This window comes from Palaemon carinicauda, chromosome 7, assembly GCF_036898095.1.
Source record: "Palaemon carinicauda isolate YSFRI2023 chromosome 7, ASM3689809v2, whole genome shotgun sequence".
Classification (NCBI taxonomy): Eukaryota; Metazoa; Arthropoda; class Malacostraca; order Decapoda; family Palaemonidae; genus Palaemon; species Palaemon carinicauda.
The window spans coordinates 27,961,655-28,086,063 of record NC_090731.1 but is presented as its reverse complement, the minus strand read 5'-3'; the positions used below and the strand labels follow the sequence as shown (position 1 = coordinate 28,086,063).

General features: G+C 42.4%; 1 long non-coding RNA gene, 1 other non-coding gene and 1 pseudogene across 3 annotated transcripts; all 3 read left to right on the top strand.

The window, feature by feature from the left end:
• The first annotated feature begins 26,201 nt into the window (after positions 1–26,201).
• Positions 26,202–93,671, top strand: LOC137643906 (uncharacterized). 2 transcript variants are annotated; one of them, XR_011045091.1, is made up of 4 exons: positions 26,202–26,382; positions 28,600–29,071; positions 63,457–64,382; positions 88,371–93,671. It is a non-coding gene; the product is annotated as an uncharacterized lncRNA (long non-coding RNA). The 2 variants fall into 2 exon arrangements; XR_011045090.1 differs by lacking the exon at positions 88,371–93,671 and adding an exon at positions 87,632–88,005.
• LOC137644730 (5S ribosomal RNA) lies at positions 34,494–34,612 on the top strand (annotated as a pseudogene).
• Positions 69,070–69,188, top strand: LOC137644684 (5S ribosomal RNA). Its single transcript, XR_011045174.1, has one exon. It is a non-coding gene; the product is annotated as a 5S ribosomal RNA (ribosomal RNA).
• Positions 93,672–124,409: the final 30,738 nt, after the last annotated feature.

The window sequence follows — 124,409 nt, the reverse complement described above, 5'->3', positions numbered from 1 at the left end:
GATCTACAGTGACAAGTTTTTCATGCTTTGGTGGTGTGTGGAGTTCTCCCAGTAACAATCTCACTCCAACACATGCTGAGAGCTCTCCCGTTGCCGTGCAGACATCTGCTGATGAGTTTGACCTAAGGAAGACATGGCTTTTTTTAGGTCTTATAGGTAGGCCCTTTATAACTTTAAATGAGCTGATACTTAAGGCTACTTCACCACTAGTGTTCCCAGTGCCATTAAGTTTGACTTTTAAGAGTGTGTCTTGAGTGCCCATCCCTATGCTAGTAACCTCAGTGCTTGTTAAGCCTGCCTCCGTAAGGCCTAAAAAAAAAACAAAGCCTTCATTGTCCGCACCTGTGTAAGTGACCTCTGTACCAGTGAGACTGGTGTCTGCTAAACCTAAAAAGATGCCCCTAGTGCTTGCCCCAGTGCCAGTGACTGTGAGTTTCAAGAAAGAGACCAAAGTACCCATCACACTTGTGATCCTGAGACCCATGGCTCCCACGTTGATCTCTTTGCCAGGGACCCACCTGTGATGCCTTCTCTAAGACCAGTGCTTGTTTGCCAAGTGATAGTTCCCTCCTCTTCCTCAGTGACAGTGACCCCAATTTTTGTAGTCCTTGTCAGTGGAACTGCTATGGTTCTTCTCACCATGGGAACATTGTTGATGGTCACTCAGACCTCAACTCCTCTGCTGCATGCAAATACTGTGAGGAAGTTCAATAAGGTGGAGAATAAAGTCCAAGAAGGCTGATCACAAGAAGTCTCGTAAGACTCAGTGATTTCGCTCCTCCTTTGGGAAAGATGGATGGCTATGGCTGCCCTGGTAACCAGGTCAGCTGAAAGTACATGGCCTTGTTGGGCCCTGTTTGTGTTTTCTACCAGCCAGGTGTTGGAGGAGCTTGACTGCCCTTCCTCATCCTTCCTGCTCAGATGTGGGAGCACTGTTCTCTCCTTTTCCACTAAGATAGAGACATTGTATCTTTTGAGGATGTGTGCATCCAGCGACCTCGTGTGTGACAGGCCACAGCCAGTCTCCGACCACGATCAACATAGGGAAAGGTACGTATACTATCGCTTCTGCCTGATTTGATCAGTGCCTGATATCAGTCTCTGATGTCCACCACACCTAGTCTCAGCCTTGTATCATCAGCCCATGATTACATTGCCAGCTGGTCCCTTGTCTCTTGCTTTGGATGAGAGTGCTTAGGATTCCCCAGACTGAAAGGCTCTGGACCTTGGCCCAGTATCAGTGTACAGTAGTCGGTACTGTTTTGTTTTTGTCATTTATTTAATGCTTTTTTATTTCTGTGGATTTTTCTGAAATGGTTCCAATATTGCAGCCCTTGAACTTAAGAATTTTGCTTTTATGACTAGGCTTACTTAAATAAATTGAAGGTTACAAGATATTTATTAAAAGGTTCAGTGAATACTGTATGCATTTTTAAAAATTAGCAAATTTAAAGTTTACTTTGGTGTGCTATACAGAACGAGATCTACCTCAAAGAATACCTTGCATTAGTTGCTCAGATAAATAGATCCACCATAAGTGTTAATGTGTTCACTGAGAATTTACAGTTTTAAATATTTAACTTAGCCGGTGAATATATAATAGCTGCAACTCTGCGGCTCGACAGAAAACACACTCAAAAAACTCGCGAGCGATCGCTATAAAGGTTGCGGGTGTGCCCACCAGCGCCAACTGTCGGCCAGATACCACTCTTGCATGTAAACAAAACCTTCAATTCTTCTCTGTCGACGTTGACGACAAAACGTATTCATACTCGCTGTAGAACCTGGAGTTTTCTTAACATATTTGGTGAAGTACTTCATTTTGGTTTGAGCTTTCGCAGTACAGGTGTTTTATCTTCAACTTAAATCTTGAACTCGTTTTTGGATAGATTTAATTTTTGATGACTTTGGATTGTTTTTTGGACTTTCCTTGACTTTTAAATGACCGACCCTTCCCTCAGTACGGAAGTGTGTTTAGGCTTTTAGCAATTATCTTATCACGTTATAAATTAATTATAGATTTTCCTCTATATATTTTATATCTCAACCGCCTTTATTAGGCCTCTTTGATTAGCTTTCCATTTATAATAAACATCAAAATAAATTTTAATGATTTGTTTATATGCGACCTTTCCTGAGAGTAGGCGGTCCTAACTTGGAAACCGAAGTTAAACAACGTTGAGCCCTTTCAATCGTAAATAGCTTTTACAGAGCTAATGATTTAAAACTTATTAAATGAATATTTTTTAATAGATATTTTATGAAAGATTTTCTTTGAATAGTCTTCGTACTGTTTCAAAGATGAACTAACGTTTAGTTTATTTATACTACGCAGTTTGCGCTCTATCGTTACGATAGAGAGAGAGTATCACGGTTTCACTTTGCAGAAAGAGTAAATCGATTCTGACGTTTTGTTCATTCTTCTTTCAAAGCTTAAATGTTTTAAATTCTATTTTAAAGGAACTTTTTAATTGAAAAACTTTTCAGTTTTTTCCTTTGGTCAAATAACCTGTTTTTTTGACGAAACGTAAGTGGGCTCTTCTCTTAGGTGCAAAATCAAGAGAGAGAGAGAGAGAGAGATAGAGACGGAGGGAGAGAGAGGAGAGAAAACGTTCCGATCTTTATCTCGTCCCAAGCGGGTAACGTTGTTCTCGAGTTACTCTCGTCCCTAGTCTCTGTACGGGGAGAAAGGATAAAACGTTTTTAGTTTTTTATTCTCGTCCCAAGGCAATGTACGGTGAGAGATTGAAAACGTAGTTTTGAATGAACTAGTGTTTAGTCTCTTCCCCAGCCACTGATTTTTTTATCTTAAAATATGTTTACTGTTTTTTGCTGGTATTAAAGTGCTTACATTATACGACTGATTTCGCAATTACAACCTTTTGATGAGGGTAGAATTGCGTGCTTCAGGTAGAAATCAGTTTTATTCATACCTAATGTGAATTGTTAAAAAATTTGATTTCAGTGAAATAAGTGCAAAACAGAAAATCGTAGTGATAAAGTGATATTGCGCAAAGTGTTATCAGTGTTGCGACCGAGGGTTCGTCTGTTCGTGCCTGTCGTTCGCCTAGTCCGGGACCTCTTGCAAGCTCCCAAGCCCAGGGGAGAAGTAATGTCGTACGACTTATGGGTTCGAGAGGCCTTGATCAGCGAACAGACGTTCCCTCTATGGTATCGGGTGTATCTTACCAAGATCACCCCTACCATAAGGCGAGAGAGACGATGTTCTCCTCGTCATCCGAAGGCTTTTCGCATAAGAAACCGTGGAACAAGGTTTCGAGGCCCTTCAAGCGAAAGTCAGTCCTTTCAGGACAGGTCCAGCGTCCTGGTTTTAACCATTAGGACAGCTCTGACCCTATGCAGTCATCGGAAGACTGCTCGCCGCCTAACAAAATCGTAACACAGACTCCGAGTCTTTTTGTAGGCAAGGTTTTGCGGTCACAGACGTTACCCTCGTCTCTTACCGCAACCATTCCCGTTGATCCTAAATGGGTTGTACGGCAAGACATGCAGAATAAGCTTGCCTCCCTTATGGAAGACTATTCTGCCGATAAGTCCGTTGAGCCTAGCCGTTTATCTCATCGAGATCCTGGCCTTCAGCCACCCTAACGTTCCTTTGTGCGTCCTGTTGACGTTGGCGTAGCCAAGTCACGTCAGTCAGGTTGTTTAGAACCACACTCGATGCGGTCTCGTGTGGATTTTCAGCCACATTTGGACGTTAGGCCACTTGCTGATGCTCCTGTTGACGTTCAGGACGTTCGCTAACAATCGGAGTTGACTTGTTTTGACGCTGAGCGTCAACCTCCGCATTCTAGAGTTGTTTTGACTGCTCAGTCTAGGCGGTCAAAGCAGTCTCGAGTGGACGCTGTGCGTCCTCACGCACCTGTTGTTGTTGACAGTTCACACACTGTCAAGCAGTTACATGACGTTGCGTCCTGGTCTCACGCACCTGTTGTTGTTGACAGTTCACATACTGTCAAGCAGTTACATGACGTTGCGTCCTGGTCCGCTACTAATGCACCAGTGCGTGTGGACTCTGCTTATAAAGCATTGCCACCACGGTAGGTCTCTCCCTTGCTTGAGACTCGGCTATTGTCGGACAAGGTTCCTTCAGATGAGGAAGTTGCTGTTCCCCCTCCTACTGATATTCCCTTGAGGACTCTGTCAGACGGAGAGGAGCCTAAAGCTGCTTAGCTCCCTTGAGGACTCTGTCAGACGGAGAGGAGCCTAAAGCTGCTTAGCCCTCTATGGACTTTAAATAAATCATGCTGATTTTTAAGGATCTTTGTCCGGATCTTTTTGTAACTGCTGCTCCTCGTTCGCCTAAACGTCAGAGCTTACACTAGGCCTAGCTACTTCGAAGCCGTTGTTTTATAAGCTAGTGCTCTCTCGCTCTTCTAAGAGACCTTTACGTTTGCTAGGCGACTGGTTTATCACCAGGAGGAGTTTGGGGGAGACAGCCTTTGCTTTCCCTTCTTTTAAACTGGCTTATAGAGCGAGAGTCTGATATGACACGAGAGAAGTTCTCGGCTTGGGAGTTCCTGCCTCTGCCCAGATAGACTTCTCAAACCTCATAGCATCTCCCTGGCGCCTGGCCATGAGACGCTCCAAGATTTTACAGGTCGACTTCACAGCTATTTTCGAGCCTTTGAAGTTTTGCTGTACAATTATGTCATGCATAAACAAGGCTTTCAGGGATGGCTCCAATGATCTGACAGCCACGTTCTCTGCAGGAACAAGTCCCTCAGGGATGGCTCCATGATTTGGCAGCCATGTTCACTGCAGGAGTACGTAAGAGGCAAGTGCGCTCAATGTGTTCATTGTCAAGACAAACTTCACGATGAAGTCTTCCAGGCTGTCTTGACAGCATTTATGGAAGGAGACTGGATGGTCTCTCTCGACCTTCAGGAGGCATACTTCCACATTCCTATACACCCGGATTCCCAACCGTTTCTGAGGTTTGTTTACAGGAATTTGGGGTACCAGTTTCGAGCCCTGTGCTTTGGCCTCAGTCCTGCGCCTCTCGTGTTTACGAGGCTCATGAGGAAGGTGGCAAAATCCCTCCATCTATCGAGAATCCGAGCCTCCCTGTACTTGGACGACTGGCTTCTCAGAGCATCGTCCAGTCTTCGCTGTCTGCAGGATCTACATTGGACGTTGAGTCTGGCCAGGGAGTTGGGACTTTTGGTCAACCTAAAAGTCCCAACTGATCCCATCCCAGATTATTCTATATTTGGGGATGGAGATTCGCAGTCAAGCCTTGCTCGAAGTCCAACTAATGCTGAAACGAAACGTTTATTCAGTCAGGAGTTGGAACAGTCTCGTAGGGACTCTCTCATCCCTGGAGCAGTTTGTCTCACTAGGCCTCTCACTGGAACTAGGACAAGACATTAGAGACGGTATCATTCCCAGTCTCCGAACCAGTAAAGGCATGCCTGAAATGGTGGGACAGCAATATCAGTCTGAGAGAGGGACTATCCCTAGCAGTCAAGAACCCAAACCACGTGTTGTCCTCAGACGCGTCGGATTTGGGTTGGGGTGCGACCCTGGACGGTCGGGAATGCTCGGGTCTGTGGACCTCAAGTCAGAAGAGCATGCACATCAACGGCAAGGAGCTATTAGCAGTCCTCTTGGCCTTGATGATATTAGAAAGCTTCTTCGAAACTTAGTGGTAGAGGCAACTCAAACAACACCACAACTTTGGCGTACATCTCCAAGCAAGGAGGCACACACTCCTTCACGCTGTTCGAGATCGCAAGGGACCTTCTCTTATGGTCGAGAATTCGAGGCATCTCCCTGTTGACGAGATTCATCCAGGGGGACTTGAACGTCTTGGCAGACTGTCTCAGTCGGAGGGGTCAGGTGATACCCACGGAATGGACCCTCCACAATGACGTGGGCAAGAATCTTTGGGCTACTTGGGGTCAACCCACCATAGACCTCTTTGCCTCCTCGTTGACCAAAAGGTTACCAATCTATTGCTCTCCAGTCCTAGATACAGAAGCAATCTACATAGACGCGTTTCTACTGGATTGGTCTTTTCTGGACTTATATGCATTCCCACCATTCAAGATAGTCAACAAGGTACTGCAGAAGTTCGCCTCTCACGAAGGGACAAGGTTGACGTTGGTTGCTACCCTCTGGCCCGCGAGAGAGAGGTGCACCGAGGTACTTCAATGGCTGGTAGACTTTCCAAGAAGTCTTCCTCTAACGGTAGATCTGTTACGTCAGCCCCACGTAAAGAATGTCCATCAAAGCCTACCCCGCTCTTCGTCTGACTTCCTTCAGACTATCGAAAGACTCTCAAGAGCTAGAGGCTTTTCGAAGGAGGCAGCCAGTGCGATTGCAAGAGCTAGGAGAGCTTCTACCCTTGGAGTATACCAATCGAAGTGGGAAGTCTTTCGAGACTGGTGCAAGTCAGCATCTGTGTCCTCGTCCAGTACCTCTGTAGCCCAAACGATTAAGGGCTACAGGAGCATGTTGGCTTCGGTCTTTCGACATAGAGGCTTAGATCTTTCCAACAATAAAGATCTCCAAGATCTCCTTAAGTCTTTCGAGACCTCTAAGGAACGTCGTTTGGCAACTCCTGGATGGAACTTAGACGTGGTCCTAAGGTTCCTCATGTCAGACAGGTTTGAGCCTTTACATTCAGCCTCCCTGAAGGATCTCACCCTCAAGACACTTTTCCTAGTGTGCTTGGCTTCGGCTAAAAGGGTCAATGAACTTCATGCCTTCAGTAAGAACATCGGCTTTTCTACAGAAAAAAGCCACTTGTTCACTTCAACTTGGTTTCCTGGCCAAAAATGAACTGCCTTCTCGTCCTTGGCCTAAATCTTTTGATATTCCTTGCTTATCAGAGATCGTAGGCAACGAACTGGAAAGAGTATTATGTCCTGTTAGAGCTCTTAAGTTCGATTTAGCTCGTACTAAGTCATTACGAGGGAAATCTGAGGCATTATGGTGCTCAGTTAAGAAACCTTCATTGCCTATGTCAAAGAATGCTTTGTCATATTTTATCAGATTTTTTTAATACGAGAAGCTCATTCTCACTTGAATGAGAAAGACCGATGTTTGCTTAAGGTTAAGACGCACGAAGTTAGAGATATAGCAACCTCCGTGGCCTTCAAGCAAAATAAATCTCTGCAAAGTATTATGGACGCGACTTTTTGGAGAAGCAAGTCAGTGTTCGCGTCATTTTACTTAAAAGATGTCCAGACTCTTTACGAGGACTGCTACACACTGGGTCCATTCGTTGCAGCGAGTGTAGTAGTGGGTGAGGGTTCTACCACTACACTTCCCTAATTCCAATATCCTTTTAATCTGTCTCTTGAAAAGTTTTTAATATTGTTTTATGGGTTGTTCGGAAGGCTAAGAAGCCTTTCGCATCCTGGTTGATGTGGCGGGTGGTCAAAGTCTTTTCTTGAGAGCGCCCAGATTAGGGGTTTGATGAGGTCCTGTTGTATGGGTTGCAACCCTTGATACTTCAGCTCCTGGGAGTCTTTCAGCATCCTAAGAGGATCGCTGGGCTCCGTGAGGAAGACAGACTTACAAGGCAGAGTAATCGTCTAAGTCAACTTCCTTACCAGGTACCTATATATTTTGGTTTTGTTATATTGATAACTGTCAAAATGAAAAAACTCTTAGCTTATACGCTGTAAACTTAATTAACTCTGGTCTCTACCCACCGCCTTGGGTGTGAATCAGCTATTATATATTCACCGGCTAGGTTAAATATTTAAAAATGATATTTTAATTATAAAATAAATTTTTGAATATACTTACCCGGTGAATATATAAATTAAATGACCCTCCCTTCCTCCCCAATAGAGACGCAGCGGGATGAGAAGAATTGAAGGTTTTGTTTACATGCAAGAGTGGTATCTGGCCGACAGTTGGCGCTGGTGGGCACACCCGCAACCTTTATAGCGATCGCTCGCGAGTTTTTTGAGTGTGTTTTCTGTCGAGCCGCAGAGTTGCAGCTATTATATATTCACCGGGTAAGTATATTCAAAAATTTATTTTATAATTAAAATATCATATTCCTCTTCACTGCCAAATGAATTTTGAAGAACAGCAAATCAAGGGGATTGACATTACAGCCTGTCCGTCAATCCAGAAGAAGGTGATGATAGCAAGGTTTTATAGTCTACTCATCACTTGTGTTACTAGAAGTAAAATTCACATAAAGCGTTAGAATTCTGTAATGTTGGCTGTGGAGGGTGAAGGTAATCTGCTGCCCCACTGGGCTAACTTTTAATTGAAACATTGTATTCACTTGCAAAGGGAATAAACGTAAATTAGTGGGCAGAGTATTTGAACTTGCAAATGCAGAAACCACTAGGCTTGAACTACAATGTACAGTATAAGCATATTTATGTGATTATTTAATGAATTACAACAAGACCCTTTAATTTTACTGAAGAGTTATAAATAAGAAATAAAGAAAATCTTTTATGTTAAATATAATGGAAATTTATTTATTAACTACATAATCGTATACTCTCCTAGCAAAAACTTTAAAAGAAATTGTCAAAAGGGAAATTTACATGGATCTATGTAAAATACTGAAATAACCCCTATTCTTGTTACAGTTATTGATTGAGACAGATTTAAATAAGATTGGTCTTTAAGGCAGTTCTCTTACATTTGACAAACTTAATTCTATAAATACAATAAAGGATTGGACCTGGCCCTTCTTCAGAATACTTCTTTTTATACTTTAGCCGATTAGTAGGAGATTACCAAATTATACATAGTGCTTGTCTTTCATGTAGTCTTCCAAATACTCCAATGGTTTAGCAACTTCAATACTGTAGATCATATTTCAACTGCAGACATTATTGCATGAAAAGCAATATAGATTGAAACCAGAATACCATATGTTCCCTCCTTTATTGGAAACTTATGGTATTATGCATAAAATCTATTTGCCTCTAAAAAGACCGGCTATTTAGAAAAGCCAATTCTTTCTGTGAAAATAGTAAAGAAATTAGATACAATTAAGCTGAAAAAGCAGCTCCAGTCCTACAATTGTATGTTAAGGGCTTAGGAAGCATACTGCCAAAAGCAAAATCCCAAACAACTTAAGCAGAGGCTGCTGAATTCACATTTTTTTGGGAAACTATGAATTCTTAATACTGATCATATCATCCTTTCCTAATTTACAGGCATCAAACTGGCAGCATGTTTCTGAGTCTAGCTGAAGGTTAAAAGATTTCAAATGCAGTACTGAAGTTTTTTTTTTCATCAAAATTATGGAATATAGCAATGATTTACCATTTAGTACTGTACATAACAATTTGAGTTATAAAACATGGGCTTAGCATACTAAATATTCATCTTAACAGCCCCACCATCATACCAGACATGCCATCCCACCTGCCTCACAATCTCCATTACCAAGAATGGAGAAAAATAATTGCCAGCTTATGTATCAATTTCCATCGAATGTTTTGCTATCAATTTTTGTGTTAAAAATGAACAAAAAATTATAATGGATTTCATACTTTTATCCCTAAATCCCAAAATAATACATGACTTCACCAATGTTGGGTTGATAGAATAATTTCTTGTACTGTATGTATAAAATAAAGTGGTCAAAATTAACTTTGGCACTATTTGATTAAATATGTAGGATAAGCTTATAGTAAGGTGCTTTTACTGGAGAGTACTGTATGTCCTGTCTTTGGGCATTTAATGAGTCAATTCTATGTGAAAGCTGTCTTACTTTCCCCTCAGCTTCTAAAGAGGACCTTAGTACAAAACATCTGTGGCCTACTATTTTAATCAGCCTCTACATTTTCAGTATACCATATTCAGTAAGTATTAAAGAAATTTTTGAGAATATGGAATAAGCCATATGTCTCACTAGGCTACTACCCACCCTCTTATCAGTAGGCATTTTTTTTTATTAGATCCCTTGCATTTTATTCTACCTTTGGTGGACCACAAGACACAGGTGAAGGGTAACCAATTTGCCTTAGGTCCACCATTAATGTAAAGGTTAATTTTGTGATTTAGAATGATATATTTATCTATTACAAGCCGTAGAAATCCAATATCATTGAAGAAGGTGAGGTGAGATGTGTCTGTACATTCACAATATAATGGAGAAAACAAATATATTTTAACTAGTTTTATTTATTTTTCCTTTTACTTTTTAATCTCCATGGAATGCACCTTCAATCTATCCTTTTTTCTTCTGCGCTACTATTAAGGAAAATAATTGAAATTTATTCTTTGGCAACAGAGAAATGGAGAAAAAGAGTGGGGAAGTACAAATATATTTGGGGAATAGTGCAGATATCAATGACTTTGTTATATTTTTTGTTTTAATGGTTTGTTTACATCTGGTATATATCTCTTGAAAAGGCACATGACAGCATACTAAGACAAGAAATATGGAGATGTTTGGAGGGGGGAGATGGTAGCCTACCAGAAAAGTATGTCAGAATTATTCAAGAGTTGTACAGGAATGTACATACTAGAGTGAGAAGCAGTGTCGGAGAGACATACGGATTGGAGACAGGAGTTGGATTATACCAGGGGTCGGCACTTAGCCCATTCATCTTTAACCCTAAAACGGGCTACGCATCGATTTTATCAATGCATTGTGAGCTGTCAAAGGATGACATTGATATTATCAATGCTTTATTTTAAAATTTTGCGGGACACTCTCGTACCTTCTGCGATTATCTCGGTGACGTACTGTATATACATTCTTTAACTAATCAGCTTGCGGTTGGAGGAAACTATTGCCAGATACTACATTGTTATACATACAGTAAAAGGGAAAAGGTAACATCAACTTCAGGGGGTGGTTCGAGCTATCGATGTATTTTTATGTGTTAGAGGTAAGGATGTTTTTCATTTCTGATACATTTAATCATTATTTAGTTTTTATTCATTAGTATGACCTTTCATGATAATAATAATGATTCTTTATCATATGCCAGTGACTTTGACAGTGATTGTAACATATTGAATGATGACAGTGACGATTGTCCAAGTACAATCGGTAAAATTTATGGGTACTAGCGAATCTGCTTGAAAAGGAATCTGAAATAATGATGTATAAAATAAAAATGGTCTTTGAATATGTAATCTACAAAAATGAAAATATTTTGAATATTTTTTTACATATGGTTAGGTCTTCTTTCTCGATTCATAAGGTAGGTAATAATACAAGTGGTTTGGAGTGTGAGTATGCAAATACACATACTCACACATCCATTCAACACAGAATTATTTCTTGTAGCCTATACTGTATCCATCAAAAATAAAAAAGTTCTAAATGTGTTTATCAATTTTAATTTTTAAAAATTTTTAAGAAATATATTCTTTACACTTCTGTGAGATTTCATTATTGGTTATTAATCTCCATTTCAAGGACATTCCTATGATATATAAATATTGGGTAATTTAGTTTGTAATAAATCAAAAGATTAGTTTTATGTTAAAATCGTGAAACTAATGATGCGGCTGTTGTCCTTTGGCAGCATTCCCTTAGCACTCCGTGGATTAATGTCATGATCGATGTAATGACCAAAGAAGCAGTGCTATGATGCATGTTATATGCAGATGTAGGCCTAATAGTGCTGTGTGTAGAGAGGAGTTAGAGAAGCTGGAGAGGTGAGGTGGAGAACAGCACTTGAGAGAAGAATGAAAATAAGCAAGCCAAAGACCGAATATATGTGTGCCAGTATCACTGAGGATTGTGGACAGAGCATAGTAATGGATGAAGGAAGAAATAAAGAGTACAGAAGTTCGAGTACTTGAGATCCCAAATAGATGCTAATGGAAGCAAGGATCACGAGGTGAGACTTAAAATCCAAACAGGATGGAACAAATGGGGTCTGCATTTGGGAATCTCTGTGACAAGAAGGTTCCTCTCAGATTGAAGGGAAAGTTTCATAGGACGGTTGTAAGATAAGATACATTTATATGGAACAGAAACAACAAGTAGAGAAAGACGGATGTAGCAGAAATGAGAATGTTGAGATGGATGTCTGGCGTATCAATGAAAGATAGGATTCGAAATGAGTAGGCTATATGAGGATCAACAAAAGTATTTGAAGTATCAAAGATAATACATGAAGATGAAGGAAAGCTTTGATGATATTGACTCTGGTTACGAAGATGAACATCAATGTTGGGAGACATACAATGGATATGGAAGTTCGAGGTAAGTTGACTGATTCATAGGGAGAGAGGAAGACCAAGAAAGAAATGAAGACTAGGATAGCAGGTGGAAGGCTAAGATTTGTGAAAGAGATAGAAGAGGGGAATAATGATTTGCTGAAGACAATTCTGGAAGAAATGAAAGAAAATGAAAATAACAGGTGGGTGAAAGATACTAGGAAATGGATGAAAGATATGGAAATGAACGATAGAACCTTTAGGAGAATGGAAAGAGAAGAGCCCAAGGCCAAGATTAGAGAAGTAGATGGTAAAAAGTGGAGGGATGAGATAAAAGATGAAAATAGTTTAGAAATATATAAACAAGAAAAAGGTCAAATAGGAGAAGAAATGTTTTATGATAACAAACCTGATTCTATTATTATGTATAGAGCTAGGGCCAACTGTTTGAAATTAAATGATAGGAAAAGACATGAAGTAGGAGGTAGGGTAGAATGCATGCTATGTGGGAGAGGTAATGAAGACCTTGTATGAAGAAGAAAAAAAGAAGATAATAGGAAACGTGCTGTTCAAGAAAGAAGGAATAGAGAAAAGAAAAGAATATATTTATCAAATGTGGAAAAAAAGAGAGAAGAAAATAAAAGAATTAGAATAAAGAAAACCAAGGAGGTGCCGATGGAAAGGAGAATCCCTCCGCCCAACAACTGAACTGAATAGCATGATTGCGTAGGGGAAGATTTGCTATGGAAAGGTAATGACCAAAGACTATATACTGAAGGAAGATAGGAAGGCTCAAAATAGAATATTAATACGCTAGTTGGTAACTCCAAAGTGAACACAATAGTTGATTGCTCTGATTTCAGATGGCGTTGTAGGTATACATCGTTTGTCGTCTGTTTGTTTATATTCAGAATTTGACAGTTGACTCAAACGAAATCATGGCACCGACAGTAAAGAAGTCACACAAGTGTGTTGTGTGCCATAAACAAAAAGAAACCGATCCTCATTTGGTATTTCACAGGTTCCCTAAGGACAAAGAACGGTGAGTACAAACAGCATAATACATGCAGTATGTGCTGCTAATGAGTAAGCCCCACTGATATTGGATGTAAGATTAAGGCAAGGCATCCACAGTAAATCTCTTTTGTTTTTAATTTATAGTTGGCTTGTATGCTACCTTATTTCTATTTCCAACCCCCTTTTGATTATTTTTGTGTGTGATACAATTTTGTGTTGTTTTGATCCTTTTGATTGTACATTTATACTGTAAGGACACCGCTCCCTTCGTCGTCCAGAAAATCAACAAACTGCTCATTTATTTGAATTCTCCTTACGCCGACCGCCGGCGCGCCCCTCCGTTCAAAAACAAGAGGAAACCCTCCGACGCCCGAAAAGATACGAAGATTGATCATCAGCCCTCTACGCCGCCCGATGTCTTGGGGGGGGAGTACTTGTAAGGACACCGCTCCCTTCGTCGTCCAGAAAATCAACAAACTGCTCATTTATTTGAATTCTCCTTTCGCCACACCGTGGTTTCCCATGTATACGTATTCCGCTCTATCAGAGCTACATTTTGACATATGTATCATTTCATTACATGTTTCTGTTAACTCATAATTCGTATATTTGTAAGTGTAAGAAAACACATATATTTTGGCGGGCACTTCATTCTGATTTGGCGCCAGCGCCATCCTACCTTTCCGTCCGCACCTTGTAATATACTCCCATGCACATTTGAATAAGGTATCAGTTGATCTTGGTGACGCTTGTCTCACTGTCCTTACAACTGATGACCCCGGAGTTGAAAGTAGCATCAGCGGTTTTGGCTTTGCCATTAACGGACTTATTACGGCCGTGCTACCTTCTCTATACTCTGTTACCTTAGGCATGAGCCTGCTTTTGGTTCTCCCACACTTCGGTGCATGTAAGGCAGTAGGATGAGCTTAACCGACATATCAACTTCTCACCTCTTCGCCGACTCGTCGTCTGGCCACGATGCAGGAAGCAACATGCCCATCGCACCCAACGGCCTCGCCTCCACGCCCAAAGTCAAACTGCCGCCCTTTTCTCAACACAACACCGCTTCCTGGTTCCTGAGAGCAGACGTACTCTTCCGTGTCGCTAGACTCAGCAACTCCTGCGCCAAGGCTGACATCGTTCTCACCTCCATACCTGAAGAGGTATTCGACAAGATTTCCCCATGGCTCGACGCCCAGGCCGGCCAAGTTTCATACGACGACCTGAGAACGAAACTCATCGGTATCTACTCCCTCTCCGTCTCAGCAAGGGCACAGAAAGTCCTGGACCTCGCCGGCAAGCCCATGGGTGACACCTCTCCTGTCGAGGCGTGGGACGAGTTAACCGGCCTGCTTTTCCTCCCCGAAACAGACAGTAACGGCCGACGACGTGAGATTAGCTTATCTCGCGAGATCTTTCTTCGACGCCTACCACAGGACATAAGGGCCCGATTGACAGACGCCGACACGCTCCCGATGAACGAACTCCTGTCGAAGGCTCAGAAGCTTCACGAGGCCTCCAAAGCATCTCACCTCGGAGCATCATCGTCAACACTGCCTTCGTTCTCCTCCTTCAGCAGCTGCTCTTCCATAGACTCCTCGGCAACTGCCCCTGAGGACGACGAGATCAACGTTCTATCTAGAAAGAAACCGCCGCAACCAACACGACCGAACCCTAGGACTAACCCAGCATGGTGCTTCTACCATCAACAGTTCGGCAGCGACGCCAAGAAATGTAGAGCACCATGCAGTTTCCCTAGAAGACGACGCCAGAAGCATCCACCTGCCACCATCGCAGCCGCAGGTAACCAAAACAAGAATGGTTTCTATATCCTCGATAATATTTCCAACCGTAGACTCATGGTAGACACCGGCGCAACGCAGTCAACGTTCCCACCTTCCAAGTCCGACCTAGACCGTGGTCCCGACAAAAACGCTCCCTCACTCATCGCCGCCAACGGATCTCCCGTACGGTGCTATGGGATTAGGACCCTCAAGATATATATCATGGGCCGTTCGTATTCTTGGCCCTTCGCCATCGCCGACATCAATCGCCCCCTCCTCGGTGCGGATTTCCTCGCCCACCACGGACTCCTCGTCGATGTCGCTAACTAACGTCTCATCGACACGGGAACCTGCCAGTCCCGCGCCCTAGAACACGGCCCTGCAACAATGTCCGTATCCGCCGTAACGACGCACCCCTACGCCGACCTCCTACAAGAATTTCCCGAGGTTTTCAAGCCCGAGGTCCGACACTCGCCAGGTTCCCCGTCCAAGCACGGGATCTACCACCACATCACAATGACAGGACCTCCTACTCACGCCAAATTCCGCCGCCTACCGCCCCAGAAACTGAAGGATGCCAAACGCGCCTTTGAGGACATGGAACGCATGGGTATCTGTAAGAAAGCATCGAGCCCCTGGGCATCGCCCCTACACATGGTAAAAAAGCCGGATGGGTCCTGGAGACCTTGCGGCGACTACAGGCGCCTCAACCTCATCACAACGCCCGATCACTACCCGCTGCCCAACATGCAGGACCTAACGAACACGTTGCACGGCGCGAAGTATTTTACCAAGATGGACCTCCTCAAGTCTTACTTCCAGGTCCCCGTATTTCCGGAAGACATCCCGAAAACTGCCATTGTAACGCCGTTTGGATCCTACACCTTCGCGTACTCAACCTTCGGTCTACGCAACGCCGGGGCGACCTTCCAACGACTAATGGATAGCATTCTGGGTGACCTACCTTTCTGCGTCTGCTACGTCGACGACATCCTGATATTCTCGAAAACCAAGGAGGAACACCGGAGGCACGCCCGCACCGTCCTCAAACGCCTACAGGAGAACGGCCTGGTCGTACGTTTCGACAAATGCACGTTCGGTGCGGAAGGAGTGGATTTCCTTGGTCACCGTGTAACCTCGTGCGGGGTAAAACCCATGACAACGAAGGTCGACGCCATCAGAAAGTTCCCAATACCTACGACCATCCGCCAACTTCAGGAGTTCCTGGGGATGGTCAATTACTACAGGCGCTTCATCCCCAACATTGCACAAACCCTGTCACCCCTCGACAACGTCCTGAAAGGAAAAGCAAAAAAACTCGAGTGGGGTTTGCCCCAACAACAGGCATTCGCCCAGACGAAGGATGCCCTCGCGAATGCCACCACCCTGGCTCATTTTGACGACAACGCGGCCCTGCGACTAACGACCGACGCCAGCAACGTCGCCTGTGGGGCTGTGCTGGAGCAACTCGTCGATGGGTCTCCTCGACCGCTGGCATTCTTCAGCAAGAAATTGAAACCCGCCGAAACAAGGTACAGCACCTTCGATAGGGAACTCCTCGCCGTCTACCTCGCCGTCCGCCACTTCAGGCACATCTTGGAGGGCACTCCCTTCACAATCGCGACGGACCATCAACCCCTCGTACACGCTTTTACGAAATTGACTGACGCATGGTCCTCCCGACAACAACGTCATCTCGCAACAATCACCGAATTCGGGTGCACCATACGTTACGTCCCAGGAAAGAAAAATCCAGTCGCGGACGCCCTTTCAAGGATTAAAATTGACGCAATCTACCTGGGAATCGACTACGCCAATCTCGCAACCGAACAACGCACCGACCGAGAAGCACAGGATCATTTGACGGGGCCATCCGCGCTCAAGATAAGTGCGATTCCCCTCGGACCAGCAGGAGTAACTATTCTTTGCAACACCAGCACCGGCCGCCCACGTCCCTGGATACTAGCCTCCTGCAGAAGGAAAATATTCGATATCATCCATGGACTTCCACATCCCTCAGGACGCACCACCGCTCGCTTTCTGTCTGAGAAGTTCGTCTGGCCAGGGATAAAAAAGGACGCCCGGGAATGGGCGAAGTCATGCATCAACTGCCAGTCAAGCAAAGTCAGCCGTCACACCGAATCGGGGGTAGGCAATTTCCCCCAGCCAAAAAGACGTTTCGGTCACATACACATCGACGTCGTGGGACCATTGCCCCCTTCTGGATCTGCTCGCTATCTGCTTACGATCATCGATCGCTCCACAAGGTGGTTGGAGGCATCGCCGATGACCGAAGCTACGACTCAAGCATGCGCCGAAGCCCTCCTGTCAAGCTGGGTGAGCAGGTTTGGCGTTCCTGACGACATCACGACAGACAGAGGCCCCGCTTTCCTCTCAGAAATATGGCTCGCTTTGGCGAACCTGATGGGGACGACTCTCCACAGCACCACGGCATACAACCCCGCGGCAAACGGCATGGTCGAAAGAACTCACCGCGCCCTCAAGGCGTCCCTGATGGCGAGCTGCACCGACGGGGACTGGAAATCACGACTTCCTTGGGTACTCCTCGGCCTTCGCACCACCCCTTGCGTAGACGTCGAACCTTCGCCCGCCGAAAAGGTTTACGGGGAGGCGTTCGCAGTTCCTGGCGAATTCTTTCCCTCATCAACCGACGACACGCAGCTGGATCACCTAAGGGACATCGCCAGGAAGTTCAGGCCATGTCTCAAAACTTACCAGGACAGAACCAAGCACTTCAAGCCAAAAAACCTGGATGACTGCGGGTACGTTTTCGTCCGTGTCGACGCTCATCGACAACCACTAACTAGACCTTATCGAGGCCCCTAGCGGGTAATTAAGAGGACAACGAAAGCCTTCCTTCTCGACGTCCATGGCCAAGAGGACTGGGTCTCAATAGACCGCGTGAATCCAGCATTTCTCGAAGGAAGCGACACCGCCTCCGCTGGACCTGGCAGATCCAGAGTTCCACCTCAAAACAAGGCGCCCAACGAAAGAAAAATCATCAAACGACGACAAGAGGAAGAGATCCTTACGCCGACCGCCGGCGCGCCCCTCCGTTCAAAAACAAGAGGAACCCTCCGACGCCCGAAAAGATACGAAGATTGATCATCAGCCCTCTACGCCGCCCGATGTCTTGGGGGGGGGAGTACTTGTAAGGACACCGCTCCCTTCGTCGTCCAGAAAATCAACAAACTGCTCATTTATTTGAATTCTCCTTTCGCCACACCGTGGTTTCCCATGTATACGTATTCCGCTCTATCAGAGCTACATTTTGACATATGTATCATTTCATTACATGTTTCTGTTAACTCATAATTCGTATATTTGTAAGTGTAAGAAAACACATATATTTTGGCGGGCACTTCATTCTGATTTGGCGCCAGCGCCATCCTACCTTTCCGTCCGCACCTTGTAATATACTCCCATGCACATTTGAATAAAGTATCAGTTGATCTTGGTGACGCTTGTCTCACTGTCCTTACAATACATTTATTAGTTTATAATACTAAACTATACATGAGTGCATCATGCTTTTCCATTTCAATAAAAAATAAAATACAATTGTGTTTTTATACACCTAATATCTCTCCATCTTACAGTGGCCTACAAACTGTAATTAAATGTATGCCTACACATAAGCATTTGTGGCTAAGTTTAACAAATCAGATATACATTATGTTTCAATTTATTCGAATGTGGTATTTTATAGAACATTTAAAAATGGTTGTAATATACGGTACAATACTTAAATTTGCAAGAAAATTAACTAAATCATAAGAGATATAGCTATTGAATTTCTGAAAAATAGACTGAGAAATATAATTTGCAATTTAGTTACCTAAAATTTAAGAATATCATGAATATATGAGTAAGATATACTGACATAGTAATGCAAATTATGAACAAATATGTCGCAAAATTTACAATCGAATTCCATCCTATATACTCGTAAGCATTATCGCTCTGAATGTTTGGCTGCTCGCTCAACAGATGGAGCCATTCGTTTCGCATGGGAGTATCTGGCATCTTTTCATAGCACACTCATTTGTGTGTTAAAAGCCTGAGCCTTCCTATCTTCCTTCAGTATATAGTCTTTGGTAATGACGAAAACGAAACAAAGAACCTAAATCGATGGAAACGTCAGACTACTCATTCATAATGACGACCCCATAAGAGTTAAAGCAGAGATTTGGTAAGTGGTGTGTTTACATTAAAAGTAACTTACAGTCATCTTTTAATTTCAAGAGGGCTCTCATTTCCTCAGGTAATAAATGCTTTGGTAAGAGATTAAGTCATGGAACTAAAGTCACCGATGTCAGTGTTGCAAGTGCGTTCCCAGAAGGCAAGTCGATGTCTTTTATAACAGATATACATTAATGTAATAGCGAGTTTAAGACCATGAAAAATCGCGTGATATGTTTTATCAATTTTGTGATTTGGTTTTAGTTACTCTAAATTAGCGGCAGAGCACATAAAAAAAACACTTATACTAATGTGATATAGTTAAAATACTATCATGAAGGAATAACACACGGTTGATTAATTAGACAAAAATATATCGATAGGTAACTAATTTGACGATTTTATGATGCATAGAGCAATGGTGGTACCTCGATTTATCTATCTACCAGGGCACTTTTCTTCTCTTTGCTCCTCCCTGCCTGACGAGGGATTCATCCGAGTTTAGTTGTTACTGCTAAGGTCCCACAGTCCACCCTTCCCCATTATTCACCAAAAATGAAGCTTCATATGCTGAATCCCCTACTGCTGGAGGAAGAAGCAGGGCCTATCGGAACTGGTGGTACGTATTTGGTTTAAGTACTTTCTTCTAAGGACATGGAGATGGAAGGTAAGCAGTTGTATATATATATATATATATATATATATATATATATATATATATATATATATATATATATATATATATATATATATATATATATATATATGTATATATATCTTCAGCCATAACTAGTCCCTTGCAGGACAAAAGGCCTTAGACATGTCTTTCTACTCGCGTCTGTTCATGGACGTTCTATAGCAGTCTATACCTGCAAATTATTTTAGTTCATCAATCCACCGTCTTCTCTTCCCTCCCCTGATTCTTTTGCAATCTCTGGGGACCCATTATGTTTTATATATATATATATATATATATATATATATATATATATATATATATATATATATATATATACATATATATATATATATATATATATATATATATATATATATATATATATATATATATAGGTGTGTGTGCATGTGTGTACTGTGTATGTGTTTGTGCAAACAAAATATGGTTGTTTCAATTTTCCATCGCTGATGCATGGAGAAATCTCATGTGGAGTAAATCATCCACATCAGCCACTCCATACACATACACAGAAACCTCTTTAGCAGCACGTCAAACTCCATATAAACACTACCCCATTCACATCTATCTTGCATTTCCTATTAAACTTCCTAGACATATAGGTCCTTTCTCTCCATCGTGTCTTTCAGAACCATCTATCCGTTCCTTTGAAGGACCTTCTCTCTTTCTATACCTCCAAAAATGTCTGAATAATAATCCTGTTGCCACCCTTTCTTTTCCATATGATCAAACTACTTCAAAATGCCCTGCTACTTCCTCTGTCATTTCTGAAACTTCTTGTATCACTCCATCCATAGATGTTGAACATCCATAAAGATATAATATACCCTTTTCCCATATCCCCTTCCACACTAAACCAGCCACTTGCATATTTACAATCTTCCTTACACACTTTGTTTCTATCATAAATCCTTTAATTGTTTTGAACAACCTATTTTCATTTTCATGTATTCCTCACACTCACATTAATATTCTGTAGAATATATTGTGAACCCCCTTTTCATTGTCTGTGCGTTCCTATTATAATTTCTATTTACTTTTAAACTTCTCACTCCATTGTTAAATAATAAACACTTAATCCAGACAGTCTCTTCTGTATGTAAATTTAGGCTACACCGATTTTTTATTATCAGTCTCTTTGTCACCCGTTATACTTTATTAATTAAATGCCTACCATAGACTATCCCTGGTAAGTATTGTTATTTATCTGGAATCGTAACTCGCCTTCATACTCTTTATCATGTACTCATTTCTCTCTACCATTCCTGTATCATGTGTGTCTAGTAAGACATATGAAGCTTCAAATTTCTTGTTAGACATAATTAGATTTCAAAGATCAGATGCTGCAAAGAAATTTCAAAATTATGAAAAATACGGTATCATATCTTAACCTCATTATTTAAGTATAAATTTGTTTCTAACGTCCTTCTTATCAGTAATTATAGCTATTGATATAATTAACATAATGAGGAAATATCGTGGTAAGTTCTATTGTTACTACTGTATTATATAGCAGTAATAGTGAACTTATTACTAGCTCGAAGTCTTCCCTAAGCATGACTTCAAAAATTCACTAATCATTTCATGATTTATTTATATTATATATATATATATATATATATATATATATATATATATATATGTTTATATATATGCATGTATGTATATATATATATATATATATATATATATATATATATATATATATATATATATATATATATATCATCATCATCATCATTTCAGCCTTCAAAAGTCCTTTGTTGGATGTAGGCCTTCCCCAGGTTCCTCCACAGATTTCTATTGCAAGCTATTCTGTACCACTGTTGCTTATGTTGGTCTAAGTCATCTCGCCAGCGGGTTTTTTGTCTTCCTCGGTTTCTTGTGTATCCTCAGGGTGTCGAGAAGGTTGTTCGTGATGTCCATCGGTTGCCTGTCATCCTGGCAATGTGCCCCGCCCAGTTCCATTTGAGCTTGCTAATGGTTTCAAGGATATCCATTACTTTAGTTTTTTGACGTATCCATTTAGCTGTTTTTTATCCTTCCATGTTAGATTTAGCATAATTCTCTCATGTGCCCTCTGCATTGTTCGTAATTTAAGGGAAAGCTTTTTTGTTAGATTCCAAGTTTCGGCCCCATAGGTGACAGTGGGGAGGATACACTGATCATAGACTTTCCTTTTTAAGATGATAGGAATCTTCTTATTTTTTAACACTGTACTGGCTCTTCCAAACGCTTGCCAACCGAGGTTTATTCTTCTTTTCATTTCGCTCTCTTTACAGGCGTCATGTAGAGAGATTCGTTGTCCTAGGTAGATGTAGTGGTCCACTTCTTCAATTTGTTGGTTTTCAATTTCAAGTATGTCATCTGCATTTTCAGTATATTTATTGCTCATGACTTTGGTCTTTTGGAAGTTCATGTGGAGGCCAATTGATTTGCTTGCTTCATTTAGCTCGGTGAGCATATGTTGAAGCTCTTCTTTAGTGTGAGCAATGATAATGATGTCATCAGCAAATCTTAGGTGACTTAGATATTCTCCATCTATTTTTATTCCTTTTTCTTGCCAGTTGAGTTGTTGAAAAGCTCTCTCCAGGCAGGCAGTAAACAGTTTGGGTGAGCTAGTGTCCCCTTGTCTGACACCTCTCTTGAGTTGGAATGGTTCAGAGTCCTTGTGGAGGCGAATAAATGATGTTGCATGGTCATAGATGTGACAGAGTACATTAATGTAAACTGAGTCAATTCCCTGTTCTTCCAGCGCTGACATGACCTCCTCAGTTTCAATCGAGTCAAAAGCTTTGGTGTAATCTACAAGTGCTACTACTAGTGGTATCTTATATTCATTTATTTTCTCAATAATTTGGTTTACTGTTTGTAGATGGTCAATTGTGGAGTAGCCTCTTCTAAAGCCCGCTTGTTCCCTTGGCTGATTTTCATCAAGCTTTCCTACAATTCGGTTGATAATAACTTTAGTGAAAATTTTATAAATAACATTAAGGAGGCTGATTGGCCGTTGGTTGTTCATGTCCCAGGGGTCGCCTTTTTTGTAGAGTAGAATGAGGATAGCTTTATTGCACTCTTCTGGCGTTTTGCTCTTCTTCAGACATTCATTGAATAGTCGCGCCAGTCTGACCTGGATTGGCTCATCAGCATCTGCTATTAGGTCTAACTTGATGTTATCTGGTCCCGGTGCTTTCCCCTTCTTCATTTGCTTGACAGCTAGTCGCACCTCGCCTGCTGTGATCTCTGGAAAGTGATGAGATGGGTGTTGATTTGCTCTTTCACGAAGATGGTAACGAGGTCTTTCTGAGGAGTAAAGCTTTTGGTAGTACTCTCTTGCTCGCTTAGCTATTCCATCACGGTTGGTTGTAAGGGATCCGTCTTCTTCTAGCACACCAGTGAATTGCAGCTTCCCTTGGCCGAGTTTTCTTTTTGCTGTTTTAAACCCTCTGCCTTGTTTGATGACATCTTCAATTATTTTTGTCGTTCTATTGCGAAGGTCTTCTCGTTGTTTTTTTCTGTATAGTTTTGTTTAGTTCTGCTGCTTCAATTTTCTCCTGCACTGTTGATGGGGGCTTGAGATTTCTCCGTTTTTTTCATGAGGTTCTTTGTGTCTTCCGAGAATTTGCTGTTGTCAGAGGGTTTTGTGTCCTGGAACTTCCTTGCTACTTCTTTCAGGGGGATAATGATGTTATTATTCAAGTTTTCAAGATCAGTTTCATTACTGTTTTGATCTTCTAAATTTTCAAGAATCTCGTAGCGGTTTTTTTAACTCTATCTGAAATGTAGATTTGAGAGCTTCAGGTACTTTGATATGTTCTGGTCTTACGAAGAATAGTTTTTGCCTTTCTTGTTTGGTGTTGATTTGGACTTTGCATCTTATCATCCTGTGATCACTGCCTACATTGACTTGGTTCAGGACATCAACATTTTTAACTATATTATGTTTGTATACCAGTATGTAGTCTATTTCATTACGTGTTTCATGGTTTGGGCTTCGCCAGGTCCATCTCTTGTTTTCACTCTTTTGAAAGAATGTGTTCATGATCTTGAAGTTATGTGCTACAGCAAAATTTATCAAGTCATCTCCCCTTTCATTTCTATCCCCATATCCGAATTTGCCAACGCAATCCTCATTCCCTTTTTCAATTTTAGCATTGAAATCCCCCATTATGATGTTGTAATGGGCTTTGTTGTTATTCAGAGTGGTATATAGGTCACCATAAAAGTTATCCAGTTCCTCTTGGGATGACAATGATGTGGGAGCATATACCTGTATGATAGTTAGTCTGTACCGCTTTGAAATTCTAAGAGTGACACTAGCAACTCTGTCTGATGTGGCTGTGAACTTCTCAATGTTGCTGTGTAAGTTTTTGCTTATGAGAAATCCAACACCATTTTGTTTGCTTTCCTTGCCACTGTTGTAAAGTAACTGTCCGCTTTTAAGCATTTGGATTTTCTCACCTGGTCTTCTCATCTCGGAGATTCCGATAATATCCCAATTGATGTTCATAATCTCTGTTTCCAGGCTACTCAGGTGTATCTCTTCAGAGAGGGTTCTTACATTGTACGTAGCAACGTTAAGCACTGTTTTATATATATATATATATATATATATATATATATATATATATATATATATATAAATATATATATATATATATATATATATATATATATATATATATATATATATATATATAGATATAAATATATATATATATATATATATATATATATATATATATATATATATATATATATATATATATATATATGTGTGTGTGTGTATATATATATATATATATATATATATATATATATATATATATATATATATATATATATATATATATATATATATTAATTTATACAAGCGATAATTTTGTTTATACAGCACATGCTCATCTTCAGAAAGGAGTAATGTCGCTATATTCAATGTTTTATTTATTACAGTGTTGCAAACTCTGGATATTAAAACTCATTATTACTTCAGAAATAGTTGTTATTGAAAGTTTTTGCTAAATCTAGCCAAGATATAGCTAATATTTTGTTATATATATTAGTCTTAGTATAAAAAGGTCTTTTGCACCAGTTTGGCTTTTATTTAGAAAATTGTCTATATTTTATAATATATGGAATATTTTTAGATGGTATACAGCAAAATAGAGTATTTAGTCGTACATTAAAGATCTAAAAACAACGGTGTTCTTTCATGGACCTGAGGGTTTAGATATTTAATAAACGATAGAATTATAATCTGGTTATATTATATATAGCTTATGTTATATACTTGTGCAGTTTAGATAAGTCAAAACACAGAATTTAAGCATTGAAAATCAATGGCTGAATTATCGATGTCTATCCTAGCCATTTTCTTTAAAATAATACGAAAATTACTCTCCCTGCAATTTCCCGTTCTCTATGAATTAGTGCTCTACTCTCTACTCTACTGCTCTTGGTAAGCAAGTGGCCACCTATTTTCGGTATATAACCAATAGTAAGTTATATTGTGTTCTTAATCTTACTTTTTCATGATGATAATATATTTAAGGCATTGGATGTTACCACATATTGTGTTTTTGTGATTTTAATTGACTTTTAGTTACGGTATAATAGGCATTTCCAGTATTCTGAATTATATGGTCATCTTATTACTATATTATTTACATATTCGTTAGACACAGGGCTGCCGAAACGTGGAATTTACGTCATCGATACGGCTAATCTGCTCCACATCTTGATCAAGTGTGGAATGTGGAATCCGAGTATTAATAAATTCCACACTTTGTAAAGAGATGATGTATGTCGATTAAAATGTAATAAAAAGTAATAAATAATTATTACGAGTGTTTTATTATTTATTTTCCCCGTGATTTCTATATAAAAATTACAATAATTTTAAAGTCTATGAAAGTGTGGATGCTATGGGACTAGGAGGCTCAGTAGAGTTCAGCGTTTGATGTTGCCGACTCACTGAAAGACTGATTCTTGAATCAGTGTTGAGGGAAGTTATTGCAATTGCCGCACAACAGTTGCCTTTTGACGAATTGATTCGTCAGCTCAAGAAAAATCTATTCTTTTTCATGTGAGTATCTTTTTGCAATTTCTGTAGATAAAATACTGTGAGACTTAGAGAGGTGAAACTAGGACTAATCAGCGACACCGCTGACGCTGAGCGTGGAGTTGCCTAGTGTGGAGAATCCGGCAGCCTTGGACTAGGAGGCTCAGTGGCGTTCAGCGCTTGATGTTGCCGACTCACTGAAACACTGATTCTTGAATCAGTGTTGTGGAGTTGCCTGGTGTGGTGAATCCGGCAGGCCTGGTTAGACATCGTTGGCTTTATTTGACACTTGTACCATAGCCTAAGAGGCTATCAGCCTAAGGTTAAGGACATATTGTCCAAGGTTAAGGACATATTGTCCAAGGTTAAGGTACCAATTTGAAGGTTGACTGCACTGGTAAAGATATAGATTCATGGAAGGGCTTTAGGCCTAGTTTGCCCTGACCAGACCACCCCTCGTCGTTATTCCCTCAATTCTGTCCGTCAGTATTCTGAACTTTATCCTATTGTTTGGCTATATCCTAGCGGATGTTTTTTTGTAGTTGATAATTAACTTTCCTGCTAAGGCTTTTTGTTCACCAGAACCGAAAATAGATTTAATTTGTATTTTGATTAAGTGGTGTCATTTATTTATGTGTGTTTATAATTGTGCCATTTCAGTTATCATGAATTTTGCGTGGTATTATTTTACTGTATTACAGGGCAATGTAACCTAGGGAAAAAACAATTTTTTTCTAAAGAAAAAATTCCGCTCCGTAAATTGACACTCCATCCCGTGGAAAATGAATAGTTTCAGAAATATATATATTTATATCCAACGATAATGTGGGACCCCAGTGGGAACTCGGGGTTTTGGGTGGGAAAAACATACTAGGGAAATGGTATATAATGGTAAAACAAGCCCTTTCTTCCCTATATATTACCTTCTTGGATAAACCGATGAAAAAATATGGAAATTTTGAGCTCCGCAATCTAAGAGTAGCAATGTCAGCGTAACATGCTATCATTAGCAGTGTTTTTCTTTTACTTTTTGTTATTCTGCGATTCGCTTGTAGTCGCTCTCGTTCGTTCGGAAAAATGCTTCAAAATACACATGCTAATATTATCGTAGCATTGGTAACGTTAGCAATGCCATCGCAACGTTGGTAACGTTGCGTAACATTGCTAATATTAGCGTTCACAGTACGTACGTGAGTGAAGTGACATGGAATTTGAACACGTCATTATATTTAGACATTTTAACAGAATATATATATAACAAAAGACATTGTATTGAAACATTTTAACAGAAAATATGTCTTCCTGTAGAAAATAACGTGATTTAACCGGTTTTCACCTTCATTTCATCTGTAATAACAGCAACCAGTTCGGCTACTTAAAGTTAGTTGAATTAGTTATTCTGTTTGTTTGCGGTTGAAGTGAAGGTCAAATTCATTCAAATCACGTTATTTACTACAGGAAAACATATATTTTCTGTTCAAAATGAGATTCCGCAATACAGTAAAACTTTACCTTCTGCGTTCTCATGTTGTTAGCGTAGGTGAGAGCTTTTCATAATGAAACCTTCCTGATGTATGTGGCACTTGCTGTCATTGTCTTGGTATATTTACATTTACAAATAGATTTCTAGATGGCAAAACTATATTTTAGGATAGATCACCATTGTATAGTATTAGGTCCAATAAGAAGAATTATACTGAAATATTTTGTAGCCCAAACTGTCCATGTATATCAGGATAACTTGATGTCTCATCACTTAACAGGAGAAAGCTTGAGCAAAGAATATATTTCTCAGGCTTTGCCGTATTTTCATTGAAAGAACTAATTAAAATAGGGTCAATTGATTTGAGGCCAGTGGTCACAGGAAAGTTTTCCTTGACTCATAAAGTCGCGGTAAGATGCCCTCTGTGATAACATGAATTTATCCTATCTTTGCATAGGCCTACACATAGGATATACTTGAAATTACCTCAAATTGGAAACAAAATATTATTGAATATCTCCTTGTTAGTGTAAGGACAGATTTACTAACGTAGGTTAGATTGAGGATGGTAAATTTCAAGAACAGTTCCATCTTGGAGCAGCATATCGTGCTTAATGCAAGTAGGCAGCGCAATACTAATGGTCTATTTATTCATTGGTCTAGTTTACTTCCCTTAGGGTACTTTGAATTGTTTCCGTTTGCTATTATCCCATTTTAATCTTCAGCTTTTACAATTTTTTATAGGCCTACTTCAAGTTTTATTCTTTATGTACAGTACAGTACATTACAGTATTCAAGAATAGATCTGACTGGTTTAGCAGTGTCTAGAAATTGTTTATTGTTGTATAATACTGTACGTGTTTATTATCATTTATTGAACTGAGATTCTGGTTGAGAGCATGTTACTTGTAGCAATTTAAACAAATTATATGATTGTTTTTATCTTATATTTCAGATTTATTGTACGTTAAACCCAATACTGTATTTCTTATGAGAATTGGGTTTGAGGTTACTTGTTGGCAAATGATATATAATACAGTGCTGTAATTATTTTTATGAAAGTCAAACATTTCCCTTATTCCTTGATTTTATAATTTTCCTTCCTTGATAAGATTTTTTTTCTATGTATGATTATGAATTACATGTACAGTCCAATGTAGTGTGGCTCGTGTTTATTATTCACAAAGTAAAGTTTTTTTTTTTTTCTGTTCCTCAGGCAGACGTTGAAAACGCCATCGAGTAGGCTATGTTGACCATCCTAATCTTAGCAGTGGTGGGAAAGGTCAGCTGTCATATTGCCATTGTGAGTTCTTTTACTTCCTTAGGAGTACCATCCTACAGGGTCTGAGGCCATTGCCATCCAGCCTCTTAGCAGCCAATGAATTCTTAGTTGGAACCTCAGTCCTTCTCATCAGGGACCTTCATAGCTCATATTCCAGCTCCCTTCATCATTTTCAGCGTTTGTAAAGTCAGATAAGACACTTCACAGGAGAAAACCTTATATCGGAAGCCTGTATCGCACAGTCTTTGGCTCCTTCTTCCACTATTAGAAAGAAGAAATGAAGAGAGGGATACTGTACATCTAGAAATAAGGAAATAGGCGGTTTTTCTACTTCGAACTGCCTTATCTAAATGATAAAGCTTACAGTTATTGGGTGAAGGAACATCTACTTAAGGCTCTTGCATTGGTGAGTTTGAAATCAGTTTGTTGGGTACCTTGCCATACTCACATATAAAGGAGAAACACTCTTATTGTAAATGTGCTTTTATTGTTCACTTTCATAGTATTGATATGGTCTATTTTTGCCCAATTTTTGGTATTATTAGTTAGGCAGTTGGTAACGAGCGAGCAACAGGGAGAGAGAATTATATTGTTGTTTACCCTATAGTTTACTGTATTGCATTTGTTCATACTTCCATCTTGAATATCTTAGTACTTTAAGTATTCCAAATTAGATACCTTACAAAAGCAATAGGATCCCATATAGGATTGCGATGTTTCATAAAATTGTGAAGTCAGATTGATAGGTATTGTTTTAGGCTTCATTGCCTCATAATGTATTTGTCCTTCAGTCGTGATGAAAAGATTTTAGGAAAAATTACCTTTTAGTTGGAAAAAAAGCTCACTTGGAACATATGTTAAATGTCGTAAGGTATACCAGACTTATCTGAATGTACCAAACCTACTGGATAGCTGTCTTAACATGTGTCTAGAGGCTACAATTCAATCTAGAAGTCTGATCCTCAAGTCCCACTACATTTCTAACATCTTTATGTCCAGCCTCTTAACTGCTACTTGTTCCGTAACCGAAATACAAACCACGCTATTTACATTGGGTTTACCTTTTAGCGTAGCTGAAATGGCGAGCCATTAGAATTTAACGAGGGTGTATTAGCCCCGCGCTAGTTAGCGGGTGGGTAGGGGAGTGGTAGCTAGCTACCCCTCCCCCCCCCTTACACACCGGTGAATGCTCACTTTCACTTTTGGCTCGGACATGGACAGACGTCTCTGTCTTTGTCCTCGCTTGGCAGCCATTGTTTGTTTTGTCTTTACTTAATCACTTACTTTTCTTTTACTCAATATATATGTAAACATTTTCTCATGTTTATGTATATATTTGAGTATAGAAATCAGTAAGTTTCATTTTCAGAGTTTGTGCTTGTGTGTGTAGTGTACGATATCTCTGTGGAGCCCTCGGCAGTTAGGCCACCATGGTGTAATTTTATGGGTCGCGATCGAGTTTGACTTCGGTCTTTCTCTCTCTCTCTCTCTCTTTGAGGTCGTTCACCCTTTTACTACGTTACCACGCCTTTTGTAGCTTCCTTCCCGAGTGGGGGGGGTTGCTACGCCGTACGTTTTGTCTCAATTAGTTTATGAATCTAATTGTATTTGTTGATTTTTCAGTTTTGTAGAACGATTCTTTTCGGGGTTTTCGTTCTTTCTTTAGTGTTCATTCATTTTTTAAATTACATAATTACATAGTTACATAATTATAATTGTTATAATTCTGTGTTGGTTACAGCTCTCCTTCCGTGAGTGTAAGTGGTTGTGAGGGCACGTGCCTGATGTGTAATTCTTGTGTTCTATTCCCTCGGGATTCCTCTTCGGAGCCTTCCCGGGGGAATGAATGTTAACTAATGATTTTGTTTTATTTTTTTACAGTTACCGATCTAGTTCGTTTCTGTAATGTGACTACGGAGTGAGCTGTCTTGTTGAGGCTTGGGGTTTCGGCTGTTGCTGCCTCCCCTATAGATCTTCGTCAGGGGCGTGTTCTCCTTCTTCTGGAAGTACTCCCGTGACGACTGACAGCTCTCCAGTTCATTTTGGAACTCTCAGGAGGCTTGCCTCCTTGGGTGGGTAACTTTCCTTCCGAGGGAATTTTTTTTTCCTGTCCAGGCTTGAGTTTTTCCCCTTTGGGGGGTTCTTCTCTTGCCCTTTTTTTCGTGCGACTATGCTCTTGGTGCTGAGCGGTCGCACCTGCAGTTATGCTCAAGAGGCTGGGCGACTGCAGGAGCCCCTCTTCGGAGGATTGCTCTTTTTAGGTCACTGGTTGACCCGTCTCTTCTGCGAAGTGTTTCTCTTTCGTTCGCGAGAGAGTACACTCATAGAGATTCCTCTTCGGAGGACTCTTCTGCTGTTGTTGCTGTTGGCCTCCTTCGCCGTAAGGCTCACCGTCCGCTACGTCGTAAGGGCCTCCCTTCTCCCTATAAGGGTGCTAAGAGGCGCCTTTTTGAATCTCCGTATACAGCCTACAACTCCTTGATCTTCACCCCTGGTGCAGATGGACAGCAGTCTGACCTCGTCTTCCGACGGGCAACGGTCTTCCCGACGGACAACGGTCTTCCCGACGGACAACGGTCTTCCCGACAGACAACGGTCTTCCTACGGACAACGGTCTTCTGACGAACATCGGTCTCCCGATGGACAGACAACGATCTTCCGACGGACTTCAGTCTCCCGACGAACAACGATCCCTTCGGGGCAAAGGGTTGCCTCCCACGGGGGTTCTTCCCTTGCGCGTCAGGGATCCCCTGCGTGCCCTTCTGCTGTGTTCTCTCCTGCTCAGTGTTATCTGTGCGCTCTCCTGCAGTGTTAGCGCACAGGCGCGCTCCTGCTCATCAGCGCTTTCCTGATCGCTAGCGCTCTCCTGTTCGCCAGCGCTCTCCTGTTCGCCAGCGCTCTCATGATGATCATCTCTGCTGTTCCTGTTGGTTCCTGTTACGCGCCCTGTGCGCCCACGTTCGCCCTCGCGATCTAGAACTTCGGTTCAGGTCTTGGACAAGGACTCTTCTTCTATGCACAGGCTTCCACGCGTTGCCTTCTGCTCGCCAGCGATCTCCAGCTCGCCAGCGACCATAGACGCGTCAACGTTCGCCTGCTCGTCAGCGATCTCCTACGCGTCAACGATCGTCATCGATCTGCCACGCGTGTCAGTTTCCCTGGACACCATCAGTAGCGATCTAGCGCTCGCCTGCTGTGGATCACGATCTCCGGTAGCTGAGTCTTGCCGTAGATCTTCCTCCTGCTCGCCAGCGCTCACCTTTACTTCTGTCCTTCTGTGCTCCAGCTTTCTTCTCGCCAGCGCACATCTGCGCGCCCTTTTCTGCCACGCATCAATGGGCGCCAACGGTTTTTCTGACCGTCTAGGATCGCTTGATTAACAGCTTGCCTTGGCGCTCACCTTCCTGATTCACCTGCGCGCTAACCATCACTAGTCTCTCTCGCGTTGGCAATCGCCTACGCGCCCGCGCGATTCTTCACCTGCGCGCTAGCGTTTTGTTAACGCACCACCACTCGCCGTCGCGCCATAGCTTGCCGACGCGCCATCGCTTGCCAACGCGCCCTCACTTGCCTACGGGCTATCGCTCGCCAGAATGCGCCATCGCTCGTCAACGCGCCATCGCCCGCCTATGCGTCATCGGTCTCCCGACCGCCTGCGCGTCCACGTGCCCGCGCGCCTACGCTCATGCGCGACCGCGCACATGCTCTCCAATGTTCGCCCGCGCGAACCATCGGATTTCCATCGCGCGGACGGACGGTGTTCCGTCGCGCGGACGGACGGTGTTCCGTTGCGCGGACGGACGGTGTTCCGTCGCGCGGACGGACGGTGTTCCGTCGCGCGGACGGACGGTGTTCCGTCGCGCGGACGGACGGTGTTCCGTCGCGCGGACCTACGGTGTTCCGTCGCGCGGACCTACGGTGTTCCGTCGCGCGGACCTACGGTGTTCCGTCGCGCGGTTCGACGGTGTTCCGTCGCGCGGTCCGACGGTGTTCCGTCGCGCGGTCCGACGGTGTTCCGTCGCGCGAACCGACGGTGTTTCATCGCGTGAACCTACGGTGTTTCATCGCGCGAACGTCGGCTTGATTCCTGCAGTATCCATTGCTCGCCTACGGGTCATCGCTCGCCGATCACCAGCTCTCGCTCTTCCTACCACGCTCGCCCTCCTTCTGCGCTCCTTCACGCACTTTCGTTTGCGTTCCTGCGTGCCCGCGCATGGGCGCTTCCACGTTCGGCCACGCGCGAACCATTGATTTACCTTCGCGCGAGCGCCAGGGCGATTGCGACCGCGATTCCCGTTGGGGTTTCGCAGCATGGCCAGCCTGGCGAGTCTTCTGGAGCGTATTTCCAGAACACGGCCTCACCTAGTAAACGCAGAGCATGGCACATGCAAGAGCATGAAGAATCTTCAGGGAAGTCTGAGCAACATTCTTCTTTCCAGAACCTGGGTTAGCCCTTCCCCGTCATTCCCGGGAAGGGTTTTGCCAGGGATCTTTCCGTTCGAGATTTCTCCTTCGGCCAAGGGGTGACTGGTTTTCCCATTCCTCTTCTCCATCTCGTGAAAGGAGCTTTCCAGGTCTTTTCCCTCCTCGGTTGCGACCTGAGGTTTTGTTCAAGGAAGCTACAGGATGATCATGGGTACTTTCCTACTCTCGGGCTCAAGCACCTTGGCGTTTCGTCGCCAAGTTTCGAACTTGCGGGCAAGTTCGATGTTGGACATCTGGACGCAATGACCGAGGGCTTCCTTTCGGGTGTCTCATCCGTGGATGTCGACAACCTCAGACACCCTTCCATCCTTGGGAAGAGCTTGTTTGTGCCCAAGGACAGAGACATAGACAGCGATTGTGCGGAGGAAGTCGACTCCCGTTTTCACTCCTCCAAGGCGCTTTCTTCCAGACCCTGCAGGCCTCCAGCGCCTCTTTCTTTCTGCCTCGTTGGCCTAAGTTTTTGGACCGGCTGCGACAACTGAGACAAGGTGTGTTATAGCAGTCCCCTCCTGTCAGGAACAGGTAGCACGTGAGGCTCTCCGGGGGGGGGGGGGGGGGTGGGTGGGGGGGCATGATCCTAGAGGGAGCGGCTGAGTTCATGAACTCTAGGATTGGCTACCCCCCCCCTTGCAGGTTTCACGGGAGGATGCCGAAGGTTACTCATCCGGATAACAGCTTCCCGATGCCGATTCCTGCACGATCTCCGTGATTAGCCAAGGATATCGCGCCTGCCGTCTCTGTCAGCGAATTCAGTGTTCTCTGAACCTCTATGCCATAGGGTCGGCAAGAGTTTGCCCGTTTGGGCAGAATGGTCCATGCCTTTGGAGAAGGTTCTCCATAGGATCATCGACGGCTTCACCCCCGGCTTCTTCAGTCGATCCTTTCTCGTAGGAAAGTTTCTGAGACGAGAGTCCGTAGCCGACCTCTCAACTCTGATCAAGTTTGTCGAACAAACTTCGTCCAGCATGGAACAGCGGAATCGATCAGACTGGTAACGAGGCGACAGGACTCCTTAGGCCCTGGATCGGAAGGACGGGTATTTTCAGTTTCCATTCCATCCATCTTCCAGGAAGCTCTTGGAATTCAGCCTAGACTACAGGCCGCCGTGGCATCGCAGGTTTTTCCCCAGAGAACTCTCCCTGCTTTTCTCATGGCCGCTCAGGAGCAGGCTTCCGCTCCTTCACCTTTTGGAGGTCTGGTCAACTCCGGTAAGCTCGGGTTCGACCTTCTTCAACGCCGGGACAAGCTTCCGGATCCTTACCATGAGTGGGGTTTCATGGTAATTTGCTGGGAGCCTTCTCTTCTTCGGCCTCAACATCTGGAGTATCTAGCCAGGATTTTGAGTCAACAGCCATACCACGTTGGATACCCCGCTTCTCGTCCGTCCAGCGAGGTTAAGCAACGTCGGTTCTGGTCGGTACTTGGATGGGTTACCGCCTCGGGACGCCAGATTCTGTTGTCGCCTCCTCCGAGCCTTCCCTTCAGTTGACTGTGGCAAAGCTGAGGAGACTCGCAGTCCCTGTTTTCAGTCAGGCAGAGCTTTCAGCCCTACCTTGGAACGTTTCTTAGGTCTCTTTTCCTCATTGACCCGTCTAAAAGTTCCGAATGGTCGCCTCAGGATAAGTTCCCTGTGGGGCGGCCCAAGTTCCGGTGGTTTCAAAGCAACGATTAACCGGACTTTCTGGCCCCTTTGGGACCAGCGGAACGATTAGACCTGCAATGGGTGTTAACCTATGGAACCTCTTGATGGGAGTGGATATCCTCGTCCTTTCCCCACATTTTTTATGCGGTTCTCTGACTCATCAAAGAAAAGGGGGGGGGGCATGTTCCGGTCCAGGCCTATGGTCAGGACCTGAAGGATACCGCTCCATCATTCAGGCAGGCTTAGGGGCCGTAGTCTGGCCCCTCTACAGATCCTACAGATCCTGCCGAGTCGCTCCATGCGCGACGACTTCATGGTACTGGCGTGTTCTAACCAGCAGGGGACGCATTTTCATATCTTCGCATCTTGCAGTAGTGATACTGAGATGATTTGAGATCCTCTCAATACCACCATCGGCTCGCGCATTCCGAGCAGAGGAATGTTCTCTCCGACTATCCGAGCAGAGCCTCGTAGAGAGAGTGTACCTAGGGGTCTTTGGCCTTGAGTAACCAGCAAGTCCTGGCCTGGGGGACCTGATCGCGACAGCTTGGAACCTCAAGCTTCCGCTGTTCTTCCCCCCAGTCTCAGACCCCGAGACTCTGGCAAGATGCATTCCGGTGATGGTGGGACAACATCGACGCCTGCGTCTTCCCTCCTTGGCTGTCTGTTGAGAATGGGTCTCAACAAGACCAGGTTGTCTGTCAACCTTTCTATGGCCCTGAGAGCTCCACTGGGACTTTACGCAGAACGGTTTCCGTACCCTCTGCTTCCCCTGACGGAACTCCCGGGAGAGCTTCTCCCACGGCACAGGCTACTCTAACAACCACACTGCAACATCTTTCGCGAACCGGGGCGTCGCTTCGGCTTCATGCCTGGAGACACTACGCCGCCTCCTCAAGAAGAGATAACCCGCTACAGTCGCAGGGCGGAGGTCGCGTCTTCTGCTATAGTCATCCGCAGGGGTCTTCCATGCGAAGTGAAGAGTCTTCTGTGGTTGGTGTCGTGGGAGATATACATCTTCCCTTGAGGTCTCTTCTCCAGCAATAACGAACTTATTGCTTTGCGGCAGGAGGAAACTCCTTTCCGCTCTCGGCATTGTAGCCTGGCGCTCAGCCTTTTCCTGACCTTCAGGCTTAAAGGAATAACTTTTTCCTTCCCGCTGGACCTTTCCTCGCTCATGCGAAGCTGCGAACGTCCCTGCCCTAGTCGGAGTGAGACCTCCACCATGGAACATGGCTCGGTCTTTTTAGTCCTTTAAGAGATCTTCTCAAGACCCTTTACGTCAGGCCTCTGATCGTATTCCGTCTTGGGTCTCCTGCTCACTCTGGCCGCGGCCAGTGTGTAAGCAATCTTTTTAGTCTCGTACGGCTCCGCCCTTTCTGAGGAATGGGGGAAGGCAACATTCAGGTTTGCTCCTGAGTTGTTGGCTAGACTCAGAATCTTGGGGACCCGGCCCTTCAGTCCAATTCCTTCTAGATTTCGAGTCACCATTCTGTATCTGATGTCCCAAAACCTTCTCCTTCTTGCCAGTAAAGGAATCGAGAGGTTAGCTTTGGGAACAGCTGCAGTTTGTCCTCACGTGGAGCCGGTTTGGGAGCACAAAAAGGACACGGGGAAGAGTCACCAGTATACCTCTTCAGCTCGGACTCAAGGACATTCATCTCGACCTGAATCCAGACCCTCCCCCGTCACGTCGCCCTACAGCACGATGTTGGATACATCGCAACGTCCCTCGCCTTCGAGTAATACTACTCTATTACGCAGGTGCTACAAGCTGGAGTTTGGAAGCGTCTAATGACCTTCGCAGCCCGCTTCCTGCAGGGCGTGACCCACAGGAGTTTCGATACGGTTCTATCGCTCTGTGGTGGCTACACAACAGCTGGTCTAACCTCAGGCTCCTTTTTGGACAGGTAGCAGAAGGTTGAGGGCATTGTTATCAGGTTTTAGTCTGCATGAACGAAAGAAGTATGTCTGGCCCTTACTTCTTTCTTCATCATCCCCTCTACTGGGAAGCAGCATTCTGGTCTCTGCATAGCTGACCTCGAACCTCTGCAGGTAAACCATGCTTCCTTGTGTTCCGAGTATTGAGTCAATACTGTCGCGTCCCCCATACCCTGACAAGGTGGTATTGGGAACGTCCTAACCCAGAGTTCCTTCTGGAACTCCAGGTCAACTGCCCAGGACGGGTCACACTTCTTCCTTCACACACAAGCTTATGTAGGCCACACGGTTCCTTGCGGAGCAAGGAACGTGTGAGGTGCAGGGACTCCTTTTCTCGAGTGCGACTCACTCGGATTCTGAGTCCCCGGGTAAAGCCAAAGCCAGTATGGCTGGGGACTTTCCACCCTTCCTAAGGGGTAATTCACCCAATGTAAATAGTATGGTTTGTATTTCGGTTAAGGAACAAATGACAAATTTGGAGATAATTTGTATTTTTCCTAACCATACAAACCTTAGCTATTTACACATATTTGCCCGCCAGCCCTGTCCCCCAAGACAAGTCCTACCTCTAAGTGAAGTAGTTCACCGGTGTGTGAGGGGGGGAGGGGTGGCTAGCTACCACTCCCCTACCCCCCCCCCCCCCGCTAAGTAGCGCGGGGGTAATACACCCTCGTTAAATTCTAATGGCCCGCCATTTCAGCTACGCTAAAAGGTAAACCCAATGTAAATAGCTAAGGTTTGTATGGTTAGGAAAAATACAAATTATCTTCGAATTTGTCATTTCACAGTGCAACTGCAAGATTTACTCCCAGTTGCACCTGTTTACAAAAGTCTCCCTGCTTCCATGACAGGTTCATGTGGTCCAATTTCCATACATCCATCCACCTAAAATAGATGATACTAAAGAGGTTTGGCTACAAATATGAATGGCTTTGATCTCTTGAGAGTGATTTAATGATTTATACAAAGCAATAACTGTACATAGCATACAGTACAGTGAGCCCTCGCTACTTTGCGGTTCGACCATCGCGGATTCACCACTTCGCGGGTTTTTTTCATAACCCATATATATATACATATCGCTGATTTTCCGGAAATTTCGAAAATATCGCGATATCTGAAGACCCCAAATACGATATTTCGTTACCTGTAATTCCATTAATACTGTAATTATTAATATCTGCTCTTACTGATTGTTCATTGCATTACATATGACATATAATTCAGCACAGAAAGAAATAAAACACGAAAAGAGAATGTGATCATACGATAATTCAGTACTGTATACAGTACGTAGTAAAATTAAATCGAACATGAAATGCAAATCAGATGCAGTCATACCATATTAGAATGGTGTAAGGCTGCTGATGGCTACTACTGTACTACAAATGTAATGGATGTGCTTCTCTTCCATGAATCTTTTGTATGTATACGTACGTAGTACTGCATCCAATAATATTCTTTGTTGCAAGAATCACATCTCGAATAAGCGTACGAGAGAGAGAGAGAGAGAGAGAGAGAGAGACATCCTACAACAAAACAAGCGTAAAATAGCGTACGTAAAGCTGTATTATTATTATTGTTATTATTATTTTTTAAATATTAAACTTAGCCGGTGAATATATAATAGCTGACGTCTCCGACGGCTCGACAGAATCCAAAAACTCGCGAGCGATCGCCATGAAGGTAGCGGGTGTGCCCACCAGCGCCGACTATCGGCCAGATACCGCATATACATGTAAACAGCTCCAGTTCTTCTCTGTCGGTTTCATCGACAAGTCGATTCCACTCGCTATTATGACCTCGAGTTTTCTACCGAATTGGTGAAGTACAGTACTTGGTTTTGGTTTTATTGCTTTCGCCGTGTTGGATTATTCAATACTATCCTCAAAAGAAATGCGTTTGAAAGGAGAGTAAAAGTGTTTTGCCCTTGCTCTTTTATCTCTGGTTTTTTCCTTAGAGTAAAGATGGTCGACCCTTCCCTTAGTGTACGGAAGTGTGTTTTAGGCTTTTAGCAATTATCTTATCACGTTATAAATTGTTGTTGTTAATTATAGATTTTCCTCTATATATTTTATATCTCACCCGCCTTTATTAGGCCTCTTTGATTAGCTTTCCATTTATACTAAACATCAAGATAAATTTTGTTTTGTTTATATGCGGCCTTACCTATTCCTCCCCTAGTCCGAGAGTAGGCGGTCCTAACTTGGAAACCGAAGTTAAACAACGTTGAGCCCATTCAACTTTTATTTTCGTTAAGTTTAAATCATTTGCTCTGTAAGAGTTATGAAATGAATATTTTTTAGTAGATATTTTATGAAAGATTTTCTTTGAATAGTCTTCGTGCTGTTTCAAAGATGAACTAACGTTTGGTTTATTTATGCTACGCAGTTTGCGCTCTATCGTTACGATAGAGAAAGAGAATCACGGTTTCACTTTGCAGAAAGAGTAAATCGATTTTGACGTTTTGTTCATTCTTCTTTAAAACTGAAGTGTTTTAAATACTAATTTAAAGGAACTTGTTAATTTTCAATTTCTTAGTCCTTTCAGTTTTTTCCTTTGGTCAAATAACCTGTTTATTGACGAAGGGTGAGTGGGCATTTCTCTTCTGTGTGAAATCAAGAGAGAGAGACGGAGAGAGAGAGAGGAAGAGAGAACGATCCGATCTTTATTCTCGTCCCAAGTAAGGAGTTTGGGAGCGAGTAACGTTGTTCTCGATTCAGTTTTTTACTCTCGTCCCAAGTCTCTGTACGGGGAGAAAGGATAAAACGTTTTCAGTTTTTATTCTCGTCCCAAGGCACTGTACGGTGAGAGATTGAAAACGTAGTCTTTAATGAACTAGTGTTTAGTCTCCTCCCCAGTCACTGATCCTTTTTAACTTTATATATTTCCGTTTTATTCGATATATATGTTTACTGATTTTTGCTTGTACTAATGTGCTTACATTATACGACTCATTTCGCAATTATAACCTTTTGATGTAAGGGAGAATTGCGTGCTTCAGGTAGAAATCAGTTTTATTCATGCCTAATGTGGAATTATTGAAAAATATGATATCAGTGAAGTAAGTGCAAAAACAGAAAATCGTAGTGATAAAGTGATAATTGCGCAAAGTGTTTTTTAGTGTTGCAACCGAGGGTTCGTCTGTTCGTGCTTGTCGTTCACCTAGTCCGAGACCTCTTTCAGGCTCCCATGCTCCAGGGAGAAGTAATGTCGTAGGACTTATGGGGACGAGAGGCTTTAACCAACGAACAGACGTTCCCTCTATGGTATCGGGCGTGTCTCACAAGATCGCCCCTACCATAAGACGAGCGAGGCTGTTTTCTCCTCGTCATCCGAAGGCTTCTCGCAAAAGAAACCTTGGAGCAAAGTTTCTAGACCCTTAAAGCGGAAGTCAGTCCCTTCAGGACAGGTCCAGCGTCCTGGCTGTAGCCATGGGGACAGCTCTGACCCTTTGCAGTCGTCGGAAGACGGTTCGCCTATTAAACGCAAGCGTAACACGGGGTCCGAGGGTCGCGGTAAAGGCAATGTTTTGCCAACACAGACGTTACCGTCGTCTCGGCCCGTTCCGACTCCCGTTGATCCTAAATGGGTTGTCCTGCAGGACATGCAGACTAAGCTTGCCTCCCTTATGGAGAAGTATGACGTTGAGCAGGTTCACGATGAACCTTCGCTTTCGAGTCGCCGTTACGCTAAACGAGACTCTGGCCGTCAGCCGCCCAAACGAGCATTTACTCGTCCTTTTGACGTTATGAAACGTGATGTCGGTGGTTTGTCACGTCAGTCACGTGACTTGGATCCTCACTCGCTGCAGTCCCGTGTTAACTTTCAGCCGCTGCCGCAGCCTCGTGTTGACGTTCAGCCACTGCCGCAGTCTCGTGTTGACGTTCAGGACGTTCGCCAACCAGCTCAGTTGCCTTGTTTTGACGTTGAGCGTCAAGCACCGCAGTCAAGGGTTGTTTTGACTGCTCAGTCTAGGCAGTCAAGGCAGTCTCGACTTGACGTCGAGCGTCCATCAACTCCTGTTGTTGTTACTGGTCAGTCCTTTCAGCAGCGACATGACGTCGCTTCCTTGACTGCTACTGCTGCTCCTTTACGTGTGGACTTTGCCTGTCAAGCATTGCCACCGCGGCAGGTCTCTCCTTTTCATGAGACTCGGCAATTGTCGGACGAGGTTCCTTCAGATGAGGAACTTGCTGATCCCCCTCCTACTGATATTCCCTTGGGGACTTTGTCAGACGGAGAGGAGCCTAAAGCTGCTCAGCCCTCTATGGACTTTAAATAAATCATGCTGATTTTTAAGGATCTTTGTCCGGACCATTTTGTAACTGCTGCTCCTCGTTCGCCTAAACGTCAGAGTTTACACTAGGCCTAGCTACTTCGAAGCCGTTTTTTTCTAAGCTAGTGCTCTCTCGCTCTTCTAAGAGAGCTTTACGTTTGCTAGGCGACTGGTTGATCACCAGGAGGAGTTTGGGGGAGACAGCCTTTGCTTTCCCTCCTTTTAAACTGGCTTATAGAGCGAGCGTCTGGTATGACACGGGAGAAGTTCTCGGCTTGGGAGTTCCTGCCTCTGCCCAGAGAGACTTCTCAAGCCTCATAGACTCTCCCCGGAGCCTGGCCATGAGACGCTCCAAGATTTTATGGTCGGCTTCAGAGCTAGACCATCTCCTGTTAGGAGTTTTTCGAGCGTTTGAAGTTTTGCTGTACAATTATGTCATGCATGAACAAGGCTATCAGGGATGGCTCCAATGATCTGACAGCCACGTTCTCTGCAGGAACAAGACTATCAGGGATGGCTCCAATGATCTGGCAGCTACGTTCACTGCAGGAGTACTTAAGATGTAAGTGCACTCAATGTGTTCATTGTCAAGACAAACTTCACGATGAAGACTACCAAGCTGTCTTGACAGCATTAAGGGAAGGCGACTGGATGGTCTCTCTCGACCTTCAGGATGCATACTTCCACATCCCGATTCATCCAAACTTTCAACTACATCTGAGGTTTGTGGACGGGAAAGTAATGTACCACTGTCGAGCACTGTACTCCGACCTCATTCCTGCTCCTCTTGTTTTTACAAGGCCCTTGCAAAATGTAGCAAGCTTTCTACATTTTTTGAGGATTCAGAGCCTCCCTTTATTGTGACGACTGGCTAATCAGGGCGTCGTCATTATATCGCTGTCTGGAGAGCCTCTAATGGACATTAGACCTAACCAAGGAGCTAGGTCTCATAGTGAACGTAGAGAAGTCGTAACTTACAGTACCCCATCCCAGACTATTCTTTTTTTTGGGAACGGAGATACAGTGTCTGATTTTTCGGCCCTTTTCGTCTCCCGCAAGAATGGAACAAGCTCTGTTAAAAGTCCTTCAATTGCAAGAGAAAAACAGTTGCTCTGTAAGAGTTTGAACTAGCCTCGTGGGAACTCTTTCATCGCTGGAGTAGTTTATCTCTCTGGGGAGACTCAACCTATGCCCTTTCCAATTTCACCTAAAACATTGGAACAAGGAGAAGGGCTTAGTGAATATCTCTTTCCCAATCTCCAACTCAGTCTAGACATGTCTGACTTGGTGGGACAGCAACATCAGACTTCGAGAAGGTCTTTCTCTTGCGATCAAGAACCCAAACCATGTGTTGTTTTCAGATGCATCGGATTTGGGTTAGGGAGCTCCACTGGACAGTCTGGAAGGCTCGGGTCTTTGATCCACGGATCAGAAGGAACTCCATTTAAGGCAGTAACATCTCTCCTTAGGCGAGATTTGTGCAAGGAAATGAATGTCTATGGATGACATGGGGTCAACCCACCATAGATCTTTTTGCGACTCTCTCTGACAAAGAGGCTCTCGACTTACTGCTTTCCAGTTCCAGATCCAGAGGCAGCCCACATAGACGCTTTCCTGCTGGACTGGTCTCACCTGGACGTTTATGCCTTTCCACCTTTCAAGATCCTAGACAAGGTGCTGCAGAAGTTCACCTCTCACGAAGGGACCAGGTTAACATTGGTTGCTCCACTCTGGCCCGCGAGAGAGTGGTTCACAGAGGTACTTCAATGGCTGGTAGACGTTCCAAGGAGTCTACCTTTAAGGATGGATCTCTTACGGCAGCCCCACGTAAGGAGTCTTCATCAAAGCCTCCCCGCGCTTCGTCTGACTGCCTTCAGACTATCGAAAGACTCTCAAGAGCTCGAGGATTTTCGAAGGAGGCAGCCAGAGCGATTGCGAGAGCTAGGAGAGCATCTACCATCAAGGTCTACCAGTCGAAGTGGGAAGTCTTTAGAGACTGGTACAAGTCATCATCCATTTCCTCTTCCAGTACCTCTGTAGCCCAAATTGCAGACTTTCTCCTACATCTGAGAAATGTTCGCTCCCTCTCAGCGCCCACTATTAAGGGCTACAGGAGCATGTTGGCGTCTGTGTTCAGACATAGAGGCTTAGATCTGTCCAATAATAAAGATCTCCAAGATCTCCTTAAGTCCTTCGAGACCTCTAAGGAGCGTCGTATGGCAACTCCTGGATGGAACTTAGACGTGGTCCTAAGGTTCCTAATGTCCGACAGGTTTGAGCCATTACATTCAGCCTCCCTGAAGGATCTCACCCTCAAGACGCTTTTCTTAGTGTGCTTGGCTTCGGCTAAAAGGGTCAGTGAGATCCATGCCTTCAGTAGGAACATCGGCTTTTCTACAGATAAAGCCACATGTTCACTTCAGCTTGGTTTTCTTGGCCAAAAATGAACTGCCTTCTCGTCCTTGGCCTAAGTCATTTGATATACCTTTCCTGTCAGAGATCGTAGGCAACGAGCTTGAAAGAGTGCTGTGTCCAGTTAGAGCTCTGAAGTTTTATTTAGCTCGGACTAAATCCTTACGAGGTGGATCTGAGGCCTTGTGGTGCTCAGTTAAGAAGCCTTCATTGCCTATGTCAAAGAATGCTTTGTCATATTTTATTAGATTTTTAATCCGAGAGGCTCATTCTCACTTGAGTGAAAAAGATCGTTGCTTGCTTAAGGTTAAGACGCACGAAGTAAGAGCTATAGCAACTTCCGTGGCCTTTAAGTAAAACAGATCTCTGCGAAGTATTATGGACGCGGCCTTTTGGAGAAGCAAGTCGGTATTCGCGTCATTTTACTTAAAAGATGTCCAGACTCTTTATGAGGACTGCTACACACTGGGTCCATTCGTTGCAGCGAGTGCAGTAGTGGGTAAGGGTTCTACCACTACATTCCCTTAATTCCAATATCCTTTTAATCTTCTCTTGAAATGTTTTTAATTGGGTTGTACGGAAGGCTAAGAAGCCTTTCGCATCCTTTTTGATTTGGCGGGTGGTCAAATGTCATTTCTTGAGAGCGCCCAGATTAAGGGTTTTGATGAGGTCCTGTTGTATGGGTTGTCGCCCTGGATACTTCAGCTCCTGGGAGTCTTTCAGCATCCTAAGAGGATGGCTGGGCTTCGTGAGGAAAGCGGACTAACAAGGCAGAGTAATCGTTAGAGTCAGCTTCCTTACCAGGTACCTATATTTATTTGGGTTTTGTTATGATATAACTGTCAAAAACTCTAAGCATATACGCCGTAAACTGTATTAATACTGGTCTCTACCCACCACCATGGGTGTGAATCAGCTATTATATATTCACCGGCTAAGTTTAATATTTAGAAATATTTTGATTATAAAATAAATTTTTGAATATACTTACCCGGTGAATATATAAATTAAAGGCCCCCCCCTTCCTCCCCGATAGAGACCCAGCGGGATGAGAAGAACTGGAGCTGTTTACATGTATATGCGGTATCTGGCCGATAGTCGGCGCTGGTGGGCACACCCGCTACCTTCATGGCGATCGCTCGCGAGTTTTTGGATTCTGTCGAGCCGTCGGAGACGTCAGCTATTATATATTCACCGGGTAAGTATATTCAAAAATTTATTTTATAATCAAAATATCATATTGTTGTTGTTGTTATTAAAATTATTATTGTTATTATTATTATTATCATTATTATTATTATTATTTTTATTATTACTGTACAGTATACGTTGGGTATCTTGTACTTTGAATTGGTAACCTACGTAGCATATAAGACGGGTTGTGATTGGTTCAAGCGCTGATAGATGACGAATCAGAACCCAAGTTTTGTTATCTAGCTTGTGATTGGTGTTTTGCCCGCATCTCCAACTTCCAGCATCTACGTATTCGCGGTCACTTTCTCTCCCGCCGTATCGCTGTGTAGACGTTGTTAAGTTATTGTGAACTTTAATCTGTGCTGTGCGTGACTGTTTTAAGTTGAACTTTTTGTTGAACTTTCTGTTAAACCCTACTGTACAATGCCTCCCAAGCGTTCTGCTTCTACTAAGGCTGGTAGTGAGCCTAAACGCCACCGAAGGATGATGACGATTGCTGAGAAGGTGACGCTTCTCGATATGTTAAAAGACGGTAGAAGTTACGCGGCTGCAGACCTCGAAGACCTGACGAAATCGGCCAGTGAAGAAGACAGTGAAACACAGGAAGAGATCCAAGAAATTGTCGAAGAAACGGGCTTAACATTAGAACGGCTTGCCAAGCTCTGCAACCTTGCGAAGGAGGTGAAAGAAATGTCGCAAGAGTGGGACGAGGATATGGTTCGGTCTATGCAATTCTGCAACAAGATCGATGAACACATGACTCCCTACAGGATGCTTTTCGAGCGAAAAAAGAAGCAGCGGTAGCAACTTCCGATCGCAATGTTCTTCCAGCCTCGCAAAAAAGAGCCAGTTCCTCCTGCTAGTACGCCTTCGGAAGAAATTGAAGAAGTTTCCCAGGAAGAAGTTGAAGAGGTGTCCCAGGAAAAGACACCTCCGTCTGAAGAGACGTAAAATACTATCATTGGCTGCACAGTAGAAGACATCATCAGCTTCATCATCATCATTTCTACTGTGCCGCAAATTCATCGCCATCATCATTCAAGTTTTTCTTGAACTTCTTTCATGGTGAGTACAGTAACAATCTTTATTTTTTACTTTAATAATCTAACATTTTAATATTTGTGCCTGTTTTAGTTTAGTACTGTATGCATTAAGTTAAAGGGAAGGTTTTAAATGTCTGAAGAGTATACATGTTGTAACCTATCATATTTTTTTTGTTTAAGATTTACATTTACGTACGTAAATCAATCTCTCTCTCTCTCTCTCTCTCTCTCTCTCTCTCTCTCTCTCTCTCTCTCTCTCTCTCTCTCTCTCTCTCTCCCTCTCTCGTAAATTGTTTTCCTGCTTTGCTACGTACAGTATGTACTGTATGATTTTATATAGATACGGTAAATAATATTTGTAATAACATATTTTCTAAAAGCTTTTACTGTAAATATCATTATTTATCACTTTCATCATGCGCATTAAATGCCTTCTTTGTTTACTGAGCGTACTTTATGACGCCGTCGTTTCAGGCGGCGTCATAAAGAAAAACATTTCATTTGGAAGTCCTAAGAAAAATTAAGTAAAACATTGTTAATAACAAAATCAACATACTGTATAATCAATATAATCGATGCAAAAACTAACCTATACAGTACACAGATGTGTACACTAAATGCGTTTGTTTTTTCATTATGATCAGAGAAACGTAAACAAAACATTGGTTGCCATTTTTAATCGTGCTTTTTGGCGTGTTTAAGAAACGCATGATATAAAATCGCCTTTAATATTTGTGCCTGTTTTAGTTTAGGGTACTGTAGTACATGCATTAAGTGTTCTGTACATTAAAGGGTAGTTTGTTAACAGTACTACGTACAAGGGAAGGTTTTAAAAGTCTGAATATACATGTTAAATAAATAGGTAAATATGGTTTCACTACTTCGCGGATTTTCACCTATCGCGGTCGGGTCTGGAACCTATCTACCGCGATAAACGAGGGTTCACTGTATTACCAATTGCTTAACAGGTCCCCTGTCAGTTATTCAGGTTTTGAGCATTAGCCAATCTCCAACCATTAACAAATGGATTAGCCTATACAGTACATTATTTTTTATTTATATAGGAATTGTTGTATAATTAGAGTAAGAGCTCACATTTCTAAGGGCACTATTTAGTCTAACTTGAATTGTGTTGTCCATTCAGTCCTAAACTGAACTGTCATTTGGAAAGGCCATGGTAATAATTTCTAAGGGTCTTTGGGATAATGTCTTTAGTAGTAATAGTCAAGTTTGTTCCGTAACCGAAATACAAACCACGCCATTTACATAGGGTATTACTTTCGGCGTAGCTGAATGACGAGCCATTAGATTTTTAACGAGGGTTGACTACCCTCTCGCTAGTTAGCGAGGGGGTAGGGGAGGGGTAGGTAGCTACCCCTCCCCCCTCACACACCGGTGAACTGATTCACTTCACTAATGGCTCGGATGATGGTCAGACGTGTCTGTCTCACCCTCGCATTTTTGACAGCCTTAATCTTTTCTTTGCTTTTTTTTGCAGTTGTGTGTACGGAAGTTGGCCTCTACCTCTATCATGCGGAAGTGCCCTGGCTTACCTGACCGCCCTTGTGGGATGTTTATGTCGGCGGTCGAGACGGACCCTCACACCTTGTGTCCGTACTGCAGAGGTCAACGGTGTGATAGAGATAAAACTTGTAGTGAGTGGTCTACCTCCCAGTGGGAGAGGTTTTCCCGGCGACGTAAGAAATCTAGGTGTGACCTTTCTCCTTCAAGGGCTTCTTTGAAGAAGGAAGGTTCCAAAGACTCTTCTTCCGTTGCCCAAACCTTCTCCGAAGCTCCCACTCGATCAGTCTCTCGTGAGAAGCCGTCGAGTGGTAGCGTAGGCCATTCTTTTGTTGACCAACCTCAGGTTCGGGAGAGGGAGTTGCCTCCCATAGCGAGGCAGCTCCTCCTCCTCCTCCGGGGGAGGATATTGATAACTCCGTTGTTAATGATGATCTTTTGCAGCTTTGGGCTTAAGGGCTCGCCCTCCAGGGAAGCACTGATTGACCTGATCCAGTTGGGTGCAGCTGTCAAACAGTCGCCGGTGATAGCAGAGGTAGATCCTCTGTCTATTGTCGACGTTGTTGTGGCAGAGGCTTCCGACGGGTCGGGTCAAACCCCTGCTGTTGTTGCTGATGTTGCTGAAGGCTCAGTTCCCCCGTCCGAACATCCTTCGAGGGAGGAGCTGAGTCCAACGGTCTCTCCTGCGGTTGATTCTCCCCCTCGGGGGAGTTCACTGACAGAGACTCCTCTTCGGAGGATCGACGATGGTGTTGCTGCCCCTCGGTCGTCTTCGCTGTAAGGCTCGCCCTCCTCTTCGCCATAGAGGCCTTCCTTCTCCCTACAAGGGAGTTAGGAGGCGCCTCTTCGGTTCATCACCCTCGACGTCCCCCGCAGAGGATCCTCCTCGACGTGAGCAGACCGTTGCAGCCGCTTCTCTAGACCTCTCAGCAGATAGTTTTCGATCTCCTACGCCTGCCAGGCCTGGGAGTCGTCCTTCTCCGTACCTGGACGCAGATGCGCAGTGAGCGCCAACGCACCCCGTTATCCAACGGGCATCGGTCTTTTCGGGGCAAAAGGGCTTATCTCACAATGTGAGTAAGTTCCTTAAGTGCCAGGTTTTACTTGCGCGCCCGTGCGCAGTAGCGCGCGAGCGCTCTCCTGCTGTTGCTGAGGACCAGCCCTCTTCAGACTCAACGCGCCAGCGATCTCCTGCAGCAGAGTCATCTCGCCATCGATCTGCTCGCCAGTGCTCACCTGCGCGCCAGCGCTCACCTGCGCGCCAGCGCTCACCTGCGCGCCAGCGCTCACCTGCGCGCCAGCGCGCTCCTGTGCGTCAGCGATCTCCTGCTCACCAGCGCACATCTGCGCGCCGTATGCGCCCACGATCGCCTACTCACCAGCGCACATCTGTGCGCCGTGTGCGCCCACGATCGCCTACTCACCAGCGCACATCTGCGCGCCCTGTTCCTGATGCGCGCCCACGTTCGCCCGTGCGCCCACGATCTCCGGATCTGGGCGCAGGCAAGGAGATTCTTCGTTCGCCTGCGATCACCTGCGCGCCCTCAGAACTCGCCCACGCGCCAGCGCCTGCGCGCAATCACGCGCAATCTCCTGTGCGCTCTTCTAGAATGGGACGAGACACTGCGCGCCCACGAGAAGTCTCCTGTTCGCGCCCACGAGTGTTCTCCTTTGCGCGCTGCTACACCTTCTGGTCCTGCGCCCCAGCTGTTATCTCCTGACCGCGCACCAGTGATCTCCTACGCGCCAGCGATCTCCTACACGCCAGCGATTTCCTGTGCGCCCGTGCGATCCTTCGCCTGCGCGCAAGCGTTTTCCAACGCGCCCGCGCGCCCACGCTTCTGATCGCCGAAGGTCTCCTACACGCCCAAGCGCTATCTCACCTGTGCGCAGTTGGTCACCTTCTCGCCCTACGCGCCATCCTTGCCAACGCGCCATCGCTCACCTGCGCGCCGTCATTCTCCCGGCCGCCAACACTAGCCCTTAAAACCGCTCGCACTTTCGCCTGTGCGCCCACTCGCTCGCGCGCCCACACGCACCCTTGCCCACGCGCCCACACGCCCACACGCACCCGTGCTTTCATCTCCGCGCGCATGTGCGCCAACGTTCACCCTCATGCAAAGCTGCGATTTTTCCATCGCGCGAGCGCCAGCACGATCTCGACCGCGATTCCCGCCGGGTTTCGCAGCTCGAGCAACCTTGCGAGTCTTCAGGAGCGTGTACTTCCAGGTCATCGTCTTCACGATCCCCCCCCCCCGGTAAGCATAGAACAGCGCACTTGCAGGAGGAGGGAAAATCTTCAGAGAGGTCTAGGCAACACTCTTCATCTATTTCTTTTCAGGCAGGCCCTGTGGTGTCTACTCCAAAGGATCACCCGATCCCCTTCCCTCCAGCGGGAGTCTCTGACACTGCGTCTGTCAGCCGTCAGCCTTGGTTTGGGTCCCTGATCAGAGTTGTCGTCCAGGCTGTTAAGCCGGCCCTCACTGATCTGGGCCTCAAACCAACGGCAGCCTCGTCTCCGCTGAAGAGGAAGAGAGGAGTAGACTTCGTGGTGACTTCTCCTAGGGTTAACCTGGCTCCTAAGAAGTCCGTCAGGAAGGCCAATTTCCCCTCTCAGATGTTCTCTCCTTCGCCTGTGAACGAAGCTTTTCTGTCTTCAGGAGAATCCAGCGAGGTGAGACCTTCTCCCACGGCACCAATTGGAGGAACCCCACCTCGAGTAGGAGAATCGTCCCGTGTGGGGGCGGAGAGGAGCCCTCAGACTTCTTTACTGGAGTCCTGTATCCCTCCTAGAAGGGAGCCCAAGGACTCGAAGACCGTCCCGAAGTCTTCTTCCCGGATTCGACCAGAGCCAGCAAGACCCCAGGAGAACGTCCACGTGTCCCCCCAAGTAGAGCAGTTGGGAACAGGAGACTTTGCTGCCAGTCCACCAGAAGGAGAGCAGCATGAGTTGAAGCATGCCTTCTGGCAGGTCCTGAATCTGATGAGGCAGCTCAATAGGTTTAAGGACCTGGAGACCGCCCCTCGCGAAGGCAAGGATACGGTCCTGGACCAAGTCTACGGCACTCAAAAACCCTCGAAGGCCAGTGCGGCTCTGCCCTGGTCCCAGGGGGTAAAGAGCACCAAAGACAAGGTTGAGGGCCAGCTTTCCGAACTCGCCTCCTCCAGCCATTCCTCTTCCGGTAACAAGCTCCTCCCACCTCCTCGTGTACAACAGAGGAGGTACTTTGAGATCATGGGGGAGCCTTGTTTAGCTCTTCCTCTCCACCACTCTGTGGAAGAGCTTACCAGGGGAGTTTCTCTTGAGAGACTGTCCACCCGGCAGGTGACATTCTCGGCTACAGAGATCCTGAGTCAGGAGAAGGTCGCAAAGTGTGCCATGCAGGCCACTTCATGGCTGGATGTCTGGCTGGAGTTCTCTGGGCATCCTGTTGTGATCAGAGGACCTGTCCAAGGAGAGCACCAGGAAGGCCAGAGACTTTCCTCCTTTCGGGCACACGCACCATTGAGTTTCTGGCCCACCAAGTTTTGAACTTGTGGGCAAACTCGATCTTGAAGCGTCGTGATGCGGTGGCCGAGAGGTTCCTCTTGAAGGTCCCAGCCGTGGATGTCTGCAAGCTGACACTCTTCCATCCTTGGAAAGAGCCTGTTTGAGCCCAAGGATGTGGAACAAACAGCTGAGAGGTGGAGGAAATCAAACCACGATTCTCTCCTCCAAAGGGCTCTTACATCCAGACCCTACAAGCCTCCAGCACCTCAACAACAACAGCCTCGTCAGTCTAAGACATCGAAACCGGCACCGGCAGCAAAGGCAATGGTGTCGAAACAGCAGCCCTTTCCTGTCAAAGACAAGAAGGGCGGAAAGTCCTCCAGGGGAGGCAGGAATCTTAGAGGGAGCGGCCGAGGCCGCAAACGCTAAGATTGGCAATCCCCCTGCATGTCCACCAGTGGGGGGATGCCTGCAAAGTTGCGCGTTCAGGTGGCAGCAACTTGGGGCCGATTCCTGGATGATCTCTGTGATCAGCCAAGGATATCGCATCCCATTCATAACATCTCTCCCTCCCCTGACAGCGAATCCAGTGTCGTTGAGCTCCTATGCCATGGGATCGGCAAAGGGGCTAGCCCTTCGGGCAGAAGTCGAGACCATGCTCAAGAAGGATGCTCTCCAGGAAGTCGTCGACAGCTCCCCAGGCTTCTTCAGTTGACTTTCTCGTAAAGAAGGCGTCTGGAGGCTGGAGACCCATCATCGACCTCTCAGCCCTGAACAAGTTTGTCAAACAAACTTCGTTTAGTATGGAGAGCAGACACAGACAGACTTGCAGTGAGACCGCAAGACTTCATGTGCACACTGGATCTGAAGGACGCGTACTTCCAGATCCCAATCCATCCGTCTTCCAGGAAGTACTTGAGATTCAGCCTAGACAACAAGATCTAGCAGTTCAAGGTGCTGTGTTTCGGTCTCTCCACAGCACCACAGGTGTTCACCAGAGTGTTCACCCTAATATCTTCGTGGGCACACAGGATCGGCATCCGTCTCCTTCGCTATCTGGACGACTGGCTGATCCTGGCAGACTCGGAGTCGCCCCTTCTTCGACACCGAGACAAGCTTCTGGGACTTTGCCAAGATCTAGGGATCATTGTAAATCTTGAGAAGTCGTCTCTGCTTCCATCTCAACGACTGGTATATCTAGGCATCATATTGGACACCAATCTCCACAAAGCCTTTCCATCAGACGACAGGATAGCAAGGCTGAGGAGGGTCGCAGATCCTTTCCTCAGACTAGAAGAGCTTCCAGCCCAATCTTGGTTACGTCTCCTAGGTCACCTGTCTTCCTTGGCCCGTCTAGTTCCAAACGGCCGCCTCAGGATGAGATCCCTGCAATGGCGTCTCAAGTCCCGGTGGAATCAAGGCAACGATTCCCCGGACATTCGAAAGGGAGTGGATCTTCTCGTCCTCCCCCCGGATTTGATGCTGTTCTTGGACGCGTCAAAAGAAGGGTGGGGGGCCCATGTTCTGAACCAAAGGATCTCAGGCCTATGGTCAGAATCAGAAAAGTACCTCCACATCAATCTGCTAGAAATGAAGGCCGTATATCTGGCACTTCAACAGATACTGGCGGGTCACTCCGTGGTGGTGGTGAGCGACAACACCACAGTAGTGGCTTATATCAACAAGCAGGGAGGTACCTTTTCACAACAGCTATCCCATCTTGCAGTAGAGATACTGAGATGGACCGAAGTCCACTCGATTCCACTATCAGCTTGCTTCATTCCGGGCAAAAGGAATGTGCTCGCCGACATTCTGAGCAGAGCATCGCAGATAGTGAGTTCCGAGTGGTCTTTGGATCCTCTAGTAGCCAACAAAGTCCTGACTTTGTGGGGTTCCCTGACAGTGGACCTCTTCGCGACAGCCTTGAACTTCAAGCTGCCACTGTACTGTTCCCCAGTCCCGAACCCCAAGGCACTCTGGCAAGATGCCTTTCAACAACGGTGGGACAACATCGACGTCTACGCCTTCCCACCGTTCTGTCTGTTGAGAAGGGTGCTCAACAAGACCAGACTATCGGTCAACCTGTCAATGACCTTAATAGCTCCACTATAGCATCATGCAGAGTGGTTCCTGGACCTTCTGCAGTTCCTGACGGAACTTCCGAGAGAACTTCCTCCACGACACGAGCTACTCAAGCAACCACACTGCAACATCTTCCACAAAGCCATAGCATCGCTTCGACTTCACGCCTAGAGACTATCCAGCATCTCCTCACAAAGAGAGGCTTTTCGCAACAAGTTGGGGAGAGGATGTCTCAACACCTCCGAAAGTCATCTGCAGGGGTCTACCAGGCAAAGTGGAGAGTCTTCTGTGGTTGGTGTCGTGGAAGAGGTATCTCTCCCCTCGATGCCACTATTCCAGCGATAGCGAAGTTTCTTGTATACTTGCGGGAGGAAATGCGCCTTTCGGTTTTGGCGGTGAAAGGCTATCGCTTAGCCTTAAGCCTGACCTTCAGGCTGAAAGGAATAGACATTTCTTCCTTGCTGGAACTTTCTTTGCTCATACGAAGCTACGAACTTACCTGCCCTCAGTTGGAAGTGAGACCTCCTCCATGGAACGTGGTTCGGGTCCTCAGGTCTCTTAAGAGACCCCCGTTCAAACCATTACGCCAGGCTTCTGATCGTCACCTGACTTGGAAGATGGTGTTCCTGCTCGCTCTGGCCTCAGCCAAGCGTGTCAGTGAACTTCATGGTCTCTCGTACAATGTCGCCCATTCAAGGGGAGGGGGGGAGGTAACTTTCAGGTTTGTCCCTGAGTTTGTAGCCAAGACTCAAAATCCTGGAGTTCCGGACCCACGGTTTGACTCCTTCAGGATTTCGAATATTCGTTCTGTAACAGGTGACCCAGACCATCTCCTACTATGCCCAGTAAGGAGTATGAGGCGTTATCTTAAAAGAACAGCTGCAGTTCGTCGTCGTGTGCAAGCCCTGTTTTTTTAGCACAGGAAGGACGAAGAGGAGGGTCACCAAGAATACCATCTCGCTTGGATTCGGAGGGTCATCCATCATGCCCTGAATCCAGACCCTCCTCCGTCACGTCGCCCTAGAGCACACGATGTCAGAGGCATTGCTACATCCCTGGCATTCAAGAGAAACATCTCTGTGACGCAGGTGCTACAAGCTGGGGTCTGGAAGCGTCAAACAACCTTTACAGCCCACCACCTGCAGGACATGACCCACAGGAGTCTCGATACATTCTCTGCCGGCCCTGTGGTGGCTGCACAACAGCTGGTCTAACCTCAGGCTCCTTAATGGACAGGTAGCAGAAGGTTGAGGGCATTGTTACCCGGTTTTAGTCTGCATGAATGAAAAAGTATGTTTGGCCCTTACTCTTTTCTTCATCCTCCCCTCTCTTGGGGAAAGCAGCATTCTGGGTTCTCTGCATAGCTGACCTCAAATCACTGCAGGTAAACCATGCTTCCTTGTGTTCCTAGTATTAATATAATACAGTTGCGTCCCCCATACCCTGACGAGGTGGTATTGGGAACGTCCTAGCCTAGAATTCCATCTAAAGGACTTCAGGTCAACTTCCTAGGACGAGTCACACTTCATTCCTTCACACACAAGATTATGTAGGCCGCACGTTCCTTGCATAGCAAGGTGCTAGCGAGGTGCAGGGACTCCTTTTCTCAAGTGCTACTCACTCGGATTCTGAGTCCTCGGGCAAAAGCCAAAGCCAGTAAGGCTGGGACTTTCCACCCTACCTAAGGGTTGTCACCCTATGTAAATAGCGACTACATAAAACCCACCGCATTAGAAAATATGGTATAAATATGACAAATTCGGAGATAATTTGTATTTTTCCTAACCATACAAACCTTAGCTATTTACACATATTTGTCCACCAGCCCTGTCCCCCATGAAGTCCTACCTCTAAGCGAAGTGAATCAGTTCACTGGTGTGTGAGGGGGAAGGGGTAGCTAGCTACCCCTCCCCTACCCCCCCTCGGTAACTAGCGAGAGGGTAGTTAACCCTCGTTAAAAATCTATTGGCTCGTCATTCAGCTACGCCGAAAGTAATACCCTATGTAAATAGCTAAGGTTTGTATGGTTAGAAAAAATACAAACTATCTCCGAATTTGTCATATTTATTCCAAATTTTCTACTGCGGTGGGTTTTATGTAGTCGCTGAGCATGATTTCATCTAAACAGTAGCCTTCCCAGTATTTTCTGTCTGTCAATCTTGTTTTGTTTTACCTTAATAAGATTTAAAGTTTGCAAAACTTATGAATTTAGGCTAGGCTTAATCAGAAATAGAGACTATTGAGAAGAATAACGGCAGAAAGTTTTGTTCTAAGCACACTGAATATCAGAATAACTTTACTTCTAGTTACATAACTTTAGAGTAGGTATCGAGTTGAAAATCATTAAGCTCTGGCTTATAGCCTATAATGTACTGTGCTTTACTCTGATCTCTCTGTAAGGATGTGATACTTGAGAGAATGTGATTTCAGACTAAATTTAGATTTCATGTGGATTTCTTCCCAGAATTGTATAACTATGGCAAAGAAATACTCTGTCAAACCGTGTGTATTTAGCCTGCCTTAGCACACACACAAAAGCCTTATGACTGAACCTCTGGCATAGAGTAATTCAAGTATGGGAGATTTCAAGAACAATCCCATTTGGATTATCATGCCCAACATGTAGTAGGCAGTAATATGGATCTGTTGGGCCACGGGTCTATGTTACTTTCCCTGGCATACCTCGCTGCCATTCTATTTGCTATCTTCTTACTTAATTGTTCAATTTTCTTATTCCAAATTTTCTGCTCTTTAATTAAAAACATATCCGGCTTAACAGTTCCTTTAAAAAGATTATACAGGACTGTATAATACTGTATCTATGATCATAATCAGCTTCTTGCAAAGATTTTAGGAATGGATTCCCTTCTTGTAATATGAATGCTACACTGTTCTTACCATATACAAACTTTTTGTCCATTAAAATAGGGAATGGGTTCAGTGCAATTTTGATAAAATAGGGAATGTCTTCAGTGCAGTCTGAAACATCTATTTAATTTGTTAATGAGGTAGTTAACAACTGATGGTACCAATAGGAGAGTAGCCCCACCCAACCTGCTGTCAAAAACATCACTTTTGTCTTCGACAGCAATGAGGTGATGGGAGTGCAATAAATATCAAACCCATTGGTTATCATATGCCAGATATTTCATTCCAGACTGCATCCTATTCAGGGGAGAAAGAGTCCCCCATAGATCACATACCAGGTACGTACCAAGTATGGGCTTGGCCGTATCAGCATGTTCATCACTATGATGGACTGATAGGGGGTTGCTGGTGTTATCCCCCTTGCTCCCGTACAGAACCAGGGAGACTGGCATAATCCAGGGAAGAAAAAGAACCAGTCTGTTCAGTTTTAGGGGACATGCTACCCTCCAGTAAGTGAGTCTCCCTATTTTAAAGGATGAAAGGTTTGTATATACATCAGCATCATCATCTCCTCCCACACCTATTGACGCAAAGGGCCTTTGTTAAATTTCGCCAGTCGTCTCCATCTTGAGCTTTTAAATCATTGCTTCTCCATTCGTCATCTACTTCACATTTCATAGTCCTCAGCCATGTAAGCCTGGGTCCTCCAACTCTTCTAGTGTTTTGTGGAGCCGAATTGAAAGTTTGGTGAACTAATCTCTTCTTTAACAGAAATGTGGGTGGGGCTATGTGGCCACGTGCACCCCATATCATTCACTATCTTGTTAACGAATTGAGTGGCTGTTTCAGCTTAAGCTGAAGATATTCCTTATTTTAAAGACATTTATTTAAAGACATCCCTTAATTTAAAGACATTCCTTATTTTAAAGGACTCTGGTTTGTGTATCTGGGAAAAACACAAGTTAATAATAAAATTTCTTGTTTTATAATATTGCAATGTACTGTACTTAAGGATCTACAGCTAATAGAATATATATTTATTCTCTATTAACTTGCCAGGTTATGTTTAACACCATATTGCTTGGTTAACAGGTTACCTTGTTCTTTACAAGCCTATGGTAAGCTATGAATATATAGTACAGTACATATTGTTTACTGTACAATACTGTATTGCACTAGATTTCTTTCAGAAGCAGGTCTTCTGAAAAATATTTAACTTTTATGACATTCAATATTTATGATTTTAATTGAATACTCTTTAATTTTTTATTTTATTTAATTTTTTACTTTTGTATACATAAATTAAATGTTACCGGCGTCAATGACCTTAGATGTCAGGATGCCTGAAAACTTTAAATCATTCATTCATTCATTCATTCAAGCATTTCACATTATTCTTCATAATCTTGTTCTTTTTATTCCTTAACGTAAGCACTTTTTTATGTTTATAAATAATATGTAAACCACAATACATTGTATTTCATTGCTATTAAACTCAGATTTGCTTATTGTATTCTTAAAGTAATTTTTTCAATATTAAACTTACCCGATGATCATATAGCTGTCAGCTCTGCTGCCCGACAGAAAAAACCTACGGGCGGAATACGCCAGCGATCGCTATACAGGTGGGGGTGTACATCAACAGCGCCATCTGTCAAGTAGGTACTCAAGTACTCGATGTCAACATAGAACCAATTTTCTCTCTGTCGTGCCACTGGCAAGACCTACTAAATACGCTGTCCCTAACTGGATTTGTTTTCACAACGATTTGGTGAAGTACACTATTCCAGTTTTGAGCTTTCGCTATGCAGGGGTTTTTTCTTCATTTCAAAACTTGAACTCGTTTTGGATAGATTTAATTATGGTGACGAAGAGAGTATGGACTCTCTTTCACTTTTAAATGGCCGACCCTTCCCTTAGACGGAAGTGTGTTTAGGTTTTTGGTAATTCTGCTTAACACGTTATAGATCTATTTATTTTATATCTCTCCGCCTTTATAGGCCTCTTCGATTAACTTTCCATTTATTATAAACTTATAAAAAATAAATTTTTATGTTTGTTTATATGCGACCTTTCCTAAGAGTAGGCGGTCCTAACTTGGAACCGAAGTTAATTAACATTGAGCCCGTTATATCGTATTTAACCTTTAAAGAATTTAATACTTTTTTAATTTTAATGTTTTATGAAAGAATTTCTTTGATAGTCTCGTACTGTTTTCAAAGATGAACTAACGTTTAGTTTTTTAGTCTACGCAGTTGTTGACGTTCAGAACGTTCAACATGCGCTCTATCGTTACGATAGAGAGAGAGTGTATCACGGTTTCACTTTGCAGTAAGAGTAAACCGATTCTAGCGTTTCGTTCATTCTTTCTTAGATTAAATGGTTTAAATTCTAAATTAAAGGAACTTTTTATTTGGAAAACCTTTCAGTTTTTTCCTTTAGCATATAACATGTTTTAACGATATATAATTGGGCTCTTCTCTCAGGTGGGAAATCAAGAGAGAAGAGAGAGAGAGATAGAGACGGAGGGAGAGAGAGGAGAATAAACGTTTCGTTCAAGCGGGTAACGTTGTTCTCGTTTTACTCTCCTCCCTAGTCGCTGTAGGGGAAGAAGGTAAAACGTTTCTAGGGTTTTATTCTTGTTCCCAGGCTTTGTACGGTGAGAGATTGTAAACGTAGTTTTTTTTTTTATCTAGTGTTTAGTCTCTTTTCCAGCCACTGAATTCTTTATCTTTATTTATGTTTTTCTGTTGCATTGTAAGACTGTTTTCGCAATTACTACCTTTTAATGAAGGATAGGATTGCGTGTTTCAGGTAGAAATCAGTTAAAGTTTCGATTTCAGTGAAATAAGTGCAAAACAGAAAATCAAAAGTGATAAAGTGATATGCGCATAGTGTTACAGTGTTGCGTCCGAGGGTTCGTCTGTTCGTGCCAGTCGTTCACCTAGTCCGGGACCTCTTACAAGCTCCCAAGCCCAGGGGAGAAGTAATGTTGAACGACTTATGGGTTCCACAGGCCTTGATCAACGAACAGACGTTTTTCCCTCCGTGGTTTCGGGCGTATCTACCCAAGATCGCCCCACCCACACAAAGACGAGAGAGCCCATTTATTCCTCGTCTGCGGAAGAGGTTTCTCGTAAGAAACCATGGACCACATCTTGCAGCTTTTTAAGTGCAAGTCGGTCCCTTCCGCGCAAGTCCAACGGCCTAGGTGTAGCCACTGGGTCAGTTCGGACTCGCTGCAGTCATCCGACGACTGCACACCTCCCAAGAGAGGCAAGGTGGTACCGCAACAGGCAGTAACTCCGTCTGTTGCCGCACCAGCTGTTTTAGACCCTCAGTCACAACGGACAGTAGCTCCGTCTGTTGCCGTTTTTGTAGACCCTAAGTGGTCTTTACTGCAGTCTATGCAGACTCAGTTAGCTGCGGTTATGCAGGAGTTTCGTGCGGAGAAGGTTGACACTGCCACTCCGGCTGCGGAGAGCTCCACCTCCGATGCGCAATCGCCCCTGCCAGACGCATGTTGACGTTAGCCGACGTGCGGCACCCTCCGTTAACATGCGTGAGCTACCGCATCAGCAGTGGGAAGGTGGAGTCAAGCTGCCGTGTTTTGACGCGATGCGTTAGTTTCCGCAACCCACGGCAGTCCCCACCACTCACCACCACTCCGCTTTGGTTGTTGCCTGCTCCCACACTCCGACTGCGGAGAAGGTTGACGATGCACCCGTTTGCCTACAACCTGCCACGGTTGTGCGCTCAGCATGGCTGCCTGCTCCCACACTCTTGTTGTGAGAGCTCCTCCACCCATGCGCAGACGACCCTGCCAGACGCATGCTGACTCCCACAGACACACGGAGCACTCCGTTGCCGTGCGTGAGCTACCACAAGCTGCCGTGTTTTGACACGGTGTGTCAGCCTCCGCAACCCACTGTGGTTACCGCCACTCGCCCGCAGCAGACTAGTCAGTCAGGAGTTGAGGCTTCCCCACACAGCTTTGGTTGTTGCCAGCTCACAGACTGTCAAGCAGTTACATGACGTTGCCTTCTGGTCTGCTACTAATGCACCAGTGCTGTATGTCCTCACGCCCTGTTGTGGATGACAGTTCAGTTTTTGACAGTTCACAGACTATCAAGCAGTTACATAACGTTGCCTTCTGGTCTGCTGCTTATGCACCAGTGAGAACCTCACTGAGATAACCTAGCTTTTCTCGGACATGGTTCCTGTAGATGAGAAAGTGCTGTTCTCCCTCCTACTGATATTCCTTTGAGGACTCTGTCATTTGGAGAGGAGCCTTAAGCTGCTTAGCCTCCTATGGACTTTAATTAAAGCATAACAAGGCTTCCAGGGATGGTAACTGGTTCCGCTTCAGTCGCTAACCCCGTCTGTTGCCACACCTGCTCCCATAGACCCTAATGGGCTTTGTTGCAAGACATGCAGTCCAAGCTTGTGTCCTTGATAGAGTATTTTTTACGGAGAAGAACCTTCTGGCCAACAACCTTCCTACCGGTTGGTTGTGCGCCCTGTTGACGCTGAGGTATCCTACTCGCGTCCGCCAGTTGAGGTGGTTCCTCCACCGATGCGACCCAGTGTGGGTTGCCAGTCGCACGTTGACGTTAAGCGACTCTCGGAGGTGGTTGTGGACGTTCAGTGTGTCACTAGGAAGACGTTCAACAACCAGCAGAGGTGACTTGTTGTGACACAGTGCGGCAACCTCAGCAACCCGGTAGGGGGTTGACTGCACAACCCAGACAGTCTAGACAGTTTCGGGTTGACGCTGTACTTCCTCGCGTCCCCATGGTTGACAGTTCACAGACTGTGCAGCAGTACCATGATATTGTGTCCGGCTCCGTCACGCATCCACCAGTGCGACCGGATTCAACAAGTCAGACGTTGCCCACTCCGTTGCCGTTTCCTCATCAGTTTCGGATGAGGAACCCTCTGATGAGGACATTGCTGAACAAGACGAACAACCCCCAGCCCTGCTATCCATCCAGAAGATGCTGAAGAAGGAACGCTGCCCTGTCAGGCTGTGGATGAGTCTGGTTAGGACACTGTCATCCGTGGTTCATTTTGTGTCACTTGGAAGACTACACCTCCGTCCTCTTCTGTATCATCTAGCTTTTCACTGGAAAAGGACAAGACGCTACAAGCGGTGTCGATCCCGGTTTCCGGAAAGATAAAGTCTGGTCTGACTTTGTGAAAGGACTTTATCAACCTTTGAAAGGGTCTTCCCCTGACTGTTCAGACTCCCAACCACGTTCTCTTCTCGGACGCATCGGACGTAGGCTGGGGTGCGACATTAGGCGGTAGGGAATGCTCGGGATTATGGAACTCGAGTCAAAGGACAATGCATTTCAACTGCAAGAAGCTACTGGCAGTACGTCTGACCTGGAAAAGCTTCAGGTCTCTCCTTCAAGGCAAAGTGGTGGAGGTGAACACGGACAACACCACCCTGCTTTGACGTACATCTCCAAGCAAGGAGGGACCTACTCTCTGACATGGTACGAGTTCGCAAGAGACCTCCTCACCTGTTCAACAGGTCTAGACTTTTCACTAGTAACGAGGTTCATCCAAGGCAACTTGAATGTCATAGCAGATTGTCTCAGTAGGAAGGGACAAATAATTCCAACAGATTGGACCCTCCACAAGGATGTATGCAAGAGACTTTGGGCCACCTGGGGCCAGCCAACCATAGATCTCTTTGCAACCTCGATGACCAAGAGGCTCCCAATACTTTGCTCACCTATCCCGGACCCAGCAGTAGTTCATATAGATGCCTTTCTACTAGATTGGTCACATCTAGATCTATATGCATTCCCTCCGTTCTAGATTGTCAACAAGGTACTGCAGAAGTTCGCCTCTCACGAAGGGACAAAGTTGACGCTAGTTGCTTCCCTCTGGCCCGCGAGAGAATAACTCACCGAGGTACTTCGATGGCTAGTAGACGTTCCCAGAACACTTCCCCTAAGGGTGGACCTGCTACGTCTGCCACGCGTAAAGTAGGTACTCCAAGGCCTCCACGCTCTTCGTCTGACTGCCTTCAGACTATCGAAAGACTCTCGAGAACTAGAGGTTTTTCGAAGGAGGCAACCAGAGCGATTGCTAGAGCAAGGAGAACAGCCACCCTTAGAGTCTACCAATCGAAGTGGGAAATCTTCCGAAACTGGTGCAAGTCAGTATCCGTATCCTCGACCAGTACCTCTGTAACTCAAATAGCTGACTTCCTCTTATATCTGAGGAAAGAACGATCTCTTTCAGCTCCCACTATCAAGGGTTACAGAAGCATGTTGGCATCAGTCTTCCGTCACAGAGGCTTAGATCTTTCCAACAATAAAGATCTACAGGACCTCCTTAAGTCTTTTGAGACCACGAAGGAGCGTCGTTTGGTTAAACCTGGTTGGAATTTAGACGTGGTTCTAAGATTCCTTATGTCAGACAGGTTCGAACCGCTTCAATCAGCCTCCCTGAAAGATCTCACCTTTAAGACTCTTTTCCTGATATGCTTAACCACAGCTAAAAGAGTCAGTGAGATTCATGCCTTCAGCAAGAACATCGGATTCTCATCCGAAACGGCTACATGTTCTACAACTTGGTTTTCTAGCCAAACACGAGCTGCCTTCTCGGCCTTGACCAATATCGTTCGATATTCCAAACTTATCGTATGGTTGGAAATGAACTAGAAAGAGTATTATGTCCTGTAAGAGCTCTTATTTTCTATTTTAAAAACCTTTACGAGGCCCGTCTGAAGCTTTATGGTGTTCAGTTAAGAATCCATCTTTGCCTATGTCAGAGAATTCTTTATCCTATTTTATCAGACTGTTAATACGAGAAGCTCATTCCCTTCTGAATGAGGAAGACCAAGCTTGGCTGAAGGTAAGGACACACGAAGTTAGAGCTGTCGCAACTTCCGTGGCCTTTAAACAAAATAGATCTCTGCAAAGTATATTCGACGCAACCTATTGGAAAAGCAAATCAGTGTTCGCGTCTTTTATCTTAAGAATGTCCAGTCTCTTTACGAGAACTGCTACACTCTGGGACCATTCGTAGCAACGAGTGCAGTAGTGGTGGGGGCTCCACCACTACAATTCCCTAATTCCAGAACCTTTTTAATCTTTCTCTTGAAATATTTTTGGGTTGTCCGGAAGGCTAAGAAGCCTTTCGCATCCTACTTGATTTGGCGGGTGGTCAAAGTCATTTCTTGAGAAGCGCCTAGATTAGAGGTTTTGATGAGGACCTTTAGTATGGGTTGCAACCCTTCATACTTCAGCTCCTAGGAGTCGCTCAGCATCCTATGAGGATCGCGAGGCTCAGTAAGGAAGACGTACTTAAAAAGGCAGAGTAATTGTTCAAGTCGTCTTCCTTACCAGGTACTTATTTATTTTATGCTTGTTATTTTGAATAACTGCTAAAATGAAATACGGAATACTTAGCTCATAATAATGTCAACATGTAGTGCTGGTCTCTACCCACCCCCCTGGGTGTGAATCAGCTGTATGATCATCGGGTAAGTTTAATATTGAAAAATGTTATTTTCCTTAGTAAAATAAATTTTTGAATATACTTACCCGATGATCATAAATTAAAGGACCCACCCTTCCTCCCCAATAGAGACCCAGTGGACAGAGGAGAAAATTGGTTCTATGTTGACATCGAGTACTTGAGTACCTACTTGACAGATGGCGCTGTTGATGTACACCCCCACCTGTATAGCGATCGCTGGCGTATTCCGCCCGTAGGTTTTTTCTGTCGGGCAGCTGAGCTGACAGCTATATGATCATCGGGTAAGTATATTCAAAAATTTATTTTACTAAGGAAAATAACATTTTTTTTCCAGAGAGGCCCTTAAAATCATTATTGGATATGTCGTCCATCCCAACCAAGGTAATATAAGGAGACTGCAGTGGCATATTTGTAACGTGTATAATTAGCTACTACAGTACTTCACAAGTGCCACACCGTAGTCCATTGTCAACCAGAATTGTAATGCCTCTGTCTTCTGTGTTGGAGCCAAAGCCCACCATTTCCTTCTTCGGTGTTGGCGGAGCCATACCTTTCACTGAAGTTGCACCTTCTATCACCAATTTCAACATTCTAATTCTTGCTCCCATCTTCCAACATTGGCATAATATGAATATTTGTAATCACTACTGTTATTTCAGAATCAACAAATATTTCCATGGAATGAATCTAAAATCCTTGTTGCTTACAAAGCTGACCTATTCAGAATAGAATGCCATGACAGGAAAAATAGAAAATGGACAAAAATATCAGAAAAAAAGTATATGCTTGTAATCAGTGATGCTGGTCAGAAGAGCAAAAGCATTGTTGTACCGGTGGTATACACTTTAATCATCAATATCAGCATTATAGTTCAACAGTGATGGGATGAAGAATACGTTCAGGTGCTGAGTATCATGATAATGTATTACAGCCTATGGAAGTGCGAAAAGGAAATCGTGTATTGAATTGTGCAGTGGAAGTTGATTATTGGAATGGAGTACTTGAAAAATGGCCAAATGGAATTCTGTACCTTACTTGGAAAAAGACTCACTTCTAAAGGTTGAAGATTTCAGAAGCTCTTTAACTACCAGAGAGAAGAGTAGTTATCCAGAAAGGGTGTAGCAGAAGATCTAGCAGTTGTGTAACCAATACCATACTCTCCGGGGATACTGAAGCAACAGGAACAAGACCTAAACCTAATTCTCTTAGTTTCCAGTGATATGGGAAAAGAAAGAAAAAAAGAGAAACTCAAATGTAAATGTGAGTACAGGTACTTTATTATCAGATACATAAAATATTTGATTCCATAAATACATTGCAGGCACTGAACCTATCCAATCAAAATTTTGCTGCGAGAGGAGTCCCCAGGTTGGTGGAGTCCAACATCATGTCTTATTTGCTGTGCTGCCCATATCAGGATCTTTTTTAAAGCTAGCAATGGCTTTATTTCTTAATTTAAAGGAGCTGTTATAATGTACGTTACCAAGACCAACAATCTTATCACTGTTAACTACTAAAAGCAGCAAAATTCCTTGAGTACTTTCTTTAGGAATTTCAAAATTCAAAGGTTTAGTTGTTCCGTAATCGAAATACAAACCACGCTATTTACATTGGGTTTACCTTTCGGAGTAGCTGAAATGGCAAGCCATTAGAATTTAACAAGGGTGTATTATCCCCGCGCTAGTTTGCAGGGGGGTAGGGGAGTGGTAGCTAGCTACCCCTCCCCCCCACACACCGGTGAACCACTTCACTTCACTTTTGGCTCGGACAATGGACAGACGTCTCTGTCTTTGTCCTCGCTTGGCAGCCATTGTTTGTTTTGTCTTTACTTAATCACTTACTTTTCTTTTACTCAATATATATGTAAAAATTTTTTTTCGTGTTTATGTATATATTTGAGTATAGAAATCAGTAAGTTTCCATTTCAGATTTGTGCTTGTGTGTGTAGTGTACGATATCTCCGTGGAGCCCTCGGCAGTTAGGCCACCATGGTGTAATGTCATGGGTCGCGATCGAGTTGACCACGGTCCTTCTCTCTCTCTCTCTCTCTCTTTGAGGTCGTTCACCCTTTTACTACGTTACTTTTACTACGTCTGAGTAGCTTCCTTCCCGTGTTGGTGGGGTTGCTACGCCGTACGTTTTGTCTCAATTAGTTTATGAATCTAATTGTATTTGTTGTTTTTTCAGCTTTGTAGAACGATTCTTTTCGGAGTTTTCGTTCTTTTTTTAGTGTTCATTCATTTTTAAATTACATAATTACATAGTTACATAATTATATTTGTTATAATTCTGTATTGGTTACAGCTCTCCTTCCGTGAGTGTAAGTGGTTGTGAGGGCACGTGCCTGTTGTGTAATTCTTGTGTTCCTTTCCCTCGGGATTCCTCTTCGGAGTCTTCCCGGGGGAATGAATGTTAACTAATGATTTTTGTTTTTATTTTTCACATTTACCGATCTAGTTCGTTTCTGTAATGTGATAACTGAGTGAGCTGTCTTGTTGAGGCTTGGGGATTCGGCTGTTGCTGCCTCCCCTATAGATCTTCGTCAGGGCCGTGACTCCTTCTCCTGGAAGTACTCCCGTGATGATTGACAGCTCTCCAGTTCATTTTAGAACACTCAGGAGGCTCGCCTCCTTGGGTGGGTAACTTTCCTTTCGAGGGAAGTTTTCCTGTCCAGGCTTGAGTTTTTCCCCTTGGGGGGGTTCTTCTCTTGCCTTTTTTTCATGCGACTTTTCTCTTGGTGCTGAGCGGTCACACCTGCAGTTACGCTCAAGGGGCTGGGCAACTGCAGGAGCTCCTCTTCGGAGGATTGCTCTTTTTAGGTCACTGGCTGACCTGTCTCTTCTCCGAAGTGTTTCTCTTTCGTTCGCGAGAGAGTACACTCATAGAGACTCCTCTTCGGAGAACTCTTCTATTGTTGTTGCTGTTGGGTGCCTTCGCCGTAAAGCTCACCGTCCACTACGTCGTAAGGGCCTCCCATCTCCCTATAAGGGTGCTAAGAGGCGCCTTTTTGAATCTCCGTATGCAGCCTGCAGCTCCTTCCTCTTTAGATCTCTCCGGGGATCGATCTCCAACGCCTTCTTGACCTTCCGCCCCTGGTGCAGATGGACAGCAGTCTTACCTCGTCTTACGACGGACAACGGTCTTACAACGGACGACGGTCCCTTCGAAAAGGTTGCCTCCCACGGGGGTGCTACCCTTGCGTGTCAGGGTTCCCCTGCGCGCCCTTCTGCAGTGTTCTCTCCTGCTCATTGTTAGCGCACAGGCGCTCTCCTGCTCAGTGTTAGCGCACAGGCGCTCTCCTGCTCATCAGCGTTTTCCTGATCGCTAGCGCTCTCCTGTTCGCCAGCTCTCTCCTGTTCGTCAGCACTCTCCTGATGATCGTCGCTGCTGTTCCTGTTGGTTCCTGATACGCGCCCTGTGCGCCCACGTTCGCCCACGCAATCTAGAACTTCGGTTCATTTCTTGGACAAGGACTCTTCTTCTACGCACAGGATTCCACGCGTTGCCTTCTGCGTGCCAGCAATCACCAGCTCGCCAGCGACCACAGACGCGTTAACGTTCGCCTGCTCGTCAGCGATCTCCTGCGCGTCAGCGATCTCCTGCGCGTCAGCGATCTCCTGCTCGTCAACGATCGCCATCGATCTGCCACGCGTGTCAGGTCCCCTGGGCACCATCAGTATCGATCTAGCGCTCGCCTGCTGTGGACGATCTCCGGTAGCTGAGTCTTGCCGTAGATGTTCCTCCTACTCGCCAGCCCTCACCTTTACTTCTGTCCTTCTGTGCGCCAGCTTTCTTCAATCGCCAGCGCACATCTGCGCGCCCTTTCCTGCCATGCACCGATGGGTGACAACTGTGCCTGTGCGACCGCACGCCCACGTGTCCGCGCACATGCGCTCCAATGTTCGCCCGCGCGCGAAGCAACTGTATTCCGTCGCGCGGACCGACGGTGTTCCGTCGCGCGGACCGACGGTGCTCCGTCGCGCGGACCGACGGTGCTCCGCCGCGCGGACCGACGGTGCTCCGCCGCGCGGACCGACGGTGCTCCGCCGCGCGGACCGACGGTGCTCCGCCGCGCGGACCGACGGTGCTCCGCCGCGCGGACCGACGGTGCTCCGCCGCGCGGACCGACGGTGCTCCTCCGCGCGAACCGACGGTGCTCCGCCGCGCGAACGTCGGCTCAATTCCTGCAGTATCCATTGCTCGCCTACGGGTCATCACTCGCCTGTGAACTTTCTGATTCCGACCACCAGCTCTCGCCCTTCCTACCACGCTCGCCCTCCTACTGCACTCCCTGGCGCACTTTCGTCTGCGCTCCTGCGTGCCCACGCATGGGCGCTTCCACGTTCGGCCACGCGCAAACCATTGATTTACCATCGCGCGAGCGCCAGGGCGATTGCGACCGCGATTCCCGTCTGGGTTTCGCAACTGGCGAGTTGTTTGGAGCGTATTTCCAGAACACGGTCTTCACCCCATAAATGCAGAGCATGGCACATGCAAGAGCAAGAAGAATCTTCAGGGAGGTCTGAGCAACATTCTTCTTTCCAGAACCTGGGTTAGCCCTTCCTCGTCATTCCCTGGAAGGGTCTTGCCAGGAAGCTTTCCGTTCGAGATTTCTCTGTCGGGCAAGTGGTGACTGGTTTAGCCCTTCCTCTTCTCCATCTCATGGAAGGGGCTTACCAGGTCCTTTCTCTCCTCGGTTGCGACCCGAGGTTTTGTACAAGGAAGCTCCAGGAAGATCATGGGTACTTTCCTCCTCTCGGGCTCGAGCACCTTGGCGTCTCGTCGCCAAGTTTCGAACTTGCGGGCAAGCTCGATGTTGGACCATCTAGACGCAGTGACCGAGAGCTTCCTCTCTGGTGTCTCATCCGTGGATGTCGACAAGCTCAGACACACTTCCATCCTTGGGAAGAGCTTGTTTGTGCGCAAGGACAGAGACATGGACAGCGGTTGTGCGGAGGAAGTCGACTTCCGTTTTCACTCCTCCAAGGCGCTTTCTTCCAGACCCTGCAGGCCTCCAGCGCCTCTTCTTTCAGCCTCGTCGGCCTAGTTATCGGACCGGCTATGGCAGCTAAGACAAGGTGTCCAATAGCAGTCCCCTCCTGTCAGAGACAGGTAGCACGGGAGGCTCTCCCGGGGGGGGCATAATCCTAGAGGGAGCGGTAGAGTTCACAATCTCTATGATTGGCAACTCCCCCTTGCAGGTCTCACGCTGGGAGGATGCCTAAGGTTACTCATCCGGATAACAGCTTCCCGATGCCGATTCCTGCACGATCTCCGTGATCAGCCAAGGATATCGCGCCTCGCTCTTACCATCTCTCCGTCTCTGTCAGCGAATTCAGTGTCACTGAACCTCTATGCCATGGGGTCGGCAAGAGTTTTGCCCGTTTGGGCAGAATGATCCATGCCTTAGGAGAAGGTCCTCTATAGGGTCGTCGGCGGCTTCACCCCCCGGCTTCTTCAGTCGATCCTTTCTCGTAGGAAAGCATCCGAGATGGGAATTCCGTCGTCGGCCTCTCAGCTCTGATCAAGTTTGTCGAACAAACTTCGTCCAGCGTGGAACAGCAGAATCGATCAGACTGGTAACGAGGCGGCAGGACTCCTTAAGCCCTGGATCGGAAGGATGGGTACTTCCAGTTTCCATTCCATCCATCTTCCAGGAAGCTCTTGGAATTCAGCCTAGACTTGAGGTGCGGTGTGGCGATCCCACCGCGGCATCGCAGGTTTTTCCCCAGAGAACTCTCCCTGCTTTCCTCATGGCCGCTCAGGAGCAGGCTTCCGCCCCCTTCGCCTTTTGGAGGTCTGGTCAACTCCGGTAGGCTCGGTTTCGACCTTCTTCAACGCCGGGACAAGCTTCCGGGTCCTTACCATGAATGAGGGATCATGGTAATTTGCTAGGAGCCTTCTCTACTTCTGCCTCAACATCTGGAGTATCTAGCCATGATATTGAGTCAACGGCCTTACCACGTTGGAAACACCGCTTCTCGTCCGATCAGCGAAGTTAAGCAACGTTGGGTCTGGTCAGTACTTGGATGGGTGACCGCCTGGGGACGCCAGATGCTATTGCCTCCTTCTCCGAGCCTTCCCTTCAGTTGACTGTGGCAAGGCTGAGGAGAGTCGCAGTACCTGTTCTCAGTCAAGCAGAGCTTTCAGCCCTACCTTGGAACGTTTCCTGGGTCACTTTTCCTCATTGACCCGTCTAAAGTCGCGAACGGTCGCCTCAGGATAAGTTCCCTGTGGGGCGGCCCAAGTTCCGGTGGTATCAAAGCAACGATTAACCGGACTTTCTGGCCCCTATAGGACCAGCGGAACGTTTAGACCTGCGATGGGTGTTGACCTATGGAACCTCTTGATGGGAATGGATATTCTCGTCCTTTCCCCACATTTTGATGCTGTTCTTGGACTCGTCAAAGAAAAGGGGGGGGGGGGGTGGCATGTTCCGGTTCAGGCCTATGGTCAGGACCTGAAGGATACCTCTCCATCAGTCAGGCAGGCTTAGGGGCCGTAGTCTGGCCTCTCTACAGATCCTACAGTTCCTGCTGAGTCGCTCCGTGCGCGACGACTCCATGGTACTGGCGTATTCCAACCAGCAAGGGATGCATTTTCATACCTTCGCATCTTGCAGTAGAGATACTGAGATGATCCAAGGTCCTCTCAATACGACTATCGGCTCGCTCATTCCAGGCAGAGGAATGTTCTCTCCGACTATGTGAGCAGAGCCTCGCAGATAGAGAGTACCTGGGGGTCTTTGGCCTTTGGTAACCAGCAAGTCCTGGCCTGGGGGACCTGATCGCGACAGCCTGGAACTTCAAGCTTTGGCAAGATGCTTTCTGGTGATGGTGGGACAACATCGACGCCTGCGTCTTCCCACCATTGTTGTCTGTTGAGAATGGGTCTCAACAAGACCAGGTTGTCTGTCAACCTTTCGATGGCCCTGAGAGCTCCACTGTGACTATACGCGGAACGGTTTCTGGACCCTCTGCTTCCCCTGACGGAACTCTCGGGAGAGCTTCTCCCGCGGCACAGGCTACTCAAACAACCACACTACAACATCTTTCACGAGCCATGACATCGCTTCGGCTTCACGCCTGGAGACACTACGCCGCCTCCTCAAGAAGAGACAACCCGCTACAGTCGCGGAGCGGAGGTCGCGTCACCAGCGATATTCATCCCCAGGGGTCTACCAGGCGAAGTGGAGAATCTTCTGTGGTTGGTGTTGTGGGAGAGATACCTCTTCCCTTGAGGCCTCTTCTCCAGCAATAACGGACTTATTGCTTTTCGGCGGGAGGAAACTCCTTTCCGCTCTCGGCAGTGAAGCCTGTCGCTCAGCCTTTCCCTGGCCTTCAGGCTAAAAGGAATAGACTTTTTCCTTCCCGCTGGACCTTTCTTCGCTCATGCGAAGCTGGGAACGTCTCTTCCCCCATTCGGAGTGAGACTACCTCCATGGAGCATGGTTCGGAATTTTTAGTCCCTTAAGAGATCTCCTCAAGAACCATTACGTCAGGCCTCTGATCGTATTCCGTCTTGGGGGACAGTGCTCCTGCTCACTCTGGCCTCGGCCAGTGTGTAAGCAATCTTCTTGGTCTCGTACGACTCCGCCCTTTCTAAGGAATAGGGGAAGGCAACATTCAGGTTCGCTCCTGAGTAGTTTGCTAGACTCAGAATCTTGGGGTCCCGGCCCTTCGGTCCAACTCCTTCAAGATTTCGAGTCCCCCTTCTGTATCAGATGACCCAAACCTTCTCCTTCTTGCCAGTAAAGGAATCGAGGGGTTATCTTTGGGAACAGCTGCAGTTTCTCCTCACGTGCAGCCGGGTTGGGAGCACAGGAAGGACATAGGGGAGAGTCACCAGTATACATCTTCTGCTCGGACTCAAGGACATTCATCTCGACCTGAATCCAGACCCTCCCCCGTCACGTCGCCCTACAGCACGATGTCGGATACATCGCAACGTCCCTCGCCTTCGAGTAGTACTACTCTGTGACGCAGGTGCTACAAGCTGGAGTCTGGAAGCGTCTAATGACCTTCGCAGCCCGCTTCCTGCAGAACGTGACCCACAGGAGTATCGATACGTTTCTATTGCTCTGTGGTGGCTACACAACAGCTGGACTAACCTCAGGCTCCTTTTTGGACAGGTAGCAGAAGGTTGAGAGCATTGTTATCAGGTTTTAGTCTACATGAACGAAAGAAGTATGTCTGGCCCTTACTTCTTTCTTCATCGTCCCCTCTACTGGGGAAGCAGCATCCTGGTCTTTGCATAGCTGACCTCGAACCTCTGCAGGTAAACTATGCTTCCTTGTGTTCCGAGTATTGAGTCAATACTGTCGCGTCCCCCATACCCTGACGAGGTGGTATTGGGAACGTCCTAACCCAGAGTTCCTTCTGGAACTCCAGGTCAACTGCCTAGGACGGGTCACACTTCTTCCTTCACACACAAGCTTAGGTAGGCCACACGTTTCCTTGCGGAGCAAGGAACTTGTGAGGTGCAGGGACTCCTTTTCTCGAGTGCGACTCACTCGGATTCTGAGTCCCCGGGTAAAGCCAAAGCCAGTATGGCTGGGGACTTTCCACCCTTCCTAAGGGGTAAGTCACCCAATGTAAATAGCGTGGTTTGTATTTCGGTTACGGAACAAATGACAAATTCGGAGATAATTTGTATTTTTCCTAACCATACAAACCTTAGCTATTTACACAATTTGCCCGCCAGCCCTGTCCCCCAAGACAAGTCCTACCTCTAAGTGAAGTGAAGTAGTTCACTGGTGTGTGAGGGGGGGAGGGGTAGCTAGCTACCACTCCCCTACCCCCCTGCTAACTAGCGCGGGGATAATACACCCTCGTTAAATTCTAATGGCTTGCCATTTCAGCTACGCCGAAAGGTAAACCCAATGTAAATAGCTAAGGTTTGTATGGTTAGGAAAAAATACAAATTATTTCTGAATTTGTCATTTCTGGGTCGACCTGTGACGGCCGGTGAAAAGTCCTTCTATCTACCTTTTCTGATATAAATCTTCCAAATATACCAGAGAAAAATAAAAGCATGGAATGCAGAGGTTACTACCTTCGCGCGAGCACCTCGTGTGTGTCGTGTCTACATCGGGGGCGTGTGTAAAACCACTATTCACAGGCTGTCTTCCAATTAGATAACTCCTTCATCAAAGGGAAGGGCCCTAACAAAGACCCCAGAAACCACACTTGTACCACGCCACTGCCACCCACACGAACACACTCCAGGTCATCCTTCTGTTTTGGACTTGCCCACAAAGACGAGATTTTTTTGCCCAGTGTTTTTTTGAAGGGTTTGTCGTTAATTCAACATGACTGACGTTGCTACTTCACCTTTACCAATGTTAAGTACCATAGTTTGTTTTGACAGCTTATTGCAGTACCGGGCATTTGTTCTGTTTCCAGTATTGTGGTTTTTAATTTTGGAAGCGATTGGTCTGCCTCAGTATCGGCAGCCATTTCGGGTTCTGTTCGCTTTGGTAAATTTTCAAGTTATTATTTCCCATCTGGTACTCTGTCATCTAGGTTATATCACTTACGTTTTATGACCAATTTATTATAATTATTTATTATTAGTTTTTACTATGGTATTTATTTGCTAGCAAGTCCAATTTGGACCTACGAAGAATAGCGATTTAGTCTTTGTTAGTGTTGTACTCGCCTCAGGATGCGCGATTTAGACTAAATCTTTGTTTATTTGTTACGTTGTCGTTATTCTTCGTTCATGGTTATTACAATTACTGAGAAAAAAGCAATCAATTTTTTATTTTTCTTATCATATTATTGTGTGATGTTGGTTTTTTATTATGTAACCCTGAGAGCGAGAGCATAGAGTGCTCGTTTCCTGTTCTACAGATACGAGTTACTCCTTCTCTCGTTTTCTTTATTAGTTCGAGTAAGAGGGGTGGATTTCCCGTTTTCCGTTTTTTTACGATCACGAGTTATTCATGCCTTCTCTTATTATCTGAGTTGATGATATTATGTTTAATGTTATGCACACTTTATTGATGTGGTTACTGTTAATATAGCTAGCACTATTAATATGTTACGTTACTGTATGAGTCATTAATTGGGGTCGTTTTATGCCGACACCCTTAGCTCCGCCTTGAGTTATACTCCGCTATAATGAATACTCATTAGGTCAGAACTAGTCAGATATTTGGAGTGCAACGGTGAAATCCGGCACTCAGACTCCGGCTGAGGCCTTTTGCACACGAACCTTTGTCATGTTTGATCACAATTACACTATTACGGCCCCTTTTTTCATCGAATCTCCGGCTTCACTGGAGATAACACAGACATTAAGAATTGAGGTTAATGTTATCGTACCGATGACGGTCACGATATCACGATGACGGGCCTTTGTCACCGGATCTCCGTTACAAACAGAGATCAAGCAGACGTTCAGAACCGGAGTTAACAATGTGATACCGATGAAGATTATATTTTCATGTTACGTGGTTACTGATTATTAATATAATTTCTTAATATATTAAGGTGTTAGCTTGTTGATCAATCAGACGATAAGAAACCAGGGTATGAACCCTTTTTCATGAATAATCACAATATCGTTATTACCGTCCTTTTCATCGAATCTCCGGCTTAACCGGATATCGTACAGGCGTTCAGCATTGAGGTTAATATTAGATTTCCTCTGATGTTCACGTTTTCACTGTGACGGACCTTTCTTACCGGATCTCCGGTGGAAACAGATCACTCAGACCACGGGTGGCCAATCTTTGGTTTTAGCTGTAAAGGAAAGGATTTAACGTGAATACAAAGTAAACTGTACTTACTTTAATGACACTTTGAATTTGCGTTGGTAATATTCATTAGCTATTCTCGAAAGTCCTAATGAAAATATATGAACATAATTAGCAATTTTAAAGAAAAGTCATTCAATTTACTATCTTGGGGTATAGTGCGTCACTTGTAATCATTAAATGCGCCACTGTTGGCGCATGCGCCATAGGTTGGCCACCCCTGACTCAGACGTTCAGAACCGGGGTTAACATTATTTTACCGATGAGGTTATAGTTACATGTTATGTGGTTACTGGATATTAGTATTCTATTGATTCATCTGTTCACTGACCAGAGTCTCAAGGAACAGTAGATAGCCTCTCATGGCATGGTTGGTTTCGACCTGGCTTTTCATTAGAAGGGGCTAGCGTTCGGTTCCAAGTACTGAGTGGAAATTTATTGCTATTTGAACACGATTTTGTATGGATATTTATCCATATTTATACATAGTTAGAATTAAATATATGCATCAATATATTCATAATTAATTTATTTCTATTTTGAACATGATGTATGGATATTTATCCATATTTATGCATAGTTAGAATTAAATGTATGCATAAATATAGGCATAATTAATTTATTTCTATTTTGAACACGATGTTGTATGGATATTTATCCATATTTATACATAGATAGAATTAAATATATGCATAAATATAGGCATTTTATTAGTTTTACGGCTGATCCCAGCCTGGGAATAGGATCACTAACCAAATTTTCAAGGAACATCACGACTTATGTCCCCTTTCTTTTACAGAAGGTCTGCCCACATGGTATGGTTCCCGGAGTCATGCACGTTCTGCTACGAGCTGTCCTCGCTACTCCGGACCCATGATGTAAGTTGGTTCTAATATGTTTCCTATTGGTATCCTTTGGCGATGATTTAATTTGATCCGGATTAATGTATGCATTGCTTATTGAGGAGAACGATCTTCTCCTTCATCACTAATCCCCTCACTTCTTTCAGGATGATGATGAATCTCTCCGGCCTGCAAGAGAGGCTCTCCGCCCTTGGGTATCAAGGTTTCGAAGGAATGCTCCATCTAAAGGTCCCTATCTCCTCGGAGTGTCCTCTCTAAGGTTGGACGTCGACCCCATGGATGGGCAGGTAGGTGGCGATGAGTTTTGAGCCTTCAGCTTTGCAATTACCTGCGTCACCGACCTAGGACTCTCAAAGGATCCTGATGTTCATGTTACCTTGCATAAAACCGTGACTGCTAAAAGCAACACAATCTAGGGAAAGCTAGGGGCTATGACGGAGCTCAAAGATATGGTGGTGAGTTGGATCCGTTCAGGAACTCTGATGACTTCCCCTACAGCCCCAGGCGTATCGAAGTAACCTCCTTCGATAAAAACAACACATAGATATTTGCCTTACATGTTCCATATGTAGATGGTACCATAACTCTGTATGACATAGACGTCCGCCCTCTGGGGGACCTAGAATTTACTCTCAGGTACTAGAATTCCCATTCAACGGATTCGTTCGATTGAAAGAGCATGCCTTGGTTAGGTTAGACAAGGTACCGAAGGTAACGGTATTATTTCCTAACGGGCAGGCCCGATCTGTCTGGACCAGGATGTTGTCGGTCTGGCGGGCTACGTTAATTCCAAGCTCACCCCACACAATGGGGAATACGACATATCTACAGCTGCTCTCATTGTTGCCTTGCCTATTATGGATAAATGGACAGGTCTTACTATTCAAACTGACAAAGAAGGTTCGGCCATAGCGGCTCTTAAAGAGCCGGACCCCACCTCGGGGAGACACCCACGAGGTGCTCGCGCGAGGGTAATAACCTCTGCATTCCATGCTTTTATTTTTCTCAGGTATATTTGGAAGATTTATATCAGAAAAGGTAGATAGAAGGACTTTTCACCGGGCGTCACAGGTCTCTCCCCAAAAATAGATTTTTCCTTCGTCAAAATCCCTTATTAACTGAAAAAATACTGAGCAATACTGAGGTAAGACACGCCTGAACACCTTGATTACGAATTTCTTCTATTATTACTAGCTAAGCTACAACCCTATTTGGAAAAGCAGGATGCCATGAGACCAAGGGCTCCAAAAAGGGAAAAATAACCCAGTGAGGAAAGGAAATAAATAAACTACAAGAGAAGTAATGAACAATTATAATGAAACACTTTAAGAACAGTAACAATATTAAAATAGATAAAATGACTTTCGCTGCTAGTTTAAACTTTTGAAGTTCCATCAATTCAACTACCTGATTAGGAAGATCATTCCCCAACTACTGTGTAGAATTAAGCCTTATGATGAAGGCATGCCCAATAGAATCAATTGCATACCTAGTATTATGAACAGGATGGTACTATACAGGGAGATCTGAATGTAAAGGATGGTGAGAATTATGAAAATTCTTATGCAGCGTGCATAACGAACTAACTAAATGGTGCTAGAGATTTATATCTAGATCAGGAATAAGAAATTTAATAGACCTAAGTTCCTGTCCAAAAAATTAAGAGGAGATTCACCAGCTGAAGACTAGATAGGAGAAATACAGTTTACTCGAAGCAAGGCAGAATGAAAAAATTTAAACACTTCTTCTGAATAGATAAATGACCAAAAATCTTGAAAGACTTTCTCAAAAGGCAAATTTTTTGTCCAATTGAAGAAGAGACTGACCAAATGTGTTTCAAAAAAGTAAATTTGCTATCAAGAATCACACTTGAAATTTTAAGAATCAGACAGAGTTAAAGAAACATTATTACTGTAGTGATCCAGATAATTAGGAACCACTATCCTTGACCTATTTACAATTATGCTTTGAGATTTGTTAGGGTTCAACTTCATTCCCCATAATTTGCACCATGCCCTAATTTAAGCTAGATTTCCAATAAGGGATTTAGCAAAGAGAGTAGAATCATCTGCATATGCAATGAGCTTGTTTACTAGGCCAAACCAAATGTCATCTGTATATAGTATGAAAAGTAATGGGCCAAGAACACTAACCTATGGAACACCAGATATCACATTTCTCTACTCGCTATGGTGCCCATCAACGACAACTTCATGTGATCTGTTACATAAAAATACAATAATTATGCTAAGAAAAGACCCATCTACTCCTAACTGTGTGAGTTTGAAAACAAGGGGCTTATGATTAACAGGGGCAAAGGCAGCACTAGAATCAAGGCCAATCATATGAACTTCTTGACCACTATCAAGGTATTTCTGTACAGTACAATAATGAAGATTGCAAGTGGGGCATCACATGCTCCAAGGCCTTTACAAAAGCCAAATTGCAAACTAGGGAGCAGATGATTACCTTCAGTAAACCTGTTTAGACGTTTTTCCAAAAGACGTTCAAAAACTTTAGATAATATGGGATTTATGGAGATTGGGCAATAATCAGCTGGACTAGAGCTTCCACAAACACATCTACATAATGGCGTAACATTACCAATTTTCCAAGTGCTAAAAGAGCCTTTTTTGCTAACTTACAGAAAATAACAGATAACCTAAGAGATAAGAAATCTGAAGTTTTTATAAAAATCAAAATGAAAAATACTATTTGGGCTACACCTCCATAAGCATGAAGGTCTATCAAGAGAGCTTTAATTTCATGAGACAGAAAATCTAAACTAGTTAGCTTAGCCTCAGAAAAACAGGAATTAGGGAGATCAAGTTTCCTGTCTAACCAGCCAAAAGGGTTGCCTTTTTCTTTGGACAGCTTGTGTCAGCCATCGGGTTTTAGTAAAGGAGGAACTTTTACGTCTACAAGGAAGAGTGCAGATTCAAGGGTAGCCCACCACTTACTGTGTATTCCTGGGTTGTACCTTAAAGGGTTTCTTTTATAGTGTAATTGTATTCCTTTCTTGTTGAAGCATAAACTCTCTTGAGTCAAAGCTCTTAGCTGAGTATAGTATTCCAAGTCAGATCTGATCTATTACCCTTTCAAAAATGATAGGCCTCCTGCTTCTCCAAATAAACATGTCTGCAATTATCATTGAAGTAGGGTTTGTCTTTCACTTGGTACTTATAGCACACGAGAAGTGATGCACCTATCAATATTTGACCAGATTTTCATTCAAAAGAACAAAAGGCTCAACACTATTATACAATTGTGACCAATTCAAGTTCAAAAGGTCACTCTAAATGCTATTCCAGTCTGCTTGAGGTTTCATATAAATCTTACATGAGTAGTATCGATCAGGTACAGGCTGCTCAATCTTCACCACTAAGGAAATCAGGGCATGATCAGATGTCCCTACTGGAGAACCAGCCTTACTAGTTATAATGCCAGGGGAGTCAGTGTACAGTTTATTAGGTCCAAGCAGCTACCAGACTTGTGAGTAGCTTCACTTATGATTTGCACACAGCCTGATTCAGAGGCAAAGTCCAAAGCTCTTAAGCCATGGCAATCACTAGGAGAGATAGAATGTAACCACTCCCTATGATGAGCATTGGAATCCCCAACAAAAACAAAAGAGGCATTTCTATCACCTTGTATCTTGGCCATAATGGTAAGAAGACTCGAATATAGAATCATCCATGTCTGGATTCCGATAGATCAAACACAAATAGAACTTTTAATGCCTGCCTCAAACTTTTATTGCCTGAATTTCATAACCTCCCCATTTGTAGTAGGAGTTATGTGAAGCAGGGTACATAGTGCTAATATATACTGCCATTACCCACTTTCAAAATTATTGCATCTTAAAACCAGTAATAAGTAGCTCAGATGAGTGCCTCATTTGAGAAACCAAAGTTTCTGAGCATAAAAAAAAATATCATACTTTCTGGATGCAACTGCAAGGTCTTGAATATTGGCATGCAGACGACAAATATTGCAATACAGTAGACAACACTGGCAAAGTCTAGGATGTACTGGTCTCCAGACAGGATAAGAATTAAAAGCAATAACAAGGATTCATCATACCAAAAATCAAATTTAATAACAATGACAACAAAAACAATATGTACAGAAATATATATAAAGTAATGATACAACTTGTAGACTGAAGATAAAAAGTCCGATAAAGTTGGTCAAGGCTAAGTACCCTCCAAGATAGCCACTTCAACTGAAGGGAGGTCATTAAGGATGGTTTTAAAATTGAATACTTCTGAGGAAGATAAAAAAAATAGATAAGAAGACCTTTAGATAAACCACCAGGCATTTATGGCCCTTCCATTAAACTTGCCCGAGTGTACCATCAAGCAAGAGAACTTTACCCCATGGCAGTGGATGATCATGGTACAGAGGCTCATAGCATCTTGCTTTTTCAACTTGGGTGGCAGTCTGGCTAGTAATAATAATATGGCACTAACCAAAACTAGAGAACAATGGTTTGAATTTGGAGTGTCTGCGAAATGAGCTGCTTACCATAACTAAAAATTTTCTCTTACCCTTACCAAGAGGAAAGTAATCACTACAGTTACAGTGCAGTAGTTAACCCCTTGAGTGGAGATGAATTGTTTAATAAGCTCAGTGTTTTGTGGTGTATGAGGACAGAGAATGTTGAATATATAGGCCAGACTTCTCGGTGTATGTGTAGCCATGTTAAGAAAGTCAAAGAGAGTCCTAAAATTGACGTCTACCCGACTAAAATCCTCTTTCTGGGTCGATCTGTGATGGCCAGTGAAAAGGGTCCTTCTTTACACTTTTCTAATATAAATCTTCCAAATATACTTGAGAAAGATAAAAGCATGGAATGCAGAGGTTACAACCCTCGCGCGAGCACCTTGTTGGTGTCGTGTATTTAACAAGGGCGTGTGTAAACCACTATTCACAGGCTGTCTTCCATTTAGATAATCCCTTCATCAAAGGGGAGGGCCGTGACAGGCCCTAGAGAATACAGTTGGGCTACCCCACCGACACCTACTACTCGCGCTCTCCAGGTCATCCTTCTGTTTTGGACTTGCCAGCTAAGTCGGTAGTGTTTTGATCAGTGTTTTTTCGCAAGTGTTTGTCGTTAATTCAACATGACTGACGTTGCTACTTCACCTTTACCAATGTTAAGTACCTTAGTTTGTTTTGACAGTTTATTGCAGTACCGGGCATTTGTTCTGTTTCCAGTATTGTGGATTTTAGTTTTGGAAGCGATTGGCCTGCCTCTGTATCGGCAGCCATTTTGGATTTTGTTCGCTTCGGTAAATTTTCAAGTTATTATTGCCCATCTGGTACTCTGTCATCTAGGTTATATCACTTACGTTTTATGACCAATTTTATTATCATTATTTATTATTAGTTCTTACCATGGTATTTATTTGCTAGCAAGTCCAATTTGGACCTACGAAGAATAGCGATTTAGTCTTTGTTATAGTTTTGTACTCGCCTCTGGAAGGTGCTCGTTTTAGACTATATCTTTGTTTATTTGTTACGTTGTCGTTATTCTTCGTTCTTGGTTATTACAATTACTAGAAAAAAGCAATCAATTTTATTATTTTTCTTATATTATTGTGTGATATTGGTTTTTTATTATGTAACCTTGAGAGCGTGAGCATAGAGTGCTCGTTTTCTGTTCTACAGATACGAGTTACCCCTTCTCTCGTTTTCTTTATTAAGCTCGAGTAAGAGAGGTGGATTTCCCGTTTTCCGTTTTTTTTACGATCACGAGTTATTCCTGCCTCCTCTTATTCTCCGAGTTGATGATATTACGTTTAATGGTATTCACGTTTTATTGATGTGGTTACTGTTAATATAGCTAGCACTATTAATAGGTTACGTTAGTGTATGAGTTATTAGTTGGGGTCGCTTTATGCCGACCCCCTTAGCTCCGCCTTGAGTTATACTCCGCTATAATGGATACTCGTTGGGTGTGAACTAGTCAGATATTTGGAGTGCAACGGTCAAATCTGGTACTCAGAGCCCGGCTGAGGCCTTTTGCACACGAACCTTTGTCATGATTGATCACAATTACATTTTTACGGTCCCTATTTTCATTGAATCTCCGGCTTCACTGGAGATAACACAGACATTCAGTATTGAGGAATGTTATCGTACCGCTGAGGGTCACGATTTCACGATGACGGACCTTCGTCACTGGATCTCCGGTACAAACAGAGATCAATCAGACGATCAGAACCGGAGTTAACATTTTGATCAATCAGACGATCAGAACCAGGGTATGAACCCTTTTTCATGAATAATCACAATTTCGTTATTACGGTCCTTTTCATCGAATCTCCGGCTTAACCGGATATCGCACAGGCGTTCAGCATTGAGTTTAATATTAGCTTTCCTCTGATGTTCACGTTTTCACTATGACGGACCTTTGTCACCGGATCTCCGGTGGCAACAGAGATCACTCAGACCACGGGTGGCCAATCTTTGGTTTTAGCTGTAAAGAAAAGGATTTAACATGAATACAAAGTAAACTGTACTTACGTTAATGACACTTTGAATTTGCGTTGGTAATATTCATTAGCTATTCTCGAAAGTCCTAATGAAAATATATGAACATAATTAGCAATTTTAAAGAAAAGTCATTCAATTTACTATCTTTGGGGTATAGTGTGACACTTGTAATCATGAAATGCACCACTGTTGGCGCATGCGTCATAGGTTGGCCACCCCTGACTCGGACATTCAGAACCGGGGTTAACATTATTTTACCGATGAGGTTTATAGTTACATGTTATGTGGTTACTGGATATTAGTATTCTATTGATTCATCTGTTCACTGACCAGAGTCTCAAGGAACAGTAGATAGCCTCTCATGGCATGGTTGTTTTCGACCTGGCTTTTCATTAGAAGCGGCTAGCGTTCGGTTCCAAGTACTGAGTAGAAATTTATTTCTATTTGAACACGATGTTGTATGGATATTTATCCATATTTATTCATAGTTATAATTAAATATATGCATAAATATAGGCATTTTTATTAGTTAGAGTTATACGGCTGATCCCAGCCTGTGAATAGGATCACTAACCAGAGTTTCAAGGAACATCCAGACTTATGACCCCTTTCTTTTACAGAAGGTCCGCCTACATGGTATGGTTCCCGGAGTCACGCACGTTCTGCTACGAGCTGTCCTCGCTACTCCGGACCCATGATGTAAGTTGGTTCTAATATGGTTCCTTTTGGTATCCTTTGGCGATGATTTAATTTGATCCGGATTAATGTATGCATTGCTTATTGAGGAGAACGGTCTTCTCCTTCATCACTAATCCCCTCACTTCTTTCAGGATGATGATGAATCTCTCCGGCCTGCAAGAGAGGCTCTCCGCCCTTGGGTATCAAGGTTTGGAAGGAATGCTCCTTCTAGAGGACCCTATCTCCTCGGAGTTTCCTCTCTAGGGTTGGACATCGACCCCATGGACGGGCAGGTAGGTGGTGATGAGTTTTGAGCCTTCAGCTTTGCAATTACCTGCGTCACCGACCTAGGACTCTCAAAGGATCCTGATGTTCTTGTTACCTTGCATAAAACCGTGGCTGCTAAAAGCAACACATTCTAGGGAAAGCCAAGGGGCTATGACGGAGCTCAAAGATATGGTGGTGAGTCGGATCCGTTCAGGAACTCTGATGACTCCCCCTACAGCCTCAGGCGTATCGAAGTAACCTCCTTCGGTAAAAACAACACATAGAAATTTGCCTTACATGTCCCATATATAGATGGTACCATAACGCTGGATGGCATAGACGTCCGCCCTCTGGAGGACCTAGAATTTACTCTCAGGGACTAGAATTCCCATTCAATGGATTCGTTCGATTGAAAGAGCATGCCTTGGTTAGGTTAGACAAGGTACCGAAAGTAACGGTATTATTTCCTAAAGGACATGCCCGATCTGTCTGGACCAGGATGTTGTCGGTCTGGGGGGTACGATAATTCCAAGCTCACCCCACACAATGGGGAATACGCCATATCTACAGCTGCTCTCATTGTTGCCTTGCCTATTATGGATAAATGGACAGGTCTTACTATTCAAGCTGACGAAGAAGGTTCGGCCATAGCGGCTCTTAAAGAGCCGGACCCCACCTCGGGGAGACCCTAGTCTCGATTTATCCCACTGAGACTTTGTTTCAGATATTCAGGAAGAACCAAGCTCTGCCCTTCCAATTCGACCTACACGTTTGGTGGTCTGATCGGCTTAGTTGTGGGAAATACGTTCTGTCTGAGGCCTCTATCAGACAGGAATCGAGCAGGCTGATAGTTTCCTCCTGATGAGGTAAAACCCTCTTCCCTCAGGAGGAGGTGAACAAGGTTCTACAAGATGATACGAGAGCAATCCAAAATTGCAGGAAAGGCGGGGCCTCACTGCCAGAAAGAAGGTCGAAGACCAAAAGCAAGCTTTCTTCAAGAAGAAGCAGAGAGCTACGAAGGAAGTACTTCGATTTCTCGACAACCTGTGATTTCGGGTCAATCTCCAAAAATCTCGCCTGCAACCATCAGGCCACTTAGAATGGTTAGACATTCAGTGGCACCTTTCGAAGCACACGTTGTCTCTCCCTTCCAAAAAGGTAAGAGGAATAGCTTCCAAGATCAAGAATTTTCTCAAACACAAACGGATGTCCAGAAGAACCTTAGAAAGTATCATCGGCCTTCTCCAATTCACTTCAATAACAAAAATTCAAAGACATCAATCGAGTTTGGAGAAAGAGAGCTACAGTACCTTTAAGGGACAAGGTCTCGAAGATCCCCTCTGTCTTGAAAATGAGACTACGCCCATGGTCCGAACCAAAGAACCTCTCCAAATCGGTTCCTCTACAATTCCCACCTCCACAAGAGACATTCCATACAGCCGCGCCTCTAAGTGGATGGGGGGATTACTCCGAACATCAGATGTTTCAGGGGTCTTTGTCACCCGCCATGAAACAGACCCATATCAATGTTCTCGAAGTCATGGCAGTGTTCTTGACCCTGAAGAGACACACTCCTCCGAGGTCGAGCCACATCAGAGTAGTGTTAGACAGCACAGACGTGGTACACTGCGTCAACAAGGGAGGATCCAAGTCACCCAACCTGAATCGGATCCTGGTCACTATCTTCGCCTGGACAACAGAAAAGAACTGGATCCTGTCAGTAACTCACATTGCGGTAGTCCAGAATGTGAGAGCAGACTCACTAGCCAGGACGAAACCACTGGAGTCGGAATGATCTCTAGACATAATTTCATTCCGGTGGATACTCAGGAACCATTAGAAGAAGGTTTACCTATTTCCCCCAGTGAATCTTCTAATGAGACTTTTACACAAACTACGCTCCTTCCGGGAGGCAGTGGTTTTAGTACCACCTCACTGGCCAAGAACAGTTGGTTTCCTCTCCTCCTCGAGTTGAAACTCCGTCCCTTCCGGATTCCGTTCCCCAAACTGACTCGAGTAATCCAAACTCACTGTGTGCTCAAGGGTAGCCGAAACCCTGACTTTGTGGACTACAGGAAGGTTGCAGCTCGTAGAGACGCGAACATTGAACCGGAAATCGATCTCTTCATCGAATCAGACAAAAGGGACTCGACAATTCGCCAATATGATTCGGCCGTTAACAACTAGCAGATTCCCTAAGAGTTCAGACCATACTCGTATGTCTCCGAATATAGACATCTCTTTCTTGAGGTTCTTATTTGGCAAAGGCCTAACAGTTAGCACTTTAACCACCATCAAGAAAGCTTTGAAGAAGATCTTCCTTGTTGGGTTTAACATTAACCTAGCTGATTCCTATTTCTCATCTATTCCAAAAAACATGTGCTAGGCTTTGACCTTCGGTTTGGCCACAAAAGGACTCTGGTGTATGAGCGGTCCTCAAAACTTGCGCCGGACACGGACAATGAATCCTGCTCTTATCACTCTTCTTAGGAAGACTTTATTTCTAACGGCTTTGGCCTCAGGTGATGGAATATCAGAACTAGCAGCTCTCTCACGAACCCGGAAAACATAGATTTCCTCCCTACAGCCGAAGAACTCCTTTCTCCAGACAATGATTTCCTAGCTAAGAAATGAGGATCCACAAAATAAGTGCTCCCCTCGGAAGATTATTCTTCTTCCCCAGGATCTTTTCTCTGTGTTCAGTCACTACTCTCAAGGCCTTTTTTAGCTAGAACTGCCACCCGCTCGTCTGGCCCCTTGGTTATCGGGGAACAAGGAGGTACTATTTCCATTCACGGCATCAGGCAACAAATCCTCTACTTCTTTAAACATACTAATCCGGAATCATTTCCCCAGGCTCATGATATACGGACAGTAGATACCTACATCAATTACTTCCAGAACAGGGACTTTGATGATTTTTAAACAAAAAATATACGGGTTGGAAATCCCCTATGGTTGTCTTACGCCACTATCTAAAGATTTTGCAGGCCCTTAAATACCCGACGATGGCAGCGGGGAACCTATTCCCTCTCCATTAATCTCTGATTCTTCCTTTCTTCCATCTCTTCTCTTCTCCCTCCTACCCGCCACTCACACCACGTCGTCACTCTCCTGGGGTAGTTCGTTAGCCCTATGATATTTGCCATGTTTAATTCCTATGGTTTAACTGGTATTGTAGTTACCGTTCCTTTAATGTTTATATATGCTTAGACATGTAAGGTTTGATGCCTTTTGCGATTCAACACTCAGTTGATTCCCTGTCGTCTTAGTTATTTAGCCTTACGCTCTCTATGTCATTTGGCTAGTTGGTAATTGGACGTTTCTTACATTATTATATTATATTATTGTCGTACATGGTGATTGTATTCTCCGCATTATGTTATTACTTTATTGGGCTTGGAAGGCATTCTCCGGTACATTTTCACCGGCCGTCACAGATCAACCCAGGAAAGGGATTTTGACGAAGGAAAAATCTATTTCTGGGGAGAGACCTGTGACGCCTGGTGAAACCCTTCCCGGTTATTTTTGTACGGACCCACCCTTTCCTTGCCAAGCCATATGTTCTTGCAGAAGGATGTCCTGGAGAGCGCGAGTAGTAGGTGTCGGTGGGGTAGCCCAACTGTATTCTCTAGGGCCTGTCACGGCCCTCCCCTTTGATGAAGGGATTATCTAAATGGAAGACAGCCTGTGAATAGTGGTTTACACACGCCCTTGTTAAATACACGACACCAACAAGGTGCTCGCGCGAGGGTTGTAACCTCTGCATTCCATGCTTTTATCTTTCTCTAGTATATTTGGAAGATTTATATTAGAAAAGTGTAAAGAAGGACCCTTTTCACCGGGCGTCACAGGTCTCTCCCCAGAAATAGATTTTTCCTTTGTCAAAATCCCTTTTTTATTCAATTCGTTCTATCTAAAATTTAAAGTGCTAAACCTCTATAAATGCCAATTGATCAGCTTATCAGCAATTTTGAAGAACCACAGAAAGAGGGAAGTTGGGCTATGATTGTTGCAGTCTGCATTTGAGTAATCCTTTGTAAGGTGCACAGCAGTATTCTCTAATTTTACATATCTTACTGAAGTTTATGAAGGCTAACAAAAAGCAGATTGTGTGGGAATTAATCAAGAAAGTCAAACATTAAGAAAAGGAGCATTGACAATTTTTCATCCTGAAATGAAGTTAGCTAATGAAGTCTATACAGTACTGGAGTTGTATAATTTAGATGAGGCCATATGGAAAATATACTTCTATACGTTTTATTGGTAAGTTGTAAAAGGATTTAGTCGAGTACCAGAGTTAAGTGAGATAAAAAAAGTGAAAAAAAAAATTTCTTTTCTGGTTTTGGTCTTCTTGTACATTACTATTGTTTACTTGAATTTATCATCATCATTTTGCATGTGTATCCTTTTATTTTGATTGTAAGTAGTTTTGTCCAGAAAGATGATCTTTATGTATTGTTGAGCATGTTGTCTAGATTTGCATATTTGGTTTGGATATTGTGATAGCCATATCAACTCACCGACAATTATGCCTTTCGTTTAGTTTTCAACTTTCTGTGTCTTTGTTAAGAAATTTATTACTGTAGTGGGAAAATGATTTTAAATGAAGTTGTATTAAAACAAAATGGTAAAATATAGTAGTCAAATTATCAAACAACTCATGGTATCAGCAACGATATGGAGGGAGCTAATAGGGATTTATAGGATGTGAAGGTGGGATTAGAAAGGATTGCTTTATCATAAGTAAAGATTCTTGGAACCAACTCACTATTAAACATCAATGAGAGATGTTTTTATGAAAAGTTTTATGATCAGTGTATTTTTGTGTTATGGTACTCTACATGCACAGTACTGTATTAAGTTTTTGTATCTTGTATTTATTCTTGAATGAAAACTAAAGCAGAAGAAAGTTGGAAAATTGAACATTCATGGGGAGCAAGCACAAAGGGAATGGATGAAAAGTTAAGGAGAAAAAATAATTGAGTTCACGAAGTTCAATTCAGAAAGAACCATTGGAACTGCTTAGACAATTTCTGAAATGACTTAAAATTTCTTAGTGACTTGTTAATTCTATACTCAACTGTTTCTTTGAAGGGGGTTACATTTCCCTCGAGTGTCATAAATAGTTTTCCTCCATGGTCTCCCTGTCTCACCGGACTATCCTTTAGTCTAGTCGTGTGGAAGTATGTTATAAAAGTGGTATCTTGCTTAGCTTCATAAAATAGCTCAGTCAGACACTTGATCTGAAAATATTAATCTTGTTCTTATTTGTAGGTCTTGTGGTTAATTAGTTTAACTAGAACACTGAGTCAGGAAACTTAAATTCTCTTATGGCCAACTATAAAAGCCGTGTGCAAATTGTATTTTATAATGAGAATACAACTATATCAAGAAATGTGTTGAAATGGTTTTCATTTTATTGTACTGTACTTTAGAAATACAGATTCTGTGAAAAGAAGGATCCCCAATCATGTGTCATCTGCACCATTTATCCTGCGACATATTTAGATAAGGAGAGAGACAGGTCAAAATGCTGCTGGAATTTTTAGTAAATTTTACAATACCAAGGTGAGTTTGCCAATTCTAAGCCATGTTGGTAATCTACAATAAAATCTATTCTAGGATATTTGATAATATAAGGAATAGGACTAATAAGAACTTCAAAGCTATTGCAGGTGTTTTTTTGTTGAGCAGGTTGACATAAGTCTCATTTCATAGTACAGTATGTATATGACTGAATATGAAGACCATTAGCAACGTTACATAACTTTATTACTGATCTTGATGTCTTTTTTGGTATTGTTTCTCATTTAAAGCTTATTCGATACTTCTTTATTTCCTTGACTAGTACATTAATGTTAATAACATGTAACAAGTGCTATAATAAGAGTAAATATTGAAGCTACTGGACATGAATTGAAAAAATTCAAGCAGTCATTTTGTTTTATTTTGGATAGACTACACCATTTGCCATTTGATTCTGTCTTGACTCCTTAGCTTGAAGGATTGAGAGAAACATGGCCTCAGCACTGGACAGCCATTGTTCCTCACCTATTGAAATACTGGTTATTTCTAATATACTAAATCTTCAGCCTTTTTTAATTAATACATGTCATTAATCATTGTAAATAACTTCACAGAGTGTTTTATTCATTCATGTTTTTTCCATTACAGGAAATTAATTGTCAATGGATCATCATCTAAAAAATTCTTGTGTAAACCTTTTTGATGCTGTGTGAAAAAGAAGTCACTGTTGACGACATCGCTGCTGCAGTTATGCCCTTTAGCTCTGGCACCAGAATTCCAGAACATTTTGGCTAGAACAATCCATCTCTACCACCTCTAATTAGTCCTTAGTTTTTTTTTCTATTAATTTTACATCTGGAAAATGCTAACCTATTACACAGAAGCATTACTTTTTTTCAAGCAACAGTGCCAGACTAGTCAGGATTACAGATATTTTCCAAAATTTAAGGTTCTGTAGTTTAATCACCATTCACAAGTTGACTTTGTCAATTAATAATTTGGTCTTATACAAATACGAACAGTTACTATGTCCTTTAATAGAAGTATGATTTCATTGAGTCTGGAGCAGCCGTTGAAAATGTCACGAGGTAGTTATAACCACCGTCAGGCTCATCTGCAAGCAGTACACACACACTCTTGCTTCCTCTCAAATTTTGACTTAGTAAATGGATGTGTGTGGAGACAGGCTGTTGTATGCAGGTAAACCATTATAAATTAAATGGACAAGTACTTTACAAGGATATGCAGTTGTTTTCCAGATAAGCTGGAAATATGTGACGGGTTTATATACAAACCTTCTATTAATCTCATCATCCTTGGGCCTTTAGCAAGGATCACAGTTGTTTGCTGTGGGGCTGTATGATAATGATGAAAATCTGAACCAAATGAAGTTGGTCTTCCTTGAGCATAGCTGGTGCTTCAGTACTGGGAAAGTATTTTTTTTTTTTGCTGCTGTCATGATTTCTAAGGCTGCCCTTTTGGCGGTGTCCTGACTCCTGCTACTCCCATGAAGCCGCTTAAGTTGTGGTATCTATTGGTGTTGTCGCTGCTGTTTTTGAAGTATCGTCTGGTGGTCTTGGATTCTCCTGTGGAAGCTTGGTTATTGGTCTTGAATTTTCCTGTGGAAGTTTGGCTATTGGTCTTGGATTTTCTTGTGGTATTGATCTTGGATTCTCTTGTGGAAGCTTGGTTATTGGTCTTGGATTCTTTTGTGAAAGCTTGGTTATTGGTCTTGGATTCTCCTGTGGAAGCTTGGTTTTTTATTTTCAAGACCTCAACCCTGAAGAAGGATAGTAAGAAGTGTGTATGCTGCTCCTCTTCTAGTTCTTCCCTCTTCTTACCATTGGGCCATAGTTAATGCTGTCACATACTCCTGCGTGACTGATCAAGATCACCTAATAGTTGACAGTGCCATCCATTGCTACATATTTGTTCTCACGTACTTATGAATGAGTGATCAAGATCACCTGTTGCCTGCTCTTTCTCTGCTTAGCCAGTTCATACATCGGGAAGTTCTCACTTACGTACTTGCAAGACCAGGAACAGGAACAGATGACCACTCAAGACTGCTCTCAGTGCTCTCATGAGGGTTGAAATGCAATCTACATCAAGGCTCTACACCACCAAGCGACTTTTATGCAATCAGTGTGCGTGTGCTGTACCTGATACTGCTCTTACTTTTTCACTTATCAAAAGCACAAGTATGCTGTACTTCATCAATCTCTGGGGGCTGGGGTCAAAGACAATAGTGCTTTTGCAGGGAAGGCTGATCGTCGTACAGGGCCATGCTTCAACTTCTTCAGGGTACGCTTCCAATCCAGTTCTCAGTCTAGATCATGTATATTTTGTTAAAAGGAAAAAAAAATCTTTTGAGGGGCTTATTGATACTTCTTTTCAACGCTTGTCTTGATGATGTTTAATTTTGGTCCGGCCTAGCGGAGGCAAAGAATCCCAAGAATGAGTGCTTTTTTAATGAACTTTTACTCATTAGTGAGTGCAGTGACCTGACATAGGCTACCAAGGCTCCTGAGAGTGTTTGTTTGATGCTTATTAATCGATGTTTCAGCGCCTCTCAAGGATCAAAGACCTCACTCAAATTGTGATGGTCAGAACTCCCTCACATGGCCATGGACAGATTAAATTTTCAGATCTTTGGGCCTGAGGATTCACTTGGGTCGAGGCAAATACTGCAAGACTGTTTTTTTCTTCCCGTCGATCCATCAATTTCTGTATTGATCGCTATCTTACCTATTGGCTCTCAAGTATACTACCATAGAAACCTTCCATGGCCAGCCTCTAGGTGTCTTTCTGTCTTGACCAGTGGTCCGGTGCAGTCACTTAGTTTGCCACTATTCAAGATGGGGAAGTATTGTCCAGCAAGTTGGTTCTGTCTGGTGTGAAGGCAGTGATCTTCGTGGCCCATCGGTCGGTGAATCAATGGGCCAACTGGGTCCTGAAGAGAAGTGATGCTGTTGTTTACTTATTCTCCAGGAAAGTTGGACAAGAGGCGACGTCGACATTAAGGAATGGAGCGTTCCTTAATGTTGACGTCATTTTGGTGGCTACGTCTCTCTTTCTTCAAAGGTACGTAGGGGCAACAATGGAAAAAGGCTAGCCATGTCTCCATCATCCACTGTGCAGTTACCTTTGAAGGTGCTGCATTGAGACTATCTGCCATACCTTCATTATCATCTTTGAAGATGCTCTAGCTACCTCCAAAGCCCGATCAGGACTTTTAGTTGCTTCTTCCCTCTAAGAAACTTCCTGACATTGTAGAAGTAAGAAGGAAGGAGTGTGACGCTAAAATCAGCAGTCCCCTTCCTGAGTTGCTTCGAGGTGGGTTTGTATGTCTTTACATTGGGCCTGAGTGGTAGGAGTCCTGTGGGACAGAAGCCTCCTGCTTTTCATAGTTCTTTGACCTCCCCTCACTCGCACTCTGATGGTGTTCCGGAGTTACTTTCTGAAATTGTCAAAAGCTCTGCCCTTAATAGCAGAGGTGAAAGCCATAGAGAAGATTGTCCTTAAAGTCGTTTGAGACGGTTCCCCAAGTCAATTCTTTCTGGTGGAAAAGTCAATAGAAAACTGGAAATCAATCATCGATCTGTTGAAGCTTGTTTCTCAAACTCCGTTCGTCAAGAAGACGGTAAGTACCGTGTGGTCTGCCATCAGAGACATATCCTGCCTCAAGTTCCTGTCCAAAGGTTAAAATTTAGTGTCTAGGTGACAGATTGGTGGACAGGGCTTCCCCATCCCTTGCCAGTAGTTATAGCTACCTCGTTATTACGAATCGAGTTTGTACAATCAGGAAAAATACAAAGTACTTAAAAATCTTTAAAATAATGACTTTTGACATTGTCAGTAATTTTGGAGACGGCATAGAAGTCTCGTAGTTTTTTCTTAAAATCCTCATGCAATTAGATAAATTAGATCTTTTAATGTAAACAGTACTGTATTAATGTTAAAATATGGGATCTTAAATATTTTAACCATAAAGGGAGTTGATTTTGAGAAATCACTTGAGCTTTGAATTTAGCCAAGGAATGATCATTCTGAAGTTATAGTAGATTAAATCTTGTGTTGGGATATGCTCTTCATAAAGTTTCATTAGAACAGTTTGATGTCATCTTTGAATTGGTGACAATTTTAAACCCATGGACTTTCTTTAAATAACCTACATGTCCTGATCCTTTATACAGAGGCTAGTGGTCAATACATACAGTTAGACTTATATTATTGTTATATTTTAATCAGCTTTTACTATCAATGTTTAGTAACAAGACAGTTTAGGAATTTTGCAAGAATATTCATCATTATTTCAATAAATTCTTGTAATTATATGTTAGTCATTGAAATTATTTTTGTTAATTTTAGTAATATATTCCCTAGGCCAAGCGTATTAGGCAAGCCTCTCTAAGTTGAATGTCAAACAACTTACCCTATTTGAGCTTCAGATTTTGTTATTGTTGTTGTTATTAATATTATTATTAGTTGTAGTTGCAGTATTAGTAAATCATTTAAACTGACTTTTACTCAATTAACTTACTAAGCTCTCTGGACTAGCTTCCCCATTTGTTAACTGGTCTGGCACTGTTAGCAGTAGGCTGTTAAGTCTTTTTGTAAAACGTTGGATTGTCGGTACGGATATCTAAAATTGTAAAATTTTCTAGATTTTATATATTCATTTACTCTTGAGGCAAGATCCTCTAGTTAAGAACCTTCTCTTGCCAATCTGTCAGTTTGTGTTCCTTTATTATAGTCTTGTGATTGGGTCTATGCAATGTAAGGATGTTTAGTCTATACTGAGACTTGCGGATGTATTGCTGTGTAATGCCTCAAGAGTAAATGGATTAAGATTCAGTCAGTGTTATATTAGAGTAAGTATAAGTTAGGGATGTAGCATTTGGTCTTGGAAAGCCTAGCTTTGTGTTTAATTGTACAGTATAAACAAACCACAGTTTTAAATACAGTGTGTGCATATGAGAGAGAGAGAGAGAGAGAGAGAGAGAGAGAGAGAGAGAGAGAGAGAGAGAGAGAGAGAGAGTGTGTGTATGTGTTTGTATGAGAGAAGAGAGAGAGAGAGATTTAGTAACTCAGGCTCCTTCATAATTATGCATTAATGATTCAGGCTTCTTGTATTGTCCATTGAACTACTTGCATTTGTTTTCCATTCTGGCTTTGGCTTATCCCTTATCCAGCTCTGTCAAAAAGAGTGTATATGATTAAAACTGTGGCTTGTTTACTGTTAAATACCGAGATAAGAAGCAACGTTTGAGAGAAACTTTATTATTATCTTCACTTACTGTGAACTGATTTAGGCATCAAAGAATATAAAGTATTAAATGCTTTTGGTATGATTTATAAGGTAATTTAGTCTTTTTTTTTTAAAATCAGTTAATTAGTTCCAGTTAATTAGTTAATTCAAGTTTAACGGTGATGCACCTTTTCATAAGTTACGTACGATTCAAAGTGTGTGTTTGATGAAAAAACTAGGATTTCTAGAGAATTTCATTTTTAGAAGTCAGTTAAAAGTTAATGATATGTACAGTACATTCCTTAATGTAAAACAAGGAGCGGTAGAATACTGTAGGTTTGCCATTTCATTTTGGATCCGGACTTGATAGCCAAACTATTAAGTGAATGAAGCAAAAGTGTCATTTGTAGATGTTGTGTAGGTTAGATAATCCATATTGAAGGCTTTTCAGTTCATTTTGAAGAATTCAATAGTTCACATTATTTCAGCAGTCTAGTTCTGTTCCTAAATACTGTATCAGTTTGTTTGATACTAATTCAGTTTTGTATGGTACTCTAGATAGTTATACAAGTGTGTAAGCAGGTCCCATATAACCACCCCTTTATCAAGGGGTTGTTACTCAGAAAAAGTCAGTCCTAAAAAGAGGTCAAAGAACATCTAATGCAAGGGGTGTGGGAACTAAAAAGAGGTCAAAGAACTTCTAATGCAAGGGGTGTGGGAGCTAAAAAGAGGTCAAAGAACTTCTAATGGAAAGGGTGGGGGAGCTAAAAAGTGGTCAAAGAACTTCTAATGCAAAGGGTGGGGGAGCTAAAAAGAGGTCAAAGAACTTCTAATGCAAGGGGTGTGGCAGCTGAAAAGAGGTCAAAGAACTTCCAATGCAAGGGGTGTGGGAGCTAAAAAGAGGTCAAAGAACTTCTAATGCAAGGGGTGTGGGAGCTAAAAGGAGGTCAAAGGACTTTTGATGGTTATGCATTGCTGTCAGTTTCTATCATCATATTTGGCATTTTATTGTTCTAAATGATTTAAGGAAATTGTTGTGTCAAGTCCTTCAGTTTTTTGTACACTTAAGATATAGTTCATACATTGTGGCTTTTTCACCAAAATATTTTATGTTAGTTGGGCCATAATGTTTCTCCACAATATTGGATATTAGAGCCAGACTTGACTAGCCAAACTACATGTGAATAAAGCAAAGGAATAATTTGCAGATGTCTAGGTTAGATCATCCATAATGAAGGCTTTTCAGTTAATTTCAAAATATTCAATAATTTCCTTTTTTCAGCTGTCTATTTTTGTGTTCCTAAATGCTGTATCAGTTTCTTTAATGCTGATTCAGTTTCATACTCTAGATAGTTATGCAATTATGTAAGCAGGTCCCATATTACCTTCCCTTTATCAAGAGGTTTTTACTCATAAAAAAAAGTTAGTCCTATTTTTCCTGTTATTGGATTATTATGTATTGCTGTCAGTCACCATGATCTTAGTTGGCATTTTATTGCTCTAAAGGATTTATGGAAATAGTTATGTAACAACTCTTCAAGTTGTTTTAAACTTAACAAATAGTTCCTACATAGTGGATTTTGCTCCACAATACTTGATGTTAGTACGGTCATGATATGTGTTAGGTTATGTCTGTCTGTTTCCTCTTGTCTAGTTTTTGTAGGTTTAGAAAACAATACTTCCCCTTAGTTTTTTTTCATGGCCAATTGAATTCTTTAAGATTTCAAGACTGTTATACTTGATATGTTCAAATATGATAGTTCCCATGTAGGTACAGTTATTAGCTGAGTCCTATAAATCAGAAATTTTGCTTTTGTGGTTAATAATAGGAAGATTAATAACATTGCAGGTTTTCTCATTTATACACTAAAATAAAGGTTAAGATTCTTTAGGTTCCCAATTGATTTTTATGGTCAAAGAAATTTTGCTATATGCTGTATATAATCTAAATAACTTTTTAGAATTATTTTTATTTGGGTAGGGACAGAATCTTTCAAAGACAAGTGTCAGTAATAAAGTTTTGATTATCAATATATATTAATCTTAATAATGATATTATATATTTGTATCACTTTGATCAATTAGTTTTGGGTGTTATTGCCAAAGTGCCATTTGAAAGTATTTATTGTGCTTTCAATTTATTACTACTAAGTTGGTAAGTTGTAATTGAGCGAGTGATAACCTTTAACGGTAATACTGTAGAATGGCTAAGATTTACAATGCCTACCTTCTTTATTTAATTTGCAACTCTACCTATCTCTTACTTAAGGTCCTATCTTTGCGGAGAATTTTTTAATGTGTGTTCTGAGTGGGAACTTAGTCCGGGAAAGTCTCCTTATAACAGTTACATAAAGTTCAACAGGGGAGGATATGAGCACTTACTCTCGGGGCACAAACACCCTGCTAATACTTTACTGTCACAATTCACTAACCATCACTCTCAAATACAAAAGGGAAATTTACTGTCCAGAGGCCGGAGTACTCCACACGTAGAAATATCAATAATTTATGGCCTACTCTAGCTTTGTCAGGTCTATAGTCATCTCATTCTCAGGCTCTGTTCCGGCTCCGTCCCAGCTACCCCAATGAAATGCTGGACAGGTATTTTACGTTAATGTAATCAGACCAAATACAAAATGGGAGCAGTGATGTAAAGTAGTTTAAAAGTTTAAAGATAAGGATCTTTACCTTCGAAGCAAATATATTAATGCAAAGTTCCTCGCTGTTACCACCTATAGACTTACTTAGGTTTTACTCTTTAAATATTGGGTACTTTGTCCCGTGATCAACTATTCATTTCACACATTAAAATAAATGAGGGAGCAAAAATACTAAGGAGGTTTAATTAACCTAATATTGATTTATTCACAAATTTACATCAAAGAAACGGACATCTTAACAAAGACAAAATAGAATCATAAAAATGCAATTCAAAATTATGAAAATTAGTTAGTTAGACACGTGGTCTGCAATAATAAAAAAATCGAAATAGGGTCGGACACGTGGCCCATGTGACCCAGAGACTGTGTTAGTCTCCAAGCAAGAAATAATAATGGAAAAATATTTACACACAATCCCACCGCACACAGTCCGAATAGTGTAAAAGCCAGGTTCCCTATAAAGTTAAAATTAGTCTAAGCTAAATAATGGGAGAATAACTATGGCCATTGATGTAGTACCTGCACTCCTTTGAAGATTAGTCCTATGCCCGTGATAGTTGTTGACCTGGTTGTCGCACTAATTGGCACGTTGCACTCTTGCCTGGCTCACCCCAAAAATTCTCACTTTGGCTGCAACTAGGTACACCAGGGTCCTCTTCTTCTCAATCTCTCCGACCGGCAGCAATCCTTTGCGAGTCGAGTTTTGGGAGAGAGGGGGATGGGGGTGAGCCAGAAGTGCACGGATTAACTACTGACCGGGCCGGTCAGTCGGTCACGACAGCTTCTTGATGAATGGGGTCGACGCTAAGGTCGAAGAGATCACCTGGCTTCACCTTTCCAGACAGGTGAGGAGCTTGATGCACACGGTAATCCACTGGGGGTGCCATATCGGGACTTAAGGACAGGGCAATATATTGTTGCAAGGAGTGCAGAGGAAGCAGGATTTTGTACTAAATACTTAGAGAAATCTTGCTGCTCTAAGGGAGTTTATATATACAACAATCCTACCTATTCTGGCTTGCTAAAAATTAATATTTAAAATGATTAATTAGCAATGGGCTGTTGCGATGGGCATACATCTTAAAATTAACAAACCTTAATTGATATTGAGAAATATAAGATGCATTAATTCAGCAGTATTGGAATTTATATAAAAAATGCAGTTTAGGAATTTAATCTCAACCCACGTAGTTTAAGGAAAGAACCAACATACGCCGGGGTTACCACTAAGGCCCTCTAACGTGCGTATCTACGCTGTGACGTCACGAGCATGGCGTGCGCCACTGTCAACAAGTTTAAGTTTAGATTAGTCCTCCCTTTATTCGTTAAAGAAAACTAGATGTAGGAGAGAATGTTTAAGGGGTAGCTATAGTATTAGTAGAAGAGAGCTAAAAATACGATTAAAAGAAGAAGAGTGAAGAAAATTCTTCACACCCTGGGGATAAAGGGGAGAAAAAAGGAAGAGGGGTTAGTTCCGGCAAATGTGATTCAACTACTTGTTAGTATGAGCGAGATAAGCTTACTGGCTGAATGAAGAGTGAAGTCGTTCTTCACATCAACGTCCGTTTAAAGTTAACAAAACGCTGTTAACGTTAATTGAAATCAATCGAGTCAAAAGTTATGCTTTCACGTGAATTTGGGGAATATTGAACCACGCAGGCAATGCTTCACGGAAGCGTTAAGTTAAGCATATGATCAGTTTTAACTTTAAACGTACGATGCAATAATAACAGAACGATTAAAAGTACTCAATTCTTCCCACCCTAGGGGTACGGATAGAGCAAACAAAACGTAAGCCAATAACGGTCGAGTTCAGCAACAAGTCAGGCCAATGACTAATTCAAAATTAGGGGGGTGAATCCCAATCCCGGTCTGACACCCAACGTTTTACATGAAATGTCTTTACATATAAAATGACTAGCGTGATGAAAGCTTTGAATTTGTCGCCTGACAAAAGGAGGAAAGTTACCTCCTCGGCGTTAAAAGGTGAAAAGTTATTTGACACTAGCCTGAATGATAAAATGAGACAAACTAGGTCCCTGAGGACATCGTATTTCTGACAACTAAGGTCTTGGATGTCATCTTCAAGGGAAACGTTTAAGATGGGAACATTAAAAACAAAACTTAATTTCAGCACGAGCTGAAGGATGTCAGGGGGATTATAGCAACATGACAAGTTGTCAAGGCAAAAATTAAATTCACGCTTTGAAGTTAAAGCAAGGGATTGGCTGAAAAAATGCTGCTGAATGACTTGGCAAAAATAATAAAGGCTTACACTTGTGCCATATAAAAGTGAATGAAAACAATGAATGATGTTCATGGAACCGTTATCCTCAAGCAAGGTGAATCGTAAACAGGCTCTAAGCTCCGGTGCTAGGTCTACATGTGTGACCTTCACTAAATCCACCGTCAGTGCAAAAGGTTCCTTTCTGACAACTAAAGTCTCAACCTTGCGATCACGTGGCTCGTTCTGAGAGCGGGTTCCAGATTTTGACGTGGATATTTTAGCGTCAACACGGGTTGGAGCGGATGTTACGGGCTTAAAGATAGGACAATCAGGCAACGTGGGCGCTGGTCCTTGGGATGGTACAGTTTTAGTTATTGAATTTACAACCGGTACAGGCCTCTGCTGGCCATCACGCATACGGTTAAGTTGGGTGGTATCTGCGCTACCACTTGGGGGGTCCATGACAAGACAATGAATGGTATTTCCTCCGGGACGGACTGTCACCGGCGGCAAAGACAAAGGGGGTTGAGGGTGATCAAACGCTGGCATCTTAAGGTTTGGAGATGAGGACGGAGCACGTGGGACTGACACAAATTCACTAATCGTATGCCGTGTTGGCAACATAGTATTGAAATGTGATGATTTTACTGGTTGGGGAATTGAGACAAAATTATGAACATTATGCTTGACTGCCGATACGTTAGAAGTAACAATTAGGGGACGTGTCACTGAAGGGGTTGCGTTCGAAGAAGAACAAGACTGATTAGGTTTTATAAGTAAATTTGGATGAGCCATGAGGCTATTAAAAGCAATTTCAATTTTACTTGAACAGGCAGCAAGCACGGGATAATTTAATTTAACAATGGGATGGTCGTAATGACGTCTCCAAAAATTCTTGTAATTAAAAAGTTCGTCTCTTGCTTTACCAATAAGGGTTTTAAAATGACTTACGGCTTCTGGACCCATGCTGGGAAAATCTACTGAAGCAAGAGCATGAAGTGCTATGTCTGCGTCCTCACACACAAAGGTGAATGTCAACTCCTGTTCCTTAAGCCTAGCGTTAATCTCCTCGGGGCTAAGCGTTTCCGCCTTAGGCGGTGGAGGGTTGTTTACGTTAAACATGAAGTCCGCCATCTTGGAATGACCACGTTTGATGAACGGATTCGTAAAACAAAACAAGGGATAAATCTGAATTTTAAAGGAATGTAAAAATGAAACTTTACAAATTTACAAGGTTGATAATTGAATATTTAAATTTACTCATGATGAGAAAAAATGGTTAAATGACAACACAAAGGTAAATAACAAAACTACTTTAAAATTCAAATTGACTGGGGCCTAACAAAGCAGACGATGCCCAGGTCACGTGACGTTAAACACTTTACTAAAATGAATTATATACGCACGTGGCGATACTGACTAATTAATTTGCTTTAAAGTAGAACATATTAGAAAGCACATGGGCTTATAAATGCAAAGATTCAAGTTAAAAGTTAAAATAACAGGTCGAGGCTGACACTGTTGTGACGATTTCACAATTACGGGCGCACAAAGGCAGCCACTGATCTATTCAAAATGTAGATAGGCGCACAAGGCAACGACTTTAAAGTGCACTCTCGTGGAGGCTAAACAAAAATGAAATTTCCCTCACGCGGAGGTAAAACAAAAATATCGTCGCTAAAGGACACAAATAATATCTCCTCGCTAAAGGAAATTAAATGAACTACACGCAGTAATTCACTTACGGTAGCAAACAATTACGCACCCTTAGTTTGGGCTGTAAACAAGATCCGCCATCTCGGAATAAACACGTGGAATGAAACGGACTCGGTGTTAAGTTTCTACGTTACTTGTAAGAACACTTAAAATTATGTTGCGCCAATTCGCTCTATAGGACAAGGACATGTGCTAGGTATACGGGAAACATTAGTTAGAAAAGTTAAGGTTGGTTAGGGAAGGTAAACGACACAAAGGAAGGTAGACCAAGGTACAAAATGTTACAAATTAGATGCTTAGCTAGCAAAATAAGTTGACAGAACGAGTACACCGGCGCTCTAGCTGAGCAGTAAACACGGGCGTCTGAACAACAAAAACCTTAGTTCAAGTAGCTTAGAACTTTCTGGTATAAGTGGATTCCGCCACACGTGGGTGAACGGATCCAAGACAAAGTGAAAATCCTACGACAAATTCTAGTCTTTCTGTAGAACATTCAAGCAACAAATTAACCTGGTTACGTAGTTCTTTCCTTAAACACGTGGTCGATACAAAAAGATCATGATGATTACAAATTTCTCTTCCCAATTAAAGTCTGGGCATTACACATTCGACAAACTGGCTGTGTGCGTGTGGGTAAGTGATATAGCGAGTTACTATGAGCTTAATCAAGCTGATTAATTACGTTAATGCTTCACAAGTCAAAGGTAAAAGATCCGGTTCGAAGGACCACTCGTGTGGAGAATTTTTTAATGTGTGTTCTGAGTGGGAACTTAGTCCGGGAAAGTCTCCTTATAACAGTTACATAAAGTTCAACAGGGGAGGATATGAGCACTTACTCTCGGGGCACAAACACCCTGCTAATACTTTACTGTCACAATTCACTAACCATCACTCTCAAATACAAAAGGGAAATTTACTGTCCAGAGGCCGGAGTACTCCACACGTAGAAATATCAATAATTTATGGCCTACTCTAGCTTTGTCAGGTCTATAGTCGTCTCATTCTCAGGCTCTGTTCCGGCTCCGTCCCAGCTACCCCAGTGAAATGCTGGACAGGTATTTTACGTTAATGTAATCAGACCAAATACAAAATGGGAGCAGTGATGTAAAGTAGTTTAAAAGTTTAAAGATAAGGATCTTTACCTTCGAAGCAAATATATTAATGCAAAGTTCCTCGCTGTTACCACCTATAGACTTACTTAGGTTTTACTCTTTAAATATTGGGTACTTTGTCCCGTGATCAACTATTCATTTCACACATTAAAATAAATGAGGGAGCAAAAATACTAAGGAGGTTTAATTAACCTAATATTGATTTATTCACAAATTTACATCAAAGAAACGGACATCTTAACAAAGACAAAATAGAATCATAAAAATGCAACTCAAAATTATGAAAATTAGTTAGTTAGACACGTGGTCTGCAATAATAAAAAAATCGAAATAGGGTCGGACACGTGGCCCATGTGACCCAGAGACTGTGTTAGTCTCCAAGCAAAAAATAATAATGGAAAAATATTTACACACAATCCCACCGCACACAGTCCGAATAGTGTAAAAGCCAGGTTTCCTATAAAGTTAAAATTAGTCTAAGCTAAATAATGGGGGAATAACTAGGGCCATTGATGTAGTACCTGCACTCCTTTGAAGATTAGTCCTATGCCCGTGATAGTTGTTGACCTGGTTGTCGCACTAATTGGCACGTTGCACTCTTGCCTGGCTCACCCCAAAAATTCTCACTTTGGCTGCAACTAGGTACACCAGGGTCCTCTTCTTCTCAATCTCTCCGACCGGCAGCAATCCTTTGCGAGTCGAGTTTTGGGAGAGAGGGGGATGGGGGTGAGCCAGAAGTGCACTGATTAACTACTGACCGGGCCGGTCAGTCGGTCACGACAGCTTCTTGATGAATGGGGTCGACGCTAAGGTCGAAGAGATCAGCTGGCTTCACCTTTCCAGACAGGTGAGGAGCTTGATGCACACGGTAATCCACAGGGGGTGCCATATCGGGACTTAAGGACAGGGCAATATATTGTTGCAAGGAGTGCAGAGGAGGCAGGATTTTGTACTAAATACTTAGAGAAATCTTGCTGCTCTAAGGGAGTTTATATAAACAACAATCCTACCTATTCTGGCTTGCTAAAAATTAATATTTAAAATGATTAATTAGCAATGGGCTGGTGCGATGGGTATACATCTTAAAATTAACAAACCTTAATTGGTATTGAGAAATATAAGATGCATTAATTCAGCAGTATTGGAATTTATATAAAAAATGCAGTTTAGGAATTTAATCTCGACCCACGTAGTTTAAGGAAAGAACCAACATACCACTAAGGCCCTCTAACGTGCGTATCTACGCTGTGACGTCACGAGCATGGCGTGCGCCACTGTCAACAAGTTTAAGTTTAGATTAGTCCTCCCTTTATTCGTTAAAGAAAACTAGATGTAGGAGAGAATGTTTAAGGAGTAGGTAGCTATAGTATTAGTAGAAGAGAGCTAAAAATACGATTAAAAGAAGAAGAGTGAAGAAAATTCTTCACAATCTTAGTTCAGTGACTTAATTTACATATCTTTGGCATTAAGTGTTTTATGTACTTTTGAAAGCTGCTTAAAGTTTAAGCACGTTATGAAATTACTAATTTTGATTACTGCTCCGACATATTTCATGATTAGATATTTCTTTTTGTTTTTTACTTTTGAAATAGTATTTTGCATTTTATCTCAAAGAAAATTCTCCAGTTCTCAAATAGGTGCCAAAAATATAACGTCGGAAACATTAAACTTTTTTCTAATGTAGAGCTACTTCTGTATTCATTTGATTTACTTTTATTTTGAATTTTATAGATCCCCTAAGAAGCCAGTAATGATAGATGTCATTTGCAAAACTTTGACCATAAGAATACTGCATCTTAATTATTAGTAAAAAATTAGTTGAACATTTGTTGAAAGGCACAAAGCCATCTAGATAATGCTATCAGATTTTAGGAATCTAATTTTATTAAATCCTCATGCTATTTCCAAGCTCTTTTTCAAACATTATAAATATCTATAATAGAAGACCTGCAAGTTTTAATCTTGGATCAGGGCCATCCATTAGGAATGTCTTAGCCATGTTGTAATCCTGAAGTACGTCACCTCTTTTGATAGAGTTTGTATCTTAACTGTAACCTTTTTTCTCCTACAGCATTTGGAAAGTTTTAATTATTACTTTGCCTTCTGGCACTTCTTGGTTTGTGTGGGGCAGGGAGTGCAGTGTGGCTGCTCATCTGGTAAGGAGGAGAAGGAAAGAAGAGGAATAGTTGGTGGGGAGGAGGTATGGGATCCCAGACACTTCTTTTTCAACCCCCCCCCCCCTTCTCATACTCCCTTCCCACTTTCCTTGGTAACTGAGTTTCTCAGATTCTTGCCCTCAGTGTCTCTCTCTCTTGCCAAAGTCTGTTTCAACCATTTCCCTCCAGATATTCAGTGCTATAACTATGGTCTGTATTGTGATGACTGCCTAGTATTGCTGTATTTCATTAGTTAAATTGGCTAGAAAGAATATTTTGTATAGGAGTGACCCTTTAATAGTTCTTACTAGTAAGTTTGTTTATTTGTGAAAGGACTTTTAATGTTCTTGATGAAAATATGGTTAACTGAAGTTAGTACAATGTTGCATTTGTCAAAATCATTTGCCTGTTACCTTCACTGTATACAGTTATTTTGATCCAGTTATTTTAGTCATAACTTTTCTAAAGAATGCATATCAATACTTTCATGTGTTCTATTTTTTCTGTTATTTAAGCAAATTCAGAAATGATTATGTACATTATTTGATGTATTTTGTGTAAGAAAATGACTTTATATGTAGTGCATGACACTTTTAAAGTTTTTATTTTAGATACTTCTTGTTTTCATTAAGGAAATATTGTACTGTCTCCTATAATTAAAAAGCAAGATTGTACTTACTGCTTATAATCTGTACATTGAAATCTGGTTGACGATAATAATGTTTGAATTAGTTTAACGAAAGATAATGTCATTATTCTTGTAATGGAATTGTATTTAAATGTTATTAAAGTCTTTGCATGTTGCAATGTCACATATGTTTAGTAGAACTGAGATACAGAATGAAATGTAAAGTATCATTTGAGTAATTGCCATGTGTACTGTAAAAGTAACTTTTCTTTAATGGTCTCAAAAGACTGTGTATAGCATTTTTATGCTGCAGTAATTGAATTGGTTATGTTAAATTATCATTAGGAGTATATGACAGCTGTATTCACCATGTGTGCAGATAGATGCATTGATATTGCAGTTGTGTTTAGATCTCTTGGGTTAGAGGGGATCGTACAAAGCTGGCTGCAGTCGGTAGTGCCGTTTAGACATCTGTGATCCTGTAGGAAATTCTGAATAGTGGTGTCATGTTATCGTCTTGTTATTGTCTTTGCTATGTCACTGAACTGGTGGGTTTTCAGATGTCTGGGAGTCTAGGAAACATTTTTGGTTGAATGTTATGAACCCTGTGAGAAATGATAGGGATTACTGTTTTTGTCTGATGTATCCCAAAAAAGGCTTTTTCTTCATTTCCTTTTTTGTTCCAGGAGGGATTACTGTTTTTGTCTGATGTACCCCAAAAAATGTTTTTTCTTCATTTGTTTTTTTGTTACAGGAGCATTCAAAGTTCTGGATATTTTGGCTTTTGTCTCATGAAATTGTTGTTTTGAAAACTGTGCTTTACACATTCTTATTCCAGTATTTATAGTGCTGGTTTTTGCATTTGAAGAATAGTATATGTTGCCATACTTTTGGGGAAATGATTTGTTAACATTATTTCCCCTCAAAACAAGCCCAGCCTTTCATCTTTCCACCCCATATGTTGAGAGACAAACGAGGAAAAAAAAAAGATTGCAATTAAACTACAGATGAAAAAATAGAAAAAATATCTTACACAAAAGCCAATGTCGGTTGGTTTAAGTTCTGAGACAGATTTAGTGCATTGTGAAAGCTAAGCTGTTTCATTTTACTATACCACATTTTGAATAAGGGCAACACAAGTGTGATGAGGGAGATTGAACCAAATAAAGAGCATATTCTAATATTGTTTGAAATGTTAGCTCCTAATAACTCTGACTTGCTGTTTAAGTTTGGACTGAGAAAGGGGTATTTATCCCCAGATACCATATAAAAGAGATTTCCACAAGAACCATTCCTTTACTGAAGGCGTGATTGTGCTGAATGACTTCACAGGTCCCAGTGTCCCTAGATATTATAATTCCATTCAAAGTAATTCATTATATGCAATAGGCTATGACTTATGTCAAGTTCTTTTCTCTTCTTAAACGGCTATTGTTGATTTGTTATTACAGTATTCTATCGCAGTTAAATGTTGGTTCATAGATTTGTATAGGCTTTTTCCTTAGAAATAAGAAGTGAGCACTGGAAAAATGCAAAGTTTAAGAAGATCTACAACTATGGGAAATGTGGCCAAATGCAACTAGATAAGGTCAAAAAAGCTGTCGACCATTGAAAACCAAGAGTTCAAATTGACACTTCAAATAGCTCAATGTTCCAAAAGCTTGGTAAAAAAGCAGGTATTATATACTACCCAATTTTAGAGTCATCTCTCACCTTGCTAGAAGACCAAATTTTAACCTGCTTAAATTTTCAGTTGGCTTATCACCTTCAAATAATGTTCTGATGTACTTTAAAAAGCATTGCAGTTGGGAGACAGTATGAGCAACATCAAAGGCATATGCAATTGGCCACAGTTTATACCACACCGTGTAAAATCTCAGCTCTTGATGGGTCTGAGGTAAGAACTGCCATTGATTTCAGCCTTCTGGAAGCTTAGTAAACTTTGTAGAGGCTGGGCAATGAGTGCAAGGGCTGGCGAACGAGATGCTCGGGCAAACTGCGAGATGGCGAATGCCGAGACCCCGGTGAGTGCCAAGCTCAGGCTAAATGTGAATTTGGTCTTTGGTACAGTCTTTATCCAGATAATATGAAAGATATTTTGATAAGAACCATTCTTTTATTAAGTTAATGGTGGCTCTGTGTGATATCAACAGTGCATGGCCTTTGACATATATTTTATCATTCCAATCTAATGCATTTCTTAGTAAGTGATAAACCATGGCCTTATGTCAAGGTCCTTCCCTCTTTCCTACTGTATATTGATTTGAGATTGTTTTCATTCTAAAGCAGTTGAACAGATCACTTTAGTTGGTTTTTAAGATTCTGTAGGATTTGACTTTAGAAATGAGAAGTGAATGCATAAACATTGCCTAGTCAGAGAAATCACGCAGCTATGTGGGACGCAACCAAAAGTGAATGGATGAAATTAGGCAGAAGGTCATTTAAAACCTGAAGTGTAAACTAATGCTTCAAAGAGCCCAAGTATGTTGGACCATTGGGAAAGTAGTTAAGTATTGAATTGTGTACCACATTGAAAGATCATCGCTCACCTTCCTTAAAGAGAAAATTGTGACTTCAAATTTTAAGTTACCTGATCTCTTCTTTCAATTTCCAGCAATTGTTTTTAAATCTTGTTATGATTAGGTGAACAAATGCTGGTGAAGGTAACTACTTTATCTATAATAAGGACTTGTGGCAAGTTTGATGAAATATGAAGAGACAAATATTTATAGATTGTGGTGAAGACATTTTCAGGTATCATTTGGAAATCTAACTTCTTGTGGATAACTTGAAGAAGTCTGTGCTAAATTGAATTTTGAAGACTGATTCAAGAGAGAAATTAGCAAGAATTTAGTTTGTGAAAATAGGTGTGAAATGGTAGAGAAGTATTTTCTATTCAAGTAAAACAGCCTATATACACATTCCAAATTCCAAAGCTCACAAGTACAGTTGAGTTCAAGTGTTTTGATCATTCATCAGTAATCTTTCCATCCAGACTGTGGAACACACTTTGATATTGTCTCAAAAATAAACTTGATGAGAAGTGTTTTGTTGTATTGTATACATATAAAACAATTTATTTTTGGCCTTAAGGTGATTTACATTTAAAATAGCAACACACCTCCATTGAATAAGTCTAAAGGTCCATCCTTTGTTGGGTAGTCTTCCTTAGAATGGAATGTCTTAAATTGGAAGAGAGAAAGAACTACTGTACTGTACATCCCAATTGATAAAAATGGGAAGAATTAAAGCCAAGTGGTACACTAAAATATAGTATTGGTTCCAAAACTTTTGAGCTTCAACTTCTGTAATAGTCACAAACTAGTAAAGGAACAATGGGATCTTTAAAATTCTGCATTCAGAAGGTCAATAAAAATCAGTTTTGTATCATTAAGTGACAGTTTTGAAAATTACCTTAAGCATTTTGAAAACAGATGGAAATGCACATATACTGTAATCTATATTTAAGGTGACAATTTTTTCTGACTCCTGTGATCGGTTATTTTTCGAGTTACAAGTCTACCATTTGGAAATCTGTTCTGTTTCTCCAGATGTATGACCTTCCTTCCTTTAACATGTAGAAAAATCTGGCTAATCCTTCATGGTATAGTTAGCCTAACTCCTTGTTTTTTTCTGGGACTGTGCTGGAGAAGGTTAGGTCTTCCTTTAGCCTTTAAGAATAGAGAAGTAACTTGATTGTGGCAAGACCTTAATTATTTTCCTTTTAGTCTTGTTTCTAATAAGTCCAGATTAGATGAAGCCCTTGAATTTCCTCCCAGTAATTTAAGGGTTTCGTATTGAATGCAACTTTAAATGATATCTAGTTAAATCTGGTGGTGAAAACAGTTAGTACAAGAATCTTGTTTAGCATTTCAAGCTATGAAGAATCATTATTCTTCTTCAAAAAGGAAGCAGACAGTTTGATCTCTTGTGGTTTTATTTCAATTGTTTGAAGAAATTTGATTGAAAGTTCTTGCCTTGTGATTCTAATATATCCAAGAAGCTCATGTAATATCACTTGAAAAAGCGAGTAGGTTACATTAAACACTCATTTTAAAGTGATTGAATTTAAGATGAGCATCTCTCTTGGTCTTGTCACCAAAGAAATAAGAATCTAGAATGTTCAGTATCCTAGTTACTAACAAAGCACTGGTTTGATGCAAATATTAGTGCAAACATTTGTTTGAAAGAATCAGAATTTATAATAAATTGTTCTGCCAGAATCAGATATACACCTGAATTGATACCCAATCATTATCTTCGAGAACCAAAGAATGAAATGAACAGAGCACCTACCCATTTTCAGCTATATTGTTGACTTAAAAATCTGAAATATATATTCTTTGAAGTGAAGAAAAGTGTTGACCTTAATGAGGCATTTCATTCTTGTTATAGACTGAAAAAGCATAAGTTAGTCAACAAATTTTCTATGGATTAGATGTCTTTCTGGTTGTAGAAATAATGCAAAACTGTGAAAGATTAATGAAAATATCTGGTGGAACTTACCATCAAACCAATGTCCACAGAAATACTTTCGACTTTGAAAGCCGTCTGTAAGCATGAAAGCAAAATAATTTACTTCTTTGTGAATAAGCCCTTATTTGTATTTCATGAAATCTTTTCATGCTATATTGCATGCTTGCAAATCTGTAATGTAGAAGTTTTTTTTTTGTAAAATGCACTTTTAAGTGTACTATGTACTTAAAACCATGTACAAGTACATGTTTGCATACGTTGGTACAAGGGTGTTATACAGGCCTTTCAAACTTCCTAAGGTCTGTTACAAATTTCTGAGCATTGTATCTTGAGACAAGGATGTTCCACCTATACCTGATATAATCAAAGAATAATGCAGGTTTCAAATTTGAGAACTCTTGTTCCATAGTAGTTTCAAATAGACCTAATCCAGTCAACCTTATAAAAGGATGACAGAGTACCAGATGGGCAATATTAACTTGAAATACCAGCGAAGTGAACAACGCCAAAATGGCTGCCAACACTGAGGAAGGCCAAGCCGCTCCCAAAATTAAAATCCACATTACTGGAAAGAGAACAAATGCCCGGTACTGAAAAAGCTGTCAAAACAAACTATGGTACTTAACATTGGTAAAGGTGAAGTAGCAACGTCAGTCATGATGAATTAACGCCAAACACGGGAAAAAACACCGAGAGCACAAACAACACAACTACGAGAGCAAGTCCAAAACAGAAGGATGGCCTAGAGGGCGTTGTCCAAGTGTGGTTTCTAGGGCCTTTGTTACGGCCCTTCCCTTTGATGAAGGAATTATCTAAATGGAAGACAGCCTGTGAATAGTGGTTTTCACACGCCCCTGATGTATACACGACACCCACAAGGTGCTCGCGCAAGGGTAGTAACCTCTGCATTTCATGCTTTTATCTTTCTCTGGTATATTTGGAAGATTTATATCAAAAGTGTAAAGAAGGACCTTTCACCGGCCGTCACAGGTCGACCCAGAAAAGCTTTCTTGGCTAAGGTCAAGCCATGAATGATGGAAAGTCTTCTTCCTTTAAGAGAACTTTGCTCTTTTGTTTTCATTTTCAGGTTTAAGAATTTTTGTTCTATAGTATTTTAAGACAGACTTATTCCAGTCAGCCGTACAAAAGATTTCTTGGTTAAGGTCAAGCCTTGAATAATGGAAAGTGTTCTTTCTTAGGAGAACTTTGCTCCTCTTTTCCTGGATTTATGTGTCAAATCTCGGAAGATGTAAGTAAAGTAAAGCCAATGCCATCTCTGCTCTAACTTTGTATGCATTAGATTTTATTAATGGTTGTTTTCTATCTTGATACAAATTTGGAATTGAACTAGGTGATGGTCAGTAACCTTCTTTATTGACTCTTATTGTGGATATTATGTCCCTTTGCTTTATTGAAGTTGTTTATAAATACCATCTCTTTGACTCCTACTGTATTGATATTGTAAGATAGTTTGACTTGACTATCAAGTCAAATTCTTACTTTTTGGAATAAAAAATGAGGAAGAAAAGGTTGGACATGAGAGAACCATGTGCGAGTAGAGAAAAAGAAGTTAACTATGAAAGTTGATTAGAAACTGATTATTAAGGATATTTTTCTGGAATGCTGTTTGTTTTACCATGTTCTTTATTTGAAACTGCCTTTCTTATTGGCATATTTGTGAAAATAGATTCTAGTGACAGTGACAGCTTGTTTATTGTCCCCTTCCTTTGTTTCTTCGGAAATTAATTTGAGTTTTTTCTTGCCTTTTTTTAAATGGCCACAAACAAGGATGCTATGGAAGACATTAATGATGCTAGAAGTAGGTCTTTGTAGATCTTTTTGATGTTATTGTTGACAATGTTGAGAGTGACACAGAAACTAGATATTGTTGGTGGTCATCTGTCTTGTCAGTTCAGGATTTAAATCTCAAATATTGATGATGTCATCCACATCCCTGAGATATGCTTGGTGGTCATCTGTTTTATTTGTTTTGCATTTGAAACATTAAGGATTCCAAGTCCATCATAGTTACAGGTATGTGTTACAAAGACACAAGATAAGGTGGTAGACCTGATATTTATACTTTTATGTTGGAGGAGTCATTTTTATTAGTGGAAACCAGTGTTCAAGTTGAAGGTACTGGAAGGTCTAGAGGTCCTTTTAGGCTTTGAGGCAAGTTGAGACATATAGTTGATTTTTAATTATAGACAGAATTTGCCAAGTACAGTGTTGAGTGTTGTATACTCTTCTAGTTTGCCTCACTATTTACATAGTACAAAGTAGTTTGTACTTTGAGATGTTTAGGAGACAAATTTCGATGTACAGTATATGGACATAGTGAAAGGTTATAACATTGAGGAAGTGTTCATCTTTGATTTTCTGGTGATGCCCTCCTTCTATTTTAGCCTAATATTCTTGTAGAATTGTTTTAAAAAATCCTGTTAGTATTATCTTTATATATTTTCTGACTTAAACTTGGATATATTTTCATCTTGTCGTTATGATCTATCTTCAGCGTTTACCACATTGAAAAATCTAAACTTATCAATGTAAGACACTGTCTTGAGTGCGTTTTCTTTAACTTTCCTTAAAAAATATGAAGTTGATTGCCATGTCAGCACCAAGTTCACATCTCCATAAGTTTGACATGCACAGTAATCCTTTCTTAGCAAGGCAGCTGCTCTTATGGATATACATGAAGGGATTCTCTGTGTTCTAATAGATATTCTTGTTCTTGAGGAAATCTTGACTGTAATCAGCTTCTTCTACTTTCACATTTCTTTGTTTTGTTGAACAAACAAGGATGCTAGAAAAGGTAGTGATGATGGAAATAGTTCGTTTAGAATTGTGTCGATCTTAAAGTTGAGTACGTTGAAAGTGATGCTGAAAAAATAGATACTGGCTTCTCAGTTCAAGGTCTAAATCTCAAATATCGATGGTGTCATCTACATCCTTAAGATACATTGGGGGTGTCATCTGTTTCCTTTGTATTTCATTTGAAACATTAAGGATACTACGCAGAAAATTTACACATTTGTGTTGGAAAAACACTTTGGTATGCTATATGATAGACCTGTCATTTGTCATTTACAGTATGCTTTTATGTTGGTAGAATCATTTTAATTAGTGGAAAGTTGTGTTCAAGTTGAAGGTAATGGAAAATCTAAAGGTCCTCTGAGACTCTGAGGCAAGTTGAGAAGTATTGAGTCAATTTTCCAATGTATCCGTCTATGTAGACTGCATTTGTCCGTTACAGTGTTGAGAGTTGTAGACTCTTCTAGTTTGGCTCACTGTTTACAAGGTACAGTGCATTCATTTGTACTATGCGTTGGTGTTTGAGAAGTGGAGAATTACTGCATTTACCATTTCTGCTTAATTCATTACCGTAATAGATGTTTATGAGGTGGATTTTAATGGATATGGACATAGTGTTAGGTTATGGCATGGCGGAATTATTCATCTTTGATTTTCTGGTGATATCCTCATGCAGTCTTGGTATCATATTCTTATAGGGTTTATTCAGAAAACCTTGTGGGTATTGTCTTTTCTTACTTAATCTTTGGTATTTCTTCATCTCTTATTTATGATCTAACTCTGTTTACTGCACTGAGAAATGAAACTTATCAGTGCAGGCCGTTTTATCTTGAGTATGATTTTATCACCTTTTCTTCAAAAGTACAAAGATGATTTCTAGTCCAGCAGGAAGTTCTATCTTGGACAAGTTTGACAAGTAGTCTTTTCTTAGCAGGGCAGTTGCTCTTATGGAAATGCTTAAAGGGATTATCTACTATATTGATAGATGTTCCTGATGGATTTTTAACTGTAGTCAACCTTTTCTACTTGCTTGATATTTTTTAATAAATTTGTGGATATTGATAATTCAGTGACCATGAAATAATAATTTTCTGTAATTCCAATCAGAAGGTAACTTAATGAATAGCATTAACATGGTATTGTGCTTTTAAGAGCAACTACATATAATGGATTCAACAAAGCAAATCTTGTTTTGTAATCTAACATTTGAGAAGTTACTGTTGGTATCTGGACTCTGATGTAATTATTGTGCACTCCTGCACCTTGCAGATGAAGTACAATGCAGTACAGTCCTATAGGTTTCTTCTTTGAAACATATTGGGTCAACATTCCAGTTGTATTTTAGTGATGTTCCAAGACAAATTTGATTGATTTGTCATAAGTTCGCTTCGTACATTGATGTTGTTTTTAAGGTTGGTTTAGAAACATGGTCTTGGTTGTGCAAGGTGGCTCAAATTCTTTGGATGTTAACATATTATCATTCCACAGTACATGATGGAATTGGATTTATTGGTGCCAAGCCTATGGTGTTCCATATTCAGCCTGTAAAAGTCTAGTGTAAGAGGTTCACATAGGAATTTGGTTAACTACAGGCTGTGGGTTTCTTTGGAAAATTTTCTTTGCCCAAGAGATGGAAGCATGTGACCTATGAAGTATTCTGTGTTTTTGTCTGCACATTTTGGTGTTTATGGTTTTCATGCACTTTTTAATGAAATTTAACTATATTTCCACAATTATTGCAAATGCAAGAAGTGCCATAAGACCTTTTGATACTATTTTATTGAAGGGACTTTTATTTACATATGGCCAGGAATGATATTTTAAATAAAAATGTGTCTAAATCTCTTCTGAATATGTTGTGGGATTTTGGCAATAAAAGAAATTTTGGGACCAAGTAGTAAATTTCGAAAATGTAATTTGTTTTGTTAAAGCGTTTCTTATAAGATTGTTCAACCAGAGATATAGGGCAGAGTATAAGCAGAATTTTTTTAACGTAAACCTGTTCATGAAAATAAAGAAAAAAAGATGAAAAGAGAAAATGAAAACATTCAAGGACCTAGTAACTCCTTTCTTAAATATAAAAAACCGCTTTAATCATTTGTTACTTGGTGGGATTTGGGGTGGGCCGTGGTTGGGTTTTCATTTTCTCTTTTTTATTTAAAAAATGAAATCTTGCCGAGCTAGGAGACAGTGCATTTATGTGCCTTCGTGAAACTAGAATGATTTAGAATATTTCCTTGTCCATGTAAAGTCAGTCATTTTCTTATGCAAATATACATATCAGAACATGTGCTTGAGTTTTAGTATCCGTGATTTCTAGAACTGCCTTTTAACAAATGACAAAGAATATCATAGATTAAAGCTGAGAAAAATTCTTTTGGAAACTTATGTACCAAAATAAGTGGTTAACAGTAATGCAATTATGATTAACTGGTTTATGATTCTCACAAATGCTAAAGTTATTTCATAAACTTTTATGAGGAAAATGACAAAGACCTAAGTTTTAGATGGATAAACTTACTGAAAAAATTATTCAAGGGTTGCTCTCAAACATCATATTCCAACTAGCCATTTCAACCACCTAATGAGCCAATACCAAGGGTTGTTACATTCCAGACCAAGTTAACAGAACTGAATATTTGGATGAAACTGGTTGGAATAGAGGGTTTGGTGGAGAGAAGATTCTCTGAGGTTAAGAAATAAAAGATACTCAAAGTCACCAAGAAAAGGGGAAGGGGGGATAGAGAGGGAGAGGGGATGAAAAAAAAAAAAAGTGTCTGGGATCCCATGCCTCCTCCCCACCTGCTCTTCCTCATCTATCCTTTTTCCACCTTATCAGATGGGCAGCCACACTGCACTCCCTGTCCCATGCAACCCAAGAGGTGCTTTTAGGCATTTTTATTTTGAGATACCAGGTATGATAATAAAATTTCAGCATTTATTTCTATGAATTTTTATTGTAGCCTCTTATAAAATTCATTAATTTATTACAAGAAAGTATGCTTTAGTGCCAGTTCATCCTACAATTTTATATTGATACCTCAACTATATTACTCCCTAGAAAAACCACTACCTGTAAATTTGAAACATGGCAAACTAATCTATTTTGAAATGGAACATTAACGTCTGCAATGTTGTTACCACCACAAAAGACTGTAAATGTTTCTAAGCAAAATCCAGATTACCAGACATCGTGGAACCATTACATGAAAAAATTAATACATTTTACATGAACATGAATTGTATTTTGAAAATTTGCTGACGATATAAATCAGGGTCTGGACACTACAGTTCTTGTCTTCACTTTACATTTGCAAGTGAAGGCACCTAACAGAGATTATTGTCAAAGGAAAGTGTACAAGACTTGGGCATGGTTCAAATACACACATCAAGCAGAATTTTTGCGACAATCTTGACGCAGCATCCAGAAGTCGCATAATACTTCTTAATGTGCTAGTTTGAAACTTAATCCAGTCCCATTCTCATTCCTCTGATGCTAATTTTGGCATTGCTAAGCACCTACACTTGTGAAAGTACAGTAAAATTGAGAACTGATTTGTCCACCTTCTTTCTTGCCCCTCATCAGCAAGTTCTCAAAATGCAACTTCCGTTCATGTAAAGCGTATCAATTGTATTTCTGGGCTCGACCTGTGTCGCTCCAAGAAATGCTCCCTATAGCACCATTTTTTTTTATACAATGGTCCCACGATATCATTAATCTGTTCTTTTCTGAACAGCATTATTTACAGTATCATGTGTCTTAGCAACACTGCCAACGTCAACATTCCATCTCAAAATAGATTAGTTTGCCATATTTCAAATTTACAGGTGGTGCATTTTCTAGGGATTTTAGTATAAAATGTATGTAACAAAACATTACACAAATATATCTGGCCAGTTAGTCTGAGAGCCTTGGAACCTCAAAACCTTGAGATTACTGAAATCCATAATTTGAGAGTAAAAAAGTAACAGTACTATATACAAAACTAACAAACATCACAGCAGAATTCACTATAACAAAAATGTTAATTAATTTGGTCCATAATGAAACTAGAGCCTGGGAATCCATTAAAAAAAAAAAAGTCCTAAACAAGTGGAAAAAATCAAACATGTAGGCTAAACAAGTTGGAAAAAAAATCCAAAACCTAGCAAAAGCAGATATTGCAACAGGTTAAAAAATCCAATGACACTAGTTCTCTGGAATTAAAGATCATCCACTGCAAGAAATCAGGCCTATATTGGCGCTACTTGAAAAAGCAGTGCCGAGAGGCTTAGGGACTAAGGAGGGAAAGCAACCCAGTGCAGAAAAACAACGATAAAACCAGCACACACAACATAATATCAACAAAGCACTTAAATTTCTAGTACCAAAGACTAATAATTTTTTAGGACCAGTAATCAATCAACCAATTTATGGCCATTAGAATGAGTTTGAAAGTAACAATAGAAAGTATGTACCACTAGAAAAACAAGGTGCACTAGAAATTATGAAATGCACCATGTTATGAAAATCAGATCAAAAGGGTCACAGCAAAAGAGGCAATGCAGGCATAAGAGTAACGACTCCAGTACAATTAGATATATCATGTTTTCAGTCAAACAGTAATGACTAAGTATTCTCATTAGAAGTTGTACTTCTTACATGCAACTGACCATCAGCCTTGTGTAACACTTTGTGTGGATCTTGACAATGCATTCAAATAGCTTCTTTGAAATGAGAAGGAATTTCTGTGGTAAAACCAGAAAAGTAACTTCCAAAAAATTCCTTTAAAAAATAGATTTTTTTGGGCTCAAGCCATGACGTCCTGATGGAATGTTCCTTCAGTAGCTTCCTAGGGTATATTTAACTACAGTGGATATTCCCAGAGAATTAAACTAAAGGTTATCACAGAATTCTAACTTCTGGTGCGAGTACCCTAAAGGTTTCCCTCTAGGATATCGTATATCAACAGGGGACGCATGTATTAACACGCCACATAGCTATCTGCACCCCATATAGAGTTAACACTTCGATATGGAAAGGTGGAGAATAACTGGGGGGCCGTTCCACAGTTACACTCATCCGTGGCTGCTTTTGGTACTCGAGACGTAAACAAACAGACGCCATTGCTAAACGACGTCACGTCCGTCCTCATCCTTTTGCCTATAGCTCCTTGCTTAAGTCGGATTTTCCCCAAGTGCTTTTTTCATCAGCTTATATCACCGTTATGTCGCTACCTTCAACCTCGCCTTCCTCTGAAAAGTTGAGTACCAGGTCCCAGTATTGTTTAAATAAGCTCTAGCCGTAAAGTAACTTCTACTTTTCGTAAAATATTGTGTTTTGTGGCAGAGCTGTGCCGATACCAGACGCGCCATTTTATGGCGTCCCTGTTCATGTTGCATGCTTTATTTAGTTAGCCAGAACAGCCCTCTCCGGTCATTTAACTAATTAATATTATTAGTTATTTAGTCTTCATAGCTAGGAAATACTTATATCGTGTTTTAGCGCTCATCAGACTCGGTTGCCGTTCGACCCCATACTGGAATGCTAGCTTAGCCCCTAGACTGGACAGCCTAGTGCTTGTTTTCATGCATGATATATACCAGTGTTCCTAGGTTAAGTTATGAAGATTGTGGCATTATTAAACATACTATTAACTGTGATGTAAGTGTTTTCGCCTTCGGGGACCATATAGGGGACTGTGTTGATTGTGTATCATTCCATCCTAACCTAATGTAGGAACCCCTATATGCTCCCTATCCCCCTGCCTGCGGGCATTCCCTCTGTGTAGTCTTGCTTTCCCTTCTATATAGGGGAATCTTGTCTACAAACAGAGTATTTATGGCTTCTCTGCCTACCCTAAGGGAATGACCCTCCCTTAGGGTCGTCACCGAGAGATAAGGAAGGGCCCTGCCCTTCCTCAGTTGCACCTGGTTGAGTTACTCCTTCCTCCCTGCACCTAGCGATGTGTCTTTCAAGCTTTCCTAGCCTAGGAGTTAGCCCTCCTTCTCTAGGTTAAGCTCTGGGGGTTGACTCTGCCCTATTATAGTTTGAGACGGTACATCTGTACTGTTCTCATTCTGGGCCACCTACCCTAGGTTAGGGAGCGTTCTCCCTTACCTTGGTGGCCATTCTCATACAGAGTCTCCTCTATAGAAAGACCTATTCTTCCCCCTCCCCACCTATCCCTTTGGTGTAGGCTTGCCTACACACATCTGTCCTTAGTCCTACAACTCCTCCCTTGGGTGGAGTGGTAGGGCTAGTTGTTCTCCTGCTGAGCATACCCTTCATAGCGTTCTATGGGGGTGGTTGCCGGCAGCGGTCCTGCCGGCGGGGGATTCCCCCTTCTTGAGTGCCCTCTAACCCTCCCGTGGGTTACCCCAGGCACCCGGCCTACTGCGGGTTCTCTGCCGCCGGATGCTAGGAGTATCCACTCCTATCATGAGTGCACTCTTTCCGGAGGGATGCCGGAGGGGTATGGGATCTTACCCCTTCCATCCCTCCTTACCTTTTTCTCTTTCTATCCTGGTGCCGGTCCCTTGCCGTCTCTACAGCCAGCGATTGCCGCCACTACCTCAGGTGTCATTCTTTCATAAGATGCCTCCCGCCTCTAAGACGTCAGCCTTCCGTGTGCCGGAGGCTGCCGCCTTCCGTCGATATACAGCCGACATCCCACCCCTCATTTTACCTAGTAACAGCCGGCCGACTTTCGGAGTCGGCCACCCGCATGTCGGCATTGATTGCCGGCAATCTAGGTATACAACCATATACATATCTATCTTATGAATTGATCCAACTATGGTACTTAACATTGGTAAAGGTGAAGTAGCAACGTCAGTCATGTTGAATTAACGACAATCACTTGTGGGAGGTTGGGCTGTGGCACCCTAGCAGTACCAGCTGAACTCGGCTGAGTCCCTGGTTAGGCTGGAGGAACGTAGAGAGTAGAGGTCCCCTTTTTGTTTTGTTTCTTGTTGTTGTCGGCTACCCCCCAAACTTGGGGGAAGTGCCTTTGGTATATGTATGTATGTACTTGCGAAACACACCTAACAAAATAAATACCGACTTAGCGGGCAAGTCCAAAACAGAAGGATGACCTGGAGAGCGCGAGTAGTAGGTGTCGGTGGGGTAGTCCAACTGTATTCTCTAGGGCCTGTCACGGCCCTCCCCTTTGATGAAGGGATTATCTAAATGGAAGACAGCCTGTGAATAGTGGTTTTCACACGCCCTTGTTAAATACACGACACCCACAAGGTGATCCCGCGAGGGTTGTAACCTCTGCATTCCATGCTTTTATCTTTCTCTAGTATATTTGGAAGATTTATATTAGAAAAGTGTAAAGAAGGACCCTTTTCACCAGCTGTCACAGATCGACCCAGAAAACAAGTATACATGGGTAAGAGTGGCAAATGGAAGTGGTAGAAAGGGTTTTAATGAATTATGTGTTGATAAGTATAAGAATGTTTGGAAGATTGAAAGACATGCACGTGTTTAGGGGTATGACTAACAGTGTGTCTGATCAATTTTTGGTGGAAGGAAAATTTGTTGTAGCAAAAGAGTGGGGGGTTGTAAAAAGGAGCTAGTGAGGGTTGAATAGTTAATAAAACCCGAGTTAAAAAGTGAATATCAAGAAAGGTTGAAAATGGCTTATGACATTAAGAGAATCTGGTAATTAGTTGGTAAAAGAAAATTTTGTTGGGTTGGAGGCAGCATGAAGAAGGTTAGTGAACGATGGAATGGAGGAGTGAAGGTAAAGGTGGAAGAGAAAAAGAGGGCATTTGAAGAATGACTGCAGAGTAATAGTGTAGAGAAGTATGAAAGGTATAGAGAAAAATGTGGAAGTAAATAGAAAGGTACATACATACATACATATACCAAGGCACTTCCCCCAATTTTGGGGGGTAGCCGACATCAACAAATGAAACAAAAACAAAAAAGGGAGCCTCTACTCTCTACGTTCCTAATAGAAAGGTAACCGAGACAAAGAGGGCGGCTGACCTGAGGTGGGGTCAGGGACTGGGTCGTTTATATGAAGAGAATAAGAAATTTTGGAAAGAAGTGAAGAGAGTAAGGAAGGCTGGTTCGAGAATTGAAGAGACAGTGAAAGATGGAAATGGAAAGTTGTTAAAAGGAGAGGCGGCAAGGAAAAGGTGGGCGGAATATTTAGAAAGTTTACTGAATGTTGAGGATAATAGGGAGGCGGCTATAATTGCTGCTGTAGGTGTTGAGGTCCCAGTGATGGGAGATGAGAAAGAGGAAATGAGGAGAGTACTAGACGAAACGAGGACAGGAAAAGCACCTGGTATGGATGATGTGAGAACTGAGATGTTAAAGGAAGGGGGTGCGACTGTACTTGAATGGTTGGCGAGACTGTTTAATGTGCGTTTCATGTTGTCAATGGTACCAGTAGCTTGGGTTTGTGCATTTCTTGTACCACTATATAAGGGTAAGGGAGATGTGTATGAGTGTTGTAATTCATGGGGTATTAGTTTGTTGAGTGTGGTTGGAAAAGTGTATGGCAGAGTAATGATTAATAGGATTAGGGATAAAACAGATAATGCAATCTTAGAAGTAAAGGGTGGTTTTAGAAGAGGTAGGGGATGTATGAATCAGATTTTTACAGAGACAGATATGTGAGAAATATTTAGCAAAAGGTAAGGTGGTGTATGTTGCATTTATGGATCTGGAGAAAGCGTATGATAAGAGTTGATAAGGAAGCGATGTGGAATGTGATGAGGTTAAATGGAATTGGTGGAAGGTTGTTGTAAGCAGTGAAAAGTTTCTACAAAGGTAGTAAAGCATGTGTTAGGACAGGAAATGAAGTGAGTGATAGGTTTCCAGTGAGAGTGGGACTGAGACTGGGATGGGTGATGGGGCCATGGTTGTTTAACTTGTATGTTGATGGAGTGGTGAGAGAGGTGAATGCTCGAGTGCTTGGAGGAGAGTTGAAACTGATAGACGAGAATGATCACGAATGGGGGGTAAACCAGTTGTTGTTTGCGGATGATACTATACTGGTTGCAAACTCGAAAGAGAAGCTTGGCCGCTTAGGGACAGAATTTGGATGGGTATGTGAGAGAAGGAAGTTAATGTGGGTAAGAGTAAAGTTATGAGATGCACGAAAAGGGAAGGTGGTGCGAGGTTGAATGTCACGTTGAATAGAAGGTTACTTGAGGTCACTAAATGAATAATTTCTTTCAGTTTGACAGAACAAAAGACAAAAGCAGTGCCTTACAGTATACGATATATATCTAGTTACCAATGCTAATTCCAAAAACTTTAATGCCCTTCAAAGATTTAGTGTTCTTCTGCTACAAGTGCTTAAACTAATTAATCAAGGCAGTTTAAAATTTAGTTGCTATTCACATTACTAACATACCCTAAAATACTATAAACTTTAAATGATTTTAACTGAAATATTCAAAAGCAAAACAAAAAAAATCAATTTGCTCACTTACAGAGGCAACTATATTTTGGTTTACTGTACTAGCACCATAAAAAAGTAATTCTATAACAGTTAACAGTACTGCACTAAACACTTTCATGTGACAGCCTATTCCTAAATTTACCTAGAATGGTTCTTGGACTAAATCAACAAAGACTTTTCCATTAACCGAGAAGATTACACTATACAGTACATCGTTCAAACAAACAAGGTTCACATACCTACCCTTGTTCACATACCTACCCTTAACCTGACAATTAAAATCTATTCAAACCCAAGCAAAAATAAAACATGTCAAGACACCAAAGTTGAAACTAACAACATAAAACCACAAGAAATATATCAGTTCCATGATTTTGCCATGAAACAGTAAAAAGTAATAATTCACATAACTACAAAGGTTAAAAAATATCAAAATAAACTTTTATTTTCATCATAACCTTAGAATCAATGTTCACTTTCTAACACCATTTGTAAAATATTATTTGGCCTAGCATACCTTTGGGAAATATAAAGTGCTGTACATACTTCGACAAAATTCAAGTATTGCACAAGTGTTACATATAAATTCTAGGTGCTGCTATATAAAATATGTAGTTGTTAGGCTACTCTGAAACCTTAAATATATAACTGATATTAACATTTCAAAGATCAACTACAAAATCATAATGGCTGGGATAAGTGATTGATCATCTGTAAGCAAAACATTAAGACCAGTAAGGATTGGTATTACTAAAAAGATACCTTATGCATACAGAAATATTACTAGCAAGGGAATACATGATGGCATCTTTTGTCATGTTAAGAGTTCAAGTACTGTATTGTACAGTATTTAAGCAAAGGAAATTTCATAAGTTTTCAGTGCATACAAGTGTTGGCTGTATTGGTATATCTTTTGCTATCCTTTGGAAGAATGTGCCCCCTACATCATAAAATTGTACAAAACACACAAATCCTATCCATTATGTTTTATCTTGTTCATTCTGTTAAGACAATCACATTTCTGACTTAAATGTTGCCAAGCTGAATAGTTCTCAAATATTTTGTTTTGTATATTTCAGTGCATCAGTCTGATGAGTTTTAAGTAACCTGGATAAGTAATTTACAAATGATGTTTAATCAATTTATAGATGGAATGTCATGGTCTCAGTTCTTCCAGTAAGGATGTAACACTAAGGCAAAAGTAAAGCTCTAAGAAAACAGCATCCTGTGAATTTTTAAGCATTTGAATGAGCTCTCATGTTAAAAACAATTAAGGAAGACATTTATAGTATCAGAAGAAAGCATATAAGTTTTGTACCAATATACTTTAACTATTCAGTAACAAGATATTACTATGTAAAGCATAGTATCTATTATGTATATCTAAGTGAGATGCTCAACACAAATTAGGAAATACCAACTTCTCTCAGTATTAAGGTAAGCTAAGTAAAACAACACATAAAGCTCAACGTTATCCAGTCTAAACAAGAATGAGTACTGTAATGGATATTTTACACAAGCATTAAGAAATTGGACAGGTAATTAAACATGTTATTTTTATTAGTAAAATAAATTTTTGAATATACTTACCCGATAATCATGTAGCTGTCAACTCCGTTGCCCGACAGAATTCTATGGAGGGATACGCCAGCTATCACAATACTAGAAGGGGGTGTACTTACCAGCGCCACCTGTGGCCAGGTACTATAGTACTTCTTGTTGACACCTCCTCAATTTTTCCTCGGTCCACTGGTTCTCTATGGGGAGGAAGGGAGGGTCGATTAAATCATGATTATCGGGTAAGTATATTCAAAAATTTATTTTACTAATAAAAATAACATTTTTCAATATTAAACTTACCCGATAATCATGTAGCTGATTCACACCCAGGGGGGTGGGTGAAAAACCAGTGTACAAGACTAAAGGATAGCTAAGTATCCCGTATTTCATATAATCAGTTATCCACAATAACAATGAAATAATAAGTACCTGGTAAGGAAGTCGACTTGAACCGTTACTCTGCCTTTAATAAGATCGTCTTCCTTACTGAGCGCAGCGTTCCTCTTGGGAGGCTGAATCAACTCAAAGGTGCTAAAGTATACAGGGCTGCAACCCATACTAAAGGACCTCATCACAACCTTTAACCTCGGCGCTTCTCAAGAAAGAATTGACCACCCGCCAAATCAACAAGGATGTGGAAGGCTTCTTAGCCGACCGTACAACCCATAAAAAGTATTCAAGAGAAAGGTTAAAAGGTTATGGGATTATGGGAATGTAGTGGCTGAGCCCTCGCCTACTACTGCATTCGTTGCTACGAATGGTCCCAGGGTGTAGCAGTACTCGTAAAGAGACTGGACATCTTTGAGATAGAATGATGCGAACACTGACTTGCTTCTCCAATAGGTTGCATCCATAACACTCTGCAGAGAATGGTTCTGTTTGAAGGCCACTGAAGTAGCCACAGCTCCCACTTCATGTGTCCTTACCTTCAGCAAAGCAAGGTCTTCTTCCTTCAGATGAGAATGTGTTTCTCTAATCAGAAGCCTGAATAGTAAGAAACTGAGTTCTTAGAACTTGGAAAAGAAGGTTTCTTGATAGCACACTATAAGGCTTCTGATTGTCCTTGTAAAGGTTAAGACCTTTTTAGATAGTACCTAAGAGCTCTAACTGGGCAAAGTACTCTCTTCAGATCATTCCCCACCAAGTTGGACAGGCTTGGGATCTCGAACGACTTAGGCCAAGGACGTGAAGGAAGCTCGTTTAGCAAAAACCGAGCTGCAAGGAACATGTAGCCGTTTCAGATGTGAAAACAATGATCCTGCTGAAGGCGTGGATCTCACTTACTCTTTTAGCTGTTGTCAAGCACACGAGGAAAAGAGTTTTTAATGTGAGGTCCTAAAAAGAGGCTGATTGGAGAGGTTCAAATCTTGATGACATAAGGAACCTTAGGACCACGTCTAGATTCCAGCCTGGAGTGGACAACCGACGTTCCTTTGAGGTCTCAAAAGACCTAGGGAGGTCCTGTAGATCTTTGTTGGTGGAAAGATCCAAGCCTCTGTGGCGGAAAACCGCTGCCAACATACTTCTGTAACCCTTGATCGTAGGAGCTGAAAGGGATCTTACTTTCCTTAGATATAACAGGAAGTCAGCAATCTGGGTTACAGTGGTACTGGTTGAGGAAACTGCATTTGTCTTGTACCAGCTACGGAAGACTTCCCCTTGAGACTGATAGATTCTGAGAGTGGATGTTCTCCTTGCTTTGGCAATCGCTCTGGCTGCCTCCTTCGAAAAGCCCCTAGCTCTTGAGAGTCTTTCGAAAGTCTGAAGGCAGTCAGACGAAGAGCGTGGAGGATTGGGTGTACCTTCTTTATGTGAGGTAGACTTAGAAGGTTCACTCCTAGAGGAAGAGTCCTGGGAATGTCGACCAGCCATTGCAGTACCTCTAAGAACCATTCTCTCGCGGACCAGAGCGGAGCCAACCAACGTCAGCCGTGTCCCTTTGTGAGAGGAGAACTTCTGAAGTACCCTGTTGACAATCTTGAACGGCGGGAAATGCATACAGGTCGAGATGGAACCAATCCAGCAGAAAAGCATCCACGTGAACTGCTGCTGGGTCTGGAATCGGAGAACAATACAACAGGAGTCTCTAGGTTATCGAGGTAGTGAACAGATCTATGGTTGGCTGACCCCACAGGGCCCAAAGTCTGCTGCAAACATTCTTGAGAAGGGTCCACTCTGTGGGGATGACCTGACCCTTCCGTCTGAGGTGATCTGCCATGACATTCATACCGCCCTGAATGAACCTCGTTACCAGTTAGCTTTCGATCTTTAGACCAGATGAGTAGGTCCCTTGCGATCTAGAACAACTTCCACGAAAGAGTCCCTCCCTGCTTGAAGATGTAAGCCAGGGCTGTGGTGTTGTCAGAGTCCACCTCCACCACTTTGTTAAGCTGGAGGGACTTGAAGTTTATCAAGGCCAGAATAACCGCCAACAACTCCTTGCAATTGATGTGAAGTGTCCTTTGCTCCTGATTCCATGTTCCCGAGCATTCTTGTCCGTCCAAAGTCGCACCCCAGCCCGTGTCTGATGCGTCCGAGAGGAGACGGCGGTCGTGTTTCTGAACAGCCAAAGGTAGACTTCCTTGAGAAGAAAGCTGTTCTTACACCACGCGAGAGAAGACCTCCTCTCTTCGGAAACAGGAACTGAGACCGTCTCTAGCGTCATGTCCTTTATCCAGTG